We start from the raw sequence: 144,179 nt of genomic DNA on the forward strand, positions 1-144,179 counted from the left end.
GTTGTAGTATGAGGACTCACTGTGAAGATAAACATTAGACTTCTGGCTGGAATAGCAAGTTAATACAGTGCTACTGAACTCATCAATCTTAAGTGTAGTAAGGCTAGAACACACAGGGAAAGCACGGTAAGGACTTTAAATGAAAATAAAATTTATCCTTCTGTAGTATATAAAAACTGAAATAAGGGACTAAGGGATGTAGAGGAAGGGTTAACCTAAGGGCTGAAGCACAATTACCACAAAAGTTGAAACGTATCAGGGTTCTCTTTGTGATAATCAGAGGGTGACAGGTAGCTCTTTGTCTTCGTTTTTTGATATAAGCATGGCTATTTTGGCTACATGAGTTTGGGAGCATAAATTTTCTTTTGCATTCCTCAGATATCAGCTGTGAGGGACAAGCTACACTCAGAACACAGGTAGAGCATGTTAATCCTGAGCAGCTAAATCTTTGTGTGCATCTTGATAAATGGCCTGATATAATCAATGGCACCATTCAGAGCACATAACTGTCATTTAAAAAAATTGATACATGAACTACTTGCTGTGGTCATAGTCACCCAGAGTTCAAGTATCGGTCAGCATTAAATACAGGCAGAATAATAAAATGAGTGATAAAATTTTAAATAAGCTTTCCTCCAAAAGTAAAGGAAAACTGCTGCATAAGTTGCAAAAATCCATTGAGAATAAATTTTCCAAAACATTTAAAAGTATGGACATCTTAATAATAACATTTGAAGTTCCTGTTTAACTAGGTCATAATGTAAATCAAAGCTTCCGTTTACATTTGTTGTTGCAAGAGTGATAAGTGGGCAGTTCTATGTTTGTGTCTCATAGTGAGTGGCTTAGACTTTCAGGCTATGCTCTTAGAGATAAATAATATAGATTAGAGTTACCAGTACAAGTTGAAAGGAGATAAATCACACACACACTTGACAGTATCCTATAGGCTGAGGCACCGTAGGAAAGGCAGCAGCAATTATGAAATGAACAAAAGGTAAAGAGTGGAAGAGATTATTCTGTTGAGAATTCTCTGTTTCGTTCTCTACTCCAGTTTTAAATAATTTATTCTGTTCAATTTCATTTTTCCCTCCAACCACAGTTCCTCCGCCCACATATCCTCCAGCCTCCTCTCTCCTTCCTCCAACCAGCCTACCCAGTCCACACTTCCTCATTTGTAAGGACTCGGATGAGGAGTCAACAAAGTCCGGCACAATGGGTTGGGGCAGAGCCCATAAACTCTTCCATGTGTTAAGGCTGAGCATGGCATCCCACCATAGGGAATGGGCTCCAACATTCTAGCTCATGTACCAGGGATACATACTGGTCCCACTGTCAGGGGCCTCTCAGATAGTCCAAGCTTCACAACAGTCTCCCACATACAGAGGGCCTAGTTCCATCTCCACAACTGTTCGTCTAGAGTTCATGGGTTTCCATGAGCTTCGTTCAGCTGTCTCTGTAGATTTCTCCATCATGATATTGACCTCCTTTACTCATATATTCCCTCCTCCATCCCTTCTACTTGATTCCCAGAGCTCAGCCTGGTTCTTGGTTGTGGATGTCTGTGTCTGGTTCCATCAACTACTTATTGAGGGCTCTATGATGATAGTTGGGATGTACAACAATCTGATTGCACAGGTAGGCCAGTTCAGGTATATTCCACTAATACTAGGAGTCTTTGCTGGGGTCATCCTTGTGGATTCTTGGGAATCACCCTAGCACCAGGATTCTTCATGACCCAGTAGTGGCACTCTATTAAGATATCTCTTTACTTGCTTTATCACTGCAATTCTCCCACCCCAGCCATTCTATTCCTCAATGTTCTTATAACCTTACCCTCCCCATTGTTGCCAGCCCAACCATCAGTTTACCCAGTAGACCTAACCTAATTTTCTTTCCCATGGCAATGGATGTGTCCCTCTTGTGGTCCTCCTTATTAACTAGCTTCTCTGGAGTGTGGATTATAGTCTGGTTATCCTTTGCTTTACATCTAATATCCACTTAGGAGTGAATACTTACTGAGTTTGTCTTTCTGATTCTGGGTTACCTAACTCAGGATGCTTTTTTCTAGTTTCATCCATTAGCCTGTAAATTTCACGAGGTCATCATTTTTTTTTTTTTTTGCAGCTGAATAATAGTCCATTGTATAAATGTACCACATTTTGCTCATCAATTTTTGGTTGAGAGGCATCTCGGTTGTTTCCAGGTTCTGGCCACTACAGATAATGTTGCCATGAACATAGTTGAGCAAGTGTCACTGTGGTGTGATTAAGCATCCTTTGGTATATGCCCAAGAGTAGTATTTCTGTGTCCTGGGGTAGTTTGATTCCCAAATTTCTGAGAAACTACTATTCTGATTTTGAAATTGGCTGTACAATTTTACACTCCCACCAACAGTGGAAGAGTGTTCCCTGATTCCACATCCTCTCCAAAATAATCTGTCCTCAGTATTTTTGATCTTAGCCATTCTGAGAGGTGTAATATGGTAACTCAGAGTAGTTTAATTTGCATTTCCCTGATGATTAACGATGTTGAGCACTTTATTAAATGTCTTTTGGCCATTTGAGATTCTTCAGGTTTGAATTCTCTGTTTAGATCTGTACATCATTTGTAACTGTATTATTTGGTATTTTGATGTCTAGTTTCTTAAGTTCTTTATATATTTTGGAGATCAGCCCTCTTTAAGATGTAGGTTTGGTAAAGATGTTTTTCCATTTCAGAAGCTATTGCTCTGTCTTATTTACAGTGTCCTTTGACTTACAGAAGATTTACCATTTCAGCAGGTCCCATTTATTAATTGTTGCTTTCATTGTCAGTCCTATTGGTGTTATATTTAGAAAGTAGTCTCTTAATTCAATGCATTCAAGGCTTTTTCTTCTATCAGGTTCAATGAAGCTGCATATATGTTGAGGTCCATGATCCACTTGGATTTGAGTTTTGTGCATTGCAATAGATATGGAACTATCTATAATCTTCTACATGTTGACCTTCAGTTATGACAGCACCATTTGTTAAAGATGTTGTTATTTTTCCATTGTACCATTTTGGCATCTTTGTTAAAAATCAGGTGTTCATTGGTGTGTGGATATTTGCGGGGGAGGTTCGAGACAGGGTTTCTCAGTGGCTTTGGAGGCTGTGCTGGAACTTGCTCTAGGCTTGCCTGGAACTCACAGAGAGCTGCCTGCTGGGATTAAAGGCATATGCCAGCAACACCTGGCTTAGGTGTGTGGAATAATGTCAGTGTCTTCAATTTGATTCCATGGATTGACCCCTGTTTTTATGAGAACGCCAAGCTGTTTTTAATACTATAGCTCTATTAGTAAATCTTGAAGCCAGGAATGGTGATGCCTCTGGAAATTCCTTTACTGTACAGGATGTTTTGGTTATTCTGTTTTTTATTTTCTCCATGAAATTGAATATTGTTCTTTCAAGGTACGTGAAGAATTGTGTTGGGATATTGATGGGGATTGCATTGAATCTGGAATTTGCTTTTGATAGGATTGCCATTTTTATTATGTTGATTCTAGCTATCTGAGAATATAGGAGATGTTTCAATTTTCTGATATCTTCTTCAATTTCTTCATTTAGGGACTTAAAGTTCTTATGATACAGACCTTTCACTTGTTTGGTTAGAGTTACCTCAAGTTATTTTATATTTGTGGCTACTATTTTTTTTAAATTCTTTAATCACTACTCATATTTACATATCTATCACCCACATTCCCTTGCCCTCCCATCCTCCCATCTTCCCCCCCAATCCCCCCAATCCATTCCGCAACTCCTCCAGGGACAGTGAGCCCCTCCAACAGGGACCTTCATAGTCTGTCATATTGTTTGGGAAATGGTCCAGGCCCTCCTTACTGTATCTGGGCTGCAGCAGTATCCCTCCATAGGGAATGGGCTCCCAAAGTCCATTTGTGCTCTAGGGTTAAAGACTGGCTCCACTCTTAGAGGTTCCATATACTTCCCTGGCCTCCTAACTGGCACCCACATTCAGAGATAGCCTTGTCTCATTCCTGATTTTAGTGCAATCACTTTGTTTATTTTGCTGTTAGCTGTTGGCTTGCTGGTTCTTGCTTTTATTATATTTAGGTATGTTCCCTATATCCCTGATCTCTCCAAGACCCCTCGAATATTTGGGGTTTTTTATGTATAGTTTCTTGAGTTATTTGTATCTTTAGATTTCAGTCTTTTGTCAGATGTTGGGTTGGTGAAGAACTTTTCCCATTCTGTAGATTGCCAATTTGGACCTATTGACAGTGTCCTTTGCCTTACAGAAACTTTTCATATTCATGAGGTCTGCTTTATGAACTGTAGATCTTACTGTCTATGCTATGGGTGATGGCCAAGAAACACTTAAAGAAATTTGAATCTCAACATCCTTAGCCATCAGAGAAATGAAAATCAAAACAAGTCTGAGATTCCATCTTCCACCTGTCAGAATGTCACACAAGTGACAACTCATGCTGGAGAGGATGTAGAACAAAGGGAAAACTATTCCATTTCTGGTGGGAGTGCAAACTTGTACACGTACTTTGAAAATCAATATGGCAGTTTCTTGGAAAATGGGGAATCACTGTACCTCAAGACACAACAATAAAACTCTTTGGCATATACTCAAATGATACTCAGTCATACCATAAATACACTTGTTCAACTATGCTCATGGCAGTTTTATCAGTAATTGCCAGAACCCGGACACAACGTACATGTCCCTCAACTGAGTAATAGATAAAGAAAGTGTGTTACATTTACACAGTAGAATATTATTCAGCTGTTAAAAAGTGACTTCACAAAACTTGCAGGCAAATGGATAGAAAAGGAAAAAAATCATCTTAAGGTAGCTCAGACCCAGAAAATCTAACAAGGTATGTGTTCACTTAAAAGTGTTTTGTTGTTGTTGTTGTTGTTGTTGTTGTTGTTGTTGTCAAGGAAAGGATAATTCTACAATCCACAGACTCAGAGAGGCTAGGTAACAAGGGTGGGGGTGTCGGACATGGTGCAGTTGGATATCCCTGAGAAGGGCATAGAAAAGAGATTTGGTAGGTGGACTGGGAGCAAATGTGAATGGGAACATGAGGAGTCAGGTGGGGTTGGTTGGGGGCAGAGTACTGAATGAGCTGACTGCAAAAGGGGAGAGGGTGTTTCAGAGTCAGGTAGGAACTTGGTGCCAAGGAAACTCTACAAGGATGACTCCAGGTAAGACACCTAACAATAGTGGATATGTAGCCCCAACTGGCCATTTCCTGTGGCAAGGCAAGATTTCCAGTGGATGGATTGGGACACCAACCCAGTCACATAACCTTCATCCTAAACTCTGTCCTACCTATGGGGCGTGCTGCTGTAAGAATGACTTAGAGATGTTGAAATGGCAAACCAATGACTGGTCCCGCTTGAGACTCCCATGTCATGAGAGTAATCCCTCCCTTGACACTGATTGCAGGACTCAGAGGCTAGATAGCTCAGATACCTAGCATAGAATCAAACATGACTGGAGGAAAACATGTCACTGTAATGATGCCTAGTCATATTCTGCTATACTCATAGATTGCCTAGCCCAATAGTCATCAGAAAGGCTTCATTTAGCAACTGGTAGAAACAGATGCAGAGACCCACAGTCAAATATTATAGGTCGATCTTGGGGAAGCCTGCTAAAGAGAGAGAAGTATTGTAGGAGTCAGATGTGTCAAGGACATAAAAAACAAACAAACAAAAAACAGAATCAACTAACCTGGGAACACAGGAGCTCTCAAAGACTGAACTTACAACTAGGAAGCCTGCATGAAACTAACCTAGACACTTTGCATATTTGAGGCTGTTGTCTAAATTGGTCTTCTTGTGGGACTCCTACCAGTGGTAACAAGGGGTGCTTCTGACCCTTCTGCTGGTTGCCTTGAACCTATTCCTCATATTGGGTTGACTTGCCCATCCTAAATACAAAGGGAGTTGGTTAATCTTGCTGCAACTTAATGTGCTGCATTTTATTGATATCCATGGAAGGAATTCACTTTTATGAAATGAATAGAAGGAGTGTTGGGGGAGGGGCAGAGGGTAGGCGGTTGGGAGGGACTGCAAGGAGAGGAGGGAGAGGAAACTGCAGTAGAGATGTAAAAGAAATATCTAAATAAATAAATAATTAGAACAGAAAGAATATGAAGTGGATGAGAAACACAAAACCCTAGAAACAAGCCATGCTGTTGATATCTGTGGGCATTTATGTCTCAAATTCATGTTTTAATAACCTATGTTTATGAAGGAGAAACACAGGCACCAGCAAACCAGTCCTTCACAACAATTTAGGAGCATGTAGAGGCACAGATTACTTCTGACAGATTTTAATCATAAAATGTTCCAAGTCTTTTAAATATAAAGAAGAAAATTAATTTGTATAACTTAATCCATATTTGATTGTGGTTTTTAGAAAAATGAGCATAATTTAAATCATAAATTCAATTTTTTATTAATTTTCATATTAACAAGCTATGGTTTCCTAATTTACTCTTTATAGAGTTTTTCAAAATCATGTGAACAGGGAAAAAATAGAGGGTTTTGATGATGTCACATATAGTTGATCTTTGAAATATAATAAGAGATTTATTTGCCATGTAAAAAATGTGACCAAATTGCATAAAATCCAATCCAATGTGCCCACAGTGAAGTCCAGGGTTTAGAAGTCTTTGTGGAAATCTTCATCTCTAATACATCAAATAATAACTTGATATTTATAATTATTTGAAATCCATAAACCTTCATTTATTCTCTTTATGCTTCCTATAAGTTAAATTTCCTTTGAAAAATATTATTTTCAGTAGAAATCCAAGTGAAGTCATTTATTTGGAAGCATTTTAATAAAACTCATACCCGATTACTTCACTTATACACCAAGTTGTTCATTCTGAAATGTAAAGTATTTAAACATTATATCCTAATATAATACCATGCTGTATTTAGCATAGTTGAAATACAAAGTCATTTGTGTCTTCATTAGATATAGGCATATGCTATATTCAAGTATTTGATATTTTGGGGGCCTTTGAAAATAATATTTGGTTGGGAGTGATCAAATTATGGAAGAGACTGAGAAAAGGAATAAGGGGAGAGACAGCTGGAGTTGAGAGGCTTTGAGGAATGGTTTGGAAACAAAAATAAAAATAGAAGAAAATACTGTACTCAATTTTGAATAAACAAAATACTTTTAGACATTTTGAGCCCTTACCAAATATATAGAATTCTCCTCACTTATTTACTCTCATATATATATTTTTGGGGGGTCATGATTTCAGTGTTTTGAGAAACTGTATTCTTTACAACATGGCAATAAATGGATAGATATATCATGCAAGAACTCTTATTTCTGCTGCTCATAAATTTGTTATACTCTCATAACTGCTGCTTTGTTTTGCCTCAGTGTTTATCTTTCAGTTTTAAAAGCTTTCCCATGGAAAACCTGTCAATAGATGTTCATAGTAGCTTTGCTCATAGTTGACAAAATATGAAATGATTCAAGATTTTGCTTAATAAGTATAAAGATAAGTCAACTGAGATGCATTCATAACATGAAAAAATATTCACCTTTATAATGGACTAGGTTGAAAGAAACATATGAGTGCTTATCATATGAGTGATTCTAAATTAAAATGTCTCTCTGATAGTCTACACACCATTTTATTTCAGTCATATGATATTCTGGAAGAGACAAAGATAAAGTCCTAATAAAATACTAGTGGTTGCCAAAGCATCTATGACTTGAAATACAGAGGGCATATGATGGAAAGAGAAATGTTATAAATAAAATCATAATAGTAAATAGGAACATGAAATATCCAACAACAATGTTCAAAATTTTAAAAAGTCATTTAGAAATTAGTACATACCAATAATCTAATAAAATTATAACTATCTTACTCTATTGTGGATTTTTAATCACTAGAGAGAGATAAAATCAACTCATACCTGCAATAATAGAAATAAGTTGAAATTCAAAATCTTTTTAAATGAAGTTATAATCTTTAAGATAGAGTTATACTAAATTTCTTTTAAATGGAGTTATACAAAATCACTACACTCCACATGGTGGGATGCCCAGATGTGGAGATAAAGTGATATTGATATGAGGCTCATTTCTTTCTAGCTGAATAAATTATTGAAGGAAGGAGAGAGAAGATGCTTACATCATCCATGTGTAAATATGTCAGGGTTGAGTATATTTGGATAAGTATGTTTTTATTTGAATACAATATTAGATACTTGATTTGTAAATATTTATATATAAGTAACATATGTAGACTCAAAGAAAGAGTGAGAGAGAGAGAGAGAGAGAGAGAGAGAGAGAGAGAGAGAGAGAGAAAGAAAACTTAAAGAAGAATGTATTTATTATGGCACAGCTTTAAGCCAAATCTCATTTGAGACTGAAATCCACTTTGAAACTGTAACACTTGGACCCTGTAAGTAAAACATCAAGCTACATACTTGCAATATGTAACATCATGTAATTAATGCTCCCATTTCAGAGGGGAAAAATGAATGTCTAAAACAGAATGATTTGACCAAAGAAAGGTTAGAAAAATTTTCAGAAGAAACACACACACACACACACACACACACACACACACACACACACACACACACACACACTAAGTAATGCAATCTTGCAGGCCTAAGCCCTATTTCTGGCATTCAGAAATTATAAGTATGAAGAAATAATTTAGAATTTAAATGACTTGGGTTTCTCTATTTGTGTCTCTGCTACCCGAATCAGACACAACCAACGTTTTAGCTAATGCTACTCCATAAGTACATTTTTTCCTCAGTTTCATCACACTGTCCTAGCATCTCCAGTATTCTGAGAGACTCTACTTCAAATTAGGTTTTTACCTTCATAGCTTTTCACAGAGGTCTCTAGGTGTCTCCTTACAAGGACCTAGACCCTATCACACATACTGGCACATCAGTGTCTTAGTGACACCATGGTGTAAGATAGGAAGTCACCACCCAATTTTGCTTTTATGCCTATAAAATCAAATACTATATGGATTATGCTGCAGAGATACACGGCCATCTTTCAAATAGTATTGGCTTCAATGTCTCTTCCAATCTGACATAGCAGAAACTTTTCTCTAGGTGACTGAGCAGGACATCCTTCAGTTGCATTTTTCAAATTAGAGTCTCCTCTTTCAAATGGTTTTACATTTTCACAAGATGGAATATTTGCTTTTGGGTTATTATTGCCTATTTTAAAAGACTTTATTATATATTATACATATAATACATATTTATGAATCTACTACCCTCATATATATGCATATGGATGATACAAAGGACATTGAATTATTCTTGTTCTGTAGTTACAGATATTTTTTCAGACCCAAGACATAGGTTCTGCGACCAAATTCAGGTCCTTTGCAAGAGTAGTGTGGTTCCATTGGTGGTCTACAGTCCTTGGATCATCATTCTTTCTATCTAAGTAAATATCATTTCTGCAGAATGGCAGTAATTTACCCAATACTTTACATCTTTCTCTTTTAATTGCAAACCCATACAAGTGCAGTAATCAATGGACACATCATCACCTGAATTCTATTCTGTGTAGAACTTCCCTACATTAGAAACATTAATTAATCCTGATTTAGCCCACTGACATTCTTCATTAACATATCACACAACTGGAATTATACTTTTGAAATGATGAGATAACAATTGATCAATAATTCTGTTACTGGGTACCTGAAATACATAACAACTATCTAATTGTGAAAAAGACATCAGATAAATCCTATTTCAGATGCATTCTACAAAAGAACTGAGCAGTTTAAAAAAATCCAATTTACTAGAATCAAGGAAAGACCATAGAACATGTTTAGATAAGAGACACCAATGAGGCCTATTGAATTAATAGTCTGTAGCATCCTTAATGGCACTCAAACATCAACAAGTGATTGTACTGAATTTAAGAAAATTTGAATAAAGTATGGAGGTTTTCAAAAATACATATGAATGTCAGAGAGGGATTTACTAGGAAGAAGAAAAGGCTTGGCAGTAGTGGAAAGAGGATAAAAGGAAATAATATTTCCACAATAGATATATATGGAAAGAGTTTATACACCAATCAAAGGATTAAAAGAAAATACTGTAATGATTAGAGCACCAGGAACTCTTCTGTGCATTTTTATCTTCTAGATGTGATATGGAAGTTACACTCATGAAATCACTATGTATGCTTAAATAAGCCTGAATAATACCCAAAACATTGATACCCAAATATTGATGGGAAAACATTCCAGGGACCCATCCTAGATGAAGTGCTACACTCAATAACTTTTAAGGGGTGAAGAATTAATGTTCATTAATGATGAACATTCCCTTATTGTTTATCAAACATGAAATAGCAAACCATAGAAACACATACATTTGGGTAACATTGAACTGATTCAGTGAGTTGTGGATAGTATATATGAATAACAGCAATGGTCAAAAAAGAAGAGGCCATGAATTTGGGAAGGAAAGAAAAGAGGCATGGAGTAGTAAAGCTGTTGTTGGATAATGCTCTTTTTCACTGTAATGATTTCTCATTCACCAGGGATGTTACACAGAGAACACCCCCCCCAGAAAAAAAGAAAGAAGGAAAGAAAGACAAAAAAATAGAGTAATAAAAAGCCATGTAAAAATGAAAAATACACAGACAGTCTGGATAATGTGTGTTATTGTGTTGTCTTTGAAGTTTTTAAATGTTAAGGAGGGAGCAACAGTCGCTAAGAGACAACGGATCATAAATTTTGCTGGACTGATCCTATATATTTTGAAAAAGCCTTGACTTCAAAATTTAAGTCAAAATATATGCTACTTTGGAGAAGAGGATTTGATTTTGTTTCCACAGGAAATGAGGCTGTTGATTCATTATAGTTTAAGAAAAATAAACTTTGATTGAGGAAGACCGCCTGGAAAATCTCCAATGGAACAGATGGCCCAGACTATGCAACATTTCAGAGCACGTCTGTTGAAGTTTCTTCTGAATTCTGCATCCATAACAGCTTCAAGGCTCCTGGTTGTGATGGACCAACCACACAGTATACCCAAATCAAGACTTGAGAATAAACCTAAATTTTTCTTGGGTCCCCATAAGATTACCAGTGCCCGCCAACCAGAAGAAAGTAGTCTAGAAAACTGCACCCACATTCCCAGAAAATGGACTATGAATGTCTGTCTTTGTTACCATATTGGTTACAAGTGGTTATAGATAATGATCAGGGAAAAATTAACATAGGAGATTATACTCAGGGTTCTTGTTTTGAAAGGAAGGGGAAATGATGTAGAATAATGATCTTGTTCACTGTAATGATTTGTCACTACTATTGGCTTAATAAAATGCTGATTGGTCAGTAGCCAGGCAGGAAATTTAGGCAGGAACAATAACAGACTGGGAGAATTCTGGGAAGAGGAAAAGCAGAGACATATTCTCCAGCCAGACACAAAGGAAGCAAGATGAGAATGTCTTACTGAGAAAAGTTACCAAGCCATATGGCTAAGCATAGATAAGAATTATGGTTAATTTATGTTGTAATAGCTCACTAGTAATGAGCCTGAGGAATAGGCCAAATTGTTTATAATTAATATAGCCTCTGTGTGTTTATTTGGGACTGAACAACTGCTGGGCTGGAAGAGACAGAAACTTCCATCTACATGGGGACGGAAGGAAAAGAGGTGAAATTACATACCTATTTTTATTAGATATATTTTAAAGGCAGGAAAGAAGTGTTATTAGAATTTTAGGTGATTCCCAGTGGAGCCACCATATGATACCAGGGAAATTGAGGCATCATATCTTGTTGTCTGCATCTCATTACTAAAAAGCATTAATAATCCACTTTTAAACAGGCATGAGGACAATTGATTAAAAGAAAAATCTCAGGGTATGCTAGCTATAAATCTTACAGCTACCCAAAGCTTAGGAGGACAATGGTCAAGAGAAGAAGAAAACCTATTAGGAGGGCCAGCCATGTGTCAGAGAGAAAAGGTTTAGATAAAGAGTAAAGAAGCCCAAAATGCTAGGAAATTAAAAAAAAAAACTTACTTAGATTATAGGCAGCATCTAAAAGAAAAAGAAGAGAAAATGGAATAGTTACGTCCTCTGAATCAAGACTCAAAAAGTTAGTTAGAACCAGTTCAAATTCATGGTTGCTGGTAGGAACTGATAGAATAGAGAGAAGTTTGGTAAGAAAAAGATATTATCTTAGAAAAGCATATTTTCTGAGAAAAGTATATTATCTTAGAAGTAATAGCTTCTTTTTCCTAGTGATCTAAAATAAGGGGTAGTACACACTGATATATAGGAATTAAGAGAATATCATGAAGAGACAATGTCAACCTTTTTTCCATTCTCCTGAAATACCAATAATGATGGTGCTAGTGACTATTGGTTTTAGAACATGGACTATCAATTTGTATTTAGTACAAACTACTTAAATATGCTTTCTTATTTACCTAAGTATTAAGTATTAAGAATACATTTCATCTTATTATGCCCATTCTGGGATGATTAAATTCTGTTGATTATGAAACTAATTTTTGAAAGAAGTTTAATATGAAGATAGACCCTAAGGATAATGAATCCTGATTAGAAAACTTATTTGGGAAGAAAATGAAATGAATCCATAATATTAAAATCTAATTGTAACTATATCAAAAACTTCACTACTACTCATCATCTATATTGGCATAATCAATTTTGAAAAAAATAACACACTTATTATGTTATTTAAAATTATGTTTCTACACATCAGCATGATTTAATTCAAGTGAAACAAATCTTGATTAAGAATTGGAAAGTATTTCAAAAATTTCCCAGAAGAGTCTAATGTTTCTGAATGAATTACAATATTATAGAGTATTAGCTCTCAAATTATTTACTAAATAAGAGAGGGGTGACTAAATTGCTTTTACCTAAAGTTATGAAACATTCTTCCCCAAAAAATAAGTTTTTAGTGTTTTGTGATAAAGAACTCTTTTTTTTTCTTTTTGTTTTTGAAAATAATTTTTAATATTTTATTTAAATTATTTAATTACTACTCATATTTAAATATCCATCCCCCCATTCCCTCCCTCTCCCATCCTCCCATGTTCCCTACCAACCCCCCAAAACCCATCCCCCAACTCCTCCCCAGGGATAGAGAGGCCCTCCACCAGGGACTTTCAAAGTCTTTCATATCTTTTGGGGGAGGGCCTAGGCCCTCCTTGCTGTTTCTGGGCTTCAGTAGTATCCCTTCGTATTGAATAGGCTCCCTAAGTCCATTTGTACTCTAGAGTTACAGACTGGCTCCACTGTTAGAGGTCCCATAGACTGTCTTAGCCTCCTAGCTAGCTAGCACCCGCATTCGGAGGGCTTGGTTCAGTCCATTGCTGTTTCCGCAGCTTTATGACTAGGGTCTCCATGGTCTTGCTAGGTCAGGTCAACTGTTACTGCAGGTTTCTGTAGCACCATCTTGGCTTCTATGCTCATCCTTGCACCCTCTCCACAATTGGTTTCCAGGGGTATGGTTCAGTGCTTAGCTGTGGGTGTCTGTTTCTGCTTCAAACAGCTACTGGATGAAGGCTCTAGGAATGTTAACCAATGTAGACAACACTCTTATTGTAAAGGGAGACAGTACAGGTGTGGAGAGAGGTCTGTCACAGGGGAAATGTTAGGGGACTCACAGGGATTAGCCTAACTAAGAATCCAAGCAGTGATGGAGAAAATCCCATTGATGTCTTTCCCCTATAATAAAGAACTCTTAAATTTCTACCATTAATCAAATAAATGTATTGTGTCAGAGACTTCTCATAAGGAAAATTTCCCTTAATTGCTGAAATAATAATTTTCATGAGAATAATATGGGAAAAATTGTAGATGATGTTTCCAACAGAAAAATACAAAAATTTTTTCCAGGGATATTTTCATAATTAGCTTATTATCAAATAAACTTTTACCGGGGTTATTAGTGAATGAATACATGTATGAGAAAAAATTTAATGTTATTCCAAATTACAGGAAGTTTCATTCTTGAAATTTTGGAACAATTTTATTAGTATTGTATTCTCCCTAGTTCCATGCTCTTCAACTTAGATATCAGTTTGAATTTACCTACTACTCAAAAATTTAATGAAGAGTAATGTGGTCATCATTGCAAATATGGTACTGTGATTAGAAACTCTTACCAACAAAGTGCTTTTTTCCACTCTGTATCTGTTCCAGACACAAAAATAATCTATTAATTTCATGACACAAAAGCCAATATACATTCCTTGATCAGAAACTATCAGGATAAATCACAAGCTAATCATCAGCTTTAACATTTCCCTGTAGACTTGGAGATATTATATATTTATAAATCAACATCTTGAATACTTCCTTGGGCGATTGAACAAAAATATATATATTATATATTATACATATAGTATCTATAAGTATATATTAATATGTAATAGTATATGATGTTAAAATACCCACCATAAATAATATACTATGCAATGTTTGTATAACTAGTATATAATATTTAGTACATGATATCATAATATATACATTATATGTGTATATGTATAAAAGGTATATACACATATAATATATGTAATATAATATGTATATATGCCATATGTAATATCTTCAAACATCCTGGTAAATATTAAAACTATTGATTTATACAGATATCAATAAATAGCCACTAGCATATACATATATATAATATTATATACTACACTATACATATAATATGGGTATATATTAGTTATATATGTATAAGGTATATATATGGCCATGTATATATACCTTACATACAGTTATATATCAGTCATATGCATATATATATTTTATAATATATATGTTCAAGCTCTTGATTTATCCACATTTTTTGCCATCAATAAATGTCCACAGGCATATATATATATATATATATATGTGTGTGTGTGTGTGTGTGTGTATTTGTGTGTATACAATATTTTGTATGCATATGCAATATATAGGTATATGCATTAGATATTCATATATATCATGTATACACATCTATTATATAGGTATATATTATTTATATTACATATGCCGACATCTGTGTATGTGTATACATATATATATATATATATATATATATATATATATTAGATCAAAGATCACACAGACTTTTGACACTTCATGTGATTCTCTCTCCTCTTTTACTGCTGTTTAATTGGTGTTCAATCTAGTGAACTAGTGAAGACATGTGAGATTAGACACGCATGCTTCAAAAAAGGGGAAAGTTTGTGGAAAAAATAAAACAAGACTGTCAAAAACTTGTAGAAGCATCTAAATTCAATGAATTCTGACCTTTGGTAAATAAAAAAGAGGAGAAGGATGATAATATACACTTCTAGAAACTTAAAAGTTGATTAACTCAATCAAGAGTTCAAGTCGGGATTCCCACCACTCCCACAATCACCCACTCATGACACAGATGATAACTGTGCATGACACAGTCGATGATTAGACAAAGGCTACAATATACAGTCACCACGATACAGCACAGGGCTCTGTTTAGTCCATATTTCTTTCGCTTACGACGACTTGAACTCTCAATTGTGGTGCACACAGATCAGGTCGTCCTCTGTGCTTTCACAGGACTGCAAGCCTTGGTTACATCGAGTAAAGAACATTTGTAAGGTAAACTGAGGTGTTGTCCTCCCTAGAGCGGTGGTGGGATAGAAGCCCAGCCTCTTTAAAGATACTGCCACACTCTTGGTTTTGCAACACCTTGGTTTCCAGGCTTCTAAAACGCAGAGTATTAAAGCTTAAGGAAAGTAAACCAAAATTCTGACTGTTCCCAAATACCCTCTTCAGTAGCAGCAAGCACCCTGGAGTGGGTGGATGCTAGGATCACCTTGCCTTCAATCCTCTCCTCTCCCAGGCTGTAGGCAGGGCCTTCCCAGTCCTCTACTGCCCAAGCCCAGCCTGCCTGCAGGGTGGAGGCTCTGAGTCCCACAGTGTGATGCAGACTGCTACTGACACCGCCTGGCTTTAGGAGATGCATTGACTGTGTAGAAGCCTGGTGTGTTCTTACCTGGTCAGATGTTTTCTCCCATGTTGTTATCAGTACCATTGCAGCCTCTTGCCTCCCCACTGTATGGAAACTTTTATAGCAGAAGCTCTTCACTGATGTTTGAGCACCATTTAATAAAGTCTAAGTTTGTTAAAAAAAAAAGTTGATTAACTCATCATGACAAATTTGAACATTGGTGCAATTCTTCATATCCAAGAGGAAAGCTGTTTCAGTTTGTGTAAAAGCCTCAATTTCCTGATTTACAATGACTTGTAAGAAACATGACAATAGGAGAAATGAAGTAATGGATTTGTGATGACATCAACGCATATGTGTGCTCTGTTTGGTTAGAGATCTGAATGGCACATTCTGAGGACTGGGCAAGCACATCCATTGAACCATACAGATCAATCCACATTGGTCAGAGAAGCAGAGGCATTTTCCATTAAGAAGAAAATAGCACGAGGAGTATCATTGAGATTAATAGTGTTGGCCAACACTGCTACACATTTCGTGAATGCAATTGTATAACCTATCTCTGGTCCAAAATCCAAAATACACTGTCCTTGATCAACCTTCTGTGAAGCCACTGTCCACCATATTGATGGAACTTTGATATTCAGCTTTCATTCTTTGTTACATTTGGATTTTGTAACTGTACTCAATTTAGTGACTCACTACATACACATTGCATGAGTGTGTGCGGGCACACACACAAATACACACACCACATCTGATTATACTTAATCATCTCTAATATTTACTCAACCTCCTCATTCCCAACTTGAGATTTCAATTTCTTAACATATTTCATAGAAATTCTACTAAATCAATCAAAATAATAAATCCTACATTTTGATGTGACTACTAAGCAATATTCCATCTTGTATTCCTTACTGTGCTCTTAACTGTGAGTCCTCAGCTGCCTTTTGTGTATTTCAGTATTATCTCTCTTTCTTCCACAGCTAAGAATTAGCTACCAATCTTGTGTCATAATATTTACACAATTTATCCACAACAATGGTGATCCACAAGAGAAATATATCTAAGAAAGTACAGCCACACCCATACATACATTCTTGCACACAGAAATGAATATCTGTGTACTTTATATTCACTCACATAATAGGAATTCCATATTCTGTGAGGCCAAAATTAAAAGATTCTGAATGTTAATATATATATATATATATATATATATATATATATTAAGTCTCTGTTACTTTATGAATTCCTTAATCACTAAAGTCAGGTTCTCACTGACTAAATGGTTTTTATCAACATCAGTTGAAAATTGGGCATTGTTAAGTGATGTTTAAAATCATTAATAAGTTTAAACTAAAGAAGTAAAAATCCAGCAAAAATCTATTTACTGTTTGGGGAGTCCAGAATAAAATTAATATCAGGTTTTTTTCTATGAATGATCATTTGTCTATTCCAGACTACAGTATTTTATTTTTCTATTTAAAAAATTTTTTCCACCATTTTCTATATTCATAAAATTCCTTGGTAAACTGTACATTTTGTCCTTACCCCAGTGATTTAGAAGACAATTGATTATATTCTGTTATCAATTGTTTTAAAATCTTTTATGCTTTATAGGAGATAATGATCTAATGTTGATATAAAAATAGATGATTAAAAAACCTGAGAATTGTAAGATTATTGATGCAAATGATCTTTTTTCATGCAAATGATCTTAAACCAACCTCTTACATTATAGTGTACAAGTCATACTTATTTCAAAAGAGATGTTCTTGCAGTCTGTAGAAATACTAGCTTGTTACTTATGCAAAATTTCCTTCCCTCAATGAACTCTAAGAAAACAAGAAGTAATTCTCTATGTCCTTATCTTCCATGCTCCATTGAATTACTCATTAACTTCTTTATAGTATAACAGCCAAGAAGATAACTGGAAGTTATGCTGTTTATGAAATATAAAATTATAATAACGACTCAGTTTTAACTGAAAGGGGGTTTTCATCCTGGAACAGTTTTCAAGGGGAGATATCTATCACTGTGAAAATGAATTCTATCTTCCTAAACCTGGGCTCCTTATGAGCCGCTGCTGCATCTGTGCCAGCTTCTGTTCTATTAACGGTGTCATAGGATTCCATATGACTCATAGGTGTTGTCCATAGATGGGAAAAGTGTTTTTGAAATATCATACGTTAAAAAGTCTTCTTACACAATTCTACAATGTTGCTAATTATGGAGTAAGCTCTTTTTGTTAATAAAATCATTATATCGATTAATTTTCATATCTACAGATATGTATTATTTCTACTAATAGTCTGTAACAACAGCTGGAACATTTTTTATTCCAGTCTTTATTCTTCCTTCAGTCTTCATCCACTCTACCAACAATTCAATTACTTGTTTGCAACACTCATAAGCTAATTATGAGAACTTGTATTAAAGAACTCTACAGTGAATACTTTTGAAATATCCACATTTATATTCTATCAATAATTTCTGCAAATTAGAAACTTGTTTTTTAACACGAGTATTTGTGCAAGTGTGTGTATGCTTTTTGTACTTAATATTGATTCAGAACCTTAAATGCCATACAATAGAGTTGAATATATATTTCTATAAACCTCTTGGTATAATTCCAACCTAAATGCAGTGATTTAACACGAGATATAGCAAATAAATTTTAAGTTAAAAATCACATGGAACTATAAATTAGGATTTCCTTTTCTTAGTACCTCTGCAATTACTATTTGAATGACTTCTAGAGCTTTGATTCTATGAAGTTGGCATTGTAGTAACAAAAATTATTAAATAAGAATATTTTTGTTCTTATAATCCTACACAGCAACAAGGAGGATAAACAAATGCATTAATTAGCTTAGTGAGTTTATTACATAATAATAAAAATGTAACTGTTTCTTCTGCAGAACAATCTGTTAGTAATTATATAAATGAGATGCATCAGCACACACTTAATAGGGAACACAGTAGCTTAATTTTCCATCATTCACACACTCCACTAGTAAAAAATGATGAGATTTACAGTGAAATCAGATGCAGCAATCAGAGGCAACAAGACAAACGCAGATATAGCCACATATTACTGCTGAAAAGTTTGTCAATTCACTTATAAAACAATGTAAGTAGTGGCAAAATACCACTTAGTACTTACTCAAATGTAATTCTTACTTAATTTAAATTTTATCACATGCATTTACTGTATATAAAATCTTGATAATAAAAATGTGATTTATGTGTTATAAAATAAATGTAAGGAAATACCTGTGAAGTACTGCATCTATGCATGTTGACCTGCTGTAATAATAGAGCTAAGAAACATTCATACTATAAGCAGGACAGAACCCCATGATATAAACAGGAATGTCTCTAATGATAAGTCAATAAAGCAACATGTCAGTGACGTTGTCAAGTAGTACTGTCAAGTAGTGCTGAGCATTTTGCTAAAATGCATAAATTGTTCTTCTTTATTCTATTGAATTATTTGCTTACATAAATATTCTTATTAATTTTTCTTTTACAGACTTATACACTCAAATATATATATGGAGTTTCAACTTTAAATATATTTAGATATAAAAGTTACGTATAACCGGCATACTATTAACTCAATAGCAAACTATGTATATAGCACTATAAATGGTATAACATGTCCTATTTCGTTTAAAATGGATATGCACTAAATAATATTGCAAAAGGGTTAAGCACAAAATTATTAATTGTTTAAGGACAATTATAGATTTTATGTTAATTATTTTAATTGCTTTAACTTAAAATGTAATTTACATCATCTCTCCCCTTTGCTTTCCTCCCTCCAAACCTACCTGTTTGTGTACCCCCTCTCTTGTTCCCTACTGTAAAGGTATCATGACAATTTTTTTGGTTGTTATCATTTTACACAAACACACACACACACACACACACACACACACACACACACACGTGTAACATTAAATTAAATAAGCAATTAAATTAAATTAAATTAAATTAAATTAAATAAGCAATCTTCAGAGCTGACCATTTGGTAATAGAAAACAAAGGGGGACTCAAATAGAGACATACATGGTCCCCCATAGAAGGGGAAAGGGACAAGAAGATCTCCTGAGCAAATTTGGAGCATGGCAGGAGGGGAGAGGGAGCTAGGAGAAAGAGAAGGGGAGGGGAGGAGAGGACATGGAGGAGCAGGCAGATCATGTCAGGGGAAGAACAGAGGAGAGCAAGAAAAGAGATACCATAATAGAGGGAGCCATTATAGGTTTAAGGAGAAATCGAGCACTAGGGAAATGGCCGAAGGTCTACAAGGATGACACCAACTAACAATCTAAGCAATAGTAGAGAGGCTACTTTAGATGCCCTTCCCAGATAATGAGATTGATCTGGGAAGATGACCTTATATGTCATCCCAGAGCCTTCATCCAGTAGCTGATGGAAGCAGAGGCAGACACCCACAGCTAAACAATGAAATGAACTCCTGGAATCCAGTTGCAGAGAGTGAGCAGTGATGAGTAAAGGGGTCAAGGCCAGGCCAGTGAAATCCACAGAAACAGCTGACATGAACAAGGGGATCTCATGGACCCCAGACTGATATCTGGGAAACCAGGATAAGACTGACCCAGACAGCCTGAACTTGGGTGTCAGTGACAAGGCCTCAGTAATCTATGGGCCCTCTGGTAGTAGATTAGTATTTATCCCTAGTACACCAATGGACTTTGGGAGCTCATTATACATAGAGGGACACTCTCTCAGCCTAGACATACAGGGAATGTCCTAGGTCAAGCTCCAAATGATGACAGACTTTGAAGATGCCCCATGGAAGGCCTCACCCTCCCTGGGGAGCTGAAAGGGGATAGGATAGGGGGTTAGTGGGGGCAAGGGAGGAGAGGAGGGAGAGGGAACTGGTATTGATATGTAAAACAATCTTGTTTCTAGTTTAGATTTAAAAAAAACATAGGGGAAAAACATTTAAGAACATATAAATGTTCTTCTCTTAACATATAAGGCCTATTTCTTCAACTCTGTGTATTCCTTAGTTGCCTGTTTTATTGATATATTATTTATGGCTTATTAAAGTTTGCCTAATGATTCAGAAAGCAAAGTCAGCTGCATTCTATAGAGGTCAGGCAGTCATGATACACACCTTTAATCACAGCAGCCATAGAACTAGGAGGTGGTGCTACACACTTTTAATCCCAGGATTCAGGATTGAAAACTAGATTGATCTCTCTTAGTTACAGGTCACACTGACCACACAAAATTGATGCAGCCCATATGGGACATCTCACAGAAAGATGATCTCAGCATGTGGGGTTACATGCTTTTAATCCCAGCCCTGGGAAGGAGGGGACAAGAGTAATATGGCTGGACAGAGAATGGAATAACAGTCGGGGGGAGATAGGAATGGAAAGCTTTTGCCTCTGAGGATTCCTGGAGACAGGACTGCCATTTCTGCTGGGTAAAGGTAAGATGTACTGTTTTGGCTGTTTTGCTTCTCTGATCTTCAGCTTGAATCTTGAGCCCCAATATCTGTCTCTGGGTTTTTTGTTTCCTGATACAGCATGTAGCTCTTTGTCTAGGGAAAGAACCCAAAAGATTTCCCCTTTCTGTGTTAACATTTTATTGATCTCATACTCATATTATTATTTCATTTCTAACAGTCTAATTGTTCTGAAACTTTGATTTCTATTTTTATACAATATATTTGGTCATGACCTTTCCCCTTCCCCCATTGAGAAAGAGAGGAGAAATCATCTATAAATCCCTACCTAATAAACTTCATGTTCTTTATATTTCAACAAATAGGGTTTTTTGTTTTTTGTTTCTTTTTGTTTTTGTTTTTCGAGACAGAGTTTCTCTGTGTAGCTTTGGAGCCTATCCTGGCACTCGCTCTGTAGACCAGGCTGGTCTCAAACTCACAGAGATCTGTCTGCCTCTGCCTCCCGAGTGCTGAGATTAAAGGCGTGAGCCACCAATGCCCGGTCCAACAAATAGTTTTTAAAATGTATAAGAAGAAAGAAAAAGAAAAGTGTTCTAATATTTCAAGATATAAAGGAGTAATACTGTAATTCAACTAGTCAACTGAATTAAAGAAATAAAAAGTTCATAATTCAAAAAATGTTTGCTATAGAAGTTGTTCCATATAGTCATAACAGAGATAAGAATAGGTTGAGGCATAATCAATGTTAAGGGGAATTAAATAGCATTGCAAGCATCATAATTAAAATTGATAAGTAAGTCAAACAAAAGATATTTATATACACAACAGTCTATTAATTCATTTATACATCTGTTCTATATGTGAAATACACATGCAACTGTGAGGAACAGATATTGACATGTAGGGAAAATTGTATTAGTTAGTACAAAGTTGCAGTTACATAAAGGAATGAATCTAGGTATCTTTCACAAAAATCTTTAGTGAATAATGTATTTTGTAAAATCTCTCAGATAATAGGTGCTCAGTTACTATAGACGGTAAACACATTTGTTTGAGTACAGAACTGATTTCAATATACATATGAAGAATTTTATTATGTGTTTTTGCTTTTTGTTTTGTGTGTGTGTGTGTGTGTGTGTGTGTGTGTGTGTGAGAGAGAGAGAGAGAGAGAGAGAGAGAGAGAGAGAGAGGAGAGAGAGATGGGATTATATTACCACATCAGGTAATGCACTTACATAAATACAATAAATTAAAAATTACACTGAATGCAGGAAGTCATAATCCCTTGTAATATCATTTCCCTACAGTTATCAGGGGTTCATTTTCAAATTCTATCCCTACAGAGAATTGCAGTTTCTCTCTGCCTTTACCATGACTTTATTGACAAAATGCTCTCAGTTCCTAAGTAAGCCAGTCTTCCTCAGTGTCCTTTCCAAAAGCAATGCTCAGATGACTGTTTTGTATTTAAGTTCTGTTCTCCCTGCTTATCTCTATTACTTACTTTATTGTCTGAAACTCTCTGACTGGGCTCCTCCTGCCTATCAGGAAAACTCTATTTCAAAACTTTTATTTAGTACCTCTCAGAGCAATATAGTAAGCTTTACGGGTAAAAGTACTTTGTGCCTACTAGTTAGAGCAAATGGATAATGCATCCTTAAATTTGTGACAAGCATGGGCAACCATAGAATTTCCATTAGGATATTTTGAAATGCTCGATATGACTACCAGATCCTAATGATGATATTCTTTTACATATATGTAAGAAATATTTTTGGTTTCTTCCTATTAGGAACTGCCTGGAATAATAGAGTCCAACCTATTAGAAATTCCAATGAACCAGAGTAATAAATGAAACAGATGTTGGCCAGATATATACATGAGACTAGGGTATTTAATGCATATATGGTATATGAATATGTGTGTACTTTATATGATTTATTATAACAGAAAATTAACTGCTTGTTCAAGATATAATATTAGCAATGTTTTTTCAAAAGTGAAACATGAATAATTTTGACCAAGTATCATATGTCATAACATTCTATTTAGAAATATTGTGATAGTTTCAAGACAGAGCAGGAGTAAGGTCATTAAAAGTTTGAAAACTCTGCAAATTATTTCCGTGTTCATCATGCACTTATTGTTTTTAAATAAGGAAATAATTTTATTCTTTTTATTCACCTAACACTAGCAACAATTACTTTAATTAAAATTTATGTCCTTATATATAATGTGATAATAAAAAAAGAGTGATTTAAAAGCAAAGGACAGACCTTGTTGCAAAGCCTTTGTGCTTTTGTGCCAATAATGTACTTGATGCTAAAACCACACCACATAGTGAGTTTAGACTTTACATTTCATACACAAAAAGCCATCATGACCATTTTAAATTTATCTCTTTTATATTTTCCTCAAGGATAATAGCTATCCTGCAATTCTTTCCGAACATTTAGTTGCAGAAATTGGAAAAGAAAATTCTGAGGGACCACTACTAAATCCTGATGATCTAATGGAGAACCACAGGAAAAAAAAAAACACACTTCATGAACTGTAATACTGCCTACTTTGGCCCCCTAAAAAGAGAAACATCTGGAAATACCTAACTTCTTCAATTACAAGTCTTTCCTGTCACCCAATTTTAATTTCATTATTTAAGCCTACTTTTTACTATTCATCACTAACAGCATGAAATTTTCATGTAGTGAGTTATATTTCAAGTTTTCCCAACTAAGTGATTAGACTTGCTCTGACATTTTTCTTGAGAAAGCAGATTTCTAACTCAAATTATTATCAGGTTCTGAATGTTATGAGTTTTCCGGCTATTAGGAATTCTAGAATATATGAAAGTGGAAGAGCATATCTGACATTGAGAAGCTAAAAATTATAGATGCCTGTGTATGTAGACAAATAATTAATGGGTAAAGACAATAAAGTAAGACCAATAAGATCAGCTTCCAAAAACACAGTACAGGAAAATAATCTCTGAGAGTATAAAAAAGATGAGAAATTATAATGGAAATGATCAAGACATGGAGCATACCATCTTTTCGTGGAAATGGAAACATAAGTTCGGTATGGGATAAGCAGTAAAGCACATTTGAAACTGTTCAGGGCAGGTTGATGACTTACAGAATTTGTAAATAAGCACATTCAAAATGGTACTGAATAACTGAAAGTACACCAGGATGGCTTCGAAGCAGGGACCTAATTTAATAAGGATGAAATGTTTGAGGAGGATCTCACAGGACAAGAGAGCTAATAGCAGGTTTTTAAATGAGGAATTCACTCTTCTGTAGAAAAGCTTTGGGCATCACTTTATAGATTTCTTTTCAAGTAATTTTCATGTGATTAAAATTGAATCTTGGCTTTTATTAAGTTCTAGTTATGAAAAATATTCCCAAAAGGAAAATTAATTTCTCCTTCAATTATCCTTATGAGATATCTGTATCAGGGATACCCAAAAAAAAAAGGTGTGCAATTCTATCTCAATTAATGTAGTACATAATCACATCAAAAAGGTTAAAGTCAAAAATTATATCATGAGATACATGATAAAACTCTTATTAACATTGACAGAAACAGTAATAATGTAAATGTTAGGAAGAATATTGAAAGAGTTACAAAGAATGTTCTTTTTCTTTTGTTTATTTTTGTGTGTTTTGACAGGGTTTCTCTGTGTAACTTTGGAGCCTATCCTGGCACTTGCTCTGGAGACAAGGCTGGCCTCGAACTCACAAAGATCTGCCTGCCTCTGACTCCAGAGTGCGGGATTAAAGGCGTATGCCACCAACGCTTGGCAAAAATAATATTCTTAAGGGACAATTTTCTTACTTCAGAATTGCTGTATAAACAATGCACCAGACAAGTTTTTCTAAAATGATTTGGACACTAAAGTCAGTGTCTCTGACAATGTCATTTTTTAAATTTCAAAGTTACTTTACTATCGTGAAAACTCTTTTGTAGAATGGGCACTTAGCTCTTCAAATTAATGATAATTTTGATTTTTTCTAACAAAACTATGCTGACATTGCTTTTCATCCAGCCTTTCAAATGACAGAATGTGTAATAAAATAATTTTATGTAGGCATCAAGCATACATGTTGATACATAAGTACAAGATTTTAAAGGAATATTTAAATATTTCCACTAGGTATTTCCTTAGGTACAATTTTAAGGCATTCTAACATCATATTTTTCTTAGTTAGGGCTACGATTGCTATGATGAAACAGCATGGCCAAAGAAACCTGTAAAGGACTGGGTTTATTCAGCTTATTATTCCACATCACAGGACATCATTAAAAGAAGTCAGGACAGGCATTCAAGCAGGGCAACAACCTGGAGGCAGGAGCTGACACACGGGCCATGTAGGAGTGCTGCCTACTTGCTAGGTCCTCGTTGTTGCTGAGCCTGCATTTTTTTTATAGAATGCAGGACTAACAGATTAGTGTTGGCCCAACTCACTAGGGGCTGGACACAAATGCTTTACAGGGTTGCCTACAGCCTGGTCTTGTGAATCATTTTCTTAATTGAGGGTCCCCTTTCTCAGATGGCTTTAGCTTTGATCAACTTAACATTAAACTATCCAACACAATGCTCAATAGATGTTAATTAAATTAGAAGTTTCAAAGAACAAACAAATCAACCGGTTCTTCCAAGTCCTCTGGATGAGTCTGAAGTAAGTTATCTGAGCAATTTACACTATATTTTTAAGACAGTAATAATTTACATTTAATAGCAATTTATTCTTCTGAACATTTGTTATAGAGAAGTAGTAGCCAGGCATAATCCTGGTTTTTTTTCTATGAAAATACATTTAGTTTGCTGCACAAAATTCACTGTTACATCAACTTTAAATCCACACGGTACACATTTATTCTTAAAATTATATGAGCATAATATAGTTTATGAAGAGGGAATAAAATTTTAAAGTTAGCTGAATACTTAAGTTATTTGAAATAAAACAAAATATTTAATATATTTCCTACTTAGAAAATGTGTTATGGTAGATTTTTATATGGCAATGATTACAACGCCTAAAGAATTATCACATTCTTGCTTTTTATTATGTAATATAAATATGCTAATTTTTACTTTGGAGGATTCTTTTTCTTTTAAGTCTTTTGGTTTCTATGACATTTTGCCTACTTGGGGATTACAATATCTCATTTTGTTTTATGTGTACATTGGGTAGTCAAAACTCTAGGCACCTGAAAAATCTATCACCTTAAATGTCAATCACTTTATTGTAATGACTTTATTGAAACTCCATTCTTACCACTTCAATGAAATATTTAACATTATTTGCTTTTAAATGTAAAAAATATATAACTATATTCGTAGTAAATACATAATAAATTGTATCAAATACTCTAGACTTTTATATCAACAAGTTTCTATAAAGCCATCAATGTTCATTATATTTTAATGGATTTTTTTAGTATTGTATTTTTCAGTTACACTAATTTCAGAAATTTTTCCTAACAGAATCTTACAAGTATATCAAAGAATGCTTGCTGCATGGGGGTAAAATGTTCTGTGTTTAATTTAGCTACTTCTTGATGGGGTAAATTCTTCTGTGTATGTTTATAAATAAAGTACTTGCTTGGCCAATGAGACAGCAGGTTAGGCTGGACTAGGAGTCAAAGAGGATTCTGGGAAATGTAGTAGAGAAGTGGTGTTCCAGATAGGAAGTGACATAGCAAGGAGACTCATATTTAAGAAGAGGAAAAAGGAAGTGTCGCCCTCTTTTCCCCTGGGCTCCTGCTCCAGTGGCATGATGTGATCCACCAGCTAGGAGGGACGCCAATAAGGCATCTGATAAGATAAGTCTTATAAAATATATAGATGTATGATAATTGAGACTGAGCTAACAGATGAGAATCCTAGTCATTGGCCAAGCAGTATTGTAACTAATACAAGTCTCTCTGTGTATTCATTTGGGCCTAACTCGGGCGGGTGGCTGTCGTAAAGCTCACATGTGGCGGTGGGGCTCAGAGGCATTTGGCAAAAAGATTTATCGTAACAACTTCTCCCTTGGTTGCCAAAAATATCCTCAAATGAAAGATGAAAAGTAGAACAGTCTTGTGTTTCATGACTTTAAGGAGTTCTCAGTCCATCATGGCAGAAGAGACATAGTAAAATGATCAGACATTTCCAGTGTTCTGAGATCTACTGTTAACTCCTTGCATGCTAGATTATAAGGAATAAAAATAGAGGCCAGAGCCAGAGTAGTAAAACCCTCAAAGGTCTGAGACATACTTCCACTGAACAGACCAAAGTCTCAAAGTCCCACTATCTTCACATTATCCCCACAAGTTGGGTGCTATGAAAATTGAACATGTATATGGCAAATATAATTTACTCTGCTGCATAGCCAGCATATAAGAGATATCATAATAACCCATGTTCCATTTAGACAGCCAAACCCTTACTTAGCTTTGATTTGCATTCCCTTGTTGATTAGGGAGGTTGAACATTTCTTTAACAGCCTCTCAAACACTTGAGTTTCCTTTCTTCTAAATTCTTTCTTTCGATCTGTATCCCATTTTCAATAAGGTGATTTATTTTCTAGATATCCAGTTCTTTAAATTCTTTACATATTTTGGTTAATAACCCTCTATCATATGTGTAGTTAGTAAAAATACTTTCCCATTCTGCAGGCTGCCACCTTGTCACAATGACAATATCCTTTGCCATGCAGGTACTAGCTTTCAGGATCATGAAATCCGATTTATTGACTGTTGATCTTTGTGCCTGTACTAAAGTTGTTTTGCTCAAAAAGACTTCTTCTGCCAATGAATTCAAGGATATCCTCCATTTTGTCTTCTATCAGACTCAGTGTATCTGTTTTTATGTTGTGATGTTTGATCCATTTTGAGTTGATTTTGAATAGATATCGAGAGTGGATAATCTTGTCTAGTTTCTAATTTTAATGAGTTCTATGAGTTTCTCTCCATTTAGGTTGTTATATATAGGAATGTTTTAAATTGCTTGTATTATGTTGAAGTATGTCACTTGTACCCTAATCTCTCCAGGACTTTTATCATGAGGGAGTGTTGGTTTCTCTCAAAGACCTATTCTACATCTAATTAAATAATGTGGTATTTACCTTTCAGATAGTTTATATGGTATATTATATCAATTGATTTACATATCTTGAACCATTTCTGTTTCTCTGGGATAATGGCTGCATAATCATGGTGGATCATGTCTTTCATGTATTCTTGTATTAACTTTGCAACAATTTTATTAAGAATTATTGCATCTATATTCATAAGAGCAATTAGTCTGTACTTATGTTTGGGATTTTTTTTAATGGTTAAAGTATCAGGGTAAATGGGGTCTCACTGAATAAATTGGACAATATTCTGTTTCTATTTGGTGGAATAATCTGAGCAGTATTGGTTTAACTTTCAATTGAACATTTGTTTGAAATTTGTGCTAAAATGTCTGTTTCTGAGGTATTTTGATTGGCAGACTTCTAATTACTGCTTCTATTTTACTAGGGTTTATCATTTTTTAAAATTACTTCTATGATATTGATTCACTTTTGTTTAAGTGGTATGTATTGAGAAAATTATCAATTTCTTTTATATTTTTCAATTTGGTGGAGTACATATGATTTCCTCTGTGTCAGTTGTTATATTCCCCTTTTCATCTATAATTTTCTTATTTTGGATATTGTATCTCTATCTTTTAGTCATTTTTTAAAATGTTTGGCAATCTTATTTATTTCCTTAATGAACTAAATATTTGTTTAATTGATTTTGTTAACATATTGATGTTGTTGCTGTAGTTTTCATTTAATTTTTTCAGCCCTATGTTTATTTCTTGCCCTCTATATTTTTTGGTGTGATTTCTCCTTTTTGTTGTAGAGCTTTTTTTAGATTATAAACATTCTTATTTTACATATCAATCTCATCCTCCCATGCCCCCCCCCACTGACTCCCCTTCCCATCCCCTTTCTTCTCCTCAGGGAGGGTGAGATCTTCCATGGGGGATCATGAAAATCTGTCACATATTTGGGGCAGGGCCTAGGCCCTCCCCCATGTGTCTGAGGCTGAAAGAGTATCCCTCTGTGGGGAATGGGCCCCCCCAGTCCATTTGTATACAAGGGGTAGATATTGATCCACTACCAGAGGTCCAATAGACTGTCCAGGTTCCTTAATAATGCCCATAAAATGTGTCCCCAAGGAGTTAAAAAAGTATGTGATACTGCAGACACTGAGATTTAAGAGATAATGGGTGGAGGTGGTATTTGCCTCAGAAGAGTTAGTGAGAAACCAGGTTAGAGAGTCTAGTACCCCAATGGGTGGTGCTCTGAATGGTGATCATGCGTTTGACCTCGGATGACAAACAACCAGCGCTCTCCAAAGTGGCCAGGAAGAGTGCCATTCAGTAGCTGCTATGGAATTAGGATGGCTCAAATTTGTCTCATGGTATTTGGAAGATCAATGTAGATAAACCTTTTCAAGTTTCTGGCCATTATTTTTGTAGGACTTTTCCTTGGACATGGAGAAGACAGTCATGGGGATAAGGTCTGCTGAAGGAGAAATGGATAAGGGAGTTATCGGGGACTGGATTGACTTTTGATAGCCTGATAAAGAGCAGTTTCCCAACCTTATTAGGATGACCTGTTGGTTAGAGGTAGAAGTCTCTTGGACATTAAATATCAGTGTGTAAGTGTTAACCCAGATAGGTGTAGATACAAAGATTAGAGGGGAAGAAAGGAAGTTTAGATATCAAATCTGCAACTTTTGTCCATTTGAAATGGTGAGACATGGGCATGGCTAAAAGTTAAGTATGGTATCCTCTATCAATGGTACCCAAAGAGCAAAACCTCAGTGAGGGAGTAGTTTTGGAGACACTTGTATGTTAAAATGTGAGACAGGTAGTGAGGAGAGAAGACAGTAAGTTGACATGAAGGTTAACTTCTTTGATTTATGCATAAGAAGTTTGGCTGTAGCTAGAGGTAAATTCTTGTATATGAATGGATGAAGGTGTAGCTTTAACACTGTATTAAACAAAAGGCTGGAGAGGGAAAGAAAGGATTGTGGGTTGAGACTGATGAGGGGGGAGCTAGATAATGTAATTAAAAATACTAGAGGAGTCATCTGGTTTGTTGTTTATAACTAGGAGGAGTTGCTTTGCCTTGATTGGATTATATTCTTTTTAATCAATATGGGAGTGAAGTCACATGGCAAAAATCAATCCTTTCCACCCCAGCAAAGATAACTGAGTCATATGGCTGCCTCTGTCCTAATGGGGGACAGCAGCTAAGGTGGCAGGCAACAAGCTTCATGTTTCTTTTAAGATTGTCTATGTATAGATTTTTAACTATCAGCCCTGATATTATATGTTTTACATTAAGCAGTTTGTTAACAAATTTTACATATTTTACCCATACCAATGTGCTTACAAATATTTAGGTAGGATTTGTATCTGAACAACAATGTTAGAGAATTAAACCAAAACAAAAGAATATGAGATGAGTTTCAATAATCCCCATTGGGAATAGTCTGCCCTTTTATTTTGTTTGGGTTTCCTCTCTCTCTCACATAGTCAGGTACATTTCCTGATATGAGACTGAAATTTTGGAGAAAATCTTTAAACAAGCATGCCTTGTGTTTGTGTCTAGAAAAGGGGGAGCCATGACCCAACCCCAGAGTTAGCTTTCAGTTGAAGTGGAACAGCACAAAATAACAGTCTAATGCCACTCATACACTAAAGACAACTAAAATACCTCTGAATCAAGTAGGCTCAGAATAAAGAAGGCATGAGATAGGAAAATTGTTAGCCGTGGCTATAGACAAACAATACTTCAGGAGGTAGTTGAGAGATGCACCAGCCAATGAAGAGTGTGTGCGGGGTGTGCACCATGCAGATGACCTACCCTTTTGCTTTCTTATTCTCTTGCTAGGTCCAGCTCCCAGATCCCAGTTTGCAACAAAATTAGATCCATCAACTGTAACTTAAAAAAAGACATTTACACAGTCTGTGCAGGGAAACCAGACAAAAACAAATAGGGCTCGGTGCAGAGAAAAGATAAGTATCAGTGCAGAGAAAAGATAAGTAAGTAATGGGGAATATGTTCCCTTTCCTCCAATTGCTTGCATGATATGTAAAGGTCTGGAATAATATTAGAATCTAAGGTGCCATTAGGTGGCCCTTTGGATTTATTATCAAAGGTGTATTGAGGCCAAATTAAGTTGCAAAAGCAAATAAATTTAGGACCCTTCAGGTCAGTTTAAGTTTTAGAGGCTGGGGTTTTTCTAGGAGGCATCCTAAGGAGGAATGAGAGGTATTGAAGACACAATTCCCATGGATGACATAGGGAAAGGTAAATGGCACTGTGGTTGGTAGTCATGGGTTTCCCCAGGACCCAGAGAGGAATGAATAAGGACCGAGCTGCACAGTCACCACACTCAACGGGAGTCAGAGGCTTAGCCTTGCTAAGCCAAAGGAGGAAATTGGTGCCTGATACCAGGGCTTTCACAGAAGTTGAAAACAGAAAGTCAAGCTCTAAGAGAGGGTGTCTCATCCAGAAGAAAGGATTGGGAGTGGAGTCACAAAAGCCATGAGGGAGCAGAGGAAATGTGGGATTATGGGCAGCTTCAAGGGGATGGCAAGAAAAGACGGCAGGGAGGGTCACAATAGCCCATTTGGGCCTAAGGAAACTGCAGAATTGTAGTTTTAAGGGTGGTGTGATAGGGTCAGGTGTAGAGAGCAACTCCTAGCTGTAAAGACGATGGCTGGGGGTACCACCACACCCAAGAGCACCAGATCGGTGTCAGACACACAACAGTCACTTCCTTGGACTCAGGGAAACATTTACCCACCAAAGGGAAATTTAATTAATTGCCACATGTGGATGAGGTACTGTGTGATTGGTGAACCTGAAGGTGAGTTTATTGTGGGTGAAGTTGAGATACAGACTAGGGTGCCAGTGCAACTTAGACTCCAAGGGAAAACACAGATACCAGGAGAGCCTAGAGTCACTATGCCAATATAAGTCTTACAGCTTAAATGGAAAGACAGCCTGGTAGTATGGAGCCAAGAAATACTACAACATAGAGCCTTACAACAAACCTCATGCAAAAGGTTTATTGGGAGGGAAAATCCCAGGAGAGTGACTGCTTCTGCTCAAGTGAAAAGTAGCAGAGAATTGAGCAGAAGACAGGGTTTATATAGGATTGCTTATGGGGGTGGGGGTGGGGAAGCGAGCTTTCTGGGGTGGAGAGCTCCAGTGTAGAGACTGTTGGGTTTTCAAGGCCAGAGCTTGGGCATTTTACTCTGTAGAGTCGGGGCTGAGATCAGCCATTAGGGCAGTTAAAAGAGTGTTCTGTGGGTGGAACCCTGTAGTTGGAAGTCCTCAGGAGAGGGACCTGGACATTTTCATGACTTGACAATGGCTGCTAGAGATGAAGGTGGAGACAAATGAATGAATTGGGGAAAGGAATGTTGATGCAGGAGATCTGAATAACACAAAGGGAAGGGCAGAGTAAGTTATTTTCTGTTACAGAGATTAGGGGGAAACTAGGAGATTGGATTTGGAGGAGAGGGGAAGATCTGTAGTTAGCTCACTTGCTATCCTGATACATGTATGTGGCAAGTATTCCCCAAAAAATGCCTGTTGGATGTGGAGGCTGGGGCAAGGCTACAATTATTGGACTACTCAGTCTAGATAGTGGAAGACAAATGCTTTCAATAGAATATTGTCATTCCATTGTTTCTGTCTCTCTACAGTAACTTAAAATGTTAGTACATATTCAATATTTAATACTTATGTTCACCTCAACTTCATTCCCAAGTTTCTTCATTCTGTCTTTTGAGGTAATAATTAGTCTATTTTCTTATAAGAAGAAACATAATATTCTTAGCGGAATGTGGGAATTTACCAATACGGAGTCAGGTAAAAATACAAGGGTATTTATTAGGGAAAAGCCTTACCTACAGAGAAACCGAGCCAGCCAGTAGGGCAGGAGTAAGTACAGCAAGCCATAGATGAAACGCAAGAAGGAAAGCCCACTTGCTTGCTCCTCACTCACTCCCTGCATCACCTTGACCATACCTTTGAGAGCGTGCCTACACCTGTAGCCAGCCCCTAGCAGGCATGGTTACAGTGTCCCCTACAGTGGAATGCTGAAATTCATAGTGTAATATAAAGAAGTATTCTGTATTAAAATATAATGTATTCTCATACTATAAAAAAAGCTTATTAAGTATTGTTAATTGTACTGCTTATCAAGAAGTTAGGGTCCTCTGGGAGATGGACCTCTATCATGGCTGTGGGTAATTATCTGAATTATGTTCCTTGAGGTGGTAAAATGTGGCCGCTGTAAGTGGCATCTTTTCTTGGCTGGATCTTAGTCTATATAGATGAAGCAAGGAGCTGTGCAGCAATGTGAACTTATTGCTCAATTACTTGAATGTGGATGCATGAAGCCAGTTGCTTCAAGCTTTTGCAGCCTTTTCTTTGCCACCATGGTGAACTATACTGTGAACTGTGCACACACACACACACACACACACACACACACACACACACACACACACAAATCTTTCTTCTTTAAATTTTTTGTTGAGAAATTATATCATAGCAACAGTAAAGAAATGAAGATAAATTCTTATCATAAAAATTAAAAGTATCATTAAACTTCCTTTAACTCATTAATAATCTACTGCAATAAAATTTTCATCCTGTCAAAAAAATTAGAAAATGCCATCAATATAGGAAATGTGTGTAGTCAGCCATGCCAGATAGGCAAAATTTTTCTGTGAACTTTTAAATCATGAGTCCATTAAATGTCACTTTTCACAGTGTCTAGAGTGTGGAGCAGGAAAGGAAAATTACAAGAGAATGAAGTTTTTTGTTTGTTTGCTTGCTTGCTTGCTTTTCTTGGTAAACTGAAACAGAGATCAGAGGAGTAGAATCCCAGATAAACTGTGTGAAGAATGGGTCTCATTCATTTACAGTTAGGAAAGAAAACTGCAAATTTCATCTGAATAATCAATTATGTATTCATGAGACCAAATTCAGAGAGGCAGCAAAGGACTTTTAGATGAAGTTCAACTGGAACAAAAAGAGGGCACTACCCATTGGCAGAGCAGAAATATGTTCTAAAGTAATGGCACTTGTAGAGTTACAAGTGAGTTTCCTTAGCAATTTTAACTCTAGACTAAAAGCTGTTCTGATCCTCTTCTATAATGAATTTTATTGAAGTTTAAACTACAGTATACATAAAAAGAAAAAAATAATAATAAATTTTCTAACCAAGGGCAATGAATGTCCACAAGACACAGATAATATTAATGATGAATAATATCTAAAATTATATGAGAAAAGAATGATATTTTATTAGAAAAATTCATTAATACAGACAAACAAAAACCAAAAAAAATATAAATGAATGTACAATGTCAAAAATGAATCTTAATATAAATTATGGACTTCAAAGGTAATAATAATTCATCAGTTATTTACCTGTAAGTTGTAACAATGTGATAAATAAATGTAAAGTATTGACATTGTGTGTGTGTGTGTGTGTGTGTGTGTGTGTGTGTGTGTGTGTGTGATAGAAAAAAAGAGAGAGCTCAGTATTTTAGGAGTTCATTGTGCTTGCTATTTATATTTCCTATTCTCATTCGGTTATTGCTCTAAAAGTCCCATAATAAAGAATAAAACAGAGTAAAACCATATTATAAACAACCCATATGCCTAACTAAAATGCAAAACTCTGAATAAATAACTTCTGACAAAGAACCGCCATAGATTGACTCCTTCAGATACTATTCTGTGCTTAGCTCACCTGAGTGCATGGCATCCATGTGTTTGCTATCCAATGTGTTGTTCACATGTGCACCTTCTAATTATTGGATCCTTGTGTTCAAAACTACTGTTCCTTTGACCTGATCAGACTAGAACCTATCCCTATAGCTTTTTGTGACATTTTAAAATTAACCAATTCTGCTGGGCGTTGGTGGCACACACCTTCAATCCCAGCACTCGGGAGGCAGAGGCAGGTGGATCTCTATGAGTTAGAGGCCAGCCTGGTCTACAGAGTGAGTTCCAGGACAGGCTCCAAAGCAATACAGAGAAACCCTGTCTAAAAAAAAACAACAAAAAACAAAACAACAACAAACTTAACCAGTTCTAAACTTGACTTTATTTTTTAATAACAGAATTTGCAATAGTGTTTGTTATTCATATTTTCATTTATAATTGCCTACTGTTTATCCTTGTCTGGTGTTTCCAGGGCTGGGCAAACCTTTGGAGAATTATATAACAAAGCAGCAATTCAGGGATAGTATTTCACTCATCTGCTCATTTCCATATATGAATAAAAGTGAAATTTACATTATAAGATGTGGCAGACATTTCATTGTAGAAATTTTCATTTTTTCCTCTTGAGCCTACTTCTTTTATCCATAATTTTAGGCTTTAAACAATATGTTTACATGTTACTCACACCCAGACCCTCCAAACCTTGTTATTCTTTGTTACTAAATGTTCAACTTTTCATATTCCACAGGTAAGTGAGATTATAGACTGTTTTTTCCTCTGGTTTACCATGAAATAAACATGTCCAAATCTGCCCAAGTAGGTGTAGACTCCACAATATTCCAGTACCTGGATTCTAAAAGTCAGCTCTTTTTTGTACATTTTAAAGTTTTTTTTTTAAATTTAATATTCTTTTTATAATTTACTTATTTTGATATATTCCTTTTTAATATGTTAAGAGTATGCATATGGAATAAATTTTAAAATACATATTGTACAAATTTTAATATTATCCATGATGTTATGTGCATGTATATGAGTAACAAGGCAAATATTTTATAACAAATAATACATAAGCTTGCCAATGCTTTGCAGTAGCGAAATGCACATGAAATCTGTAAGTTATGACAAATAGCCAGTCACATATTTTAAATTATTCCTGTAACCCAAGTATATGGAAACATCTCAATGGTACATATACATACAAGTATTACTAGTATCTATTGTTACTGTTTAGTTTAAAAGTAATTTGAATAATTTGGAATTAAACTTTAATTTACAACTTCTTAATTATCACAGACATTTTGTGGTAATGCGTATGATGTGTTGTGAATGATTTTGTAACAGACAAAAAGTGCTCAGATTTCCTTGCCTGTTTATGGTGATTGTATAGACTCATTATAATATAAGTTTGGTAAGTAAAGTAAGAAAATATATGGCTCATATAAATTATCCATCGACATATAAAATTGTAAGTTGGTTTTGAAAATGAGGAATACATTGTACCAGTATTTGCACTGATTGCATATTCATTTCAGTATATATATATATATATATAGATATAATATATATATATAATATTGAGGATATGTCTTGATTACTTAAGGTAATCAAGTCTTAGGTATTCTCTCATAAGTTGTTGAGAAAATACATAATTGATACATAACTTGTACTTGAGTTGGTATTTTATTTTATCTCTTTAAAGCATGTGTTTGATTTATCAATAGAAAGAACCAAAAACAAGGCATTGGTTTTTCCATAACCTTAAGCCTACTTACTCTTTGGCTCAAAAATTGATACTAAATTGGGCTTACAAATGAATTTCCCAAAACTAGTATATTATCCTAATGATCATTCATATTTAAAGGAACCATACCAGTAAGTGGGAGACAGCAACATTATGTACTGTGAGTTTCTTGTATGCAATATGTGGTTGGCATAGTTATTTCAACAACTCTGGAAGTCTGTCTTCAATTGTTATGTTTATGTATTACACATTTAAAAACAATTTTGATTTCAGACATATACCTGGCATATATTGATAGCTTAATTTTTATCATATATTTACTCATATTTCATCTTTTCTTTACTACCAGGCATTAATTGGCCATTTTGTTTGACAAATTAAAATGATTTCTCAGATTCTACCTTTAATAATCACTATAGTGGTATCTAAAGTTCACAGTATATTTTAATGAGTGTGAATTCATTTCACATATTAAAATATCATTCCAGATACTAACATGCATCTTATATTTTACCATCTTACTATAGAATAAGATTTGTACATTCAGCATATGTAGATCATGCTTATTACATGACTAATTTCATGTGCTATTTTCAAGATATATCTTAAATTTCATTCTTTATTTCTAAGAAAGTTCAGCTGATAAGCATATCCATCTGGGGCATGACTTCTTACAATTTTTGTTCCAGGCATCTTCTTTAGTTCCCAAGATTATCAGGGTCTGTGCTTACAATGACCAGCTGTTTATATTCAATCTATTTTTCTACGATAGCTTTCCTGGCATTAATCATAGTGTTATAAATACCTTTGTTGAATAAACAAAAAATATCCCAGAGCAAGAATGGAGGAAGGAAAGAATGAAAGATATGTCAATATGGTGGATCAGGGGATGGACCCAGGCAGAAAAGCAGCTGGAAGGTATGAACCAATAATTCAGGACAGCATTTTCAGAACAGAGATAGAAAGCAAAACAAGATGTTACATTTTTCTGAAATATTCTGAAAAGCAGGCAAATTTAGGAAGCTTCAAAGCTGTGGCCTGGTAATCTGTTGAACTATGGGCAGGGATTATGTGAAGGACAAATACAGAATCAGCTGGAAATTACATGCCAGGAATAAGATTTAGTAGACCCTTGTTTGTTAGGCAAACTAGAATAATCTTGGTATATTTCCATTATTTTTCTCCTGATGAACAAAATGACCTAAATTGATGTTTTAGATATACCCAAAAGCCTTAGTAGATATCTTTATAGCTTTTATAAGACACAACAGTCACTTCAGTATTTGTACTTCACTAATAAAATTAGTAATTTGAAATTACAACCTTAACTCACATGAAACTAAATGCCTCACAAATGAAAGATCTTATTTTTTGTTGATATACTAATAGTCCCTGGTATAATACCTAATATAAGTTTATAATTAATTGATATATATATATAGATAGATAGATAGATAGATAGATAGATAGAGATATAGATATAGATATAGATATAGATATAGATATAGATATAGATAGATCATTGGCCTCTAATAATAAAGATGCAAATAATTTCTCTCAGGAAGATTTGGCAAGAAAATATGTACCTTTCTTCATGTATGAACAGAGAGTAACTGATGGACTGGGGGTAAGTGGGGATGAGATCTGAAGTGATTATGCCAGGGGACAGAGGATAAGAGTGCAGGTAGAGATATCTGGAATTGTGTGTACTTGGGAAGTGGTGTGGAAACCTAGTATCTATGAGGGTGACCCTACTGAGGACTCCTAGCAATGGAGGACACAGAATCTTCACTGGCCATTTCTATTACCTGTCAAATTTTCCGTTATTGTGTCTGGGTTGCATTCCGATGAATTGCTAACAGATGTTTAGGGTCCTATAGCCATCCATTAATAACACAGGTTGATGCTAGAATAGAGGATCACTCTGCTATAGCTGAAAGCAGGGGCCCATTGCAAGGACAACATTCACACAGATCATTGAACTTAGCAAAGTCATGCTGGTGCCTGCATGGATCCTTTACCACTAATTTCTAGTTTCTTTGTCTCTGGAAGGTACCCTGAGGCTATGGAAAGAGAAACCTGTACACCAACCCAGCCACAAAACTCTAAACCTTCAATCTATTCTGATGCAAGTTGTGCTGTGGAAATGATGGAGCAGAGTTTATGGGAGTAGCCCACCAATGTCTGGTTTAACTTGAAGTGCACTCCAGGAGAGGGAGCCTGTGCCTTGTACTGCCTGGATAGCCAGGAATCAGAGACTGGATAGAACAGAGACCTAGGGTAGAACAAAACATACCTTGCCAAAAAGCAAAAACAAAAACCAAAGAAATGATTCCTAATAATATTCTGTTATACTCAGGTCGGTTACTTGCCTAGTCATCATCACACACGCTGCCTCTGGCTTCAGATGGAAGCAGGTGCAAGAGGCTCACAGCTAGACATAATGCTTAAGAGAGTTTAAATATGAGGTCTCCATAGGGTCTCCCCCTTGGAGCTCCAGTAACCCAGGAGAGGCAGGAGAAAGACTGTAGGAATCAGAGGGGATGGAGGACACCAGTAGAGCACGTGATCACTGAATCAACTAGGCATGGCCTCATTGAGCCTGATGCAGCAAGCAAATGGCCTACATGGGTCTACACCATGTCCTCTGTGTATATGTTATGGCTGTTATCTTGGTGCTTTTGTGGGTACAGGTGTGTCTCTGACTCTTCCCTGTTCTTAGGACTCTTTTCTCCTGTTGAGTTGCCTTATTCAGCCTCTATAGTAGGGCTTTTGCCTTTACTTATTTTATCTTTTTTTGTCCTGTTTCATTGTTGTCTTTTGGAGCCCTGCTGTTTTCCAAAGGGAAAAGTCTGGTGAGAGGATCTGGGGAGGAGATGAGGTACAGGGGGGTAGGGGGTGAGGAGTAGGAGTTGGAGGGATAGACTCTGTGGTTGGGATGTATTTTATGAGAGAAGAATGTATGCAAAATTCACAAAAAAGTAAAGCATTACCCTGAATGTAAAATTAAAAAAACATGGTAATGTTATAAGGAAAAATATAAAACCCGAATAACACAAAATTATGGTGAAATTAGATTACTGTAAGAGTTCGTTTTATATAGTGTTCATGTGAAAGCCTGAATTTCTTCATATAGGAATGTATCTATCCAGTATAGCTGCTGAAATTTACAGAATATTGGAAAGAATCCTAGGCACCATCAATAAAATCCCAAATGTTTATCAACTCAAACTTGATATTCATTGGCATGGCTTCAGTTTCTTTGTTAAATGTTGCAGCCTCAGACATATGGAACATAAATATTGGATGTTCTTGTTGGGAAGGTTCCGTGATTTGTAAAATACATTAATAAAATAAAAGACTATTAAAAGCATGCAATAGTTATGTACAACTTGTCATACATTGAAGGGAAACCAAAAACAACAATATTTCCAATGTGTCAGACCAATCATAGTAGATTATATGTTGAACCCACAGATTGTTGATTTGCTCAGAATATCAACCATTGTGAAAATAACCTGTGGCTTACAGATTTGGCATCTGGACTATAAAACAAAGTACTACAGTGCCATCTCCTGGATAGCAAAATTATCTAAAACTGGAGGTGAGATTTAATGTAAAGTCTTCATTTAATTAGTTCATATTAACTCAAACAATGAGGGGAAGAGAAGAGAAGGATAGCATTTAGGGTTCCAATTTATGGAAAATAGTAATTATGTTCGGCATACACAAACAAACTGTTCAATATCCAACTCTTACAGCATCATTTTTTTTATTTCGTAGATTATATCTAAAGGCACCATTAATTATTTCATTATCATTTTTCAAAATATGCTGCCTTAAAAAAATTAACCATCTCAGATCCTGTAGTTGATTTCCTATTTAAATTCAGTTAAGAACATTTTTTTCAGGAGGTCCTATCTCGTCATTCTAATCCTATGACAATTGTAAAACTTAATGCAGAATAGATATTAAAAATGTCTTAAGTACACACTGAGCATTTTTCATTTTATTTAGAATATTTTTATAACTCCATGTAGATTCCAAACCAAAGTTTTCTTTTATTCAAGCAGAAGCCACAAAACTTTCAAATTTACTTTGTGATTTTGAACTCTTGAGTGCTCTATGATCAATATTTAATCCAGTTCATCTAAAATTTTCATCAGTGATATCTTTATTCAAAAATGCTATTTATTGCTTTTTCCAATATGTTACATGCTATTTCTGTATGTGCTAATTCTTTATATTTAAATAAATATTTCATATATTATGTTTTAGCATATCAACCCACATATCCAGCATTTGTGTAAAGATTACCCTTGGATTTCACTCTCAGTTTTATGATGTTCATTATGTTCCACATACATTTGATATTATATGATACTGTTCTTACATTTGATATTATATTGTATAGGAATACATTTATAGCCGGGCATTGGTGGCGCATGCCTTTACTCCTAGCACTCGGGAGGCAGAGGCAGGTGGATCTCTGTGAGTTTGAGACCAGCCTGGTCTACAAGAGCTAGTTCCAAGGCAGCCTCCAAAAGCCACAGAGAAATCCTGTCTCAAAAAAACAAAAAATGAGTACATCTATGGGAAGATGTATACTAAACTTGTGAAAACAAGCATGAAGTTTCTTATTGACATTTTACCAAGTTCATAGTTGAATCTAGAGAAAACTAAAATGAATTTACAATGTGCAATAAACAACACACTTGTCTGCAGTATGAATAACCCAGAAAATAACTATAAATGCCCAAAGCATCTTGATAGCAGGATTGAATTTGAACATGTTCATGTGTTAAAATTCATCTAAAGAACCACTGAATAAGGAGGCAGGCATTTTTTTTTCAAATCTTCAATTGTATCAAGTCCACTGAAAAAATCATCTATGAACAATGTATACAGATTCATTTAGAGCAGAAAGTTCTATGTGTTTTTATGGCTGTGTATATGTTTTTAAACACTAGCAAAATGTTGGTTGGCCAAACTATTCATCCCTACACTTTCTATCTGTTCTTTACCACTTGACAATCTTCTCATAGAAATTTCTTTTATGCAGGTGTATTCTTATCCAAATGAATTGAGATATGCCTCCCTTGTTTGACAGGCTTATTCATGAAATTAATGATTTCAGCAATTATCTACAAGTGTTTGGTTACCAACTAAATGCTTCTTTTATAATATTCTAAATTTATTCACTGTTTATGGAAATTTGCATTGCTTTTCTATTTGGATGCCCAAGATAGATGTTGTAAATTTATAGTATATATAACGCATAAAGGGACTTAGTGGAGCCCATTCTGTATGGAGAAATACAGTGCTCAGCCCAGACACAGGGGGGTGGGATGGTGGAGAGGTGCCTTGGCCCTGCCTCAACAAGATGATAGGACAGAGTTAGTAGACTTCCTATGGGAGGCCTTAACCTGTACAAGGAGCAGATGGAGGTAGGGGAGTGAGGGGAGCGGGAGGAGAGGAGAGAGAACTGTGATTGGAATGTAAAAAATAAATTAATAAAAGAATTTTAAAAATTAATAGTGATTAGCTTTGTGAAGGTATATGCTTTCATTTTCCTTAGATAAAGGCAAAAGACTGGTGGATGGACAGTAACATAGATGATCAATATAAAAGCTATCAATACTAGAAAAAAAAAACATTTCCACCATCAGCCTTTATTTGTGCTTTGCAGCTGATTACTGTAAATGATATAGTGTAATGTTGAGTATAATTTGTATTTGAACAATTTTCTTTACTTTATATAAGCACTACAAAAACAACAAAGAACACAATTTTTCTAATTTTCTGTTTTCAAAGAAAATTATCTGTTCATCTAAAATGTTTAATATGGATGTGTGTCATAACTGAATGACTAAAATTATTATCTATATGTTACCCATGTTCAGCTGATACATACAAATATGAAAAAATATATATGTATTAATTAGGTAACATGATCTCTTGATTGGTATTAAGGTTGTGTAACCTTTAAGTCACACTGAACATGCATACCTCCTAAAAATTTAGATTTTAATATAGAGGAGTTTTCATTGTCTTATTTGTCTCTATCTCTTTTTATTCATGTTATGTTCTTAATTTCTAATTTCACTATATTTAAGAGCTTTAAAACATTATTTTATTAGGAGACTATATTGCTTTTGAAGGAGTGGAAATGCCAAAAGTGAAGTTAACTTGCTTTTGAATATTCTATTTATACCTAATAAATGAGGTCACTGAGTATATCCACATGAGTGGAGAATTAAACTTTAACAGAAATACAAATGTTAAAATAAAGTACTTATAAAAATTTATAGACCTAGTTTGAAATAACTTGTATAGAACATATTGAATCCTCAAGAAAAAAAGGAATGAAATTAAAAGATAAGTCCTTGTCTAGTGTAAATTCGACAAAGAATTTCAATGCTGCTTGTTTCTATTGTCGAAGATCATATAATCACCAACAAGAGACTACAGGAAAGAAAAAAAGAATGAATTCAAATGTGATTTTATTAATGTAAAATACCTTCAGAAAAGTCAATATTCTAATTGAAAATGTTTTGGGTGATGACCAACCTTGGTAGTCAGAAATATTTATAGTTGTAGTAGACAAGCCAAATAACGCAACTAATAAAATTGGGACTTGCATTCTTCCCCAAACATAGGGAATGGGAATTATCCACCCACTTTTGAAAGCTCATCCCTTACAGTCAAGGGGGAAATCACTCTGTAAAGCCAACATTTGAATGTACTGATGAATTAGATTACCAAAACTTTAAACACACATTTACTTTGCAGAATTTTGTTTTCCTTTGGCTTTCAAATGGAGTTAAAAAAGATTGTCATTTGAACCTATGAAAGAGCAGTGTTTGTGGAAAAGATAACAAGTTCTGGCAAGGATGTGGACATGGAGAAAGGGAAACTGTGTGCTATTATCACTTGTGTAAATTAAAAGACATTATGGAAAATAGAATAGGGGTCCCTGCAAAAAATACAATTTTACCTTGTGATCAGAAAATTCTACTACTGGACATATATTGAAAATTGTAACTGATATTTCGAAAGGACATCTTTTCTCCCATATCATCACAACACTGTCCATAACATCCAAGAAACAGAAATACCTGTGCCACTTCTGGTGCTCCAAAACTGCAATCCTAGCTCCTTGGGAGGTCAAAGCAAAATGATGAAAATTAAAGTCCTGTCTGTACTGCAGATTGCATTGAAGGCAAGCATGGTGAATTTATTACAACAAAAGTAAGACGACAAAAAGGGCTTGAATGGAGTTCAGCAGTAGAGTTCCTGCATAGCATAATAGGAACCTCAGTACATTTACAGTTCTGTAAACAAGCCATCCTCAAAACAACCAAAAAAAGTACCATTGAATACCTTTAAGTGGAGGCCAAGAGGAGAATTATAGAGTAAGAGTCTATCTCTTATAAAATAAACATGTTTATAATCTTCTTTTAAACTGGGAATGTTTTAGTAGAGGTATCTTGAATTTCCACAAGCAGTATTTATGCAAGTATCTCATCATGGTGTTTTCTATAATATAGTAAAGGTGTTTTAAATGAAAAAAAAAATGTAACATGCCTCTTACTGTTATTTCAACCATTGCTCATTTTACTATTTTATTATGCTTGTCTATTAGTTCTCTTATGTTTATTACAATTATATATTTGCTTTTTACAATCTTAGTCTAAACTTTTCTGCAATGCTGTTTTCACAAGTATATTCTTAATGATTCATATAATGTTATATACATCAAATAATATTCTTTTAAAATTTGATTACATTTCTTGTGTGTTTTTTTATTACAGAAATCAGGTACTTTATGTTTTAGATTCTAAACTTTAGAATGTAGTTTACTGTGAACCAAGTAAATATTTGTTCACATTGTTTTTGGTTAATCTATATTTCACTTGCTTAGATAATCCCGTTTAATAGGTAGGAATATTTTCTCAAGCCTAAGCAATGACATTTGTTTTAAAAGAAAAGCCCATTTCTTCCATTGTGTTTACCAGAATGTATCATCTTCAGTTTTTTGTTCACTTACACACACACAATTCTGATTAAATTATTAACACACACACACACACACACACACACACACACACACACACACACACACAGTACCTATCTCCAACTCTGCACTACTTTATTACATAGAGTGTTCAGTATTTCCTTACATTTGCTTAGCAAAATGCTTTATTTTTTTATTTTTTAATAACTTCACATATCTGTTAAAACCAGTTTCTTCACATTGTTCCTCTTCTATTTGGTATAAATTCATAGGTCTTAAGTTCTATAAATAATCATTTTTGTGGGAGCCCATATCATCTCTTCTGGAGGCATAATAACCTAAAGTAATACAGAATTCCCATGTGTTGGGATTTCATGTAAGAAATAGTATTCCTCTCCCTCTCCTGAAGAGAACATTCTAAATCAATAGGCTTTCTGTTTGAGGGATCGGGCATGTTTTGAAATGCTGAAATGAGTCATGTTCGAGACTACAGCAATGACTGCAGCCTCATTTTTAAAATATATATTAACTATTGGGTTAACACATATTGAAAATTAATATTTGTGATAATAAAATAAGGTATTATAAAAGAAGTTTCTAATACAGGAAAATACTGTGGATGAAAGAAAAACTCTGTATGTACTGCAAGAGTCTTAACAGCAGCCAAGATTAATAGTCTCCCATACATCTTTAAAGGGTTGACCTTGCTGAGGTCTGGAGGGCAGACCAAGAAAACTCAAGGGCTTGAGCTCAACTCCCAAGGTTAAAGACTTCCGTCCCTCCAGTGTAGGAGGTGATAACTGGATTGCCCGTTAATCACATTTCATTTTGTCTTTTAGAAAAATTCTGCAGAGATGAGCTATAAAAATAAACACAAATGGAATTTATGACAGTTTTTAGGAGGTGCCTTGGGCCAACTTTGGAATCAATGAATTTGTTTCTGACTTTAATGTTTAGAATGACTCCTTCATAGACCTTGGAGTAAACAGCTTATCCAATGTTATTCTTTGGGAACATACAATAAGTGGGATTTTCTTCATCAAAACAAAGCATTTATGATTAGACATTAAAGTTATTGATTCTTCTTGCAAAGTTGTTATAAATCCTGAGATAGTTTGAAAGTGTGTAGGTCATAGAGGATTTACATCTGGAAATAGCATGTATCTATCTCCCTGTTGGAGCCTAGTGTCTAGAAATAACCCTTAGCATGTCAGCAGGAAATGATGGAGGCTCCCTGATACACCAAAGGCATAGCAAGTGCCAGCAGTTTAGAAGCACAAAGGAGAAAAAGAACAAATGTCTAAATACATTTTCGTTTGACAGAAGACTTTCAAAAACGACTATATGTTAAATTAAAAGAAATAGAAGAGGGATTTTAGAGGAATTGAGTAAAATTAACATATATTTATACATCAAATTGCCAATATTGCTTGCATTTACACACACACACACACACACACATGATGACATATGTATATGTGGCCATCATCTTCCTCCACACACTTTCCTGTAAGGATGCACTATTTTAAAATTCTAAGTCATCTAAACATCAGATATGGGAGTTTTTTTTTGTTGAGTGAATTTACTTGCTTCAATAAATTACTAAATAAATAATTGATAAGAATATATCAAAGATATTCCCTATATATTTGATGAAATTGTTAATCTAACACATTATAATAAAAGGATTCTGGTGCAAATAAATTACATTTATGTTTTTCTCTTTAATTTAATAAATGTGTTTATGTTCTCTTTATTTCCACCACTGTTCTTCCTATGCATTGAAAGTTTCATGGTTTTCCTGAAAGAGATTTCACATGCCAGTCAACACAACTGGCTAAGCAGACACTAGCTAAAGCTCAAAATATTTAGCTTTCAAATGCATTTTAAATATTTACTTACTTCAGAAGTTAAAACAATTCATAAACTCATTTCAGTATTGAAATGGTAAGACAAATGATGACTTTTCACTGGGTGAAACAAAATCTTTATGTAGTAGTTGGAGGTCATAAAAGTAAAATGAAAATTTGAACTCTTTCTTTTGGAAACAAATTTCTGTCAGTAGCAGGCCCCACCATTCTCTGACAGTATATTAAGCTATTTTGTGAAACTATTCATCTTTTACATAATTTTAACTTTTATCTATATTAAAGGTTTATTAACTACTAGTGTGTGTGTGTGTGTGTGTGTGTGTGTGTGTGTGTGTGTGTATCAAATGGTAGTTAATGGAGGAAATACATTAATATAGAAGGGGACCTAATTTTCTTTTCCTAAAAATTGGTAGAAGCAGATGTAAGAAAATATATTTAATTTTTGTCTTCGCAGACTTTGACTTGGTAAATGGGTAGATGCTGCAGGGGAGTAAATTTTAGACCATCAAGAGATCTCTGCAAAGAAGAGCAAAGGATTGGAGAAACTTGTTATTTATTCATAGTAAAGACAATAAAGGAGACTTAAGACATCCTGTAAGTATTTACTAAAGACCAAAACTTCCAGGGGTCATAATCACTAGCTCATTTCCAGGCACATGTGACCCAAATTTTACAAATTCTCTGACTGTGTTGACAAATGCCTCTAATCCTAAGATTGGGAAGGATGACAGTTACCATAAGTTCAAGGTCAGCCTGGACTACATAAGGAGATCCTATCTTAAAACTGCCCCTAAATGCAATAGGTAAAAATAAATTTCATACTGGAAATATGTCAACTGTATAAGGAAATATTAAGATCATTTGATAAAGCTATACAATTTTATAAATTTAAAAATATTAACAAGATTATGGAGGGGAGTTTTTTGCCTTCTATTACACAAATAGTATTACTTTTCTATCATACAAAGTGTGGCAGGTCCAACAAAACAATTAGGAACTTCACAATATCTTTATGTAGTTATTTAGTTTCTCTAGGAATATTTTAAAAATGAAATTGAAAGGATCATTCTACTAATTAGGGATATAAATTATATATATATATATATATATATATATGGGCTTATTTTATAGCATCATTTATAAGAAACATATAAATGAAGTTTACATTTTTATACTTTACAAAAAATGACTATTAAATTAAATCACCAATGGCCATGTAATGTTTGCTTGTTTCAAACACCTTGATGGTTTGTTTATACAATACTTTAATGAAGCAAAACTATATATGAGTGTATGAGGCTTTTTTATTTATTTTTATTTTTAACATTTTGTTTATTCTTTGTGTCTTTCAAATCATGCTTCCCAATCTCACTCATCTGCCATCCTCACAGAATAAAACAAAATAAAATTTAAAAGAAAAAAGGGGGGAAAGGGAGAAAGGGAAATTTTCATTATAGAAGCTGCAGTGAGTCACCCAGTAAACCCTTTTATCCATAAATTTTTACATGCAGGCATTCATCACAAAGAATCATTGGTCTGGTTCTGAAGGCAGCCATAACAACTGAACACATGCTTGGCTGACCTTGTCTTAGTCACTAAGGTCATATGCCTGCCACTTTTGGCAGCCATAACAGCTGAACATGTGCTTGTCTGACCTTGCCTTAGTCACTAAGAGGTTAGATGCCTGCCTCGTGGCAAGGAACCAATCAGAAGTTAGCCGGTGGTGCTATGCTTTACGGCTCTGGGTGTGCTTTACAGACAAGCACACAGCAATGAAGCACAGAGCATAGCAACCACCCTGGGAGGGCCTATGGGCCATAACAACCAGTTGACCAATCAACACAGGGCAAGCCCTCCAAGCCTGGAGCCACACCAATCCTGAGCCTGTGCGTACCCCTAGACACTACCCTTACGCTGCCCTATAAGATCTCTATGCAGACAGTTCTTTTCTAGCCATCCGCCATGGTGGGTGGATGAAAGACCTGAGCTAATATGGGGTTAGCTCATTAAACAACAATAAAGCCTCGTGCAGTTTGCATCAAGCTTTCGAATCCGTCTGGTGATTGGGGTGACTGAAGTCCTGGGCTGGGACACCGGAGCCCTGACCTTTCGGAGGGTCTTACAGTTCAAAGACCCTCTTCTCTGCTGTACCTTGATGCTGGGCCTTCACTGGAATCTCCCTGGACACCCTGTTGCTGCTCTGTGTCCTAGAGATCCTGCAGCCCTGGGTCCCCAGCCCCGACCTCACCCCCACCCTCATCTCCTTCTCCAGCAGATCACCCAGATGGGGTGATATAACCCTGGTTCTGGACCTGGGTAGTTGCAGGGTTCTTCAGCCTCCCAGTTCTCCCCTGTCTTAACTACCAGGATGAGCTCTCCTTCCTTTTGCTGGCTAGTTCATCCCTTGCGGTGGTGAGCAAGGGGCAGGATCAATTCTCCTTGTTAGACCCCCAGAAAACTCAGGCCTCCAGGGTCTTAGCCCAGGACCAAGGCCACCCCAATCACCAGGCGGATTCGAAAAATTTTGCAAACAGCATGAGGCTTTATTGTTGTTTAACAAGCTAACTCCATGTTAGCTGGGGTCTTTCATCCACCTGCCATGGTGGATGGCTAGCAAAGACAGTTCAAATCCGCTGCAGAGAGATCTTGTAGGGCAGCATAAGGGGAACATACAGGCTCAGGATTGGTGTGTGTCCAGGCTTGGAGGGTTTGCCCTGTGTTGATTGGCCAATTGGTTGTTATGGCCCATAGGCCCTCCCAGGGGGGTTGCTATGCTCTATGCTTCATTGCTGTGCACTTATCCCTAAAGCATACCCAGAGCCATAAAGCATAGCACCACCAGCTAACTTCTGATTGGTTCCTTGCCACGAGGCAGGCATCTGACCTCTTAGTGACCAAGGCCAGGTCATGGCGAGCACATGTTACTACCTTCATATTTTCAGCTTTTGTTCTCCCAAACCTACACCTTCAGGGCCACCTGTACTGTGTTGGCCAGGGTCAACTCTACTGTGCTTCCCAGGTCAGGGGGAAAGTCCATTCTCCAGAATGATGCAGCTGGTGAGGGGCTGGGTCAGGTCCCCCACCTGCTGCAGGTGTTGAGGAGTGAGGGAAGAAGGACATCTTTCTCTAACCAACTGACAGGGTCCATTGAAACGGTTCTGCTTCATCTTGACTTAAGGTCAGAGAGTTTTTGCCTGCCCCTTTTCTTCTAAGGTGAAACAACAGGATGTCTGGTGTCACCAGCGCCAGCACCAGTGACAGAAGAACTAGACCAGGTGAGAGTCTGCAGATTAAGAAGTGAATGCCATTGGTTTATTGCAGCCAGCAGTTTATATACAACCATAACAAGAGGAAATGGAAAAGTACCACCTGCTAGCAGAACATTCCCATGCCCTATCGTAAGCAAGGAAATCACAACCCCTGCCCAAGGCCAACGAAGCAGGAAGGGGATGGGGGCAAGGCACAATGTTTCAAAACAGGAAGTAACAAAAGGTCAGCACAGGCCTAAAGGTCAGGTCTGTACCCAACAGTAAGGATTCACAACAGGATGTTGATGCTAGTGGGGGGAGGCCAGGAAAACTGGAGGTACCTGTGGCTATACTGGAAAATGATTCACAGAGACCCCATGGGGGCTGGATCCCAACAGTCTGATCTAAGGTGAATGCAACCGGATGCTTGGCATAGGATGTCATCACTGCATTTCCTGCCTGAACAATAGAATACTTCACTCGGGAGATAGTTACTTTGTTCTTTCACTGGACATCCTGTCTAAACAATAGAATACTTAATCCAGGAGATATCTACTTGATGTTTTCAGTATTGAGAAGGTAATTATGCTTCCTCATTTTCTGGATCTTGGTAAAGAAGTGTGTTGCTTTCTCCCCCTCTTTTGATGGAAGCATAAAAAGACTATGCACAATAAACATGGGCAGTTCAGCCCTCCTACTCTATCTGTGTCTCTGTCTTTCTTTTAGTATCTTTTATTTTGCTGCTTGTCATTTTTTTTTGAGATAATTTTTTTTAATGTTTTGGTTGTTTTCACTTTGCACTGCTTGTTGATAATGATTATTACCCTTCACTCATTCATTACCTAATTCCTCCCATACCTTATTTACAACAGCTTTGGAGTGTCAATCATGTTTCTAAATTGTGTTTGATGTGGAGGATACAATGTAACATTGTAAAACTTTTCCAGGACTCTTATATAGTTTCTAAATAAAAGTAACTAAATATATCTTCCTCCATTTTTGAATTTAAATTAGAAACAAGATTGTTTCATATGTCATACCCAGTTCCCTCACCCTATTCTCCTCCCCTGCCCCCCACTAACATCCTACTTATCCCATACCATCCCATATCTCCTCAGGGAGAGTGAGGTCTTTCATGGGGGATCTTCAGATTCTGTCATATCCTTTGGGATAGGGCCCAGATCCTACCCAGTGTGTCTAGGCTGAGGGAGTATCCCTCTGTGAAATGGGCTTCCAAAGTGTTATCCTTGCCTGCCATTTCTTTTTTTTCTTTTTTGTTTTGTTTTTTGTTTTAATATTTTTAATTCTTTGATAGTTCCATACATTATTTTTTTATTATTTCAAATTATGAACAAGCTTGTTTCACATATCAATCCCTTCTCTCTCTCCTTCCCTTACCCCCCACCCCATCCACCCTCCTCTCCCCAGGAAGGGTAGGGTCCTCAACAGGGAATCCCCAAAGTCCACCATATCATCCTGAGTAGGGCCTAGGCCCTTCTGCTTGTGTCCAGGCCAAGAGTGCATCCCTTCAGGTGGGATGGGCTCTCAACATCCCATCTTGCACCAGGGAAAAATACCAATCCACTACCAGGGGTCCCCTAGAGTGCCTCCTAATTGACATCCATGTTCAAGGGTCTGTATCAGTCCTGTACAGGCCTCCCAGATAGCAGTCTGGGGTCCATGTGCTCCCCCTTGTTCAGGCCAGCTGTTTCTGTGGGTTTCACGAGCCTGGTACCAACCCCTTTGATCTTCATTCCTCCGTACCTGAAACTAAGTTTCAGAGTTCAGATCAGTGTATATCTGTGGATGTCTGCCTCTGCTTCCATCAGCCACTGGATTAGGGCTCTAGGATGGCATAAAAAGTAGTCATCAATCTCATTTTAGGGGAAGGGCATTTAGGTTATCCTCTCCACCATTGCCTGGATTGTCAGTTCATGTCATCCTTGTAGGCCTCTGGAAATCTCCCTAGTGTCAGATTTCTCCTCGGACCTATAATGGCTCCCTCTAATATGGTATCTCTCATCCTGCTCTCTCTTCTCTATTCTTCCCCCAACTCAATATTTCTGCTCCTCCATTTCCTCTCCTCTACTCCTCTTCTCTTGCTCTTATTGTGGCAGCACCCTCTCCCCTACCCTCATGCTCCCAATTAGCTCAGGAGTTCCTTCCCCTTCCCATTCCTGAGGACCAGGAATTTTTCCCTTAGAGACCTTCATGTTTCCTAGTTTCTTTGGTGAAGAGGATCGTAGGCTGGTAATCCTTTGCTCTATCTCTAAAATTCATATATGAGTGAGTACATACCATGTTTGTCTTTTTGTGACTGGGTTACCTCACTCAGGATGGTTTCTTCTAGTTCCATCCATTTGCCTGTGAATTTCGCAATTCCATTGCTTTTTTCTGCTGAGTAGTACTCCATTGTATAAATGTACCATATTTTTCTATCCATTCTTCATTTGAGGGGATCTAGGTTGCTTCCAGGTTCTGGCTATCACAAACAATGCTGCTATGAACATGGTTGAACATATGTCCTTGTTGTATGAGCATGCATTATTTGGGTATATGCCCAAGGGAGGAATGGCTGGATCTTGAGGTAGACTGATTCCCATTTTCTGAGCAACAGCCATACTGATTTCCAGAGTGGTCTTACAAGTTCACACTCCCACCAGCAATGGAGGAGTGATCCACTCCATCATAGATTGTCATTGGTGTTTTTGATTTTAGCCATTCTGACAGGTGTGAGGTGGTATCTCAGAGTTGTTTTGAGTTGCATTTCTCTGATGGCCAAGGATTTTGAGCACTTTCTTAAGTGTCTTTCTGCCATTTTAGATTCCTCTGTTGAGAATTCTCTATGTAGTTCTGCACCCTAATTTCTAATTTCTTAATCGACATGCTTCCCTCCAAACATAGACCTGATGAATAAAACATGGATACCCAACTGTTGTAGTCTCCATGTTGATGGAGACTACAACTGACACTCACCTATGGCCAAGGAGAAGAGTACCACCTCCTCTCCCATCCTCAGTGCCAGTTTGCCTGTGCCTTGGCAAACACACTCAGTTATGCTGCCAAGATGAGGTGTGGGGCCCACTTTCCTGAGTGCTTCATGCAGTGAGGGGTGAGGCCAACTCTGTATAGCCCTATCATCTGAGCCTTCATCAGGGTCACACCAAAATCATTCCTCTTGGCAACAAGCCCAGACTCAGATATCTGGCTATGGCCTTCTTCACCTCCCTTGCCTCTTCAAGTCTTCCTCTCTCATGTGCACATGGCTCATTCTGCCTCATTCTCTCTCATATTGCTATCCCGTACTCACTCTCAATTGAGTCCTAACTCTTCTAGCCACTTAATGTGGTAGGGTGTTAGGGTCATGTTGCTGTGCCTCTACCCTGGATTAGATTACCCAGGTGGCTCCTAGTTGAATACTGTCCTCAGCAGCTGCATGGCATGTTACAGAGCTGTTGCCATCTCCTATCCCTGGGCTAGAGTTCCTGGGTGGCTCCTGCTTGAGTCCTGCCCCTGCCTGCTTCATGGAACTGCAGGGAGCTATTCAACTAGAAATATTTTTAAGAAAAAATGCAATAAACCTGATGAGTTTGATTTATTTAGGATTAAATTATTGACTTAAACATTTGAGTGGCTTTTAAAACTAATATTGATATTCATTTATTTATCATAATGCAATCTTTGAGTGCTTAGGTTAAGTAATTTTTACAAAATATAAAATACATACTCTGTATATTAGGTAAAATACAAACTCTAATATAGCTCTAAATTATTGATTATTAAACAAATACAATAACATTATATTTTTATAGAGAATCATTATATAAACACCTAGAATAAATAGTTTTAAAAAATGTTATTATTGTAAAAAACGCATGAGGCTGGGTGTTAGTGGTTCACGCCTTTAATCCCAGCACTCGGGAAGTATAGGCAGGCGGATCTCTGTGAGTTCAAGGCTAGTCTGGTCTCCAGAGAGAGTGTCAGGATAGGCTCAAAAGCTACACACAGAAACCCTGTCTCGAAAAAAGAAAGAAAGAAAGAAAAAAAAAAAAACGCATGCGAACCGTTAAATGAGGAAATACTTATTTGGCTCTTGGCATTAGAGGTGTCAAACCATTGTGGCATTAAGGGAATGACAGAAGATAGGGACTCCTTCAATTAAAGCCAATGAGCACAAAGAGATTGGATTTCAACTTTGTACCCTTTATTTCATTCACATTTTCAGTCTATTTTTTGGAAACATTTGCATTCATGGCAGGTCTTCCTGCTTAGTTAATCCTCACTCACAGATACACACAGAGATGTACTTTACTATGTGGAACAGTTTGACATGTATCAGGCACAATTCCTGGACTAGGTGTATTATATTATTATATTTCATAATCCTCTGTGGAAAACACTGTTACTGTTTATCAGTTGTTTGACTGAGGGAATATTCAGTAATGTTAAGTAATAATATTTATAATCTCATTAGTGTCTAAATTTTAATATTATACTTATTATGATTTCTTGCATATCTGTTTTTCAAAATAATATTACAAAATATCAATGGGCAAATGTTAGTTCTTCTAGAAGTTTTCTTTTTGAAAAATAAAGTATCCTTGTGTAATGTTTATTTTGCCCAATTAATGATGCAACTGGTTGTATCTGAATGTAGCACCTACATCATAACAATTCCATAAACTGCCCTCTTAAAATTCCATCTCAGAATAGGAATCGTAAGATTTGTATCTGCAATTTGATTTACAGAGGCAAGAACACATTTAATTAGGAATAAAATCAATTATAAGAAAACAACAACAGGATGAAGTCCCTCATCATGATCAAGCTTTTAAAAATACATGTTTGGAGTCAAAAGAGACAAGGAAAAGAGAATACTTAAAAACCTAGAGCGGCTTCAATAATATTTGGTTATATTCCTGGAATTTGGTGACTGTTTGGAAGTACTGATTCTACTCTGGCACATGTGTCCTTGTTCATGTGACAAATTTTGTAAATCTGTCTTTAGTTCACACTTTGCCTTGCTTCCCAGGTACTCATTCTCTTATGTCCTGCTCTGTGGCATTTCATAATTTCTGTGACCCAATTGTGATTGTCTACTGAAATTTTGTCTCAAACATGATATATAAGGAAGGAAAAGACAAGGAAGGAAGCCACAATACAAGTCTTCAAAGCAACTGGCTCTGTGATATCTCAGGAGTGTCAGTTGTATTACTTATCTTCCTTGATCTTCTCATCCAACATTTTAACCATGTCTCTCTGCCTTTTACCATATACATATGGTACAAATGTCCATGATAAACAAATTCACATTCATCTATTCATGAAGATGATACAACTGATTCATCACAATTGATTTATCTTACTTGCCCAACACTCCACTACAGAGACCATTTACTGGTATAATGATTTTCCAGGTTTTGAAATTAAATTTTCAGTCTTGATGCCAAAAACATTAAACCATAAGATGAGTCCATGCTACCCATGGAGAGACCAGTCCCACAGAAATGAAGACTACAATGAACAGATAACATTACAGAAGGCTATACATTTAGGGTCACTGTCTTAGTTACAGTTTCTATTTTTATGAAAAGATGCTATTACTACTGCAATTCTTATAAAAGAAAATATTTAATTGAGCATAATATGAACTGAGCATAAATAAATACATTTCAACCTGAAATCATTTAATTAAAGATTGACATTCTTATTACTATTTGGAAAAATATTGGATCAACATTATTTTTATTCTGTTTTCATCTTTTCCCTTTTAAACATCTCTTCATACTGTTGGTAATCTGAATATTGTTCATTATTTTCTGGTGGCCCTTACCTTAGAATAAATGGTGCATAGTGATTGTGGTTATTTGAATAGGAAAAGCCCCCATAGTCTCATGTGTTTGAATGCTTGACCAATAAGTTGTGGCTAAATTAGGCGGTATGGTCGGTCTTGTTGGAGTAAGTGTATCCTTGCTGGAGGAAGTATGTCGCTGTTGGGGTGGGCAGATACTTTATGAAACTACAAGCCAACCTCAATTAAATGTTTTCTTTTATAAGAATTTCAGTAGTAATAGCATCTTTTCATAAAAATAGAAACTGTAACTAAGACAGTGACCCTAAATGTATAGCCTGTAATGTTATCTGTTCATTGTAGTCTTCATTTCTGTGGGACTCGTCTCTCCACTGGTAGCATGTACTCATCTTATGGTTTAATGAATTTACCCAAATTATTTAGAAGACTACTATAGAGTTAATAAGATACATAGAATAACATTAGAAACTAATGAGATACATTAAACATGTCAGTCATGCTTTTTTGACTTATTCTCATATATAAGATGGAAAAAGTCACAGATGAGCCAATGAATTGTGATATGCAGAGCTTAATCCTTTCTTCTTCAAAAGGTAGAAACAAAATTAAAATATATAAGAGTTATGCTTTCATTTGTCAACATGGATTTCCACTGAGAAATAGAAAGCTAACCCCCAGGTGGTAATAGACCTTGGAGTTGAAATAATGATGAAGTAAGTTAAGTGATGATATTCTTGTAGAACTTTACACAACAGAGACATTAGAGGGAGATGATTTAAAGACAACAAGAAGCAGATGGACCTGTGCATATGAGAGAGACTACACGGCCTCATGTAATTGTGATAGATAAACACAAAACCTGAGGGATGCTCAGGTTTGGGAGAGCCAAGGGCTCCTCATTCTCTTGGGTTCTCCTTTACTACTTCTCATAAAATTGCCTTGTACTCTCTGGAGTAAAACTTTCTTTTCTGTGCAATCATAAGAACTTTAACTGTGAGTGCAATAAAGACAATAACCCCTGGGTACCATTATCTTGTATTGCATCTTGCTTCTATAATACTCAGATCTAGCATAGTACCTGCTGCCTTGTAATGGTTGACAGCATCATCTCTCCCAACAGACATTTTTAAACACTACAACAGCAGGTGGGATCTATTCTCACTAGTATTTTTATTTTATTGTCAGTGCCTAGAGCCAAAAGCAAAACAAAAAAAAATCTTTCAGGGATAAAGAAAAAAGATTCCTTGAAAAAGGTAGATCTCATTTTGGTTTCCTTTATAAACCTGCCAGCCAAAGAACAAACCAAGATTACTATCATAAATATTGGTTGAATCAGACCAGTTATGTTTATGCAGGGTGATCACTGTGAATTTAAGAACTGTGTGGTATACATGATGAGCCCCTATGCTACAAAAGCCAAAACAAAACAAAAAATGGGAAAACAAAGATGAGGATGCTTAGAAGACATACAGTGAAAAAGAAACACACTCACATATACAAAAAGGCTTAGTTTGCTATTCTGTCTGTTGGCTCTGGTATTTCCAGAATGAAACAAAATGATTTATTTTTTAATAAAAGAAATCTGGGCATTAGCTGCATGTACACAAATTTCTTTCCTCAACACCTCTACTACTTCTGTAGTTCCAAAGGACCAAGTCCACTCTCATTATAAAACAGCATAATAGAACATATGTAACAGAATCTTCAAATGGCTAATAACTAAGCTGAGAACTCCACTTTTTAGCAAAAGAAGAAATTGCCTAACTCTACAGCTAATTTGAAACTAAGAATGATTAGGATCTGTAGGAGTTGTTGAGACAAAATTCTTGACAAAAGCAATTTTAAGAAAGAAAGGTCTTATCTGTCACACAGTTTGAATAGATAGTGTATCACCATAGAGGAAGACAAGAGCTTGAAGCATCTGGTCACAGGGGCAGAGACATGAATGCTATTAATCAGTCAGGAGTTTCATTTTACACAGTGTGTGGCATCCATGGGCATACGAAAGATGTGTTTTTCTACCTCAAACAGTCAAATCTAAAATTTCCTCACAGATGTCACCAGAGACTTGCTACCATGATGACTATAAATCCCATCACATTGACATATTACCATCACTGGGTCCATATGTATTGAGTAATTCTGGACCCAGGACATCCACTTCAGATAGTCCCTTCTTTGGTTTCTATGGGAAATATAACAGCAGCATCTTATGGTCTGAAAATACGTTGGGTTTCATGGCTTAAGTTGTCATTACTCTGTAGAATTTACATCATCTTTTACAAAGTTTCTGACTTAATTTTTTTCACCCAGGCATATAACATCTGCATTACTTACTTTTGACATCCCAAGAAGGTCTCCATAAATATGTATTTTCTTTTGAATTTATGACACAACCACACTGAGTGCATCCTTGACATCATGTCACTTTCTTAGTCACACATTGGCATTATAATGTTATTTACTACAAAGTCGCATTGACAGCATCTTGGGAACACTGTGACAGCATTTTAGTTGCGATAAAAGTGAATATTGAAAGAGTTTTTGGACAAAAATCATTTGAAGGGGAAAGAAACCTACCAAATAGAACCTAGCTATAATTATCAGAGTTTTTCCACTGAGTTTAATGACTAGAACATTATACAGAAGTTTTAGTTCAGTAGTTGAAAAACTCTAAATTGTGTTCCTAAAAAATCCACAGAAAGAGTTTTGGATGAAGCAGTTTAGAAAATAGACTCTAGAACAATTTCAATGAAAAGCATTTGTATTGTTTATCTTTAGAAAGTTCATCAAATTATTGTGTGTTCAATGTACACTCAACATTCAAATAGACATTTTGAAAGTGTACATGTAAAACATATTTTAGCATAAGTAGCATAGACTAACTCCAAAATAATCTGTTTTGAACCAGAAATCTATTTAAGCACAATGATTATTAGGATTGACTATCAGTATTATGTCTTTTAACTATTTGTAATTTCCCTTACATGATTAGAAATGTGATTCTAGCATATAATGACAGGTGAATAAAAAGAAAAAAGAAAAAAATATTATATGGTTAGACAGCATCAATTTAGTGCCAAAAGTAGTTTATCAAGTATTTTACTTACATGATTTCATTTAATCATGATAGAATCCTATGGATTATGCATAATAATTGCTTATTGTCTACTTATAAAATTAGACTCCAAAAGGTTAGTCATTTTTCTGAAGACACAGAATTGTAATTAATAGACTTTAAGGATGAGTATGTGTGGCTCTAGTGAGTATGTTAAAATGCTTTCTGAAAGGTGAGTACAGACAATGGAGAAATGCCTCAGCAGTTAAGAAGGCTCTATCATGAGGAAAAAGGATCTGACCCCAGTACCCACACTGAGCATCTAACAAATGCCTGTAGCCTCGACCCCAGGGGATCTGACCCCTCTTCTGGCTTCCACAATCACTTCATGTACACATGTATAGACACATAGAGAGTCATTCATACACATGCATAATAACAATAAAGGTAAATCTTATTTTTGAGAACCAAAAGTGTTGTAAGAGAGGCAGAAGTATGTACATGGATGCTGAGTAGTTTTGCATAAAAATACCTCTTTCCAAGTCAAGAAGTGTTTTCCATTTTTATTGAGAATGCAGGTGAGAGTGTCTATATGGGATCATCATGGGATTGTGTTTGAATGAGATTTCTGATTACAATAAGTTAGTATCATTCACTGGGATGATCTAGGGGAACACAAAAATAGTGTTTTCAATGAATTCATTGGAGGAAAGCCATTTTCAACACCATAGTGTGTGCATGTGTGTGTGTGTGTGTGTGTGTGTGTGTGTGTGTGTGTGTGTGTATGTGTGTGTGTGTGTTGTGATGGTATGAAGATTTGTGTGTTTATGTGTGTGTATGTGTGTGAGTTTTTACATTTCTGTTCGTGTGTGGTATGTGTGTGCATATCTGTGTGTTTGTATGTGTATATCTGTGTGTTTGTGTGTGTGTGTGTGTGGTTTTGAATAACATTCAGAATGAAGAAAAGGAGGTGGACCAGCTACTGTTTTAATCCAGACATTCTATCTCCCTGTGTCTTTAGCATCTCTATTTTTGTAGGTCCTCAGTACATAAAGGCAATATCCCAGAAGTCAAAGCCTTTTGGAAAGTCTGACTCAGAATCAAATCAATTCAGTTTGTGTCCACATGTACCTGGAATATTAAATATGATGTAGCTTTATTAGCCAAGTTTCATTCTTCAACACACTCCAAAGTACTATAGTCTCACAGAAATATGTTTCCATGTCTTATTTTTTATTATGAACTTTGTCATCTTTATTATTGTTTGTACCTATTGCAAAAGCCCTTACATCAATTTAGAAATTAAATAATATATTAATAATCTGTACTCAGTCGGCTGTCTTGAAAACAAAACCAAAATATTCATTAATACAATTAAGAATTTGCACTGTCAATCATTATTATTACAGATTTCTAAGTAGTATTCAAATTTGTACCACAAGTGAAGACACTATAGTGTTTACATACAAATTAAATTAATTCAAGATATAAAATAGGACATGAGCTCCTCAGACCTTGCTATCATAGATTTTTTTTTGTATTATAGAAGCCCATAAATGTGGATAGTGAAGTGTGCAGAAAGAGCCATAAGCTAGAAGGTTAGTAATGTCCATCACAAAGTTTCCTATTCTGTGGCATTATCTGGCCTCAGAATGCTAAATAAAAACCCTTAATATAAATTGATAAAAATAATTTATATTAAGAACATATATTAAGAACATGTCAGTTGCTTTTTTTTTAATTTTTTATTTTTAAATTTGACACAGCTTCTTGTACATGTCAATCCCAGCTCTCTCTTCCTTCCCTCCTCCCATGCCCCCCCAAACAACCCCCATCCCATCCCCTTTCTGTTCCCCAGGGAGGGTGAGCCCTTCCATGGGGGATTTTCAAAGTCTGTCATATCATTTGGAGCAGGGCCTATATCCTCCCCTGTGTATCTAGTCTGGGAGAGTATCCCTATTTGTGGATTGGGCTCCCAAAGTCCATTCCAGTACTAGAGATAAATACTGATCTACTACCAGAAACCCCATAGATTAACCAGACGTCCAAACTGACATCCTCATTCAGGAGTTCTGAAACAGTCCTATTATGGTTTTCCAGCTATCACTCTGGGTCCATGAGCTCCCCCTTGTCCAGGTCAGCTGTTTCTGTGGTTTTCTCCAGCCTGGCCTTGACCCTTTTGCTCATCACTCCTCCCTCTCTGCAACTGGATTCCAGAGTTCAGCTCAGTGTTTAGCTGGGGATGTTTACTTCTGCTTCCATCAGCTACTGGATGAAGGCTCTAAGATGACATATAGGGTAGTCATCAATCCCATTATGAAAGAAATGCTTTTAAGAACATATGATTTTCTACATTCAGTTATTCCACAAAGATAAATTTCTTCACTGTAATTTATAATATATAGATCCCATAAAAATTATTTACTACCAAGTAGTCAGACTTGAAATCATATATATATATATATATATATATATATATTATATACCATTATATAGACATTAATATATATATGAATGTCTATATGTTTATACATGTTTAATATTATAATATATACATTTACATACACATTATATGTCGGTAATAACAAAATAAAAAATGTTATGAAAATGAATTTGAGAGGAAGTTGTATATTGAGTGAGGAAAGGAGCAAAATGACATTATTATATCAAGACAAAAAGAGTAGTTTAAAACATCAATTAGGATTTACTTACCAAAACTTTCATTTAAAAATTACACATGATCAGAGGCTCATTTAATACTATGAAAAAAAAAGGTTATATTAAACAAAGCTAATAAGAATGGGTATGTCAGGAAGTAAAAATTCAAAAGGAAGACATTCCTTTTACCATTATTTCCCTTAGTTTTGAGATTTTAATAAAATAACATCATTTCTTCCTCCCTTTTCTCCCTCCAAACACTCAGGTATACCCTGCTTTACTCTTTCTCAAGTTCATTGCTTCCTTTTTCATAACTGTTCTTACAGGCATATATGTATATTCATATATATTCCTAATTTTATTCTCAAGTTTTAGTTATGAATGTTATTAAATTTAGTCTTCATAAACAAAGATTAAATAGTTGGGCCAATTCCACTGGATAATTGAGCATCTATGCTTTATTGAAGGAATTAGATAAAAGAAAAAACATCCAATAGAAGTCCCTATTTTTCATTTTGCAACTTGGAGAAATTATGCCTTGTTGTTTAAAGAGAAAAGAAAAATCACAGAATAAAATCAAGAATGATCCATGTTACCTAAATGCTACCTTCATGAAACTCTAAAACCACTCAAGACAAATGGTGTTGTATGCAGAATGGAAGTGAGTCTTGCAAATCATTGACTTCAAAAATAATTAATATGAAAATAATAGGTATCAGAGGAGAATTGTCAAGTATAGGTACTATCACACCGTTGAAGGAGGAAATACATCTAACGACATGTTTAATCTCATTACTTCCACAGCCCACAATAACCAATATATCCACATTTTTGTTTCATTTTCATGTACATCTTCTGTTCCTTACTTTTTCTTTGCCTTTCTTACTTTGATAAAGCCAAAATCACACACCTGAAGGAAATATTGTTTATATGAAATATTTCAAAAAGCCATTAAAATATTGTTGAATGTTTAAGGAACCCTTGAAGTAAAAACCTTTAGAAGAGTCATTACAAGCCTTCCATGCACAGCTATATAATGAAAAGATAGAATTCATTTGCCTCTCTGGCTATCCATTTGTGGGACAGTATTAGCAGGCCATGGATGTCACAGAAAGCCAACTTTAAAGATCATCATGTAAAAATCCTTATTCAACTTCAGTAGTACACACACAAAAATTATAATGAAACCATTAATAGAAAGGCTATGTGTTTCATTCACTCCTGTCATACCATTCACTTCCATTGTGAGAAGATTCCCTTTATTCCTACATGCTTTCATGTCCTATGTGTTGAATTCAAATCCTTTAAAAATATATTTCATCCTTTCAAATTATAGTACATATCTGGGTGTGGTGGCATATGCCTTTTATCTCAGCACTCAGGAGGCAGAGGCAGGTGGATCTCTGTGAGCTCCACGCCTTTCTGGTCTACAGAGTGAGTTTCAAGACAGTGATGGCTACACAGAGAAACTCTGCCTCAAGCAAGAACAACAGCAAAATTGTTAAATTACAGTATATTCAAAATTCCCAAAGGGAGTGCTCTATATAACTTCATGTCTTCCTTTGAAGTCACTGTAAATCCTGAGGGAAGAAATCCCATGGGAACAGTGGAGCAGAATCAGGATAACAAGACATATGCATGAGCAGAAAAGGCGAAAGGTTCAGCAGGGATAACAAGATGATAAACATCTATTTTCTGATGAGTAGCACTTCTAATAACTTTAAAGTACTAAACTTTCAATGCATCAGAAATTACAGTAAAGAAGAATGGCAAGCCCTTTCAAATTGATCACTCACCACATTATGAAAAATGAAATGCTATATTATGCCTCGTAAACTTGTGCATTCCAGTATTAAATGTTGAATGTGTGCTCTAAAGAAAATGAAAGAAAAAGAAATATTAAACAGTGTGAAAATAGCATTTTTCACAGAAAATGCATAAAAGCATGACATTATTAATGATATCCAAGAATATATCAATCTTCTAGAGTCAGGGATAATGGAATTTTATAGTAAATCTTCATCCATATGTAGTATACTTAATTCAACTATTAAATTTAAAGCCTGGATTTACGCCCACAGAACTGATAATTCTCATTGCTATTCAACATCACTTTCCTGTTAGCTACGAAAACACAATGACATTAAAGAAAAGATGCAAAAATCATATTTAAAAATAAGACTCTCTGTTGCACAATATTGACTTTACAAAAGAAAAATTACATTAGCCCTGAGATTTTTGAATATAAAACTCAGAAGATAAACTATTTACTTTTCCTTTGTGAGTGAATTAAATACAATAAAATGATCATCATCTTAAGATTGGTTAACTAAAACATCATTTGATATTTCTTACCCAGGGATTACAAATGAAGATATAAACCCATAAGTAATAATCAGAATTTATGCTGTCCAACAAACACTGTTCAACCCTGATACTGTATATACAGAAACAATTAAAGCTGGGCATTGGTCTTGCATGCCTTTAGTCCCAGCACTAGGTGGCAGAGGCAGGAGGATCTCAAGACCAGCCTGGTATTTCAGGTCTGAGAAGTTAGTTATTCATATACAATCATTTTGGTCTCTAATCATAATCATCATTTATAATTCAGAGAGTAAATAATGCATGAGCAGAAAAAGCGAAAGGTTCAGGAAAACAAAGTCTGGTTTGTGCAAATATTAGCCTGTAACAAATTAAGTATCCTTTCCCTACGCTGTTACTGTAGATAATTCAGAAACACAAATAACAGCCATCATATTCCCACAGTGAGTACCAAAATCACCAGGAAGAAAGAACTTGAAGAACATCTGGCCACATCAGAAAAACATATATTTTGCAGAAACTTCTTAGAAAGACTGGAATCTCATGATTGAAACCAAATTTATAAGTCTGAAAGCCACCAAGTCTTGTTGAGGAGCAAAGTATCATCAATCTAAGTGCTAAATATCTGGTTGACTAACATTAACAGTAGCAATGCTTGAATTGTGTAGCATCTAGTCTACAAAATAAAGAGGAACTCCACAGGAAGAGGAATAATAATGTTTTGAAAGATAGCTTGAGTAGGAAGAAGGAAACAGCATTAGCAGAATTCATATTGGTTACCATCTGGGTAGTCCAAGCAACTTTTCTTGTGTCTTAAAACATACTGGACCACATAATCATAGTGGACTGGTAATTTTTAGGTTGATTGCTGTTAACTTCTTTTGTTTGTTTGTATTGAATTGGGCCATTTAGGGATTTCCCAATTTTAAAAATGTGTTTGCTTATATGATAATTGAGTTATTCAGTTAGGGTCTATCACAATAGCTCAGTCTAATTTAATGCTATACCTCACATTTTAATTAATAATGTAAAATACTGATATGTATGGATCAGAAACAAAACATAGAAACAACAAAAAAAAACAGTTAAATACTACTTTTTCCTTCTATGAGATACATGCCATAAGAGGCAATTTATTCTGTAACAGTAAAGTATTATAAAAGGATATTGAGCAGATATTGAACTAGAACAAGAGGAAAGGAACATAGCAGGATGAAAGCATTAACATAAGGAAAAATGGTGCAAGAAATGGAGGCAGGAAACTTTCAACACATGATTCAAAACAGAGGCTCATAAGAAAAACAGACATCCAGATGGCATGATTTTCCATAGTACCTGCTAATGGTCACAATATTCTCAAAAGATGATGTGCAGACATTCAGATCATTCATATGAAGAATCATATTTTTAGATATGATGTCATGCAGCACAGACTGTCTTCATCCTTACTATGTAGCCAAGGATGAGCTTCAGTATCCTATCTCTACATTTTGCATACTGGGATTAAAGCATGCACCACCATACCTGCTTTATATGATGATGGGCCCTAAGCACTGGAATTCATGTGTGCTGGGCAAGCATTGCCAACTGAGCTCCATTCCAAGTCTAGTTCTTTCAGGAATTCTTCCTGTAGAGATTTATCTGCAAAACTTTGATAAGGGATCATCAGATGATTCAAAGGGTAAATTGGCTTTTCATTCAGCCAGACAACCTGAGTTTGGCCCCTGGGACTATTATGATGAAAGAAAAGAACTGACTTCCACAGTCTGTTTTCTGAAATTTCACTTGAACATAGTGGCATATGAGTACACACAAATGTAAATACAGAAACAAAAACTGATGGAAGTGAAGTCAAAATTCTCAAGTACAAGACAGTTTTAAAAGTCTACCTATAATAGTGAAATAAATAAAGCAAAGCAGAATACTCATTACTTAGCAAAAATTTTGTGTAGAGAATTTATTTAGAAAAAAAAAGAAGTTCATTTAAAAGGATAAAGGAAGTCTCCAAATGTTCTATAGTTTTGCACTAAAAGTAATAAACTTTGAATATAAAAGATGAATAAATGGGTAATATTTCTGCCATCAAACCAGACTGCCTGAACTACTTGATCTGTTTTTGCATGTGAGAAACAAAAAATATACATATATAAGTACACAGACAAACATACACACACTAAGTAAAATGTTATTTAATTTTTTAAAAATAAATAGTAGTTTCATTTGTAATTGTTCTGCAGCACTCCCACAAACCTATTGTTAATCATTTTCAAATAGACAGGGATTCTTAAAGAAAAGCTGTGTTCAAGTCTCATTTCATTGAGATACTACAGATATTTTCATTTCTGAAACCCACGAAGGGTTCACTTTCCTCACCCTCCTGGAACCAAGAGGTGAGTTGTAGTAGATCTTGGTACTAGAGAAACTTGAGGTCATAGTTACTATGGACAATTTTGCTTGTTAATAGATATTCATACTTGCTATCCATGTCAATCTCAGCTTATTTCCTTGTTGGGTTTAACTGCTCTACTCCCTGTGGTTTTGGTAAGATGATGCAAAACTAAGTAATTTAATTAATCTCAATTCATGAGCAGTTAGTCCAAATCAAATTAATCCATTATTTACATAATCCTAACTATTTCACTCAGCTAATAAAAAATGGTAGCCAGTGCACATTGAAAGAATGAGAAGTAAAAGTATTTAGTGGATAATGAATGCATCGTTCGAGAGGCTTAGGAGCATATGCCAAAACCAAGTGTCAGTGAACAACACAACTTGCAAAATTAAAAGACTCCGGTCCTCCATTGCTTAAATTGCTCATCTGTGTATATTTTGAGTGTGGCTTGCAACATCATAGCAAATACCCTCATATTCTCTCCTTTGATAAGCAGGCATCTATCATATTTGCAGATTTTGTTGGTTTTCACTTTTCTAAAGGAATATTATCTAAAGTTGATAGAAAAAACAGAAACCAGAGTTCATTAATTATATATTAGTTATCAACTAAATCACTTAAAATGAATGCTAAAAGTCATTGTATTTGTGTTTAAATGTATTTATTTTGAAAATATGTATAAAATGCCTTGTACATGCTTTCTTCATTGCCTTTTTGGTGTGACTGTCTTAGAATAAATCCTACCAAATCTGTTTATAAAACAAGAAGATAAAAATATATTTTGTGAAGCCAAAATGATAAAGAGAATGAGAGCCAAGATAAGTGTCTTAGTCAGTGTTCTAGTGCTGTGAAGAGACTTCATGACTAAGTCAGCTCTTATTAAAGAAAGCATTCAATTGGGGACTTGCTTAGAGTTTCAGAGATTAGTCCATTGTCATCATGGCAGGAAAGAGACAAGTATAGCACTTGAGCAGTAGCTGACAGCTTTGCATCTTGATCCACAGGGACCAGACAGAAAGATACAAACTTTTAAAACCTCAAAGCCCATTCCTAGTGACACTACTTGGGCATCAAGGCAAGGCTTAAGTACTCCAATAAGGCTACCCTCCTATCATTCCCAAATAGTTCTTCAACTGGGGACCAGGCAGTCAAATATATGACCCTATAGAGTCCACTCCCATTCAAACCACCACAGTAAAGAACATTTAAGAATCAAAAGTATATATTTTGTGTCATTCAGCAGCATAAGCTTGTCATTTTCAGGGCACTGACTTTAATTAGGGATCCATTTCATTGTGGTATTTTAGCTTCATAGTATCATATTTCTTTTTTTCCTTCAACTAAGAGAATCAAAAGTTCTAGAAAGGCAACTCACATTATTACTTAGAATTAAAATTTAGAAGATACCCTTGTCTTGAAGTTTAGAAAAATAACTCACCATTGAAAATGGGAGGGTGCCTGGAGGTCCTGTTCACTGCTTGGTGGCTGCAGCAATTCTGGTTTATTTCCCAATATTGCCACTTCCTATGGGCCAATCATTGAATTGCATGAGTTGGTGTGTGTGGAAGTGGGCATGGCATTCCTATTCAAATCTTCACACCCTGCAAGCCCTTCTCTGGAACACTTTCTTAGAAGTGTTTGGCTAACGTACACCTTTGATCAATTGTCTTTTGAAATGAATCTCCACATGTCGCTCAGGTTGATCTTCCTGTTTTGGCCTCCTGATTGCCGAGATTATAGACATGCTCCATCACTTGTAGCACATAAATTATGACAAGGAAACACATTTATATCCTTATTAACTAAAGATAAAATTTAGAATTCTAATACTCCTTTGCCATGTCCTTTGTTTTATAGATTACTTTTGAAAATTAATATACCAGAGGAACAGAATGGCTCTGCTGATAAGAGTATACACTGCTCTTTAAATTTATAATGGCATCCTATATTAAGGTATCTCTTTTCTTACTAGGGAAGAGGTCCACAAGGATGGCCCCAACTAAAAATATAAGCAATAGTGGAAAGGCTACCTTAAATGCCCACCTCCAATAATGAGATTGATGACTACATTAAATGCCATCCTAGTGCTTCCATCCAGTAGCTGATGGAAGCAGAAGCAGACATCCACAGCTAAGCACTGAGCTAAACTCCTGAAATCCAGTTATAGAGAGAGATGAGCAAAGGGTTCAAGACCAGGCAGGGAAACTCATAGAAACAGCTGACCTGCCAAAGTGAGATCACACTGCCCCCATTCATAAAGCTGGGAAACCAGCATTGGACTGAAACAAGCCTCCTGAATGTGGGTGTCAGTTAGGAGACCTGGCACTCAATGGGACCTCTGACAGTGGAACCAGTATTTATTCCTAATGCAAAAATGGACATTGGGAGCCCATTCCCCATGGAGGGATACTATTTCAGCCGAGATACATGGAGGAGGGTCTAGGCCCTCCTATAAATGATGTGACAGACTTTGGTGATCCTCCATTAAAAGACCTCAACTTCCCTGGGGAGTGGATGGAGGGCTGGAGGGCATGGGAGGATGGGAGGGAGAGGGAGCTGGGATTGATATGTAAAATGGATTGTATCTAACTTAAATACAAAATTTATATAAAAAAGAGTATACACTGCTCTTAAAAAGGATCCAAATTCAGTTCTCATTACTCAAGTGGAACAGCTCCCTCTGCCTATAATTCCAGTTCCAAGGGCTTATGACATTTTGGCCTTTGACAGACACTTGTTCTCATGCACGTATCCACAAACACACATACACATTCTTATAAGTAGAAATGATAAAAGCCAATTTAAAAAACTAAATATCAGGTCATTATGTGCATAAAATCTGTATTAGATAATCCTAAGCAAAATTATATAATTATATAATTATGAATATTTTATAATTTAAAATGGTTTGATTATATGGTTAAAAGATAATGATTAAACAAAGCTGTCCATAGTTAAGGAACCCATATTTTCATTCACTAAGGTATCTTTCATTCATTGCATTTTGCTCATTTAACTGTTTTGTTAACAATCCTCTATAAACCTTTTCAGACTTGAGATATGTTAAGCTTAATGAAGTGATCAGTATTCACACCTGCCTTTTATCTTTTAATGAATAACTATGTAATTGCAGATCAAGATCAAGAAACCCAGACATTGATATTTTTCAGAATCTCAGGCTTCATTTCTGGATTACATTTTAATTATTCACATTTAAGTATTTTCTAAATTAAGAATATAGTCTATAACTTATAAATCACATAAATAAAGTGTGAATACCTTATTAAATTCTCATTCACTCAGCAAGCACACTCTCTCTCATTTTTACTTATTTTATGTTTTAGCAGCAGGGAAGTGTTGATTTGGCTCCTACATACATACATAAAACACACTCAACTATGAAATATTTCAAAGCATTTTATTCAGGTTGAAATAGAAAATCTATTACAAGCTTACAAGTTCTGCATAGCAAACATACTGTATCCATCTTGCATTGAATCTTGAATTGTGAATAGCTCACAATCTAGGTGTGTCCTCCTAATGGCTAGGAAGAGAAGCTCCAGGATAGGTCTTATTCTAAGCTTACTTTCTACCCTTTTCCTGTCATCTATAGACAACAGCAAAAATGAAGAAAACTTATTTTGTCAATTGTGAAAATCCACATATCCATTCAGTAGATGATCCTTTCCAACTTACTCTTCTGCTAATTATATTTCTTGTATTCACACAGTTCTGATTCTCACTTCTTTCTTTTAAAAAAATGATAGCATTCTTTAAAATCAAACAAATATAAAAGAAAGAAAGATGAAAAATTCTAAGAGAGAAGAAAACTGAGACAGAAGGGGGTAATAATTGAGGGTTATAGAATTTAAAAACCAGCATGGTTATAGTGAGTGACTATAATCCTAGCACTTGGGAGGTTAAGGCAGGAAGATGGTAAATTTGTGACAAGCCTCGGATGTTCACTGAGCTCCTACATCCAAAACAAACTAACTAAGAAATTATTTCCTGCAATGAAATCATACATAACTGTTGATATTTAAAATATCCATGAGGAATTATAAATTGATACTTTTGAATGTACTGTATAATTATATAAATTACCTATAATTTCTAAGAAAATATATGCATACCAAGATATTCTCTATAAGATAAGAGGGAGTTTGTACCCTCTAAGGCATTTGTTGATTATTTGTTGAATGTGCCAGTGAATTAATTAGTGAAATATAGACTCTAGCTGGTACAAAATTCATTTAACACTAACTCTGTGTTAATAGAATTGCAAGAAAATAGAACTATTTTGCTCTTCATAATTAGACTTACTGTAATTGTATTATTGCAACTGTGAAAAAACCTTAAAATTGATGTGTTAGGCCACTTAATTCAAAAGTATCTCACCCATATGACAATGAGAGCACAGTGAAAGTATGAGGAGCTATGGCTAGAAGCAAGGAAAGAGGGTCACTGTGTCTCAATGTACTTTATGGAAGGGGGAAGGGGGCTAGATTTTCTTCTTTTCTTTTTTTTTGGGGGGGGGGCTTTTGAGACAAGGTTTCTCTGTGGCTTTGGAGGCTGTCCTGCAACTAGGTCTTATAGACCAGGCTGGTCTCGAACTCACAGAGGTCTGCCTGTCTCTGCCTCCTGAGTGCCTGGATTAAAGGCATGTGCCACCAACACCTGGATGGGGACTACATTTTCTGAGGGTAACTTTCCTAATTAGCTGCAGCTATCAGTTTGACATAGCTTTCAAGTTAATCTGAGGGAGTCTCAATTGGAGGATTGCCTGGACCAGCTAGGCCTCGGGCTTGACTTGAGACATTTTTTGTTTGCTAATTGATATGAGTACCCCACCATTCCTAGGCAGAGGGTTCTGGTCCCTATAGAAAAGCTAGATGAGCTGAAACTAGATAGCCAGCCAGAAAGCTGCATTTCCCTGTAGTTCCTACTAGAACTTTTGCCATGAATTCCGTAATTTATAAATGTACGTTAGAAGTATGAGCTGAAGTACATGTTTTCTTCTCCCACATTGCTTTTGGTCAGTATTTTAAAACATCAATAGAAAAGCAAAGTGGAAGAGAGAAGCTAACAAAAAAATTAATACAAAATGAGCAGAAATATTGAGTTGGGGGAAGAATAGAGGAGAGAGAACAGGATGAGAGATACCATAACTGAGGGAGCCACTATAGGTCCGAGAAGAGATCTGGAACCAGGAAGATCTCCAGATACCTACAAGGATGACATGATCTGACAATCCTGGCAATGGTGGAGAGGATAACCTAAAAGCCCTTCCCCTAAAATGAGATTGATGACTTCTCTTTATGCCAAACTTGAGCCCTCATCCAGTGGCTGATGGAAGCAGAGACAGACATCCACAGATATACACTGAGCTGAAATCTGGAATTTAGTTGAAGAGAGGGAGGAATGAAGAGTGAAGGGGTCTGTACTAGGTTGGAGAAACCCAGAGGAATAGTTGGCCTGAACAAGGGAGAGCACATTGACCCCAGATGCTGTCTGGGAGGCCAGCACAAGACTGATGCAGACCCCTGAACATGGATGTCAATAAGGAGGCCTCTGCACTCCAGGGAGCCTCTGAGGGTGGATTAGTATTTTTCCCTGGTGCAAGAAGGGACTTAGAGTGCCCATCCCACATGAAGGGATACACTCTGGCCCTGACACATGGGAAAGGGCCCAGGCCCAGTACAGGAAGATTTGGAGGACACTGCCCAGACTGGGGAGTGGTGTGTGGATGGGGTGGGGGGTAGATGGGGGAGGAGGGATGGGGGTGAGGGGAGGGAGAGGGAGAAGGGACTTACATGTGAAACAAGCTTGTTCCCTAACTTGAACTCATAAATAAATTAAAAAAATAAATAAATTTAAAAAAATATGTAGAAGAAAACCTCAGCTTAGAAGTAAAGAAGACTATTTAAGAAGAACTACTTAGAAACACCGGTGAAACATTGGAATTCAGAATGAAGTATATGTGAGTGTATGTGTCTGTGTGTGAGTGTATGTATGTGTGCGTGTGAGTGTGTGTGTTAGTACAACACAAACAAATATTGTCAACAGGCAGCAAAAGGAAATTATTAAGGTCATTTCTTATATTATCAGGCTGCAAAACTAATATACCTTAAGTTCTTCAGTGCATAAATATTACCTTTAATATAAGAACATTGAAAATTGTTTGCAACTATTTGTAAAATATGAGAAAGCAGACATATAACACAGAAAAATATGCTATCAACAATTCAGAAATACTTCATTAACATATTTAGCTATAGAGACATATTGAACTAAGAATAGCAGCGCAAATGTATTATATTTTCCTGCAAATTTGGTGAATAAATACATATGAATAATTGATCACCATTGTCACTAACAACAATAAGAGTAAAGAATTAATAAACGTAATAAAATTCAAAATATTAATGTAACAGGCACTTTATCATGGAATATGTGATACAGGCTATTCCCCTATAACAAATGTATCTGCCCTGTTTTAAACGTATACAAACAAGGTTGAGGAATTTATTCTATTTGGAAGGAGTTTGGCTGCTTTTGAGATGTGTTTTACTATTTCAAAGTTATTATGTATTAAATGAAAATTTTACTCCTCTTGATTTCCATATTTCACTCTTAAGAGATTACTCCAGACTTAGTCAAAATCCACCCAAAGCTTCCTACATGAATAGGTTCTTGATGTAAAACAGAGCTATCAAGTCTAATTAATTTCTTCTCTGAAAATGGAACATTCTTAGCTCTTACATATAGCTTTTTCTTTGTGCGTATACTATGATAAACAGTGGCCTCGTTGCTTGTCATTCAACACACTTCTTGACAAATGAATCTCTAAATGTGAAATTTCCAGAGGAGAACACAGAACCACAAGGCAAGTGTTCCTATCCACAAATTCTGCACTTTATACCTGGACATAGAAGAACACAGAAAACCACAAATTTATACTTAATTTAATAACACCTACAACTAAAATCCTCCCACTACTCAGGGAAAATTCCATCTTGATATTCAAGAATATTAGTTAAGAACTGATGCTTATAGGAAAATAATATTTGGAAATTTTTAAACTATAATTTTGAACATGAATGAAATGTAACTTAATCAGTAAATAATGAAATTAAGGTATTATTATTATTATTCCCCTTTCAAAATAAAATTAGAATAAAGACCAACTAACATAGTTATTCATAAAAATAGTTACAAAAATTGGTCCAGAATTTTCTGTATCTACCATATTTCACATTTTGTCATGTCATACTACCTTCGCAAAACTGCTTATATGATCATATATATATATATATATATATATATATATATATATATAGTCAATGGAACTCTAATATAAAGAGTAAACTTCAAGTAACACTATGTAGTTGTGTAAATTAGTAAAGACATATTCTCAATTCCTTGTTTCTGTACCTCTGCATGTATTTTAAAATATGTGAAAAAAGGCTAGTGGTTTATTTAGTATTTTCAACAAGAATGCGCATTTCTTAAAATATTGTGAAATGAAGTGACCTTTAATTCAATCTGGCAGGTAATTTTTCTTAACGATTTAGAATGATGAAAGTAGCATTTTATGCTAAGACTTTTGAAACAGTAAACAAAATAAGAATTATGTGCTTAGACCAAAACTTATGAACTATGGATATAAAATTTATTAGCATAGACCTAAAAGCCATTTAAACAAATGAAAATGATCCAGTTTTCATCAGCTTTTCAGGTTCTTTCCAACAGTGAATTGAATAAATCCATTAGGGCTATAAACATATTTCAACCATCAATGGTCAGATGGGATTCTGCCTATGAATTGTAGATGCCCAGGAAGCAAGAAGATAGTTTCTGAATCAAAATACTGAAAGCAACTAGATGCGTGAGTGTAAATACGCATCATTATTCATAGTGGTTACTTATTTTCCTATTTTTTCACAAACAACCACCCATGTCTACATTATTTGGTTGGTTTAGATTGTTTTTCTGTACCTTTGGATAATATCACAAGGACTAATTAACTGAGGAGTTTATTTACTATTGACTCAACTAGAAGCTCAGCATTCAATGCAGTGTAGTTTGTAAAAAACAAGGTTTGCATGTATCATTGGTGCTAACCATTGTCTACTATGGATGGGGATGCCCTAATTCATTTCCATCAGAGCCTGAAAGCAATGCTCAGTGTGTAACATGGTCAGTCAGCTACAATGACATGACCTCTCATCTCTCAAATTTGACACTTTCCATTTTTATTTGGTAATGTCTCAACCTACATTGTCATATTGTATTTAATTATCAAGATTCTTGCTCCAAGATGCCTCAATTTGGTCTGGTTGACATGACTTAACACTCTTTAATATGAAAGGTGTTTCCTCCATTAAAGAAATATTTGGTCATAGAGGAATTTTTCCAATTGTTTATTTTTTTCTCTTAATGACAAGCAATAGTTACCTTCTTTTTCTCTCTCTAGTAAATTGCATTACTTATCCTTCATCTGATACAGGGGCAGTAAGTAACTGTAGTGGCTTTTACATCATTTTGTCAATATATTATTGATTATCAAAATTCATGCAAAGTTACTGACATTGAAGATTGCTCAGGTAATCTATGCAATTACATATGTCAAAGTGATGAATTTTTCCTTCTTAGTATGATTTTATTCATGGAAGTTACTATAGTATTAAAATTTGAATGACAATTCCATTATAAAATTCAGAAAATATGAGAAACTATAGTACGAATTTTGATATTTGTTTTAATAAATAAATATTAAATCATAAGTAAATGCTTCAGTAATGCTGATACTTTACTATTATCTTTTTTTCATTAACCATCTGGAGTTTATTAAAGGGGGAGAGGGAGTGGGGAAAATGCGAGAGCAAGAGAGTGGGAGAGTAAGAGAGGAGAGGGAGCAAGAGAGGAAGGAAGAATGTAGGAGAAGAGACAGTAAGTGGGCAGAGGTCTGTCTTTTAAAGGGGTTCTTTGCACTTGATTGCCGACTAGTACTCATGGAGCCCTGTGCTGACCAGAGTCCTGCCTGAGTGCATTCTATCAGGTGACAGGGACAGGCCAGCATAATGCCCCACTCCTCACATTCTCACCTTTCCTTATTATTAAATATGTGAGGAGTTAGGCATGGCAGGTGAGGTAATAAGGATTTCGAGTTCTCAACACCACTTCCTGCTGACCTGGGGAGCATTGACCATTTTGGGGGAACCTGAGAAAGCTGTGGTGCTGCTAAGTCCTGCGGTAGCTGGATGTTTCGTCTCAGTTCAGGCTGTATGGAACTCTTTAGCACCTCTTACACCTGATAAGATGTTGGCAGAGCAGAGTACAAAGTTAAGTTTAGGAATTTTTTTTTTCTTAGGTCCTGGTTCTTGAAGGGAAGATTGTAAGACTGATAGGACACATAGTTCTTGGGACAAAGACTACTGATCTCAGAGGCCAAACTCTTTTGAAAGAACTCATCAAACAAACACAAATCATTAACCAGGGACACAGCTATATGATAGCAACAGATGTAGAGCATAATCTCTACAGAGTAAAGTTAATGTCTGTTTCAAACTACATTTTACATTTTGACAACATCATTAAAAAGTGACTCAAGAGTGTTATTATTGTCAGAACTTATTTTCACAACAGCCCACAGCTTTATGTTAATAGCAATAAGCTATTCATTTATTTGTTTGATAATTTAATTTTGGAAAAAGAAAATTCCCAGAAAACATGTAGTAAGCAATAGGAGTGAAGTAGGTAATTGTACACATAATTCACAACAATCAAATTTGATTAAAATCTTTGTTAATATTCATACCTCATACCCATACTCCTACATCTTTTCTCTTCCTTACTTATAACCTTGTATATATATATATATATATATATATATATATATATATGTATGTATGTATATATATATATATATATATATATATAGAATTCATTTTGAGAAGGAAAAGATACAAATAAATAAATGGGATCTTCATGAAGTCAGGAAGTAAATGTTTTAGCTTTCTTCAAAGTGATTCACTCTCTAGAATTGTAATACAGAGAGCTGGTTGAAATGTTTAAACATTGTTCTAACTCAGTTTGACAGCCATGTTCAACCTCAGGTCCCACGCCATCCAGAAAATCAAGTGAGCTATCTGTTGACTTTCTTCTGTTTCTCTGATCCCCTAGACAAAATCATCATGCACCCCCCCCCTTAAGGACTGAAACAGAACACCAGCTGCAGCATCACCTTACATCTGTCTATGCCTCCTCTGGACCTCAAAAACCATCCCCACCTGGTCTTACCCCCATCATCACTGTTTCCCATCCCCCAACTTGGATGGGCATCCCTACTGAACCACAAGGATGCCTGAAAGGGGACCAGGTAAGCTGACCACGGGCTTTCTTCACTCTCTCTTTTATCCCAAACCCAAACCTCAAGGTCATCCTTAGTGCTGCAATAGACCATCTTGCCCCAGGCTACCCTCCACCCAGCTGTGAACACCAGAAACCATTTCCTGTAAACACAACAGCCTATTAGGCTATTGAAATAGGCAACACTCAGCTAACACATTCCAAAGATGTAGAAGAAATGGATACCAAGGAATAAAACACCTACCCAAAAAAGACATACCCAGAATTCAGAACCTAGACCTATAAAAATTCAAACCCAGAAGATTAAACACCAGCATAAGAAGATAACTAATAATAGCTGGGCCACTATATCTCTACCAGAGTCCAGGTATCCTACCACAAGGGGCACTGAATATTCCAACATAGTTGAAGCATGAGAAAAACATCCTAAAGCCAACTATATGAAAATGATACAGTTCCTTAAAGAGGAAATGAATGAATCACTTAAAAAATTCAGGTAAACACAAACAATTGAAAGAAATGAATAAATACATTAAAGAAGAAACAAACAATTGATAAAAATGAATAAATCTATTCAAGAAACAAAAATGGAAAAAGAAACAATAAAGAAAACATAAACTGGGGGAATTCTGGAAATGAAAAATTTAGGAATTCAAACAGGAAGTACAGATGAAAGTTTTACCAACAGAGTACAAGAGATTTAGGAGAAATTCAGGCATTGAGGATACAATAAAAGAATTGGATATTTATGTGAAGGAAAATGTTAAATCTAGAAAACTTCTAACACAAAACATTTAAAAAACCCAGGATTCTATGAAAAGTACAAGCCTACAAATGCTAGAAGTAGAAGAAGGAGAAGAATACTCACTCAAAGGCTCAGAAATATTTCAACAAAATTATAGAAGAATTTCCTAACCTAAAGAAGTAGATGCCTATAAAGATAAAATAATCATGCAGAACACCAAATAGATTGGACCAGAAAAGAACATCTTCTCACAATATAATAATCAAAACACTAAACAAAGAGAAATGAAAAGAATAGTAAAGGCTGAAAGAGAAAAAGACCAAGGGACATATAAACTCAGACATATTATAATTATCCTAAATTCTCAATAGACACTCTACAAGCCACAAGGGCTTGAACAAATGTATTGCAAATTACTATACCCAAATTATAAATGTGCCAAGATGACCATACCCAATAAAATTTTCAACCATCATAGACAGAAAAGAAGATATTCCATGATCACCCCAAATTTAATTAATAAGTATTTATAAATCAAGCATCTATAAGGTGTTATAAGGAAAATTGCAAACCATGGATGTTCACTGCACCTATGAAAGCACAGGAAATAAACAATCTTACACCAGCAAAAATAGAGACAGGAATCACACATGTATACCATCACTACCACCAAGAACAACAACAAAATAGCAGGAATCGACAATCATTGGTCAATGATTCCTCTCAATATCAGTGGCCTCCATCCCCAAATTAAAAGACAAAGATTAATAGAATGTGAAAAAAGGATCCATGCTTTTGTTGCATCAAAGAAACCTACCCCAGCATCCTATCAGACCACCCTGGATTAGAGTTGGATATGCCAATTTTTTGGAAAACAAAAACAAAAACAAAATGCAATACCAATTTTTGAGAGTGGCTGTACAAGTTTTCATTCCCACTAATTCATTCTTGTTTTAGCCATTCTGAAAGGTGTAAAATGGCACCTCAGAGTCAGTTATTATTATTTTGCATTTCCCTGATGACCAAGGCTTTTGAGCAGTTCCATGAATGTCTTTTGGCCATTTGAGAGTTTTCTGGTGAAAACTCTCTGTTTATATCTGTACCTCATTTTTAATTGGATTATTTGGTATTTTGATATCTAATTTCTTGAGTTCTTTATAATATTTTGGAGAACAGTCCTCTGTGAGATGTGGGGTTGGGGAAGATCTTTTCCCACTCTGTAGACTGTCATTTTGTCTTGCTGACCGTGTTCTTAGCCTTATAGAAGCTTAAAGTTTCAGGATGTCCCATTTATTGATTGTTGCTCTTGAAAGACCCCGCCCCCTGGCTGGTTCTCTCTCGGTGACACTCCCGTATGCGCGCACCCACACGCCTGGCGGCTGGCTCCCTCCCAAGCCGGTTCACCCAGGCGGGGCCGCGACCCAGGCCCTCCCGCCTGGCGCCGCGCCCCGGGGCTGGGGCCGAGCGGGGAGAGGACGCCCCCCCCCCGCCCCCGCCCGATGGGGAACCTCCGTCCCAAGGTCAGCCATCTGGACGCGGAGGGGGGAATTGGGTCTGTTGTACCAGGTGCAGACCTTGAGAATATACTGACCTAAAATAACTCTGTACCTCATTAAATTGTCCAATAGAATCCCTGTAACTATGCTTTTTGCTTCTGCACGGTGCTTTTAGCTATATAAGGACCCCTCTCCCTTGGCTCGGGGCTTAGCCTAACAAAAGCTAAGCCCCCGGGTACGCAGCCATCAATAAAGCCTCTTGCTTTTGCATCCAAAGTTCGTGGTTTCGCTGATTCCTGGGTGCGGGTCTCCTTCTACGAAAGTACCTCTTCTGAGGTCTTTCACTCTCAGTGTCTATGCTACTAGTGTTATATTAAAGAGGTGGTCTCCCATGCCAATGCATTCAAGGATACTTCTCCCTTTCTCTTCTATCAAGTTCAGTATAGCTGCATTTATGTTACAGTCCTTGATTCATTTGGACTTGGGTTTGTGTTTGGGGATAGATATATATCTATTTGCATTGTTCTACAGGTTGATACCCAGTTACGCCTGCACCATTTTTTGAAGATGCTTCCTTTTTTCCATTGTAAATTTTGGCTTCTTTGTTAAAAGTCAGATGGTCATAGATGTGTGGATTAATGTCTTTTTCTTCAATTCAATTCCATTGATCCATGTTTCTTTTATTTATATCAATACCAACCTATTTTTACCATTATTGCTCTATAGTAGAACTTGCAATCAGGGATGGTGACACATCTGGAAATTCTTTTACAGTACAGGATTGTTTTGACTACCCTATGTTTCTTTTTTTTTCCATATGAAGTTGAATGTTAATATTTCTAGGTATGTGAGGAATTGTGTTGGAATTTTGATGGGATTACATTGAATCTGTATTTTGCCTTTGATAAGATTACCATTTTCACTATGTTGATCCTATCTATCCAAGGTCATGGGAAGTCTTATCTTTTTTTCTGATATTTTAATTCCTTTCTTCAAAGACTTAAAGTTCTTGTCATACATGTCTTTCACTTGTTTAGTTAGAAGTAAACCCACAGATTTTATGTTGTTTGCGCAATGTAAAGAGTGAAGTTTCTCAGCCCATTTAACATTTGCATATAGGAGGGCATCTTTTTTTGAGTTAGTCATGTATCCTGCCACATTACTGAGGGTGGTTATCAGTTGTAGGAATTCCCTGGTAGAATTTTGGGGGGTCACTTGGATGTAGTATCTTATCATCTGCAAACAGAAAAGTTTACTTCTTTCTTTCCAATTTGTATACCCTTGATCTCCTTTTTTTGTCTTATTGCTCTAGCTAAAACTTTGAGTACTATATTAAATAGATAAAGAGTGGACAGTCTTGTTTTGTACCTGATTTTAGTGAAATTGACTTAAGTTTCTCTCCATTTAGTTTGATATTGGCTGTTGGCTTGCTCTATATTGCCTTTAGTAGGTTTAGGTATGTTTCTTGTTTCCCAGATTTCTTCAAGACCTTTATTATGAAGAGATGTTTGATTTTTGTCAAAGACTTTTTCATCATCTAATGAGGTACTAATGTCATTTTTTTCTTTCAGTTCATTTATATGGTGGATTATATTGACAGATTTTCATATGTTGAACCATCTCTGCATGTCTAGAATGAAGCCTACTTGATCATGGTGGATCATGTTTGGGTTTGTGTGTGTGTGTGTGTGTGTGTGTGTTGTGTGTGTGTGTGTGTGTGTTCTTAGATTCTGTTTGCCAGGTTGTCTTTTATTTTTTTTTAGTATTTTTGCATTGATGAAGGTTGGTTTGTAATTCTCTTTCTTAGTTGTGGCTACCCAGAAATACCACTTTTGTCATATACCCAAAAGATGCTCAATCATACCACAAGGTCACTTGCTTCACTATGCTCATATCAGCATTTTTTTTGTAGTAACCAGAACCTGGAAACAACCTAGATGTCCCTCAGCTGAAAAATGGATAAAGAAAATGCAGTACATTTACACAATGGAGTATTACTCAGTAGTAGAAAACAATGACACCATGAATTTCATAGATAAGGCATTACAAATCAGAAAATTAAAATACAGTAGATCTAAGTCTTTATCATTCTGTCCAAAAGTCAGAATTATATGTTATTCTCATGGAGTTAATGGATCATATAGAACCTCTCAAAGTAGTTACTGATTCACAATATGCAGAAAGCATTGCTTTACTTATTGAAACTGCTGAATTTATACTAAATGATACACAATCAACTTTATTATCTATTCAGTTACAAGATATAACCAGGGACAGAAATCATTCCATATATATATATAATATATATATATATATATATATATCACACATCAGATCCTACATATCAACCAGGTTCAATAGCACAAGGTAATCATGAAATTGATAAACTATTGATAGGAAATGTGCTAAAGACCACAGAACTTCATAATAAACATCATGTCAATAGCAAAGGTTTGAAATAAAGAATTTCCATCACATGGAAACTAGTAGGAAATGTCCTACTTATTTATACAACCAAATTCCACTACCTGAAGGAAGTAACCCAAACAGTACTCAAAGGAGTTAAGTCTGGCAGATGGATGTATTCCATTTTGCAGGATTTGGAAAATTAAAATACTAACACCACACCATTGATACCCATTCAGGTTTTCAATGGGCAAAGACTTTGCATTCAAAAGAGGCTGATTCAGTAATTACACATTTGTTGGAAGTCATGGCCATCATGGTTATACCAACAAAAACAAAGACACACAATTCTCCTGCATATGTCTCTAAGAAAATGAAACAGTTTTTTCTTATTATAATATAAAGCATATTACAATTATGCCACATAATCCTATAAGGCAGGCGGTTATAGAAAGATCAAATGTAACCCTAAAAGAAAAGCTAAATAAACAGAAAAGAATGACAAAGAACCCCCAAAGAGATTGTGTAGTGCTTTGTTAACTTTGAATTTTTTGAATGCTAATGAGAAAGGAAGAACAACTGTAGAGAGACTTTAGATAATAAATAAAACTATGCAATTAAATCAACCAATATACTTTAAAGATGTCTTGGCCTCTGAATGGAAACCAGGATGTGTTACACTGGAAAAGAGGTTTTGATTTTGTTTCCTTGGGTAAAGAAAAGCAATGGATACCATCAAATTTGATAAAGATTCAATTTGAACAAGACAGCTCTTAATTAGAAGAGACGATATTTCATCAAGCAGCATGTCCATTTAATCTAAACTAACCTATAAAACTAATATGTTTTTCATTTGACTAGATATAACTTGCCAAAGAAGAGCATCCCCCCCAAAATTGAGGATTGGTGATGCGTTTTATTTCTCTTTTCAGGAAAATAAAGGTGTCACCCTAAGGAATCAGGAGACAATTGTACTATTGAGACATTTGAAGAAAAGGGGCAAATAATCCAGAAAAAAGTCCCAAGAAAAGGAGTAAATTGGTCTATTGGTATACCTTATTTCCAACAGAATTTGTGGCACACGCCTTTAATCCCAACACTCAGGAGGCAGAGGCAGGCGGATCTTTGTGAGTTCAAGGCCAGCCTGGTCTACAGAGGGAGTTCTAGTACAACCTCCAAAGCAATTCAGATAAACCCTATCTCTAAAAACAACAACAAAAAAAAAACCTTCTCAAATGTTCATTTCTGCTTTTCTCTACAAAAATAACACCAATAGTTCTTTTGTAGTCCCAGTCCAATCAAAGATCAAAGCTGGATTTAGAGTTGGAATGTGGCTCTTTCCTCCTATAAAACCAATAATGATGCTAAAGAAAAATCAAAAAATCTGTGCATCACCACTGAAATGCCTTGAGGGACCTGTCTAATGCCCCTATATCGAAACTGGTTCAATTATTTCCAGCCACTCTGGATGAAACTCATTCCTAGAACTATTAAATAATCTAAGGCCTATTGAAATAAAATATATTGTTATGGGTGATAGATGAGTTTTAGAACCTTAACCAAAAATTCAGGGAAAACAATAGATCAAAATTGATAAAGATTAGATTAGGAACCTCCCGAAATTTAGGGTTAGGGAAGGGTTTTATTTTTGTCTTTTCAGGAAAATAAAAACAACCATCTTGAAGAATTTAAAGGCCTTTAGATAAATAAGCAACCAAAACAGAAGAGAGAAAGACCTGCAAAATATTATCAAGAAAAGAACTAATCTGGCCTAATGATATCTCTGAAGTCTCCAAAAACAAGATTGAATATAAGCTGGATAGAGGTCACACACACACACACACAGCTTTAATCCCATCACTTTTGGAGCAGAAGCATGTGGATCTCAGTGAATTTGAGGCCAGGCTGATCTACAAAGGGAATTTCAGGACAGCTAAGACTGTTAACACAGAGAAACTCTGTCTCAAAAACCAAAACAAGGCAAACAAAGAAACAAATAAAAAAGGAAGATGGAATCCCACAACAATTTTCCAAGACTATGACAACACCATTAAGCTGCACAACTCCAATTACAGGTTGGCTTTGGACTAGGAACTGCTCAGAACAACTTTGAGAAGGCCAACTGAGATGATCCAGCCTCACCAACTACTCTAATCTGGAATTGAAACAAGCCCTGCAATTTCCCATTATGGAGAGACTGGAGAAAAATGATACAGATTTATAGTAGGCCAAAATGTTTTTTTTTCAGTACCCCTTAAAGATGCTACTACCCCCAGACAGCAGGGAGTACCTTTAAGAACATAATACCTACGTTCCCAAGAGGTGGAGTGTGTGGTTGTTTTTGGTCATTCAATAGGATAGGGATATTTGTCATTGTTTAGGGATATTCGTTACAAAATGTTGTTGGTTATGGTCAGGAAAAAAGTGGAACAAAGGAAATTAGATTCAAGGTTTTTGTTTTATTAAAAAAAATACAGATGTGACAGGATAAAAGGGTAGATTATTGAATCTCTTCTTGAAAAGAGAAACAGCTCACACAGAGATGATCTCAGCACCTGAGATCACAAGCCTTTAATTCCAGCATTAAAGAAGTATATAAGATAGGAGCAAGGCCACAGTGTGAGACATTCATTCTCCAGCCACACTGAGAATAGGAACACCCCAGCCCTTTTAGAGGTAAGAGCTCTCTGGTAGCTTGGGTGCTTTGCTTCCCTGATCTATAGGTTGAACCCTAGTATCTGTAACTTGGCCATTTATTTTTTGTGTTGCAGTTGCCTCTTAGAGGCCTGTTTGTGTTTGAAAGGAAATGGAGCAGGAGAAGCTCTGAGGATGAGGGGCTGCTGGGGGAACTATGAAGAGCAGAGGGAGAAGAAACTGTATTCGGTATGTGAGAGAATGATCTATTTTCAAAAGATATGAAGAAATACTAAATATTTAGATAATCATAAATTATTTATTTCATTGAATGAAATTCCTATTGTCACAATATGATGTACATTTACCAGTAATATGGCTTTAGGGTTTTTATTATCATGAATTTGATCTCTGCTTATAAATTTCACATAATCCTTATGACATTGTATATTATTCTTCATTAAAATCTTTCTCTTAATTATATTGAAATAATTTTTCTTTTGTCATAAAATAATTTCATAACAAAATTGATAAATTATTTTTGCTGTATGCTCTTTGAAATGTTTAAAAGAACCATAAAACCACTCTAAACCCTTACCTTTAAAATACCTTTTATTTTTCCAAGTAGTATGATTTTAAATACTTTATTTCTTTTACACTTGATTTTTTAGATTGTCTCCGTTAGTGATTTTAGGCATCTAGCAGTCTCAGTCATCATTATAAGTTCATACAAAAAAACCCAAAATATCATTTGACATCATACACTGAAATAGGGGAGGTACACTGAGGGCAAATACAACCCATTATAGGCTTCGATATGTGGAAACATAACTTTGTTTAAAAAGAGACATCTTAAATTGAGGAAACCACCACAATGTGTTGTCTTCCTAGGGAATTGTTTCCTCAGAATGAGCCAGAAGTAGGCAAGAAAAGATAAATGCAACTGTACTCAGAGGTGCCAGACTACATCTTCACTGACAACAGAACACTTTTGTTCATGTGACACTGGTTTTATATTCATGAAAGCTACAATAGGGATGATGGCTTGAAGGCTTGAACCAAAAATCTAGCTATGTCAGAGTTGGGAAATAGGTAGCTATGTTTCATTGCTGAAATGAGGCTCTAAGAGGTTATTCTTCAAAAATGAAGGTGAATCTTAAGCACAATGAATGATTCAGTGTGTCTGGAATGCTAGGATCATAGGATGAGTATTGAAGAAAGCTGTAGACACTAGAAAAAAAGAAAAATCAATAAAAAAATAACAAAACAGAAACATGTCATCAGATTTTTATGGATCTTTAAGCACAGTAATGGCCATTGAATTCTACGTGGCATTATGTTAAGGCCTAGATGACTGACACCAAAGTGGGTGTTTTGTGTTTGCTTTCAGTTTTTATTTGATTTATTCTTTTCTGTCTGTTCCCTTGTTATATCCTTCGGGATGAGAATATATATCATTTGCACTGTATTTTGGTAGTATCTACAGAGCCTTGCAAGTCAGAAATTGTCATGAGTCTCAGAAAAGTTTCTCATCTTGGGACTTTTGAACAATGTTGGGATCATAAAGTGCCAAGGCCTTTCAAAGTTAAAATGAATGTGTTTTACACCTAAGAAGTCCATGAGCCTATCAGGCCACTGTGGAATGTTCTTGTTTCAATATGAAATATCTCCCATTGGCTCAGGGGTTTAGAATCTTGGCCTTTATTTTTTGGTGATATTTTGAAAGGTTGTAGAATCTTCAGTTGGAAACTGACTGAGAAATGTGGATATTGAAGTGACACAGCCAGCCCTACTGCTCTAAAGCTGTCTGCTTCCTGAGAGTGGACACTATGTGGTCACTGTTGCTTAATGTTTCTGCCACTGTGTCTTGCACACCATTGTGTATCATTACCCATGAGCAAAGTACCTAACAGAAACTCATATTTTTTCCTTTTATTTTCCCATTTTTATTTCTTGTGTTCATTTTTGATGTTATCTTTGTGTTTTACGTGTTCATGTTTATGGCCACTAACCTATTTTGAATAAAAGAATTAGAAAATGAACCCTTGAAACTATGTATGAGAAAATATACACGTCTTGAGTACAAGTCATTGGTGAGAGCAGCAGAAGTGACTCCAGTAGTGATCTTGAATGATGACATTTAAGTCAGGAGATTTTCTTAGGAAAAAACTCATTGATTCTCCTCTCAGTGAATGCCCAAAAGGATGAAGCAAATCAATTTTGGCAAACATTCTCTGCAAAGTAAATACTTTAGGGTTTGTATGCTGTGAACATTCCATCTCACACATTTCTGTTTCATTTTATTTTTTGTAAATGATTTGTGTATGTCAAATATCACTGTTAGCTGACAGAATATGAGACTTTGTAGTTCCTGTCATCTAGCAGGACTAACTTTGTGACCATAATAGGAGCCACAGTTTTAATCCCTTGCACTATGTCTTTTCAAAACTACTCAGCAGCTCTGGATTCACTGAACCATGTGCATGAAGCATGATTCCACCTATGTGCCTTCTTGGAAACTTTCAGTTTTATTTAAAGTGAAGATCTCCATTTTCAATTTCCTCACATATAAAACATGGGCACTAAAAGCACTTCTATTTAGATTAGATAATATTTGAGAGTTATTCTCTTTTCCAGAGGCTCTGGGTCTATGCAGGCTTCTTTTCCATTCTCTGGGCAGTGGTCCAGCCATAGGTGTCCCAGGAAATGCTGACATTGTGTAAATGCCTATGTTTCATGGATAAAGTTATTCTTTCTCTCTGCAGTTAGTTGCATCAACATTATACTTTCAGATCCTCATATGTCCACCAAAATTATTAACTTCAAACCTGCAACAAGAAATAAGTAATTGGTGAGGTACCCAGTCAGATGCCAAATCACTAAATAGATGATGCATATTCTCGAAACTACATGCTAATCTATTCTGGGAATCTCCATCCTAGACTAATTCCATAAAAGACTTAATTTGACTATATAAAGTTAGTATGATTGTAACCAACATTTTATGTAAGGATGTAACAATGTGTGTCTTTTTAAAACAGAATATTGTAGATTTACATTTGCATCAAATTAACTGAAACATAATTTTGACATTAAGTCTTTGATATAACTTGAAACTTTTTATATTATTTCTCTTGAGGCATAGTTATCACACACTAAAATGTTGGGCATCCAATATGTAGATCAGTGTAGTAGCATTGACATCTAAAGAACTAATTCTCTCTGAAGTGTAGTTCCCTTGTTGCTGCAAAACACTTAGTTTCTATCCCTGTAGTATCTAAAACTACAAAGAAAGACTGCCTAAAAGAAAAAAAACCCTGGCAGCTATTTTATAATATTTCTAATGACAATTACTAGTAATTTTTAATATATTCGGTCCTTGAACTAAATCCATTAATAAGATTCAGTGTAAAGGTCTGTAGTTATATGTGAGTTCTTTATGCAAAATTCTTCATCATGTCTTTTTTTCAATTACTTTATTCCATAATCAATTAACTGGTACTCAGTATGTTGAAGTCTCAGAATTGTGCTGATGCAAGACTGTTTAATCCTGACCTTGCATTTGAACATGTTATCAGAGATCTTCAATGTTGTATGGACATCAAGTGTCTTAGTTATGATTTTCATTACTTAGAAGAGACACCATCATCACGGTAACCCTTATAAAGTAAATATTTACTTGTTGTGGCTCACTTAAAATTCCAGAGATTCAATCCATTATCATCATAATGGGGAGCACACCAGCCTGCAGACAGGTGTGGTACTGGAGCTGAATATTCAGTCACCATCTATAAAAGAGTCATTGATGCCAGATAGGTGTATACCATAGTTGCTGTTAGTTTCTACAGATGTCTCCTCTGTGACATTCCAGTCCTGTGTTCCCTATCACTTGCTTCTCTAGAATCTCAGTTCTGTAATCTTGACTGCAAAACTTACCTGAAAATGAATCACTGCCTGAAAATTTTCTCATGGCATTAAGCTGGCCCAATTATATGATTCAATTAGTTTGGTTACTATATGTGGTGATGTATTATTTATGATTTAAATAAAGATTGCTCAAAGTAATAGAATGCAAACCCAGCCACAATGGTTACCTATAGAAATTAGGCAGTGGTGACACACACCTTTAATCCCAGGACTCAGGATGTATCTCTGTGAGTTTAAGGCCACCCAGGGGGGCTACACAAGAGTGTAGTCTAAAAGATTAATGGAGCTCACACCTTGAATCCCAGCCCTAAAGAGGCATATGAAAGATAGGAGCCCAGTGTCGCAGGCTGCATTCTGAGATCTAGTCTTAAGCAACATTGCGGAGAGGCAGCAGTCTGAGGCTTGGTGGAGAGTTCATGGACACAGGATCACAGATTTCAGCCTGAGGTATAGGCAAGAGCTAATGGCTTGACTGCTTTGCTTCTCTGGTCTTCACTGTGTAGCTTGGACCCCAATACCAGCCTCTGGGTTTTTTATTGTTTCATGTTACAACCATGTTCCAAGAGACATTGCCTGAAGCCCCTGTAATCACAATATCAACTCTCCACTGCTGTTTAATATGTTGTACTTTTTTCTTTGTTTCTTTCATTTTCAATTTTGAGGGCAATGGCAAATCTTGTTACTCAATTTTATTATGGAAACATTAAGCCAATCAAATTTTTAATGTAAGAACTAGAGTAGGACAACATGTGCTAGTAGTAGTTGTACAACTATGGCATATTTGGGGAAAAATAAACTAGTACAAAAATCATAAGATAAAGCTTAAGTGGTTTAATCTAAGTTTTATCTTATAGAAAACTTACCTAACCTCACAACAGACAAGTTTTCCTCTAGGTTCAAGACCTAAAAACTGAAATAGAGACAATAAAGAAAACACAAATTTATGGAATGCTGGAAATAGAAAACCTGGGTAACTAATGAGGAACTACAGAAGCAACCATAACCAACAGAATACAAGAGATGGAGGAGAGAACCTTAAGCATTGAAGATACATTAGGAAAAATAGATTCATCAACTGAAGAAAATCTTAAGTCCAACAAATCCCTAATACAAAATATCCAGGAAATATGGAACACTATGAAAAGGGAAAAATCTAAGAATAATAGACACAGAAGAAGGTGAAGAAACCCACCTCAAAGGTACAGAAAACATATTCAGCAAAATCATAGAAGAAAACATTCCAATCCTAAAGAAAGGCAAGCGAATGAAAGTACAAGAAACTCACAGAACACCAAATACAGTGGATCACAAAAAATCCCCTTACCACATAATAAAAAAACCCTAATCAAACAGAAGAAAGAAAGAATATTAAGAGGAGCAAATGAAAAACTCCAAGCAACATAATAAAGGCAAACCTATCAGAATTACAACTGATTTCTCCATGGAAACTCCGAAAGCCAGAAGGTCCTGGATAGATTCTACAAACACAAAGAGACCATGGAAGCCAGCCCAGTTTTCAGTCACTGCAGATAGAGAAAACAAGATCTCCCACAACAAAACTATCTACTATCACAGCCCTACAGAAAGTTCTGGAAGGAAAACAACAACCCAAGGAATTAATTACATCCAGAAAAACATAGGCAATTTGATAATCCCACTTTACAAACAGCCAAAAGAAAAATGGGGTGGAAGTCCACACACAATACCATCACCACCAACAAATCCAAAACAAACAAGAATTAACAATCAATGATAATTAATATGGTCTTACCTCACCTATAAAAGGAAGTAGATTAGCATAATGAATATGAAGACACAATCCATCCTTCTGCTGCATACACAAAACACACCTCAGGTTCAAAGACAGACAGTAACTCAGAGTTGAGGGTTGGGAAAAGATTTTCCAGTCAAATGAACCAAAGAAAGAAGCCAGGGTATCAATGCTAATATCTCACAAATAAGACTTTAAACTAAAATCAATCAAAAGAGATGGACTTGAAGTTTAACCTAGAGCAATAAGACAACAAAAGGAGATCAAGGGGATACAAAATGGAAAGGAAGAAATCAAACTTTCATTATTTGCAGATGATATGACAGTTTACATAAGTGACCCAAAAAAATTATGCCAGGGAATGCCTAAAGCTGATAAACTCATTCAGCAAAGTGGAAGTATACAAGATTAACTCAAAAAAAATTAGTAGCACTACACTATACAGGTGATAAATGGGCTGAGAAAGACACCAGAGAAACATCACCCTTTATAATTGCCACAAACAACATAAAATACCTTGAGGTAATACTAACAAGGGAAAGACCTGTACAACAAGAAAAAGAAAGAAAGAAAGAAAGAAAGAAAGAAAGACAAAGAAATTAAAGAAGGTACCAGAAAATGGAAAAATCTCCCATGCTCGTGGATTGGTAGGATCAACATAGCAAAAATGGCAATCTTGACAAAAGCAATCTACAGATTTAATGCCACCTCAAACAAAATCCCAGTACAATTCTTCAGAGACCTTTGTAGAACAATACTCAACTTTATATGGAAAAACAAAAGACCAGGGATAGCCAAAAACCACCCTGTACAATAATGAAACTTCCAGAGCCATTACCATCCATGACTTCAACTCTCCTATAGAGCTATAATAATGAAAACAGCTTGGTATTGGCATAAAAGTAGACAGGTAAATCAAAGGAATAGAACTGAAAATCCTGATATGGACCCAAACACTAAACAAACACATGATTTTTGACAAAGAAGCAAAATTATTCAATGTTTCTAATTTAAATTAAAAGAGGGGGACGAAAGGAGACTGAGTTTTCAGCATTTATAAAGGGCCTCCTAAAGTATTTAGTTAACACCTCATAGATGAGTTATTTCTTCTGTTGTTTGTATAGTATCAGTTTTGATAAATAATTCACTAACTTTGTTCTCTTGATTTGAAAATATTAAGTCCCTTAATCCTATTGTTGAATCTTCTGTGTCATATCAGAAATCATCAGAAGTAGAAATTTAGATGCGCCTTTTGACTGTGGTACTTAACAAATGTTTCTTCTCAACATACACATTTTCAAGACAAATATTGCTAGTTACCCTTAAATGAGGATAATTTTTTTCATTAAAATACACATCTCTCAGCTCACTTATCCTAATGAAACAGTGGGAAGCCAATGATATTTCATGACATTGAGAAAACTCAACATAGCCATTCTTGTCTTCAAGAATCTTGGTCTCCTTTATAAATAGATAGATTCCCTTCCTCTAATGCTTTAATCAACATTATCTAGGACATATTCCCCATGAAAACATTTTGTCCTCATATATGGTCCTTACTCAAATTATCTTGCTTACTTTTTTCACACTCATTATAACACTTTCTGCTATTGTTCACCATTGGTCACTCATGATCTTGCTTATAAGGTCACAGTACACATCCTAGTGTAAATATATATATTTGTCTAATCATGAGTTCAAATAACTAGGAATAGATAAACAAATCATTCATTAGTCAAAAACCTCCAGGGATGACATAAGATTGTTCTATGACTCTCTGGTAAATAAGCAAAGTAGCTTAGGCTTGTCTGCCCATTATAAATGATCTAAAGAGTTTCTATAATTGCTAGTTAGGCTTTCTCCTATATTGCTGTTCTCTTGTTTTAAAGTATTTCTTGTCATCATTGCTACTGAATGCACAGTGATCAAACCTCAGCAATACTTGATGATAATAATATTATTCTAGTGTTCTTATTTTCTCCTCAGCATTGCTTTTGTTCTTTCCTCAACAAAGATTCCCAGAGAGATCTTCTCCAGTATGATCATGTAACCTTTACTCAGTAATCATCTGTTATTCTTAATCAATAACAGTCCTGTCTGAATAATTGAGTACTCAGAAAATATTAGCTGAGTTAATAGAATTAGTCACATATTCGGAGATTTTAGTCTTCAAATTAGAGGAAGATAATGTTTATAGTTAGTTGTACACAGAATTTAATAATGATCAGATTTATCTTGAGAGAGGAATGAAATCTAGAAACAGAATAATAAAAAAGAAGAGTAGGAAGAAGAAGAGAAGGAGGAGAAGGAGTAGAAGAACCAATAAGTATAACAGCACAAGACTTCACAGTGCTAAGGTGGTTGATGTAGGAGAATTGTGAGTTCAAGGCTATCACATGCTAAAAAGTGTTTCAAAGCTAACAAAACACATAAAGAAACTATCTAAAAACAAACAAACAAACAAATAAACCACTGACATTAGATATTATCACGACATCATAGGACTTCAAACTAAGCTAAAAAGCAGTAGCATAACACAATGAAAACTACTGATGTAAAATATAAACAAGTCATGCAAAATAATGGACCAGAATAGAATGTGCTACAAATGAACCTATGTATTTTCATTCAATTGTATATCAACAAAATACCAAAAACACAAGTTGAAATAGTATTTTCAATATGCTATATTGTAGAAAAAGATATCTATATTCAGAAGAAATAAGCTGAATCCTCATCTGATGTATAGTAAAAAAGTCAATGCAAGATGTGTTAATGAAATTAGTGCAAACCCTTAAACTATAAAACTACTGAACCAGAAGATAGGGGGAAATCTCCCAAGAATTGATTTGGGCAATGATAATTTTATCTATCACTCCAAAACAGAAGTGGTAAAATCAAAAGATTATAAGGAGAATAGTATAAAAACAAAAACCAATAATGAACAACAAAAGAAAAACCAACAGAATGAAAAGATAAACAATAGAACAGAAGACAATATTTAAAATCCATAAAGATAAATTATAACAATATTAAAATAAGTAATCATAAGTGACAAGTAACTGAAAATGACTCTTTCATTTGAATATTTAAAATAATTTAGAAATAGAAAAAGACATAAATGTGCATTTCTAAAAAGAAGACATGTTGCTGGAGAGATGACCTTGTGGTTAAGAGTACTTGTTGATCTTGATAAAGACCTAAGTCTGGTTCCCAGAACTCTCTTAATTGCTGGTAAATATGCTTTCAGGGTAACTAGTGCATTTTATGCAATCTGCATTTATGTGGCACACATGTATACACTCACATATGTACAAAATAAAATAAGTATATCTTTATATAAAAAGGAGACATAAAATACAAAGAAATATATAGAAAAAATTAACAAGGGGAATGCTAAACAAGTTGCAATCAAAGAAAATGCAATCAATAGATCCAAGAATTAAATGTACTCCTGTCTCCATGGTAGCATGATACTTGAGACCCAAGGTATATAGAATATATATAGAATAGAATACATATAGAATAGAATATATATAGAATATATAGATATATAGAGAATATATATAGAATCTATCTAGAGAATAGCAAAAGGAAAATGAAGAATGATTACAAAAGCTAGTAGCAATCACACAGTGTATACAAGTTTTGTTACTACCAACAACATGGGTGGAATGGTAGAACATCATGTTTAGTGAAATAAACCAGACATGGAAAGATAAATCTACATTATTTTACCCATTTGTGGAATATAAAATCTGACCTCAAAGAAGTGTAGAATAAAGTGGCACTTAGCAAAAATTATGTTCTAATGAATCAAAATGTCAGGGGGATATTGGATAAAGGATAGAACCTTTAATTAAAAAGAATAAAGTTCTGCTGGGCGTTGGTAGAGCACCCCTTTAATCCCAGCACTTGGGAGGCAGAGGCAGGCTGATCTCTGTGAGTTCGAGGCCAGCATGGTCTCCAGAACAAGTGCCAGGATAGGCTCCAAAGCTACACAGAGAAACCCTGTCTCGAAAAAATTAAAAAAAAAAAGAATAAAGTCCCAGAATTCAATTGGGCATGATTTTGAGCCTATTGAATAAAAATAAAATGCATGATTGGGAAATGCTAAGAATATGGGATTGAAAACCCTAGCTGCTTTTAAAAGTAACAGCTTTCCCAGAAGAAAAAATAATTACAGTGCTTCTGGTTTTCATGCACTAAAATGTGTTTAAGGGCTTAGGCCTCATTTTTTTCCTAAAAGATAATCAGAAGTTGACAATCCCAGGTAATAATGGTACAATTCTCTTACCCTGGATTCTACATGTCGAATAAAATCTAGTCATAAAGGAACAACACTAAATAAACAAAAATCTATCCTTTATACCAACTAATGCATACACTAGAATGCTACATTAATTGGGATAACTTATTCATATATACTTTTGCTAACTACTAGATCAGAAACATTAAGATGAAATTAAAATCCAGACATAATTTAATATGAACTGTGTCATACATACATAAGTCAAATTCTGAATAATTCAAATAATCTGTAAGGATAGAAAATCATCAGTGATGATTTGAGAAACAGGAAAACATTATGAAAGTATTATAAAAGTATAATTAGAACCTTCAGCATGGATATGTATATTCACTACCCTCAACATAGTTTTCATGGGAGTTTCTTAAGTGTATATGTAGACACATGCTTGTGAAACTACATAAAACAACATACTTCTATAACCCCAAGTGCATCAATTTGGTAATTCGGGTGTTCACTATTATTTGGTAACTGTAATTCAGCCAAGAGTAGAAAGCAAGATGTACAAATAGGTAGTAATAGATACCTAATGTTGAGAATAAAGGTCAAGTGATTCCTTCATAATATTAACATCCAAAGCTGTTTCAGATGATTGAAGATCAGTGTCTCCTTCCTGCCTGGAAGGAAGTGAGCCAATTTTAGAAGTTATATGAAGATCTCACAGCAACTCATTAGACATGTTTATCAAATGCTCCCCATGTTTTTTTTACCTTATTCTGTATTATGTTAATTCTATTTATCATATCACCAAGCATCAAATGGAGATCCGAAGGATACCATGTCATACTCATGCTGTGGTTCTCAGAGTATAAAAATGGTGAGTGGAGTTTTAGTAACTTTTCTCATGGCTATGACAAAATAAGTGGCAGTACCACTTGAGGGGGAAGGGATTATTTACAACGTGATTTCTGAGGGAATAGGTTCATCACTGTACAAAAGGCATGATGTTGGAGTAGGAGAAGACTGCTGATGCACATGGCAGCAAGTAAAGAATGCAGGCTGGAGCCAGGGGTAAATATAGAAATCCACGACCTTGTCTTTTTATGGTCTGATACTGTATAATGATGCAAGATGAGGATCGGGTATTTGAATCCATGAGAGTATCTTTAGATGTAAACTGTTTTAACTTGTACAGAAATAATTACATTGGGTTTGAGTTTTAGATGATGTTTACTTCTGAAAGTTAAGTGCACAGACAAAAGAAGACAAATATATATAGAGAAAAATAATCATACATATGTATACATAAATATAAAAATACATACATACATACATACATACATACATACATACATACATACATGAATACTTACATATGTACATACATAACACATACATATCCTATGGGCAGCAAAGAAGAATGGTATTATCATTGGTAAGAATTCCACGGTACCACTCACTTCCTCCTAGCCAGCTGGTCTTCCTTACAATCTTCTTTTCTAAATGTCTCTTCAGTCAGCTTCACTTGACTTAACATCTATAATTGTATTTCATATTGTTTCTCATTACATGCTCCAGGTGACATAGAGGATAATTCTGTTTAAATTTCTCCTCCATTACCTAGTCACAGTAAGTGTTTTTAAGATGCACAGGAAAACATGTGTCTACTCTTTCCACATATATTGTGACTGATGGGATTTTGGCTGTGACCCAGACGCTAACATTCCAAGCTCTTCAAACGTCATGACTCATGTTCAGATATTTTCATATTTTAAATGTGCTCTACTTTCCTACCCATGCAATGAACCCTTCATTCCTCTATTATAATTGAGAACTGCATATCTTATTCCTTTTTGAATATTTTCATGGATCTGCATCTGCCATTATGTAGTCTGTTCACATTTAGGCATCTTTCCAATTTCTATATTACTTTACATTACTGTGCTGGCTATATTGTAATGTTCTACATTATTATTTCATTTCATTAAAAACATTATCCCAGCAGGTTTTACAACAACATTATTAAATATTTCTAACATTCTCATCTTTGTTTCCTGGCAGATTCTTTCTAGAATAGTTAATAGTCAATTTTCTGTGAGGTAAAGTAAAAGTGTCTCATCATAAGAGGCAGAATAATTGTGAATGTTGTCACTATGTGGAAAATGATGCATGGACACAAGGTTCAGTTGAGTTGTTTTCACATTTTTGAGAATGAACAAATTGCTTCTTGAATCCATTCATTTCTTAAAACAACAAAACAACAACAGCCAAAAAAAAGTTGTCATAACTCTTGACAGGTGACTGTGTTCTGATATTTTTAAAGTAAGACAGAGATGAAAATTTCTGTAACTATTTGAAATTGGTCACAAAAGTTTTCTCTCCATCTCAGTAAAGAGGCAATTGATGCTCTGATATGATCTATCATCTTTCCATCTCCCTACTTTGCCTTCTGTTTCTGCAATGCTCATATCTGTTCTAGACCCTAAGTTAATGGAATATACCATTTGCTAATATGCGGAAGGTGGTCACAGACTTTAGTTAAAGCTCTATGCTTTAACAATGTAAGTTTTCTTACATGTATAAGTACATTGTTGTCATACTCCCCTTCACTAACTTCCTTCTTCCCCTTGCTACCCTCACTGAATCCCTTTGAATCCCAACTGGACACCCTCTGCTTCCAGGCCTTTTGGTTTTATTTGGGGTGCAGATATTGTGCAGCTGCTCAGACCTGCTGTTTATTTGTGTTGCTAAATCATGGCATATCCAGAAATGAGGGAGAGAATAATCATTCATGATCATCATATAAGAATTATTATCATAAGAATTCTGTGTTCACCCTTGTGTGAGTGTGTGTGGTGTGTGTGTGTGTGTGTGTGTGTGTGTGTGTGTGTGTGTGTGTGTCCCATTGTATTTTGTTGGTATATAATGAGGCCATAAGAAACTCAGCTGTCTCAATTAACCTAGGGTGGTTTGTAATGAGCCCCAATTATGTACCCATTTATGACACCCCTGTTGTGAAATTATAAACTCACAACACTGATCTTGGCTATTATACATAGAACATGGCTATTATACATAGATACTGGAGAAAAAACTCAGCTCTTGAACTTTATCTAGCAAACAGTTCTATGTTATCTCTCCAGTTCTTTGCAAGATTCTTTGAATAGCCATTAGTGTTCTGTTCAAAATACTCATTTTTTTAAAAAATATATTAATTTTTAATTTTTGATTTTACTTTTAAGATCATGTGTATGTGTGTGTGTGTGTAGGTATGTGTACATTATTTCTGGTACCCACGGTGTCCAGAAAAGGATATCGTATTCCCTAAAGCTGGAATTACAATCATAAACAGCCTCCCAATGTGAGTACTGGGTCCTGTGCAAAAGCAGCAAATGTTCAACCACTGAGACATCTCTCAAGCACCAGAAAACAGTGTTAACTTACTATTTTACTATTTTTTATAATTGCAATATGTCTTGAACTGCATCTTTTGAATTTTAAGTATTTCGTTATTATTTATAATTCCTCACACAGTTTAAAATGTGATGATTCCATGTATGTGCACAATATGGAAACAGTAAATGAAGGTAAATAACAACAATCATCTCTTTAATGAGATATTTGAAATTTCCTCCCTTAGTAAATTTTAAATCTGTGACACTGTATTTTGCTTGCATGCAATCAACATTCTTTTTGATCATAGTAATATTTACTCCTAGTAATTTTTGTTCCTTTCCTTTCCTTCTCTGCCAACATATGGAAACTACCATCATATTCTCTATGAAATTTGATCATATGATAGTTTCACTTTTATATCTTCAAATTTCTTCATAACGTTTCTCAAAAAGTTACACAAATAAGCATTCTCACCAATTTCTAAAACAGTTTGTTGTCATCCATCAATACTTAATTTACTTAACTTTATAGGCCTGGGCTGCAAGAAACTGAATCAAATTTCTTGTGTTAATGTAGTTCCACAAACTCATTTATTTATTTGATTGTGCGGTTGTTAATTTGCAAAAATTTTATTTACTTAAAATATAATTACACCGTTTCTTCCTCTGACTTCTGGTGTATTCTCCTCTCATGAAATCCAAATTCAAAGCCTCCTCTTCTTTTCCAATTGTTGTTGCATACACTTATAAATAAATTAGCATGTAAACACAACCTGCTGAGTCTATTCACTGTTGCCTTCACAAGTACTTTTCTGGTGTGGCCACTTGAAACTGGAAAATCAATCAAGGGACTCATAGCTGGTAAGATTTATTCTCCCTAAAGTTGTTAATTGCTTCAGGGATTTCTCTCACCTATGTTGGAGTATTAACTCCTGTTACATTTATTTTACATCTCTCCTAAACACATTCCACTTCTCTTAAAACTAAGAAAGTTTGTGGACCAGACTGGTCTTGGACTAACAGAGATCTGCCTACAACTAAGCACTGATCCAAATTCCTGGAATCCAGTTGTAGAAAGGGAGGCGTGATGAGTGAATGGGTCATGACCAGGCTGGAGAAACCCACAGAAACAGCTGACCTGAATAAGGAGGAGCTAATGGACCCCAGACTGACAGCTGGCAAACCAGCATAGGACACAAACAGGCCCCATGAACGTGGATGTCAGTTAGAAGGCCTGGTGCCTCTAGCAGTGCAACAGTATTAATCCCTAGTGTATAGATGGACATTGGGAACCCATTCCACATAGAGGGATAATCTCTCAGCCTAGACACTGGGGAAGAACTAGGCCCTGCCCCATATGATATGATGATACCCCACGGAAGGTCTCACCCTCCTGGGGAGCAGAAGGGGGATGGGATGGGGGTTGGTGGGACACATGGGAGGATGGAAGGGAGACAGAACTGGTATTGATATGTAAAATAAGATTGCTTCTAATTTAAATTAAAAACATTTAAAAAATAAGAAAGTTTACAGTTTTTACTGATATGTGTGTTTTGCTTTGAATTTTGTAATATAACTGATTTTTTTTCAGAAATCTCATAAGATACAAATACTTTGAGATATTCTTTTAAAATAAAGAAAGTACATATTATTATGTACTAAAATAACTTTTGTTTGAAATTTTTGACAAATATCATTTGGAATATATTGGCATGTAGTAATTAATCACATCTAACAATTGCATAATAGTATAGAACATGTATTTTATAAGAAAACATCTAATCTCGCTCTACCTCTCTTTATTGCAAATAGATTCTTCTCTCATACAATACATCCTGACCACAGTTTACCCTTTCTTCAATCTTTCCAGCATCCCTCCACCACACACACCCACTCTTCACTATATCTACCCACCTTCTATCCCTGATCAGAAAAGAGCAGACATCCCAGAGACAACAACCAAAACTGACATTACAAAATACCATAAATCAACACAAAAGCTTCACACTGAAGATGGACAAGGCAACCAAACAGGAAGAAAAGAGTCTAAAGGTCAGGTAAAACAGTTAGAGACAGACCTGCTCCTAGAGTTAAGAGTCCCACAAAATTTGATACATGGAACATGGAAGTATGGCTACACGCTTTACAGCTGTAAAATTAAATATCATTAATGGCTGATTTGTAAAATTTCACTCATAGCAAAGAAGAAACAAAACTGAAGGAAGAAAATAAAAATTTACAAATTGAATGAAGATGTTAACAGATAGAGACTGCTAGAGACAGAAATAGAGTTGCAGTGGGAGCAATAAAGCTAGAGACTTAGACATAAACAATATATAACATGAGACATCTGATAATGTTATTCCTTAGAATAATCTGTCATTGAAATTTATAAATTGTTTTGCTTTGTAAGTCAGCTAGATAAAATTTACTAAACTAATAATTAAATCAAAATAATACAAATGCATTAAGATTACAATTAACTTTTCAATTATTAAAATGAACTTGATTAACTCATGAAAAAAACTGAAATTCTGAAAGCTTCTGCAATTCTATGGACTAAAATTTTAATGGTTTGTGCATAAAGTGAAGATAAAAATAATGAACTTTTGGTTAAAAAATAATATTTTCTTACACTGAATTATTCATTGCTGTAATTAAATTTCTCATCTTTTATTTTTTATGTAAGCAATTGAAATGTGAAAAAACCACATAAATAATAGAAATTTAACCATATTTGAGACTTGAGTAATACATCATAGTTTTGAATGTTAATAAATCAACTTGGGTTATTCTGAATTGTGTATTTCCTTGGCAGAGATGTACTCTATTTTCATAAAGAATGGGTCTACTAAACAAATTAATCAAACATCTATTTTTCTTAGCTGTCACATGATCTCCAGAAACAGGTTTATTTGTAAAACTGCAAGGCCAGTCAATTCTCTGAATTAAATTGAATGTTTTAGACTTAAAGTGGATGGCACTTGTAAACCAAGGCATGTATAATTATTGTGAGTCTATTGTTTTCATTCCATCACAAAGTCAAAGACATTTATATCTTAGAACATAATAGTGAGTTTTAAAGTAGTAAAAACATGTTTTTAATGAGCTCATTGTCACACTTTAGTTTGTTAAAAACCAAAACGAAATCATTTGCTAAAATCACAATTTTCTATAGTATGATAACAGAATCATTAAATACTATCAAATATGCCCTAAACATGAAGTGTGATCATTTTTTTTGAGATAGGAGAAGCCTCAGTGTGTGTCTCTAAGTGCCTATGTAATTTTCATCATTGACTGAAAAACGGAGCACCAGATTTTTATGTCAAACTCTTTAGAGAAAATAATACATATTTAAAGACATTGTGGGAGACATTGCAAATGATTTCATGGTAATACATGAAATGTTTGCAAGAGATTATTAAAGTAATCATCTATCAATGAAGAAGAAAACCTAGAAAAATGGATAAATTCCTGAAAACTAAAGAGATAGAAAATTTGAACAAAACATTAAATGAAGAGATTGAATGAGCAATACACATACTCTTAAAACAAAAAGGCTATTGCTGAATGGTTTTGTAGATAGGGAAAGTTTACTTAAACAATCATCAGCATAAATATTTCTCCAGATCCATAAGAGAACAGAAAACTTCCAAATAAATATATACCAGCAGCATTTGTTGAAGATCCTTTCTTTTTTCCATTGTATAATTTTAGCTTCTTTTGTCAAAAATCAGGTGTTTGTATGTGTGTGTGTGTTAATATCTGGATCTACAATTTAATTCCATTGGTTGATATGTCCATTTTTGTGCCAATACCAAGCTGTTTTAAGGACTATAGCTCTATAATGGAGCTTGATGTCAGGGATAGTGATGCCTCTGGATGTTTCTTTATTGTACAGGGTTGTTTTCACTATCCTGGTTTGTTTTTTGTTTTTCCATATAAAGCTGAGCATTGTTCTTTCAAGGCCTGTTAAAATTTGTGCTGGGATTTTGTTGGTGATTGCATTGAATCTGGAGATTGCTTTTGCCAAGATTTCCATTTTTACTATGTTGTTCCTACCTATCAAAGAGCATGGGAGACCTTTCCATTTTCTGGTATCTTCTTTAATTTCTTTCTTTAAGGACTAAAAGTTCTTGTTATACAGGTCTTTCCCTTGTTTGTTTAACATTACCCCCAAAGTATTTTATACTGTTTGTAGCTATTCTAAAGTGTGATATTTCCTCTGGTTTCTTTCTCAGCCTATTTATCATCTGTATTTAGTATGGCTACTGATTTTTGAATTAATCTTGTATCCTGCCACTTTGCCAACTGTACGCATTCCCTGGTAGAATTTTTCAGGTCACTTAGGTACATTATCATGTCATCTTCAAATAGTGAAAGTTTGACTTCTTCCTTTCCAATTTGTATCACCTTGATCTCCTTTTCTTGTCCTATTGCTCTAGCTAGAACTTCAAGTACAATATTGAAGAGATATGGAGAGAGTGGACAGCCTTGTCTTGTTCCTGATTTTAGAGGAATCTCCTTGAGTTTCTGTCCAAATAGTTTGATACTGTCTGTTGGTTTGCTACATATTGTTTTTATTATGTTTAGGTATTTTCCTGTTAATCCTGATCTAAGAACTTTATCATGAAGGGGTTTTAGATTTTGTCAAAGACTTTCTCAGAATCTAGTGAGATGACCATGTTTTTTTTTTCTTTTACAGTTTGATTATATGGTGGATTACATTGATGCAATAAAAATAACTAAATACACAAAAATAATATTGCATGGAAAATGATAATAGATGCATGAAATACATCTATAGGACTTCAATATTTTGACTAGTCTGGGGGTGATACCATTCTCTGTGAGCAGTTCTATGGTACCAGCTTCAGTGTCTATTCTTCCACTTATCAACTTATTGATTTGAACTTTTTCACCTCACATATATTTACTGGACTTTTTTTCTTGTTGTTGTTGTTGCTGTTGTTTATCTCAAAAGATCCACATTATTCCATTAATTTCTTTATTTTCTTACTTCCATTTTATTTATTTTAAATTGAAGTCTCATTGTTTCTTTCCTTTAATGATGATAACACAGATCATTTATTTTTCTAGGCCTTAGAGAGGTAGCTTTACTCAACATTTTATTTGACAAATTTGTACTTGTTTGGTATAAAATATAATTTTCTAATATATGTTCACATTAAAATGACTAACTAAAAACATACCCAATTCTTCATATACATATTATTTTTATGATAAGAACTCATACAATGTGAACACTTTCATGTACTGAAGGCATCTTTATTAAATACAGCATGTTATAATAGATCTCTAGATTAATTTATTAGTAACTTAAATTGACTATCTTGGACTAGCATTATGCATTTCCCTTTTTTTCTCTCTTTTTATTATTATTAATTCAAGTTAGGGAACAGGCTTGTTTCACATGTAATTCCCCTCTCCCTCTCCCTCTCCCTCCCCTTACCCCCATTCCTTCTCCCCCACCTCCAACCTACCCCCCACCCCATCCACCCACCACTCCCCAGGCAGGGTAGGGCCCCCAACCTGGGCTCCACCAAGTCCACCAAATCTTCCTGTGCTGGGCCTGGGTCCCTCCCCATGTGTTCAGAGACAGAGTGCATCCCTTCAAGTGGGATGGGCTCTCGAAGTCCCCCACATACACCAGGGCAAAAAGCCAGTCCACCTCCAGAGGCTCCCAGGAGTGCAGGGGCCTCCCCAATGGCATCCATGATCAGGGGGCTGGATTAGTCCCATACTGGCCTCCCAAAGAGCGTCTGGGGTCGATATGCTTTCCCTTTTTCAGGCCAACTGTTTCTGTGGGTTTCTCCAACCTGGTACAGACCCCTTCGTTCTTCATTCCTCCCTCTCTTCAACTAGGTTCCAGAATTCAGCTTAGTGTATTTCTGTGTATGTCTGTCTCTGCTTCCATCAGCCACTGGATGAGGACTCTAGGATAGCATAGAGAGTAGTCATCACTCTCATTCTAGGGGAGGGGCTTCTAGGCCATCCTCTCCTCCACTGCCCGGACTGTCAGAACGTGTCATCCTTATAGGTCTCTGGAGATCTTTCTAGTTCCAGATCTCTTCTCGGACCTATAGTGGCTCCCTCTGATATGGTATCTCTCATCCTGGTCTCTCTCCTCTATTCTTCCCCCAACTCAATATATCTGCTCCTCCATTTCTTCTCCTCTTCTTCTTGTGCTCTTATTGTGGCATCACCCACTCCCCTACCCTCATGCTCTCAATTAGCTCGGGAGTTTATGCCACTTCTCATTCCTGGGGTCCATTTATCCCTTAGAGTCATTCATGATTTCTAGTTTCTTTGGGGAAGAGGATTATAGGCTGGTAAACCTTTGCTCTATGTCTAAAAATCATATATGAGTGAGTACATACCATGTTTGTCTTTTTGTGATTGGGTTACCTCACTCAGGATGGTTTCTTCTAGTTCCATCCATTTGCCTGCGAATTTCAAGATTCCATTGCTTTTTTCTGCTGAGTAGTACTCCATTGTATAAATGTACCACATTTTCTCTTTCCATTCTTCAGTTGAGGGGCATCTAGGTTGCTTCCAGGTTCTGGCTATTACAAACAATGCTGCTATGAACATGGTTGAACATATGTCCTTGTTGTATGGACATGCAGTATTTGGGTATATACCCAAGAGAGGAATGGCTGGATCTTGAGGTAGATTGATTCCCATTTTTCTGAGCAACCGCCATACTGATTTCCAAAGTGGTCTTACAAGTTCACACTCCCACCAGCAATGGAGGAGTGTTCCTTCTTCTCCACAACCTCTCCAGCATAGGTTGTCATTGGTATTTTTGATTTTAGCCATTCTGACAGGTGTGAGGTGGTATCTCAGAGTTGTTTTGAGTTGCATTTCTCTGATGGCCAAGGATTTTGAGCACTTTCTTAAGTGTCTTTCAGCCATTTCAGATTCCTCTGTTGAAAAATCTCTGTTTAGTTCTGCACCCCACTTTTTAATTTCATTGTATGGTGTTTTGGTGGCTAGCTTCTTGAGCTCCTTGTATATTTTGGAAATCAGTCCTCTGTCAGATGTGGGGCTGGTGAAGATCTTTTCCCATTCTGTGGGTGATCGTTTAGTCTTACTGACTGTGTCCTTTGCCTTACAGAAGCTTCTCAGTTTCAGGAGGTCCCATTTATTGATTGCAGACCTCAGTGTCTGTGCTTCTGTCATGATGTTCAGGAATAGTTCTCCTGTGCCAATTTGTTCAAGGGTTGTTCCCACTTTCTCTTCTAAAAGATTCAGTGTGGCTGGATTTATGGAGAGATCTTTGATCCATTTGCACTTAAGTTTCGTGCATGGTGACAGGTATGGATCAATCTGCAATTTTCTGCATGTCCGAATCCAATTGTGCCAGCACCATTTGTTGAAGATGCTATCTTTTTTCCATTGTATGGATTTAGCACCTTTGTCAAAAATAAGGTGTTCATAGGTGAGTGGATTAATATCTGGGTCTTCAATGTGATTCCATTGGTCTATCTGTCTATTCTTGTGCCAATACCAAGCTGTTTTCAGAACTATGGCTCTATAGTAGAGCTTGAAGTCAGGGATGGTGATGCCTCCAGAAGATCTTTTATTGTAAAGAGTTGTTTTGGCTATCCTGGGTTTTTTATTTTTCCATATAAAGTTGAGTATTGTTCTTTCAATGTCTGTGAAAAACTGTTTTGGGATTTTGATGGGGATTGCGTTGAATCTGTAGATTGCTTTTGGTAGGATTGCCATTTTTACTATGTTAATTCTGCCTATCCAAGAGCATGGGAGATCTTTCCACTTTCTGGTATCTTCTTTAATTTCTTTCTTTAAAGTCTCAAAGTTCTTATTGTACAGGTCTTTCACTTTTTTGGTTAGTGTTACCCCAAGATATTTTATGTTGCTTGTGGATATTGTGAAAGGTGATGTTTCCATGATTTCATTCTCATTGAGTTTATCATCTGTATACAGTAGGGCTACAGATTTTTTTGAGTTAATTTTGTATCCTGCTACCTTGCTGAATGTGTTTATCAGCTGTATGAGTTTCCTGGTAGAGTTTTTCAGGTCACTTATGTGGACTATCATGTCATCTGCAAATAGTGAAAGTTTAACTTCGTCCTTTCCAATTTGTATCCCTTTGATCTCCTGTTCTTGTCTTATTGCTCTAGCTAGAACTTCAAGTACAATATTGAAGAGGTATGGAGAGAGTGGACATCCTTGTCTTGTTCCTGATTTTAGAGGAAAAGCTTCGAGTTTCTCTCCATTTAGTTTGATGTTGGCTATTGGTTTGGTGTATATCGCGTTTATCATGTTTAGATATGTTCCTGTTATTCCTGTTCTCTCCAAGATCTTTATCATGAAGGGATGTTGGATTTTGTCAAAGGCTTTTTCAGTATCTAGTGAGATGATCATGTGGTTTTTCTTTTTCAGTTTGTTTATATGGTGGATTACATTAATGGTTTTTCGCATGTTGAACCATCCTTGCATTCCTGGGATGAAGCCTACTTGATCGTGGTGGATGATTTTTCTGATATGTTCTTGAATTCGATTCGCCAATATTTTATTGAGTATTTTAGCATCAATGTTCATGAGGGATATAGGTCTGTAGTTCTCTTTCTTAGTCTTATCTTTGTGTGGCTTGGGTATCAAAATGATATCCCCATCAAAATACCAACACAATTCTTCAAAGACCTTGAAAAAACAATTCACAACTTTATATGGAGAAACAAAAGACCCAGGATAGCCAAAACTACCCTGTACAATAGAGGAACTTCTGGAGGCATCACCATCCCTGACTTCAAGCTTTATTACAGAGCTTGAAAACAGCTTGGTATTGGCACAAAAAATAGACAGGTAGAACAATGGAATAGAGTTGAAAACCCTGATATTAACCCACACACCTATGAACACCTGACTTTTGGTAAACATTCCAAATTTATACAATGGAACAAAGAGAACATCTTCAACAAATGGTGCTGGCATAACTGGTTACAGACATGTAGAAGACTGCAGTTAAACCCAAGCCTATCACCTTGCACAAAACTTAAGTCAAAATGGATCAAAGAACTCAACATAAATCCAGCTACACTGAACCTATTAGAAGACAAAGTGGGAAATACCCTAGAATTAATTGGTACAGGAGATCACTTCCTGAACATTACACCAGGAGCACAGACAGTGAGGTCAACAATTGATAAATGGGACCTCCTGAAACTGAGAAGCTTCTGTAAGGCAAAGGAGACAGTTAGCAATACAAAACAGAAGACCACAGACTGGGAAAAGATATTCACCAACCCCACATATGACAGAGGACTGATCTCCAAAATAAACAAAGAACTCAAGAAACTAGTCTCCAAAACACCAAACAACCCAATTAAAAAGTCAGGTACAGAACTAAATAGACAATTTTCAAAGAGGAATCTAAAATGGCTGAAAGACACATAAGAAAATGTTCAACATCTTTAGCCATCAGGGAAATGCAAATCAAAACAACTCTGAGATACCATCTTACTCCTGTCAGAATGGCCAAAATCAAAAACACCAATGACAGTTCATGCTGGAGAGGATGTGGAGAAAGGGAAACACTTCTCCACTGCTGGTGGGAGTGCCAACTTGTACAGCCACTTTGCAAATCACTGTGGCGACTCCTCAGGAAAATGGGAATCAATCCACCAAAAGATCCAGCAATTCCACTCTTAGGCATATACACAAAAGAAGCACATTCATAAAGCAAGGACATCTGTTTAATGATGTTCATAGCAGCACTATTTGTAATTGCCAGAAACTGGAAGCAGCCTAGATGCCCCTCAACTGAAGAATGGATAGAGAAAATGTGGTACACTTACACAATGGAGTACTACTTAGTGGGGGGGGGGGAAACAAAAACAATGGAATCTTGAAATTTGCAGGAAAATGGATGGAACTAGAAGAAACCATTCTGAGCAAGGTAACTCAATTGCAAAAAGTCAAACATGGCATGTACTCACTCATATGCAGATTTTAGACATAGAGTAAAGGATTACCAGCCTACAATCCACACTGCCAAAGAAACTAATATACAAGGAGTGCCCTAAGAGAGACATACATGGTCCCCTGGAAAGGGGAAAGGGTCAAGAACTCCTAAGCAAATTGGGAGCAAGGGAAGAGGGGGAGGGAGTTAGGAGAATGAGAAGGGGAAAAGAGGAGGGATGTTGAGGACATGAGGGAGCAGAAAGTTTGAGCCAGGGAGACAATAGATGATAACAAGAATGGAGATATCATAATAGAGGGAGAATTTTTTGGATTACAGAGAAATCAGGCATTAGGGAACTGTCTGTAGATCTACAAAGATGACACCAGCTAACACTCTAAGCAACAGAGGAGAGGCTACCTTAAATGTCCTCCCCTGATTCTGAGATTGATGACTAATTTATATGTCATCCTATAGCCTTCATCCAGCAGCTGGTGGAAGTAGAAGCAGACACCCACAACTAATCATGGAACTGAACTGAAACCCAGATTCAGAGAAGGATTAGTGAAGAGCACAGGGGTCCAGACCAGACTGGTGAAACCCACAGAAACAGCTGACCTGAACATTGGGGAACTCTTGCTCCCCATACTGATAGCTGGAATACCAGCATGGGACTGATCCAGACCCCAGGAACATGGGTTTCTTTGAGTAATCCTAGGAAATCTACGGGACCTCCTGTAGAAGTTCAGTACTTCTCCCTATTGTAGGTGTGGACTTTGGGAGCCCATTCCATATAGAGGAATACTTCCTGAGCCAACACACACGGGGGTGGCTCTAGGCCCTATCCCAAAGGATACAATAGACTCTGATGACACCCTCTGGAAGTCCTCACCATCCAGGGGCAGCAGAAAGGATATGTGATAGATAGGGTTTTAGTTGGGGGGGTAGGGGAGGACAGGTGGGAGAAGGGAACTGGGATTGTCATGTAAATCAATCCTGTTTCTAATTCAAATAAAATTCTAGAAAGTCCTTATGGATAGGATAGAGAGCAGAGAGACAACAGAGAGCTGTGAATTTTGTTAGTCATTGCAAACCATTCAAAATGTATTTAGGCAATGATAGTCATCAAGTGTCATAGTCATATCAATATATGAGTCACATTGCTCTACCTACCAAATTATTCTGCTATTGGAAGTTCAGCATTTTTTTCAAATACCTATATTGAAATTGTCTTTGGCAAATCAGAATTCATTTTACTACTAAAGAGTTGTAATGAGGAGACGTTCATGACTATCTTAAATCTGAAATTCTAGTTATTGCCATATGTCATAGCTATGTGGCTGGGTCCCTGAAATCTTACTGGGATCAAGGGATACTAAGAAAGACAGACAAATAAAGTAAACCAGGTGGGTTGTGTGCTCAGATGGAAACATACTAATAGCTGGGAAACTCAGAGGGTTTGTTACAGACAACTTTAAGGAGGAGGTGAGCTAATTTTGGGAGATGATTTCAGTAGGATAGCTTTCTTGGGTAATCCTGCATGAGAAAGCTCTTGTCAGTACTTTTTGCAATACTGATTTAAGCAAAAGGTAATTCATTCATCAACAACATTCTTACTTGGACCAGGAGGAACACGTGCCATTCCCATGGGTTTGAGGCATTGCCATCATCGACATGATCTTGCTAATGTCATGAATGCTCATTTATGTGAGAGTACAATCACTCCTCACATTAGAATTTACTTCTTTAGTCAAGAATCAGGGTAATGAGGCTTCCAGCTGCTATCCCAAATCTGAATTCCAGTTCTGTCTCTTCTGCTGTTACTGCCATGGAAACCATTGTCAGTAAAGCTGACAATTATTACACCGTTGGTAACATTCATAATTTCCATGGATTAAAAATAAAAAGTATTTCTTTTAAAAATTAATATTAACTATTTTTTCATATTTGTTCAAAATTCAAAGCATAACCCCAAATCTATATCACATATTATGTCCATAATAGTATAATTGTCAGTAGTTATATTGTGGATATAGTCCAAGTATTCATGCATTGGTTAATGGGTAAATATATGATGTAAAAAATCCCATGCTGTACTGTCAAACCATAAAAAGTGGCAAAATCCTAACCCTGGTTACAGAGATGAACCTTGAAGACATTATATTAATTTAATAACACCAATCATAAAAAGTTAAAATTTTTGATCCTATACTTCTGAAGTCCTTAAAGTAGTTAGTTGCACAGGCATAAAATATTAAATGATGGAGAGATGGAGTAGAGGATAAGGAACTGAATAGTCAGTGAGCACAGAGTGTGTCCATATGATATCATTCCTGGAGGCAAATTCTGATGGCACACACACACACACACACACACACACACACACACACACACACACACACACGTATGTATGCATGCACACGCATCACAATTAGAAAAGGAAAATGGACTTTTGTGTTATGTTCACTAAGTTTAAAGAGACAGTCTTTGTTGTTGAAGACTGGTTATTCAGAGTCATTAATACACTTCTTTCACTGGTTGGCCCAAGGTTGAAATTCACATCTCAGGCTGTGGTACACTAACACAGAAGTGCAGCCTCTGCAGAGAGGCTCCAATGCCTCAGATACCACAGCAGTAAAGATTTCCTTTGCCCTTAAAAAGCACAGTTCTTTCAATTCACTCTTTTATACTTGATAGTTTAGCTGAGTCAGAACAAGCCATTCAGATTTATAGGACAATTTATAAGTACATAAGAACTTAAGCTCATTTCCAAATGGGCTGATTTAACCACATTGCACTCTCCCTTTTTTTCTTCTGTGGGCACATATTGATCATGACAGTATGCACCTAAGGAAATAAATAGATGGGAAATACTTTTACTCCCATCTTTATTTCCTTAATGCATATGGTGGAAATGGGGATTGGAGCATCACTCCTGAAATATCCACTTCTAGTCATAAATGTGCATGCCATGAGTCTAAGAGCTTCAGAACACTGGTTTCTAATTCAAATATACACTCAATATTCTTAAATGAAATTTTGTGTGCTTCAGAATGTAGAAAATATGCAAGGTAGAGAATTCATATATATTCATTTGATCCTGGAGGCTATGATAACAACTTTCATCTGTCTGCCTTTTATGATTTTTGTAACTTTTTGTCAATACCCTTTTTTTTGTATCACAATCCATCCATCCTCCTACCAATCCATCCACTAATCATGGGAGTGGTCCCCACCTTCCCCTACTATGAGTATCATGGCAGCCACAGCATTTTCTGTTTAAGAAATGACACCAGAAATACTACCATCAACAGGGAACATACAAGTAACATGAACTCCTAGGTTTCAGCAAATGCAGCTTGTCCACTAATGCCAATAAAATTATGTTGATCTTTTCACTGTATCATTTTATATGCACACTTAGCCTTCCTGCTGAAGTATTTGCCATATAACTGTGCTGATCTTAATATACAGCAAGGCTGGAGATTTATTAGACACATCCTGATGCTGATGGGATTGCTGAGCTCAGCAGTTTGAAAAAAAAAAAGTAATATGAAGGCAGCCCTTTCCTCCACACAAAATATCTAAGTATATTTTCCTGTTGTGTAAATATCCTTGCAGAAGTAATTTCCATAGGCAAATGAAGAGTAAATGCTTTTAGAGTTGAGAAGCATAGTCCATCCCAGGGCAGAAAAGATGTAAAATATGTAGTCATAAATAAAATGCAGCAGACCATGGCATTATCCTCTTCTAGGGTCCCGACTATTCTCTCATCTTCCTGTTTCTCCCCAGTTTACTTCAAACAGTGCAACTGAATATTGACAGAACTTGTTGTTTGTGACTGAACTAGTTAAGAATAAAACACACAAACTAAACATGCTCTAATTAACTTTGATTTGTTGAGGATACAGTACCTGCACTTGTGACTAAGCATGAAGCACATCAGGGGACTTCTCCACTCATGAAGGTGACATCTATTGTTATATTTCACAGTGTTGTTTTTTGGGGGTGGCAGGTTGACAAATGATAGTTACATTTACTCCCAACTAATTTGAATTAATAAGTACTCATGACATTCATTACTGGGTAATTGCTTTGGTTTCATCTCTTATAATGTTTTCAGAAAGGATTGTCTAATGGAGAAAGAAACTGACCATGGGCAGTGCCTGTGATGAGAGGGATTTTTACGTGAATTAAAACATGGGCAAAGGGCAGAAGCTAGCAAGTACTGGCATTCTGCTTTTCTCTGATTCTACACAAGTGCCACCATGGATCAAGTTGCTTTTCTTGCCATACATTGGCTTCCATTATGGGCTGCATTCCTCTGAAACAGGAGTGAAAATAAATCCTTCCTCCCCTAAATTGCTGTTGGTAAGATATTTTGTTCTGGAGATGAAGAAATTGGTGAATGAAACTGAAAACTTTATGTCTCCCAATCATATTTTCCGTGGTGGTAGAGACAGCACTAGAAACAAGGACAAGGTGGAAAAGTTACATAACTACTACCTTAAAGTACAATTTATAATTTAAAGTCACTTAGTGAAGCTCATTTATTTTTAAAATATAGGTACAACTGAATCACTTGTAAATGTATTTCATGAATATTAATAGATGATGTTAGAATAAAAGCAAAAAAAAATGTCAAAGTCATTCAGCCATAATTATGTAAGTCACCAAGAATTTATCTACAGTGCCTACATGCATCAAATTCATAGTAAATGCTGAGAAGCTGACTAAATGTGCCATTATTATTCTACAATAATTGAAAAAAATTATGTAGTTTACATATAAACTGTTTTATGTAATATATATACATATATATATATATATATATATATATTATATATATATATTTCCCAATTGCTCAGGACTGTTATCTAAAACTATATTTCAAAGATATCAGCTAACTTAAGTGAAGATCTAGAAACAAGCCTCTCAGTCTCAAAAACTTTGTTATATTTAACTTTTACTCAAAATATGAAATTAAAAATGGGAATGAGATATATGTAAATTTGTAGTTCGTGTTCATAAATAAAATATTTTTTAATCTTTTTAAAATGTAACTAAGAATTATTTCTATAAAAAGAAATCTGTCATTTTTGAACTTATTTTACATCTATATTCAGATTGTATTGACATTTGAATGGATACAAATATAAAATATGTTTCAATATACAGATCTACTTATATGTTGATAGCTATGTCTGCATGTTTATATTTGTAGATGTATGTATATGTGCATGTCATCACTCTGAATAAATATATGGAAATATTTTTGTTTAGTACAGTAAATTGTCATAATTTTTTTAAATTTAAGCACCATAGACTTACATTTTATAGATTTATATTTAATTTTTAGGCAGACTATTACTGTTGTGAATTCTCTGCTTGACCAAACTTCGAGCCCACAGATATTTTACTCATCTTCTGGTCAAAAGTGGATAAAGTTACAACTCTGTAGAGTTTTCCCATGATGACCAAGAGAATCTACTTGATTGATGGATATTTTAAAAAATTATTTATTGTCCGCCGCCGCAGACTGACCTGGAACTAGGTGAGTGAGCTCCTGCCCGCTCCCGACCCCAGACCAGAACACCCCACCACCCCCATCCCACCACCCCCTCCTGAGCCTGCCGGCTTGGGCCAGACACGCCCAGAGAGGGAGGAGCCCCCTGCCCCACCAATCTGCTAGCACCCCATTCTTACATTCCGCCGCCGCAGACTGACCTGGAACTAGGTGAGTGAGCTCCTGCCCGCTCCCGACCCCAGACCAGAACACCCCACCACCCCCATCCCACCACCCCCTCCTGAGCCTGCCGGCTTGGGCCAGACACGCCCAGAGAGGGAGGAGCCCCCTGCCCCACCAATCTGCTAGCACCCCATTCTTACATTCCGCCGCCGCAGACTGACCTGGAACTAGGTGAGTGAGCTCCTGCCCGCTCCCGACTCCAGGCCAGAACACCCCACCACCCCCATCCCACCACCCCCTCCTGAGCCTGCCGGCTTGGGCCAGACAAGCCCAGGCAGGGAGGAGCTCCCTGTGCCCCAAATCTGGTAGCACCCCACTCTTCCATTCCGCCGAACGACCAAGAAACTAGGAACTAGCGAGGAGACCACCAGGAGCGTCGAGATCATCTAGAGTTGTGGACATCGAATTCCTAGCCCCCACACACCACTGGGCCACAAGAGGAGATAGAGAGAACCCACCCGCACCCACTAAAAGGATATGGGGAGAAGACAGAATAAGATTTCACTCAACAACACAAAGACCAACATGACACCACCAGAACCTAGGGACTCCACTCCGGCAAGAGCTGAAAAGCCCAACACAGAGCATGAAGATGAGATGGACCTCAAAAATTATCTCAGCAAGTTGATAGAGACCTTTAAAGAGGAAACAAGAAAATCCCTTAAAGAAATAGAAGAGAAAACAAACAAAAAATTAAATGAATTGGAGGAAAAGACAAACCAAAAAATTCAAGAAATAAATAAATCTCTTAAAGAATCCAAAGAAAGCCAAGAAAAAACATCCAAGCAAGTGAAGGAAGCTCTTGAAATAGTTCAAAACATGAAAGCTGAAATACACACAATAAAGAAAACACAGAATGAGACCATGTTGGAAATGGAAAGGTTGGATAAACGATCAGGAACTAAAGATGTAAGTGTATCCAACAGGATTCAAGAGATGGAAGAGAGAATCTCAGCCACTGAAGACTCGCTAGAGGATATACATTCATCCACCAAAGAGAACCTCAAGTCCAACAAAACCCTAACACAAAATATCCAGGAAATATGGGACACCGTAAAAAGGCCAAACCTAAGAATAATAGGTGTAGAAGAAGGTGAAGAAATACTGCTCAAAGGTACAGAAAACATATTCAACAAAATCATAGAAGAAAACTTCCCCAACCTACAGAAGGATATGCCTATGAAAGTACAAGAAGCTTACAGGACACCAAACAGACTGGACCACAAAAAGAAGTCCCCCGACACATAATAATCAAAACACCAAATCTACAGAATAAAGAGAAAATATTAAGAGCAGCAAAGGAAAAAGGCCAAGTAACATATAAAGGCAAACCAATCAGAATCACACCCGACTTCTCAATGGAAACTCTGAAAGCCAGAAGGTCTTGGATAGATACCCTACAAGCACTAAGGGAGCATGGATGTCAACCCAGACTACTGTACCCAGCAAAACTTTCAATCACTATAGATGGAGAAAACAAGATATTCCACGACAAAAACAGATTTAAACAATACATATCAACAAATCCAGCACTACAGAAGGCTCTGGAAGGAAAACTCCAACCCAACGAACATAACTACACTCACAAAAACACTGTCAGTAGTTAATCGAATTTCACCAAACACAAAAAGAAACAGAAGGGCAAAATCCACACGCAATGATACCACCAACAATAAATCCAAAACTAAGAAGAACCAATGAACAATGGACGTTAATATCCCTGAATGTCAATGGTCTTAACTTACCCATAAAAAGATATAGGCTAACAGAATGGATACGAAGACAGAATCCATCCTTCTGCTGTTTACAAGAAACACACCTCAAATTCAAAGACAGGCGATACCTCAGAGTAAAAGGATGGGAAAAGATTTTCCAATCAAATGGGCTCAAGAAACAAGCTGGGGTAGCAATACTAATATCTAACAAATTAGACTTTAAACTGAAAGCAATCAAAAGAGATAAAGAAGGGCATTTCATACTCATCACAGGAAAAGTCCATCAAGACGAAGTCTCAATCCTGAACATCTATGCCCCTAATACAAAAGCATCCACTTTTGTAAAAGAAACATTACTAAAGCTCAAACCACACATAAAACCACACACACTTATAGTAGGAGACTTCAACACCCCCCTTATACCACTGGACAGAACTACTAGACAGAAACTTAACAAAGAAACAAAGGATCTGAAAGAAGTTATGACACAACTGGGTTTAACAGATATCTATAGAACATTCCATCCAAACACAAAAGAATATACCTTCTTCTCAGCGCCACATGGAACCTTCTCAAAAATTGACCACATAGTTGGCAGCAAAGCAAACCTCCACAGGTACAAAAGTATTGAAATAACCCCCTGTATCTTATCAGACCACCATGCATTAAAGCTAGAATTCAACAGCAATACGAATTGCAGAAAACCTACATTTACGTGGAAAATGAATAACTCCCAATTGCACCATTCCTTGGTTGAGGAAGAAATAAAAAAAGAAATCAAAGACTTTCTAGAATTTAATGAGAATGTAGACACAACATACCCGAACTTATGGGACACCCTGAAAGCAGTGCTAAGAGGGAAGTTCATAGCACTAAGTGCTCACATGAAGAAACTGGAGGAAAGTCACATTAGAGAATTGACAGAACAACTGAAAGCTTTAGAGCAAGAGGAAGCAAACTCACCAAGGAGGAGTAGACGCCAGGAAATAATCAACCTGAGAGCCGAAATCAACAAAGTAGAAACTAGGAAAACAGTACAAAGAATCAATGAAACAAAGAGTTGGTTCTTTGAGAAGATCAACAAGATAGACAAGCCTCTAGCCAAACTAACCAAAAGGCAGAGAGAGAGCATGCTAATTAACAAAATCAGAAATGAAAAGGGAGACATAACAACGGACACTGAGGAAATCCAGAGAATCTTTAGGTCATACTTTGAAAACCTGTATTCCACAAAATTGGAAAACCTAAAGGAAATGGACAACTTTCTGGATAAATATCACTTACCAAAATTAAATCAAGATCAGATAGACAGTTTAAATCGAACTATAACCCCTAATGAGATAGAAGCAGTAATCAAAAGCCTCCCAACCAAAAAAAGCCCAGGGCCAGATGGCTTCACTGCAGAATTCTACCAGAAATTCAAACAAGAGCTAATTCCAGTACTCCTCAAACTGTTCCACACAATAGAAGCAGATGGGATATTGCCAAACTCTTTCTATGAGGCTACAATCACTTTGATACCCAAGCCTCACAAAGATATGACTAAGAAAGAGAACTACAGACCGATATCCCTCATGAACATCGATGCTAAAATACTCAATAAAATATTGGCCAACCGAATACAAGAACATATCAGAAAAATCATCCACCATGATCAAGTAGGCTTTATCCCAGGGATGCAAGGATGGTTCAACATACGAAAATCCATCAATGTAATCCACTATATAAACAAACTTAAAAAGAAAAACCACATGATCATCTCACTAGATGCTGAAAAAGCCTTTGACAAAATCCAACATCCCTTCATGATAAAGATCTTGGAGAGAACAGGAATAACAGGAACATATCTAAACATGATCAAGGCAATATATACCAAACCAATAGCCAACATCAAAGTAAATGGAGAGAAACTCAAAGCGTTTCCTCTAAAATCAGGAACAAGACAAGGCTGTCCACTCTCTCCATATCTCTTCAATATTGTACTTGAAGTTCTGGCTATAGCAATAAGACAAGAAAAGGGGATCAAAGGGATACAAATTGGAAAGGATGAAGTAAAACTTTCACTATTTGCAGACGACATGATAGTCTACATTAGTGACCCGAAAAACTCTACCAGGGAACTCCTACGGCTGATAAACACCTTCAGCAAGGTAGCAGGATACAAAATTAACTCAAAAAAATCAGTAGCCCTACTATACACAGATGATAAATCCAATGAGAAAGAAATCAGGGAAACATCACCTTTCACAATATCCACAAGCAACATAAAATACCTGGGGGTAACACTAACCAAAAAAGTGAAAGACCTGTACAATAAGAACTTTGAGACCTTAAAGAAAGAAATTAAAGAAGATACCAGAAAATGGAAAGATCTCCCATGCTCATGGATAGGTAGAATTAACATAGTAAAAATGGCAATCCTGCCAAAAGCAATCTACAGATTCAATGCAATCCCCATCAAAATCCCAACACAGTTTTTCACAGACATTGAAAGAACAATACTCAACTTTATATGGAAAAATAAAAAGCCCAGGATAGCCAAAACAACTCTTTACAATAAAGGATCTTCTGGAGGCATCACCATCCCCGACTTCAAGCTCTACTATAGAGCCATAGTTCTGAAAACAGCTTGGTATTGGCACAAAAATAGACTGATAGACCAATGGAATCGAATTGAAAACCCTGATATCGACCCACGCACCTATGGATACCTTATTTTTGACAAAGGTGCTAAATCTATACAATGGAAAAAAGACAGCATCTTCAACAAATGGTGCTGGTACAATTGGATTCGGACATGCAGAAAATTACAGATAGATCCATACCTGTCACCATGCACAAAACTTAAGTGCAAATGGATCAAAGATCTCAGCATAAATCCAACCACACTGAATCTTCTAGAAGAGAAAGTGGGAACTACCCTTGAACAAATTGGCACAGGAGACCACTTCCTGAACATTACGCCAGAAGCACAGACATTGAGGTCTGCAATTAATAAATGGGACCTCCTGAAACTGAGAAGCTTCTGCAAGGCAAAGGAAACAGTCAGTAGGATAAAACGACCACCCACAGAATGGGAAAAGATCTTCACCGATCCCACATCTGACAGAGGACTGATTTCCAAAATATATAAGGAGCTCAAGAAGCTAGCCACCAAAACACCAAACAACGAAATTAAAAAGTGGGGTGCAGAACTAAATAGGGAATTCTCAACAGAGGAATCTGAAATGGCTGAAAGACACTTAAAAAAGTGCTCAAAATCATTGGCCATCAGAGAAATGCAACTCAAAACAACTCTGAGATACCATCTCACGCCTGTCAGAATGGCTAAAATAAAAAACACCAATGACAATCTATGCTGGAGAGGATGTGGAGAAAAAGGAACACTCCTCCATTGCTGGTGGGAGTGCGATCTTGTAAGACCACTCTGGAAATCAGTATGGCGGTTGCTCAGAAAAATGGGAATCAGTGTACCTCAAGATCCAGCCATTCCTCTCTTGGGTATATACCCAAATAGGGCATGTACTTACAACAAGGACATATGTTCAACCATGTTCATAGCAGCATTGTTTGTAATAGCCAGAACCTGGAAACAACCTAGATGCCCCTCTATTGAAGAATGGATTGAGAAAATGTGGTACATTTATACAATGGAGTACTACTCAGCAGAAAAAAGCAATGGAATCTTGAAATTCGCAGGCAAATGGATGGAACTAGAGGAAACCATCCTGAGTGAGGTAACCCAGTCACAAAAAGACAAGCAAGGTATGTACTCACTGATATATGAATTTTAGACATAGAACAAAAGACTACCAGTATATAATGCTCTTCACCAAAGAAACTAGGAAACATGAAGGACTCTAAGGGTTAAATGGTCCCCAGGAATGGAAATGGCATGAACTCCCGAACTAATTGGGGGCATGAGGGTGGGGGGGGGAAGGAGCTGCTACAATAAGAGCAAGAGAAGAGGAGAAGAGGAGAGGAAATGGAGGGGCAGAAACATTGAGTTGGGGGAAGAATAGAGGAAAGAGAGCAAGATGAGAGAAACGATATCAGAGGGAGCCACTGTAGGCCCGAGAAGGGATCAGGAACCAGGGAGATCTCCAGAGACCTACAAGGATGACACGATCTGACAATCCAGGCAATGGTGGAGAGGATAACCTAAAAACCCTCCCCCTAAAATGAGATTGATGACTTCTCTTTATGCCATCCTAGAGCCCTCACCCAGTGGCTGATGGAAACAGAGACAGACATCCACAGATATACAATGAGCCGAAATCGGGAATTTAGTTGAAGAGAGGGAGGAATGAAGAACGAAGGGGTCTGTACTAGGATGGAGAAACCCACAGGAACTGTTGGCCTGAACAAGGGAGAGCACATCGACCCCAGATGCTGTCCAGGAGGCCTGTACAAGACTGATCCAGACCCCAGAACATAGATGTCAATAAGGAGGCCTCTGCACTCCAGGGAGCCTCTGGTAGTGGATTAGTATTTTTCCCTGGTGCAAAAAGGGACTTTGAGAGCCCATCCCATATGAAGGGTTACACTCTGGCCCTGGACACATGGGGAAGGGCCCAGGATCAGCATAGGAAGACTTGGTGGACTTTGCTGAGCTCCCGTTGAGGGCCCTACCCTGCCTGGGGAGTAGTGGGTGGATGGGGTTGGGGGGATGGGCTGGGGGTGGGGGAGAAAGTTTGGGGGTGAGGGGAGGGAGAGGGAGAAGGGACTTGAAATAAGCTTGTTCCCTAACTAGAACTAATAAAATAAAATTAAATTAAAAAAAAAAAGTGTTCAGCATCATCAGCCACCAAAGAAATGCAAATAAAAACTACTTGAGAGTCCATGTCGCTCCAGTCTCAAGAAATCAAATGATAATAGGCTTAATGGTATGTGTCTTTAATCATAGCATTGTGAGACAAAGGCAAGAGTATCTCTGTTTGAGGCCATTCTACATAGTGAGTTTAGGACCAGTCATGGCTACAAAGGGAGACTTTATTTCATAAAAACAAAACAAAAGAAAAAAAAAGAAAAGAAAAAAATTAAATAACAAATGTCGGTGAGGATGTGGGGAAAGAGCACACCATATTCACTGTTGGAAGTGTAAATTGGTGTAGCAATTATAGAAATCAATGAAGAGTTTTTCAGAAAGCTAGAGACTGAACTACCATACAATCAACTGATAATGTGTTACATACACACAACTGAAATTTTGTTCAGTTGCAAAGAAAATGAAATTTGAAGGTAAATAACTCAAACTGAAAAAAAAAGTATATTGAGGTAGGTAATTAAAGCATGTTCTTTCTTATATGTGGATCCTTACTTCAGATCTCTAATTTTGTGTGTTCAAGTTGGACCTGTAAGAGCCAGGAGATTCGAAAGAAGCTACGAGGAGGAAGATTTCTTAAGGAATGGAGAGAATAGAACATAGATGCTTTGAGAGTAGAAAAGGAGTGGAGGTAGAGGAGATGGGGAGATAAGATGGGAGAAGGTAAGCCAAAATGAAAGTGATATGAAAAAAACATAAGGAAACCTCTTATCTTGTTTCCAAATGAAAATCTATAGTTTATCTTTACATATTATATAATTTATTTAACATCCCTTTCAAGAGTCAGGTAATGTTGTTGGAAGATAGAGCAGAAAAAAATGAAAGCATCAGAATACAGGAGGCTGAGAAATTTCATCTGCAGAGCAAGACAGCTATAGCAATCATGAACTCTCAAGCAGCTTTACTTATAGCAGCCACCAAATGTAAACAACCTAGATGTCCCTCAACCAAACAATGGATAAAGAAAATATAGTACATTTACACAGTGGAGAATTACTCAGCTATTAAAAAACAATGGCATCATGAAATTTGCAGGCAAATGGATGGAACTATTTAAAAAAATCATTCTGAGTGAGGTAACCCAGACCCAGAAAAACAAACATGGTATGTTCTCACTTATAAGTGGATGTTAGCTGTAAAGTAAAAGATAATCATGTTGCAGTCCACAGACCCAGAAAAACCAAGCAACAAGGAAGGATTAAGATGAGGGAATGCAAGAATCTCTCTGGGAAGGGTAATAGAATAGATTTCGTGGATGGATTGGGGGCAGGTGGGGTTGGGATCAGGAAGTTATCAAGTAAGGGTGGAGGGAAGGAGAAAATACTGGGAGAAATGACTGGAATTGGGGGCATTTGGGGCAAGGTGAAAGCCTAGTATAATGGAAACTCCATGGGATCTATGGGAGCAACTCTAGAAAAGACTACTAGTAATGGGGATACAGCATGAATTAGCCATCTGTTGTAACCAGGAAAGCCTCAAGTGGAGGACTAGGACACCAACCCTGCCTGCCACAAAACCTTCTCCTACAGTATGTCCCGCCTGAAGAGTTTTCTGGGACCAGAGTCTAGCAATGGCTCGGTGCTAGGCAAATAATCAACCACTGAACTATATTTATTGGCTTCTTTTTCTTTCTTTCTCTTTTTTTTTTAAAGACAAGTCTCACTAAGATGTCCCAGCTGGTCTTGAACTCACTCTGTAGCACAGGCAGATTTTGAATTGGCAATCCTCGTCCTCAGCCTCCCAGTAGCTAGAATCCTCCCCCTGAGCCTCCAGACCACCAAGTGGCCTAGATCTTACATTATATATATGGGAATAAGAAAATAATTATGCAGGAAATACTAGAATGCTTACTACAGGAAATATGCACCATGAGGATGCTAAAGCTTGAAGGAAACACACTTGCACATCTCAAAGGATCTCCAGGATTTTATTACAAAAGGAAAGTTTTTTTTTTTTTTTTTTACTTGTTATAGCAAAAGCTAAGAAATGCCTCCATAATCAAGGCTAAAAGCACCAAATAAAGAGGTTTTGTGTCAAGTGATATGAAGCATAGAAAAGGGAACATCATCTCTATGGTATTAGTGACCAAACTTTACAACTTGAATCTTATTATAAAATCTTCAAACAAGCTCTGTCCTGCGGCCGGTGCCCTAGCCTCAGAGCCCTCATCCAGTGGCTGATGGAAGCAGAGGCAGACATCCACAGATACACACTGAACTGAACTCTGGAACTTAGTTGCAGAGAGGGAGGAATGAAGATCAAAGAGGTCGGTACCAGGTTGGAGAAACCCACAGGAGCAGTTGGCCTGAACAAGGGGAAGCACATCGACCCCAGATGCTGTCTGGGAGGCCAGTACAAGACTGATCCAGACCCCTGAACATGGATGTCAATGAGGAGGCCTCTGCATTCTAGGAGGCCACTGGTAGTGGAATAGTATTTTTCCCTGGTGGAAGAGACTTTGAGAGCCCATCCCACATGAAGGGATGCACTCTTGCCCTGGACACATAGGGAAGGGCCTAGGCCCAGCCGAGGATGATGTGATGGACTTTAAGGAGCTCCCGTTGAGGGCCCTACCCTGCCTGGGGAGTGGAGGGTGGATAGGGTGGGGTGGGAGGGGTAAGGGTGAGGGGAGGGAGAGGGAGAAGGAGAGGGAGAAGTGATTTACATGTGAAACAAGCTTGTTCCTATTTTGAACTAATAAAAAAATTTTTAAAAATTAAAAAAAATCATCAAACAAATGCAAAAAAAAATTATTTATTGATTTTAATGAGATTATAATTATGTAATTTCTCCCATCCCTTTCCTCTCTCCAAACCCTCTCATAAATCCTCTCATATTTTTTAAAGGAAAAGAAGAATAAAAATTCCTTGTTTATTCATTTTCCTGGTCTTTACAGTACTCTTCTTCTTTCCTTGGCAATCTATGCACAAGAAAGTAAGACAACACTGGTGATTCCTCAAAAAATGCTTCAAATTAGGAACTTCTTTATTTTTGTAATAGATTAGTCACTTATAGTATAACACTCTGGTAATGCTGGGTGATAGCAGTTAGCAACAGTTTCCAGTCATCAGTTCAATATCCGGGGTGGCAAATGACAAATAATACTCCACAGTGTACTGTGGTGCTAAGCTACAATGTTCTGTAGATGAGTTACACTAAGTGCACTTTCTACTTGGGATATTTTCAACTTGTTGGGTGGCCATCAGTGTGTAGGTTCATTGAAAGTAAGAGCATCTGCATTCCATTTTAATTATTAATTCACCCAGGTCTGCATTACTACCTATCTCATCTGCTGTCTATTGTAGACAGATCTCATCCTGCCTATAGCCACTTAATAATCTTTTTATTGGGACGTCTGTTTTATAAATCTTACAATTGTTAATAATGTCTCTTTGTATATGAAGGTATAACTGTCTGTCATTCTATTTTCACTTTTATAGGTTCTTCTAAATACTAGGAGTTATCTCTTTAAATTGTAATGACTAAGGAAGAAAATGATCCTGCCTCTTAGTCTTTGAGAGTATAGGAGCTTAATTTCAATGTGGGTCAATTAGCAAATAGTGTCTAGTCTCATTCTGACCCATATTTCCCTTGTGCCTTTTAATACTATCTTAAATACTAACTCACCTCAATTCCAAAATCTTATAATTATTATCCTCTTTGTTCTGTCAGTGGAGTTGAGTCTTATGTCCTCCGGTGATATCACAACCTTGAATAAAGCTTTCTTGTTTAATTCTATTTAATAAAAAATTCCTTGACTTTACGAGTAGATTCTTGAACAAAGAGTAGCTTTATTCCACTTGAATGAGAATTTATGAATAAAATATCTATATTATATAGTTCTTATATATTTAATAAAAATGTGAAAGTTGTCATGTGTTAGGCTAAAAGAAACTCCACTTTAGACATTTGGATTTAGATGAAAATGATCCAAACCTAGCCACCTAAGGTTAAACCCTGGAATTGCTTTGTTGTTCTTCCAAGCTGCTTCAGATGCCCTTGATACTCACGAACTGAAGGAAGTGGGATCCAAAGACCAGAACAGGCACACAAAGCTTCCTATCTTGCCTCAAAAAGACACATGAACATAAACTTTCTAAAATAATAACATTGTGATATATAAGCATATACAGGATAGCCAATTGATACCAAGGCAAGAAAAGCAAACCTCTCCCATTGAATATATTAAATCTTCATAATAACTAGAGCTATTCTATTTTTTCCTTTTAATTTATTTTAAACAGGATAGCACTGGTCAACAAAGACAATTTACTAAATTCATGGCCCAGGAAGACTCAATGACGAGCCTGTAGAATAACAATACCCCAAGCTTGGCCTTGCTAACATAGATCTATAATTATAACTACTTGATGAGGGATGTCCTTCTATATTTGTTTCTCTTATTGATTGATGAATAAAATGCTGTTTGGCCAACACAGACAGGAAGATAGGAGGGATTAGGAGATGAGGAGAATTCTGGGAAAGGTAAGCAGTAGGAGGAAATGCAAAGAAATGCCATGTAGAGACCAGGAAGATAGGACATGCCAGGTGTTCTCTGGTAAGCCTAGACCATGTGAAATACATAGATTTCTAGAAATGGGTTAATAATTAAGATAGAACTAGTCAATGAGAATCCTTAATTATTGGCTATCAGTTTAATAATTAATATAGCATCTCTGTATGTTCATTTGGGGCTGAGGCAACAGGACCTGGTGGGACAATGAACGTCCAGTTACAACTACTAGAAAATGTAATGCCAGAGGGCCACATTTATGAGGCCTTCTTGGGCTATGGAAAGAGCCTGGAAAACCTAGGGAGGTCACATCTAAAAAACAAGTAAAAGCAGAGCTAAGTATGCATGTAAGATATAGAGAACTTCTCTATAGCATGTGTGAGGCTTCAAGTTCAATTTATAGAAATACAAAACCACAATGTGAAAAAGGTGGTTATATCAAGTTTCCCAAATAATCTTAACAGGGAATGGACAGTGTGGGAAAATGAGACCAATATCAGAATATGAAAGCAAGGAACACAAAATGATAAGCCCAGACATTCCAGGTAGACAGTCACCAATTTCATAACTGTATTTAATCTAAATGTTGTTGGAATTCAATTCAAATATAATAATCTGAACAAGTTATCCAACAAGGAATACTAAATTGAATATTATTCTAACACTTTGATAACAATGTTCATGTATTGACATAAGTCCTGTGGATAAGATGTGATTAGACTTTAAGGGTTTTATTTAAATTTTTAATGATTTTATGAATGTGGATTCCTGAAGTAAGAAAAATATTCATGAGTCACACAGCACAGCTACAACATTAAAAGAGAGACAAACAAGTAGAAACACAGAGGGAAAGGTAAAGAGAAAAAGAATTAGCTGAACATATACCATGTAAACCAGAAATTGAATTAATTAGAAGTAGGCATATCCCAGGTATCTGATAATATAAGCAAAAACAAGAATGTCATTTATGTATCACATATTAATTGTGCTATATTATAATGTTCAGTTATATTGTTAAAATGCAAAGACAAAAAGTAACAGACATTAGGAGTTATTTGTAGTTTAAATAGGAAATCTACATGGTTTGAGATGAAATATTATGTATTGTATAAATCATAATGTACTCACAGAGACAATTGTGTCATGGAATCTACTGGCCATTTGGCAATTTGCATATTTGCTATTTACATGTGTCATCTTAAAATACGTGAGACTGTGAAAGTTAACTTGAGAAAAATCATGTTACACATTTATTTATAACATTAATTAATTCTTAAAAACACACTATCTTGCAGACCATGTGAAGGTCTGCATAAATATGTGAAAAAATTTCAACTTACTTGAAAAATCAGCCATCCAATTTTTCCAGGTCAACTATTTCTTTTTCCAAGCAAAATGAATAAACCATTACTTTTTTCTTGAACTGCATATAACATCTAGTGCTCAGATTGATGACTACTTTAAATACCATCATAGAGCCTTCATCCAATAGCAGAGATTCACAACTAAGCACTGAGCCAAACTCATGGAATCCAGTTGTAGAGAGGGAGATGTGAAGAGAAAAGTGGTCAAGACAATGGTGGGGAAACCCACAGAAACCTGAGCAAGAGTGATCTCATACTCTCTATCTAGACTGACAGCTAGCGATTGTGCCTAAGACTGAACCAGGCCCCCTGAACTTGGTGTCAGTTGGGGGCTTGGGCAGCATAAGGGGCTGTTGGCAGTGGAACTGGGATTTAGCCCTAGTGCATGAAATGGCATTTTGGAGCCTGTTCCCTAGGGAAAGATACTCTTTAAGTCTAGTACATGGGGGAGGGCCTTGGTCCTTTCCCAAATGATATGATAGACTTTGATGATCCCCATGGGTGGTCTCGCCCTCTCTGAGGAGTGGATGGGTGTAAGGATTAAAGTCTCTTGGGCGCCACATGTAAGGATTAAAGTCTCTTTATTCAAGAAGACACCAAGGCAAAACACAGGCCAGAGCTAGGTTATAGAACCCAACAAGCGCGGCCAGAACAAAAAGGGGGCCAGGGTCCCCACGTGCAGCCCCTTAAGAAGCTCCCTTACGTCACCCTGGCTTTCCTTCACCACGCCCTTATGGGCGAGTCCCGGGTCCACCTGGTACCTGTCCCAGGACTATTGGGCGGGGCTAGAGTGTCTCCCTACAGATGGGGGATGGGATGGGGAGATGGTGGGGGGAGTGGAAGGACTGGAGGGCAAAGGAACTGTGATTGGCACAGAAAATAAGATTGTCTTTAAATAAAAGTAATAAAAAAGATAAACTGTGTTTTTAAAAGTTTATTTCTTATTAACAGCTTGCAATTCTATGAAAAATAATATACGCTTTACACACAGAATTTAGCTTGGCTCTTTAATACAGTGTAAAGCTTCTAGAGTAACAAAATAAATTCCTTGTGCAGAAAGTTTATGAGAGTTGTTTTTCATAATGAAAAATTGACAATACTTAAAAGTCTTATAACACATGACTGATAAATTCCATTATACTGTATGTTATCTAATCATCCAAATTTCATATTGTAGAGTACATCATGATCTGAGAATTGTTTATAGCAGATGGTAGAGTGAAAAGTCAGGCTTTAGGATAATACGCTTCCAAAATATTCCAGGTCAACATGTCACAGACATACTTACACATCAAGGTAAATATAGATGGGATTTACTTTAAATGATCTATAACCAACTGACTTAAATAGAGTAAGACTGATTAATTAAAAACTGCTGATTTCATCAGCCTAAACAAATTAAACAGGCTTGTGGCAAGATTAAACCACATATTTGATTTACATGATTAAGTGTTCCATGCCTTTCCACTTATTACCATTTCTTAAATAGAGACATCCCGGTCTCTCTTTTCTCTTATTTTTTGCTTTGACTCTTTAAGTATGTATATTTAATTTGGAATACCTGTGATGATTAAGAAACTAGTAAGCAACCTTTGGGAGGGAGGCTCTTTCAAGGGAGGGGGGATAGAATACACTGATATAAGGGAGGAATGGGTAATAATGGAACCAGAAAGATTAAATGGTAAAATAAAAATGGAAGGCAGGGCAAAGGAGGGAATATGGGTAGAAATAATAAATCTAAAGGATTTTTTAAAAACTCATATGAAATTTTACTACTTACTACCTCCTTACAACATGCACAATACATATATAGCACAAAGTTCACAAGAGACTGTTGGGAGCTCAGCCTAGATTGATGCCTACATGGCAGTTATCTCCCCAAGAATCAAGGATTACTGTAGACAAGGGAGTGTTAAATTATATGAAGCAGAGGTGGTGGATGACTATAAGGAAACTATTTTCTGGACATAACAAGACAAAAGTACATATGAACTCATAATGGTTGTGGTAGCATGCACAAGATCTGTTTAAGCTGAATGGAGACAGAATTCCAGCATGGGGTGGGAGGAGGTAGACAGAACAACCCATCCCTAGCCAAAAAGCTATTGGTATTTGGTAGATACTGGGAGAAAGATGGGTGTTTTTCTTTAAGGGAATGGCAACAGTGAACATGAAGGGACCAACCCGTTGGTTGTCAGATCTCCATCAGGTAAGGGTGTTCTCTGTCTGGCCATGTAAAGGTATAAACTGGTACAGGAAGTTAAAGCATGGCACAGTAAGGCGATACCATCCTTAAAGAAGGATCTTGATAACAAAGTGACAGAGCTGTAGTATGGAGGGGAAAACATACAAGCTATCAGCTTGGGTGGCCCAGCATGGAACGAGACAAAGCTCAACTGAAATGGAAAGATCTTACATGCTGGCTTATTGTTCAACCTTGCTTGGGAATAGCCAAATCTGAGAGTAGTGATGAAAACATTTGCAGGTTCTTAATTTATGCTTTTAGTAGAGCCTTCTATAAGCAGGTCGAAATGAATATAGAGACAGAGAATGAGTCCAGTGGTGACAGTATGAGCTCTTACTTCGGAGAACTAAATGTAACACTCAAGTTGAGAGATGAGATGTTTAGGGTAGCATGAATAAAAACAAACAAACAAACAAAATCCCAGAGACAGATATTGGAATTTAAGTTGAAGATCAGAAAAGGAAAGCAACCAGCCAGTAGTTCTTACCTCTACCAAGGTTGACACGGAGATCCTGTCATCCTTGTGGCTAGAAACTGAATCTCACATACAGATCCTTTGCTTCTTCCTTTAATACCTGCAGAGTCCTGGGATTAAAGGCATGAGTTCTGTTACTCTTTGTGACTAATATACTGCTCAAAGGCCTTGAACTAAGAGAGATCCATTTGCCTTTGTCTCCTGAGTCCCGGGATTAAAGTTTTGTGCCACTACTGCCCAGCTTCTATTGTCAACTAGTGTGGCTAGTTTTGCATTCTGATCTCTAGTGGCTTTGTTAGATCATAAACAATATATCAGCACATTTTAGTGTACCTAAAACTATAAAGCACTAGTGTGTCTGAACTCTAGACCAGCCTCTGCTCTTTCCTCTGGGCAATAAAAACTTTTGTTACTCCTTAGAAGCCAACATGAACGATTCTTTAACTTCCCTACAGGAGAAAGAAACAGCCATTGGCATCTGCCTGAGGCTTGTGATTGATTATATTATCACTTACATAGAGCTCAGAAAAAAAGTGCTGTCTCTCTCTCTCCCTCCCTCCCCCTCCCTCCTTGTCTCTGTCTCTGTCTCTCTCTCTCTCTGTCTCTCTCACACACACACACACACACATACACACACTCACACACACACACACACACACACACACACACACACACACACACACACTCACACACACACACATGCACACACATGGAGTCAAAAAGCCACAGATCTTTCTTTAATACTATCCCAGACTAATCATCAATGTCCCATGAGAAGGAAAACGAAGTATTCTCAGGAAGGTTAGGGAATGTTGATTACAGTTATTACTCTTATGTTTTTGTGTTAAAAGCAGACAAAGTATAAAATACTTAGCAAGAGCCAAGAACTATAAAATAATATGCAAGTATGCAACATCCCATTGCTAAGAAAATTTTGAGGTATGGAGAGATGACTCAATGGTTAAGAACACATCCAGTACAAATGATACAGGCTCAATCCCTAGCACCACCATGCTGGGTCACACTCATCTGTGCCTCCAGTCCCAGGGGTCTAAAGATCTTCTTCTAGCTTCCAAGTATACCAAGTATGCAAATAGTACATAGATATGCATGCAAATGGAGCATCCATATGCATAAATCAAACAATAATTACAAACAAAATCTGAATGAAGTGCCTCAAGAGGATTCCTCATGTACCACATTCTCAAATATTATCTTCCTCCACACTAATCTGTCACTGGCACAAATTCAATCAGAAAATTAACCCAATATGTCCTTGAAGACTTTTACATAAAGTATCACCAGATCATAGTATACACTGGTTTAAAAAATAACTGATAATGATGGAATTGAGTTTTAAAAATTAAAATATGGAAATTATTGCAAGAAAAACAAATAGTAATGACATATAATTGTTATTAATTTAAATATTATTTCTTTTATTTTTTGAGACTGTATCACTCCTCCCTTTTCTTCCTTCTAAACCCTCCCATATAACTATTAGTTCTATCTTTCAAATCCATGACCTCTTCTTTTATTAATATAACCTGCTCAGTCTATAACATTATCCGCTTGTATATTTTCAGAGCTGATAATTTGGTATTAGAAAATAATTTTAAAGTGGCATAAAGTTTCTCTAACATCATAGTTCTGTGATCCATTCACATACTTGTAGGTCATTATTCTGCTTGCCCCAAACATTCAACAGTTCATCTGTGTCCTAATCTGCTGACATCTTGATTTCACTACAGTTAAAAGAGAAAGGCCATACAGGACAGAACATGCACAAATCCACAGAACTACACGGATGCATCTTCATGCATCTTGCCCATCATGTATTCCTGATTTCTTGCTACAGAGAGACCCAGTCCCCAAGTAAGCCATCATGAGTCTGCATTAGGATGTGTGTGTGTGTGTGTGTGTGTGTGTGTGGTCTTGCAGGATTCCTAGGAGTGGGGAGATTGTAACTCTTTTGCCACATCTTGAGAACATTTTCTTCCTACTGGGTTGCCTTCTCCAGACTTGTTATAATGGTTTGTACCTAGTCTTCTTGCTTCTTGTTATGCCATGCTTGTTTGATATCACGGGGAGGACTGTTATTTTCTGAAGGCAAATGGAAAAATGGAAATTGTAGATCTGAAGGTGACAGGAGGTAGAGAAGGGCCTTGGAGAAGTAGAGGCAGGGGAAATTGTCATTGGGATCTATTGTATGAGAGAAGAATAAACTTTCCACAGATTCTTTCTTTGCTTTGACCTGAGTCCAATGGATGTCAATTGTTTTCATGGTCTCCACTAGACCAATAAGGAAAGCTGTTGGCTAAGAGAATAAAAGACTTCTAAGAGACACACATGTATTGATTAATAATAGTTACAATTAATATTCTGTGCTTGTCAAATAAAATGCATAATTACTGAAATATCCAATGAATGTAAAAGCAAACCTGTACTACCAAACAAGGAACCAATGAACATACAGGGATAAAGTTGTTTTGATATCTGACATTATGGAAAATATATTGATTTTTAAGAGTTGCCATTATGAAGAATCACAAATTAGTAGTACAACTGAAATAAATTATATTGCCTCAAAGACCTAGGAGCTATCTACTGAGATCAAGGAGTCAGCAGGTCTGGAATTTCCTTTAGGGTATAAAAATGATTTCTTCCATGCTGTCTGCTTTCAGTGGTTTGTTTTTTAATCTTAAGTGTTCAGCCACTTCAAATTCATGACACTGGTTGTGTCCTTATTGCTCCTGTCATGTTTTCTGATATATATATATATATATATATATATATATATATATATATATATATATGATTCAGAGGGTTGTCCTTCAATACTATGACCTTATCTTAACTAAGTAAACCTCAAGAGACCCTATTTCAAATCAGATAATATACTAAAATAAAAGAATTTTAACATCTGAATTCTAAAAAAGGAAAAACATAATTCATAATAGTGAGCAAGTAATTGAAACAAATTCCAACTTTCTTAAATGAAAAATTCTTACCTCTAGTTATATTTAATGACAGATACCTTTTAATATAACCAATTAAAATTAGGTGATTTACATAATTAAATATGGTACTCTAAAATCTTCAAAAGCCTTTTGTTATAATGACTCCTCTGCATTAGTCCAGTGCCCATGACCTTTTCAGCTCTTGATAGAGAGAAATCCAAGTGTGACTCCAGTCACAATAATGAATGACAACTCTTATACTCTTGTGTAAATTAGCTTTTGAAGTAGTCACTCTTTATTTCCAGGATATACTGTCCAGTTTCTCACATAACACTGATAGTCTAACACTAGCAGGAGAGGTATTTAGTTATTCTCTTAGAACATGTTTTAGACCCAGCTACTTAAGAAAACAAAGGATACACTGATTTCCATTTTGCTGCCTCTGGCCAAACCTTGATTATTAATGACCCTGAAATTATATTCAGCAGCCTGAATAATCTTATATATTTAAGATCATGTGAATAGCACTCATTAATCTGCAACCACAATTTCTTGTTCTCTTGCAAATTTTACAGAGTCTGGATTAGGATGCAGATATCCCTGGAGCTCCTTCTTCTGCCCATCAATTGGCTTTGCAGTTTCCCTTCCTGTCCCCACTCCCATTCATTAAGAGTTAAAAACAAATTTCAGAGGAGTAACTAAGTCTCTGTAACACATGTCCATATCTGCACCATCAGAGTAATAAGTATTTGCTATTTAGAAAGGACTCCTTGTAAGTACAATTTAGCTAAGGATTCTTGGATTACAAACACAACCTGAACTACATATCTTTTCTAAGAGAGAGGCAGATAGAGATCAATGTATCCAGAAGATGTGCAAGGGACTACAGAGGCAGAGGCTGATATGCTGTGATCAAAGGATGCTGACCACCAGCAAATCTCTATCCTATAGGGAGCCCTTCCTTTTATTGTAGCATTAAGGTAGAATTTCTAACATCTTGATTTTGACCAGTGAACCAAATTTGGGGCTTTGTTGTTTTGAAATCATTAAATTTGGATGGATTCTTTACAACATCACCATGAAGAGGCTAGTGTCCCTACTGTTTATTTTGCATTTTCATTTAGATATTAGGTGATAAGTATAATTTGCCATGTAAAATGAGAGTTGTAGCCAAAACAATTCTCCAAAATAAAATTTTCAAATTGAAATGTGTATCATAATCAGATAATGAAAAGAGCAAACAGACACACTTGTGTCACTTGGTAAGTCAAATAAATTCTATACATGATATTTAGGTGTTCTAGCTTTCCTCCTAATTCAGAAATGCTCTGGGTATAGTTCTAACTGTACACAGTTTAAGGATCTTTTATTATATGAGTTTTGTAAGTCTGATCATGTTGACAGAACAGAGTTTCTTTTATGTTTTACTGTTCATCTTGAAGCTAATTTATGGTGGAGAGCATAGGTAATGTCTTATGTCCAGTACTACCAATTCCATTATTTTTGGAAAAGATAAATATTTTTTCAATATTTAAATATACCATTTATAGATACTTATTGAATCTAAAGTTATAGAAAATATTTTAAAATTTTTCAAGGACAAGATTCATTCACCAATAGAATTTTACCTCCACTCCTGTTCTCCATAGAGTAGTAGTGTCATTTCTTTCTGCCTGTCACACAACTGTCCAGCTGGGAAGTACTCTCCCATTTTCAAAAAAAAAAAAATGCTTGGTCTAGGAAATGTACATCTTTTCTTTACCTAGAGATACCAAGTTACTGATGTGAGAATATTCCCTCAGTTCCTTCCAACAGCACCAAGTAAGAAGCAGTAGAAATCCTAACATCATAACATATACCAAACAGACAAAAATTAACAATTCGTGGGCTCTGAAAATCAAATTACCATTAGAATCCAACACACAAAAAGTACGCTTTGCTCACTGTAGCATTCTAGGTTGACAGACAAAGACAGAATATTTGAGTATTAATATAAATCACTGTCTGACTAATAGCACTCAGAAGGGCAACTTGAATGAAACAAGCCACAGTGAAGAACCAAACCAAAAAGAGCAATTTTGCATAGTGATATCCACCAGCTTTTCTTTAAAACTTGTTGATGACAATATAAAATTTAATAATAACAAATTATGAAGAATTGCAAATAAAATGAAATAAATTCTGTTACAAAATATTTTAACCTAACTAAAAACGAGCAAAAGACAAATTTAGTCAAAATATATCAAAACAGAAATTAATACTTCTTTGTAAGAATTGTTTTATGTTGTGTTTTTGACTTTCTTATTTTTTGTTCTTATTTGAATTAGAAAAAAGATTGTTTTACATATAAATCCCAGTTCCCTCTGACTCCCCTACAACTCCCCTCAACTAAAACCCTACCTATCATATATCCTTTCTGCTCCCCCGGGAGGATGAGGCCTTCCATAGGGTGTCATCAGAGTCCATCGTATCCCTTGGGATAGGGACTAGGCCCATCCCCATCTTGGCTCAAGGAGTATCCCTTTATGTGGAATGGGCTCCCAAAGTCTACACCTATGCTAGGGTTAAGTACTGAACTATTACAGGAGGTCCTGTAGATTTCTGAGGTTTCCTCACTGAAATCCACATTCCTGGGGTCTTGATCATTCCCATGCTGCTATCCCAGCTATCAGTCTGGGGACCAAGAGCTCCCCGTTGTTCAGGTCAGCTGTTACTGTGGGTTTCAGCAGCCTGGTCTTGAACCCTTTGCTCATCACTCGTCCTTCTCTTCAAATGTATCCAGGTCAGTTCACTGAATAGTTGTGGGTGACCGCTTCTGCTTCCACTAGCTGCTGGATGAGGGCTAATGGGTGGCATATAATTCAGTTATCAATCTCATTATCAGGGGAGGGCATTTAAGGTAGCCTCAAATTTGTTGCATAAATTGTTAGCTGGTGTCATCTTTGTAGATCTCCAGACATTTCCCTAGTGCCTAATTTCTCTGTAACCCTAAAATGTCTCCCTCTATTATGGTATCTCCATTCTTGTTTTCTATAATTCTTCCCCTGACTCAACCATTCTGCTCGATCATGTGTTCCTCACCCCTCCTTTTCTCCCCTTCTCATTCTCTGAGCTCCCTCCCGCCTCTTCCCATGCTCCAAATTTTCTCAGGAGATCTTTTCCCTTTCCCCTTTTCCAGGGGATTATGTAGGTGTCTTAGGGTCCTCCTTGTTTGTAGCTTCTCTGGCAGTGTGGATTATAGGCTGTTAATCATTTACTCTATGTATAAAATCCACATATGAGTGAGTACATACCACGTTTTCATTTTGTGATTGGGTAACCTCGCTCAGAGTGGTTTCATCTGATTCCATTCATTTTCCAGCAAATTTCAAAATTCCATTGGTTGTTTGTTTGTTTGTTTGTTTTGCTTAGTAGTACTCCATTGTGTAAATGTACCACATTAACTCTATCCACTCTTCAGCTGAGAGGCATCTAGGCTGCTGCCAGTTTCTGGCTATTACAAATAGTGCTGCTATGAACATTGCTGAACAGATGTCCTTCTTGCATGAATGTGCTTCTTTTGTGTGGAATTCTTTTGAGTGGAATTTCTGGATCTTGTGGTAGACTGATTCCCATTTTTTTGAGGAGTTGCCACAGTGATTTGCAAAGTGGCTGTACAAGTTGGCACCCCACCAGCAGTGGAGGAGTTATATCCTTTCTCTACATCCTCTCCAGAATAAACTGTCATTGGTGTTTTTGATTTTAGCCATTATGACAGGAGTCAGATGGTATCTCAGAGCTGTTTTGATTTGCATTTCCCTGATGTCTAAGGATGTTGAACACTTTCTTATATGTCTTTCAGCCATTTAGGATTCCTCTTTTGAGAACTGTCTATTTAGTTCTGTACCCTACTTTTTAATTGGATTGTTTGGTGTTTTGGAGACAAGCTTCTTGAGTTCTTTGTATATTTTGGAGATCAGCCCTCTGTCAGATGTGGGGTTGCTGAATATCTTTTCCCAGTCTGTGGGCTGGGTTTTGTCTTGCTGACAGTGTCCTTTGCCTTACAGAAGATTCTCAGTTTCAGGAGGTCCCATTTATCAATTGTTGATCTCAGTGTCTGTGATGCTGGTGTAATGTTCAGGAAGCAGTCTCCTGTACCAAGTAATTCAAGAGTATTTCCCACTTGTTTTTTTTCTAATAGGTTCAGTGAGGTTGGTTTTATGTTGAGGTCTTTGATCTGTTTGTACTTAAGATTTGTGCATGGCAATAGACTTGGATCTATCTTCAGTCTTCTACATGTCAGCATCCAGTTATGCCAGCACCATTTGTTGAAGATGCTCTCTTTATTCCATTGTATAAATTTAGTTTGTCAAAAATGAGGTATCCGTAGGTGTGTGTGTTAATATCAGGGTTTTCAACTCTATTTCATTTGTCTACCTGTCTATTTTTGTGCCAATACCAAGCTGTTTTCAGGACTATAGCTCTCTAACAGAGCTTGAAATCAGGAATGGTGATGCCTTTAGAGGTTCCTGTATTTTACAGGGATGCTTTCGCTATTCTGGGTCTTTTGTTTTTCCATATAAAGTTGAGAGTTCTTCTTTCAAGGTCTGTGAAGAATTGTGTTGGGATTTTGATGGGGATTGCTTTGAATCTGTAGATTGCTTTTAGCAAGATTGCCCTTTTTAATATGTTGATCCTACCTAAGAACATGGGAGATCCTTCCATTTTCTAGTATCTTCTTTAATTTCTTTCTTTAGAGAATCAAAATTCTTATGGTACAGGTCTTTCACTTTTTTGTTTAGTGTTACACCTAGGTATGTAAAGTTGATGTTTCTCTGATTTCTTTCTCTGCCAAAGTGTCATCAATATATAGTAGGGCTACAGATTTCTTTGACTCAATCTTGTATCCTGCCACTTTTCTGAACATATTTATCACCTGTAGGAGTTCGTTGGTAGAGTTTTTTGGGTCACTTATGTAGACTATCATATCATCTACAAATAGTGAAATTTTGGCTTCTTCCTTTCCAATTTGTATTCCCTTGACCTCCTTTTGATGTCTTATTGCTCTAGCTAGAACTTCAAGGACAATATTGAAGAGGTATGGAAAGACTGGACAACCTTGTCTTGTCCCCAATTTTAGAGGAAGTGCATTGAGTTTCTCTCCATTTAATTTGATGTTGTCTGTTGGCTTGCTGTATATTGCTTTTCTTATGTTAAGGTATTTTTCTGTTATCCCTGATTTCTCCAAGACCTTTAACATGAATGGGTATTGCATTTGGTCAAAGACTTTTTTGGCATCTAGTGAGATGATCATGTGATTTTTTTCCTCTGTCTGTTTATATGGTGGATTACATTAATGGATTTACATATAATGAACCATCCTTGCGTCCCTGGGATGAGGCCTACTTGATCATGGTGGATGATTTCTCTGATGTGTTCTTGGATTCTATTTGCCAGTATTTTATTGAGTATGTTTGAATCAATGTTCATGAGGGAGTTTGGTCTGTAGTTCTCTTTCTTGAAAGTGTCTTTGTGTGGCTTGGGTATCAAGGTTATTGAAGCCTCGTCAAAAGAGTTTGGCAATGACACTTCTGCATCTATCTATTCTGTGGAATTCTTTGAGAAGAATTGGTATTAGCTGTTCCTTGAATTTCTGGTAGAATTCTGCACCGAAGCCATATGCCCCTGGGCTTTTATTGGTTGGGAGACTTCTGATGACTGCTTCTATTTCATTATGGATTGTTGGTCTATTTAAGTTGCTTATCTGTTCTTGATTAAATTTTGGGAAGTAAAATCTGTCCAAAAAATTGTCCATTTCCTTTAGATTTTCGAATTTTGAAGGATATAGGCTTTCGAAGTAAGACCTGATGATTCTCTGGATTTTCTCTGTGTCTGTTGTTATGTCTCCCTTTTCATTCCTGATTTTTTAGATTTGCATGCTCACTCTCTGCTGTTTGGTAAGTTTGGATAAAGGTTTGTCTATCTTGTTGATTTTCTTGAAGAACCAACTCTTCATTATATTGATTCTTTGTATTGTTCTCCTAGTTTCCATTTTATTGATTTCAGCGCTCAATTTGATTATTTCCTGGTGTCTGCTCCTCCAGGGTGTATTGGCTTCTTTGTGTTCTAAAGCTTTCAGTTGTGCTATTAATTCTCTAGTGTGATTATTCTCCTGTTTCTTTATGTGGGCACTTAGAACCATAAACTTTCCTCTTAGCACTGCTTTCAAAGTTTCCCATGAATTTGGGTATGTTGTATCTGCATTCTTATTGAATTCTAGGAAATCTTTAACTTCTTTTTTTTGTTTCTTCCTTGACCCAGGAATTGTGCAATTGGGTGTTACTTAATTTCCATGAGTTTGTAGATTTTCTGCAACTCTTGTTGTTGTTGAATTCTAACTCTAAAGCATGGTGGTCTGATAATACACAGGTGGTTATTTCAATTTTAGTACCTGTTAATGTTTTCTATATTGCCAGTATGTGGTCAGCTTTAGAGAAGGTTCCATGTGGAGCTGAAAAGAATGTATATTGTTTTGATTTTGGATGGAATGTTGTATAGATTTCTGTTAAGCTCAATTGTGCCATAACTTTTATTAGTCCATTTGTTTCTTTGTCTGGTGGTAAGAGTGAGGTATTGAAGTCTCCCACTATAAATAAGTATGTGTGGTTTTATGTGTGAGTTTGAGTTTTACTAATGTTTCTTTTACAAACATGGGTGCCTTTGTATTTGGGGCATAAATGTTCAGAAGTGAGACTTCATCCTGAGGGATTTCTCCTGTGATTAGTAGTGACTTCCTTCATCACTTTTGATTGATTTTAGTTTAAAGTCCAATTTGTTGGATATTAGTATTGCTACCCTTGCTTGTTTCTTGGTTCCATTTGATTGGAAAATCTTTTCCCAACCTTTAATTCTTAGGTGCCATCTGTCTTTGAAGTTGAAGTGTGTTTCTTGTACTCAACAGAAAGTTGGATTCTGTCTTGTTATCCATTCTGCTAATCTGTGTCTTTATATAGGCGAGTTAAGACCAGTAATATTGAGGGATATTAGTGACCATTATTGTTCATTCTTTTTTGTTTTGGATTTGGTGGTGGTGGTGAAATTATGTGTGGGATTCCATCCTTTTCCCTTTTTGCTGTTGGTAAAGAGGGATTATCCATTGCCTATATTTTTCTGGTTGTAGTTAACTTCCTTGGGTTGTAGTTTTCCTTCCAGAACTTTCTATAGGGCTGGATTGGTAGATACATATTATTTGAATCTGTTTTTTTCCCATGGAATATCTTGTTTTCTCCATCTATATTGATTGAAAGCTTTGGGGGGTAGAGGAGTCTGGGCTGGCATCCATGGTCTCTTATTGTAGGTAGAATATCTATCCAGGACCTTCTGGCTTTCAGAGTTAACAAGGAAAAGGCAGGTGTAATTCTCATAGGTTTGCCTTTATATGTTACTTGACCTTTTTCATTTGCTGCTCTTAATATTTTCTCTTTATTCTGTATGTTTGGTTTTTTGATTATTATGTGTCAAGGAGACCTTTTTTTGATTCAGGCTATTTGGTGTTCTGTAGGCTTATTGTACTTTCATTGGCATGTCTTTCTTTAGTTGGGAAAGTTTACTTCTATGATTTTGTTGAATATGTTTGCTGTGCCTTTGAGTTGGTTTTCTTTACCTTCTTCTATACCTATTATTCTTAGCTTTGTCTTTTCACAGTGTCCCATATTTCCTGGATATTTTGTGTTAGGGATTTGTTGGACTTAAGATTTTTTTTGGTTGATGAGTCTATTTCTCCTAGTGTATCTTCAATTCCTGAGATTCTCTCTTCCATCTCCATATTCTGTTGGTTATGCTTACATCTGTAGTTTCCTGATCATTTACCCAGCTTTTCTATTTCCAGCATTGCCTCAGATGGAGCTTTCTTTATTGTCTCTATTTCGGCTTTTAGGTCTTGAACTGTTTCTTGTATTTTTTGGTTTGTTTTGTCTTCAATTTCTTTAAGGGATTTTCTCATGTCCTCTTTGAGGTCCTCTATCATTTTCCTGAAGATGTGTTTAAGGTCATTCTCTTCTGCTCCATCTGCATTGTGATGTTCAGGTCTTGCTGGTGTATGGTTCCAAGTCTCTGGTGGTGTCATATTGGTTTTTCTGTTTTTGAATGTGCTTTTACAGTGTCCTCTTCTCATCTTTCTTTTGGTGGGTGTATCAGGAGTCTCTTCCTCTCCTGATGGGTATGGGACCAATGTTCCCTTCTGGCAGATGCAAACAGTTCCAACACTCTGATTTCTGTCTTCTTCTTATAGATGGATGGGTCCTTGGCAGTCTCTTGGTACTCTTGGATCCCACCGAAGAGTTTGGATCCCATGAGCAGACCCTGGCATCAGGTGACCTCAAGCAGGGCCACAGAACCTCTTTGTAAGAATTTTTACTGTTCTTACTAGATAACTGTTTGGTTATATATAATTTTACTCTGCTAAAGTTAAAACTTTTCTTTTTATTTAGACAGAAAAGAGATGAAGGAGGATGTCATTCTGTATATTTGTCTGTCTTATTGGTTGATAAATAAAGCACTATTTGGCTAATAGAGGCAGGAAGATATGCAGGACTAGGTGAGGAGGAGAATTCTGGGAAAGGTAGGCAGAGAGAGATGCCATGTAGCAGGCCAATTGAGTAACAGGTCTGGGCATTCTCCAGTAAGCCAAAACCACATGGAAATACATAGATCTATAGAAATGTGTTAATAATTAAGACAGAACTACCCAATAAGAAGCCCTAGCCAGCAGCCAGTAGTTTAATAATTAATATAGCATCTCTGTGTGTTCATTTCAGGTTGAATCCAATGGACCTGGTGGGACAATAGAAACTCCAGCAATAGTAAAATAACCAAGACAAATGACAATCTTAAAGGACATGTTTTTAAATTTGTCAAGTCATGTGAGTTATTCATAAGACAGAAGCCCACTTATAGTTTTCTTGAAATCACAATAAAGAAAGCTCAGTGTTAAAAATGCCTTTTGTCTCAATTATATTCTGTGCTGTACTCATACACTTGTAGTCATTATTTATATACATTTGACAACAAACTTGAGATAGAAATTTAGAGATAGAACTTTTAAAAATCAGATGTATTAAATTAAAAGTTAATTTTAAGAATAAAAATTAATTAAACATCTGCTAAATCATTTATAACTGGATTAATATAGGTTTGCCAATAAAATAACATGTGAATTTATATGCCAGCCTTTGACCTGAGACAATGCTGATATGTTGAAGTCTAGCAATCCAGAAGTGATTTATAGTAGAACCTTATTTCCATAATGAAAGAGACAGATATTTGTTGTATAACATTACATCATATAGTAAAGCTTGTAAAGATTCAGCAATTAAACAACTCACAAGTTTCAAGAAGTCCATGGAGCTTGCCATATTCACAGGCTTCAAGGGTAAGCAAGCAAAAAGAATTCCTGGGGAAAGAGGAGCATCTCTGGCCTGTGGAGTCGCTCATATTTTTTTACAGCTTTTATGAGCTGAAACCCAAACTAGGGAATGCTTTTTGGTGGCCCATCTACCTTTGAGTCATGCTCCTTTAAGTATGACTTATACATTCCCAACCCCCTCCACAGCCCAGTAAATATCCCTAATGGTGTTATTCATTTGCCAGATTGGACTTGCAATCATTTGTTTATTAATTTGAGGTAGGTAGATGTTTGTCAGTGTTTCTCCAGGAAAAGTAACATAGCTATAGTAATAATTGCTTCAGGATTACACTAATAGTAATATCAAGCAAAACGAATAATAAAACAAAATCTAGCATACTAATTAGAAAGTGAGACATTCTTAAAATGACTAAACATGTCACATAAGTAGAAAACAATAAATATGATTGAAAGGACAAAAAGATTATCATGATCTTTAAAAAGCAGTAAAACTAATCTAATAGAGGCAGGTCTTATCCATATGACAATTCTACCATTGATTGGCCTTTAAATCAAGAAAAATACCAGATTAATATGGGCTCCAGGTCTTTGCTAGACATCCTCTTGAGCATGTGCACTGCTTCACAATAAAAGAGGATGCTGGCAGGGTTTGGTAATGAGATTTTTCTTTATATAATGACCAAGTTGTTCTCACAAATAAAATCAGTCATTTTTAATAGGTTCCCAAACCCAACCAACTATTTTATGGGACTGGCTTTGCATATATGTGGGGGATTTAGAGAACATATGCAGATTACACTTGCCATTTATTAATTCCCATAAGATAGGTTATTAGTCTTTTATTGAGTTTTCAGAGGCAGGATTTTCAGACCAGTATGTCTACTACATTCTGTCTGTAGGACAGTAATAAACAGCATGACTTTTTCATTAAGGATTCTGGTTCCTGTTTTCTTTTGGGCATGCTGTCTAGTTAAATGTTCATCTCACTTGCTTTAGTGAAACAGTTAGCTATCCAAGTCACTTGGCTGTATTTCTCTGAAATGGTAGCTCTTCTAAGCATACCATAGGGACCAATATGTTTTATCTCAATATGTCTGTACTTAAGACACAAATTCCATTTGTAGTGTTACTAAACTTTGGTGTTTCCCCTCTAGAGGGGAAACAGGGATCCCATCTAGAGTATTCTGGCAAATGTTGGCTTTCCCAGCAAATGTATCCTTGTCACTCATTTTTTATTCATATTTTATAAACATAATATATAATTTGGACATGAAATATTGATTCAAAATGAATATATGAAATGGATAGTAATGAAAACTAATTATACTTTAATTGGAGGGTACCAAAGATTTTTCTTCCATATATGAAATTGGTAATTTCTAGTTCTGAAAGGTAGAAACTTTCTTTTTTGTCATATTCTGATGTTTATTTTTTCTTATTTTTATATTTGAATTAGAAACAAGATTGTTTTACATGTCAATCCCAGGTCCCACTGCCTCCCCTCCTCCGGTGCCACCCCCCCAAACTAATACCCTACCTATCACATATCATTTCTGTTCCACAGGGAAGGTGAGGCCTTCCATGGGGGGGGTCATCAGAGTCTATCATATCCTTTGGGATAGGGCCTAGACCCACCCCTGTGTGTCTTGGCTCAGGGAGTATCCCTTTATGTGGAATGGGCTCCCAAAGTCTACACCTATGCTAGGGATAAGTACTGAACTACTACAGGAGGTCCCATAGATTTCTGAGGTTTCCTTACTGAAACCCATGTTCCTGTAGTCTGGAATAGTCCCATGCTAGTATCCCAGCTATCAGTCTGGGGACCAAGAGCTCCCCATTTTTCAAGTCAGCTGTTTCTGTGGGTTTCACCAGGCTGGTCTGGACCCCTTTGCCCATCACTCGTTCTTCTCTGCAACTGGATTCCAGTTCAGTTCAGTGAGTAGTTGTGGGTGTCTGCTTCTACTTCCACCAGCAGCTGGATTAAGGCTATAGGATGGCATATAAGACAGTTATCAATCTCATTATCAGGGGAGGGCATGACCACCTTTGTCTTTTTGTAATTGGGTTACCTCTCTCAGAATGCTTTCTTCTAGTTCCATCCATTTTCCTGCAAATTTCAAGATCCCATTGTTTTTTCTTCAGAGTAGTACTCTGTTGTGTAAATGTACCACATTTTCTCTATGCATTCTTCAGTTGAGGGGCATCTAGGTTGCTTCCAGGTTCTGGCTGTTACAAATAGTGCTTTTATGAATATCGGTGAGCAGATAGATGTCCTTGTTGTATGAATGTATTTATTTGGGGTATATGCCTAAGAGTGGAATTGCTGGATCTTGTGGTAGATTGATTCCCATTTTCCTGGGGAATCGCCATACTCATTTCCAAAGTGGCTGTACAAGTTGGCACTCGCACTAGCAATAGAGAAGTGTTCCCCTTTCTCCACATCCTCTCCAGCATAAATGATCATTGATGTTTTTGATTTTAGCCATTCTAACAGGTGTAAGATGGTATTTCAGTTGTTTTCATTTACATTTCCCTGATGGCTATCAATATTTAATACTCTCTTATGTGTCTTTCAGCCATTTTATATTCCTCTATTGAGAATTGTCTATGAATAGATAGTAATGAAAACTAATTATACTCTAATTAGAGAATACCAAAGTTTTGTTCCATAGATGAAATTGGTAATACTTACAGTTCTGAAAGGTAGAAACTTTCAATCCTAAAGTGGCATTCATTTTGCTAGTATTTTGTATTAATATTAACATATAAATACAATGCATGTACTAAAACACAGAGAGATTACAATAATTTGGGAACACAGCTAGTATTCATTGTATTCACAAACATTTGAAAATGTTTTGTATAGACTGAAAAGTAAAGAGATACCTAGGTTTCTGTGCACATCTCTTGCAAGTACCTGAACACACCTAAAGAAGCATCAGATTCTTTGAAATTGGAGTTACAAGGGGTTTTGAATCATCCAATATGGTATTGGGAACTTAACTCAGGACTTCTAGAAGAGTAACAAGTATTGTTAAGCAATTATTTGTCTTTCTAGCCACAAAGAACTGTTTTGGGATATCTAGTAAGAATGAATACAAAGTGCATGTATTAATAAGAATATGAGATCCTCACAAAGCTATAAATTTTTATTTCTATATTTAAAAATGGGGAGACTTAATCGTACAATAAGGAAAAATTATCTGAAACTACAATGAAATTCAATAAACATAGTATTAAAAACATTAAAATATCATTTAAAATAGGTATAGTGGATCTTGTTCCTTTCCCCTTTTCCTGGGGATTATGTATGCCAGCTAGCAGCTGATGGAAGTAGAAACTGATACCAACAGCTAAACACTGAACTGAACTGAACTGAACTGAACTGAACTGAACTGAACTGAACTGGAATAGTTGCAGAGGAGGAGGAGTGATGAGCAAAGGAGTCAAGACCAGGTTGGTGAAACCCACAGTAACAGTTGATCTCAATAAGGGGAGCTCTTGGTAATCCAAACTGATCACTGGAAAACCAGCATTGAACTGATCCACACCCATGGATGTGGGTGTCAGTGAGGAGGCCTTGGAAATATATTGCACCTCTTGTAGTAGATCAGTA

At 36.2% G+C, this 144,179-nt stretch overlaps 1 long non-coding RNA gene across 3 annotated transcripts; it reads left to right on the forward strand.

Moving 5' to 3' along the window:
• Positions 1 to 36,794: 36,794 nt before the first annotated feature.
• LOC107980208 lies at positions 36,795 to 112,877 on the forward strand. 3 transcript variants are annotated; one of them, XR_003479987.2, is made up of 4 exons: positions 36,795 to 47,469; positions 76,551 to 76,746; positions 111,219 to 111,281; positions 112,674 to 112,877. It is a non-coding gene; the product is annotated as an uncharacterized LOC107980208 (long non-coding RNA). The 3 variants fall into 3 exon arrangements; XR_003479986.2 differs by lacking the exons at positions 111,219 to 111,281; positions 112,674 to 112,877 and adding an exon at positions 84,155 to 84,425; XR_003479988.2 differs by lacking the exons at positions 76,551 to 76,746; positions 111,219 to 111,281; positions 112,674 to 112,877 and adding an exon at positions 50,089 to 50,825.
• The last annotated feature ends 31,302 nt before the right edge of the window (positions 112,878 to 144,179 follow it).

The sequence above is a fragment of the Cricetulus griseus genome (assembly GCF_003668045.3).
Source record: "Cricetulus griseus strain 17A/GY chromosome 1 unlocalized genomic scaffold, alternate assembly CriGri-PICRH-1.0 chr1_0, whole genome shotgun sequence".
NCBI lineage: Eukaryota > Metazoa > Chordata > Mammalia > Rodentia > Cricetidae > Cricetulus > Cricetulus griseus.